Source organism: Tenrec ecaudatus, chromosome 18 (assembly GCF_050624435.1).
Source record: "Tenrec ecaudatus isolate mTenEca1 chromosome 18, mTenEca1.hap1, whole genome shotgun sequence".
Classification (NCBI taxonomy): Eukaryota; Metazoa; Chordata; class Mammalia; order Afrosoricida; family Tenrecidae; genus Tenrec; species Tenrec ecaudatus.
In genome coordinates this window covers 20,930,499-21,031,864 of record NC_134547.1, presented here as the reverse complement: position 1 = coordinate 21,031,864, position 101,366 = coordinate 20,930,499, and the positions used below count along the sequence as shown (strand labels likewise).

At 56.2% G+C, this 101,366-nt stretch overlaps 3 protein-coding genes across 4 annotated transcripts; all 3 read right to left on the bottom strand.

Moving 5' to 3' along the window:
• Positions 1-37,213: 37,213 nt before the first annotated feature.
• Positions 37,214-56,947, bottom strand: HPN (hepsin). Its single transcript, XM_075537776.1, has 12 exons — positions 56,932-56,947; positions 50,067-50,168; positions 49,943-49,984; positions 42,927-43,056; positions 42,733-42,855; positions 42,555-42,595; positions 42,078-42,243; positions 41,802-41,992; positions 38,285-38,380; positions 37,974-38,116; positions 37,645-37,809; positions 37,214-37,252 (listed from the first exon to the last, which is right to left on the bottom strand). The coding sequence occupies exons 1-12, from the start codon at positions 56,945-56,947 to the stop codon at positions 37,214-37,216; spliced, it is 1,254 nt and encodes a 417-aa protein (XP_075393891.1).
• A 2,118-nt stretch (positions 56,948-59,065) lies between these two features.
• On the bottom strand, positions 59,066-70,436 carry SCN1B (sodium voltage-gated channel beta subunit 1). Its single transcript, XM_075536454.1, has 6 exons — positions 70,074-70,436; positions 68,389-68,555; positions 67,192-67,432; positions 60,463-60,604; positions 59,800-59,871; positions 59,066-59,703 (listed from the first exon to the last, which is right to left on the bottom strand). The coding sequence occupies exons 1-5, from the start codon at positions 70,111-70,113 to the stop codon at positions 59,805-59,807; spliced, it is 657 nt and encodes a 218-aa protein (XP_075392569.1). The 5' UTR covers positions 70,114-70,436; the 3' UTR covers positions 59,066-59,703; positions 59,800-59,804.
• Positions 70,437-74,573: 4,137 nt separating this feature from the next.
• GRAMD1A (GRAM domain containing 1A) lies at positions 74,574-100,969 on the bottom strand. Of its 2 annotated transcripts, none has more exons than XM_075536396.1 (19): positions 100,951-100,969; positions 88,310-88,520; positions 88,208-88,228; positions 87,756-87,840; positions 87,549-87,652; positions 87,378-87,473; positions 86,766-86,846; positions 83,989-84,101; positions 83,660-83,810; positions 83,084-83,282; positions 82,073-82,216; positions 80,339-80,457; positions 80,098-80,240; positions 77,290-77,393; positions 77,028-77,201; positions 76,853-76,940; positions 75,830-75,937; positions 75,628-75,748; positions 74,574-75,027 (listed from the first exon to the last, which is right to left on the bottom strand). In XM_075536396.1, exons 2-19 carry the CDS (start codon positions 88,409-88,411, stop codon positions 74,935-74,937), a joined length of 2,046 nt encoding a protein of 681 aa, XP_075392511.1. In that variant the 5' UTR covers positions 88,412-88,520; positions 100,951-100,969; the 3' UTR covers positions 74,574-74,934. The 2 variants fall into 2 exon arrangements, with proteins under 2 accessions (XP_075392511.1, XP_075392510.1); XM_075536395.1 differs by lacking the exon at positions 100,951-100,969 and adding an exon at positions 100,474-100,656.
• Between the last annotated feature and the right edge of the window lie 397 nt (positions 100,970-101,366).

The following is a 101,366-nucleotide window of genomic DNA, read 5'->3' as shown; positions in this document are numbered from 1 at the left end:
GGTGGCTCCGCCCAGTCTTCTTGGGCAAACCTAACAAGTTTCTTCAGAGGCAGGCGTAACAATGGCAGTTGTCATGGCTTCTCTGGACCCAGGGAGAACATCTCCCAAACTGGTCTTCTCGCCCTTTTTTATGGAACGGAGGCCGAAGTCCAGATAAAGAGAAAATTAGGGGCACCGTAAATTACAGGTTCCCCAATTCAGTGGTCTACCACCCCCTTTTCCGGAAAAAAAATACTCTGTGCCTCCTGGCAATTACAAACTTTGGTACTGCAGCCTGTGTTAGGATAAAATGTAGGTATCTGCTTCTGTGGCCCGCCGGGCTCACTCTAGTGCCCCCAGGGGGCGGTATTGTCCACCTGGGGAAATCTTGCGCAGGTCACTCCTACCTTTTGTGAGGGGAGATTGTGCGCGTCTGCAGATCTGTAATAAAATGTCCAGCGATTGACACCCTGCCAAACTGAAGGGTGGGCTGGAGAGGAGACATATTTATTAGGCACCCTCTCGTACCTCAGGAAGTAGGGAGCCCTGGTGGTGGTGTAGTGGTTATGTACATGCAGGGCTGCTAATGGCCAGGTCAGCAGTTCAAACCCACCAGCAGCTCCGAGGGAGAAAGAGGAGGTTTTCTGTTCCCATAGAGCAGTGGTTCTCAACCTTCCTAATGCTGCGACCCTTTTATACAGTTCCTCATGTTGTGGTGACCTCCAACCATAACATAATTTTCGTTGCTACTTCAGAACTGTCATTTTGCTACTGTGATGAATCGGGCAACCCCCGAGAAAGGGTAGCTTGACCACCCCAAAGGGGTCACAACCCACAGGAGTAGATCTTCAGGCCTTTCTTCCTAGTCTGTCTTAGCCCGGAAGCTCCACTGAAACCAGATCGGCAGCACAGCAACCTGTGCCCCTCCACTGGGCAGGAGTCAAACCTGAGCCTACCACAAGGAAGGCGCTACACCGCCCTGTTGGCGTAGGGGTTACGTGTTGGGCTAACCACAGGGCCAGCCATTCAAACCCAGTAGCCACCATTCTGCAGGAGAAAGAGGAGGCTTTTGACTCCCATGAAATGTCTCCAAAAAAATAAGTTAGTCTCAGAAATGGGGGTGGCGGGGAGGGGAGTTCTACCGTGTCTTACAGGGTCACTGTGAGTCAGAGTCAACTCAGTGGCAGGGAGTTTGATTTGGGTTTGAGACAGACCCCCACCCATGAGAGAGGTTCTGGTTGGGCTGTGTGGTAGGTACATCATCTGGTATGAATTTGAGGATTCAGAGGGAAGGGGTGGAGCCTAGCCTGTCAATCAGGTCATAGCCAATCAGGCCTTTGTGTGGGGGTGGCCTTCTCCTGAGGATTCTGGGAACTCCTGCCTTCCTCCTTGGAGACTGGACAGGCATTCTCTCTCCTCACTTCCTGAGAGACATTGCAGCTGACAAGACACATGGAGCTATGCTGGTGCCCTGAGCTGGAGGAACCACGTGGAGACCCCTGCCAGCGCTGAGATGCTGACAACACCCTGGATCCACGAGAGTTCCCACCCACTGGCCTGTGATCTTCCTGCATTCGGCATCATTGCATATGTTTCGCGAGTCTGAAGAAGACTTTATAGATCGTTATCAGACATGAGGACTAATTTTGGACTTATGGACTTGATCTGGCCTGGGCTGGGAGGTTTCCTTAATGTAAAATTACTCTTTATATAAATATCTTAATTATTAATACACACGTGTGTTTACGAATTTGTTTCTCTAGTCTACCTGGACGAACACAGGCTGCTTCCCACGCGGTGGTTGAGAAGCCAGCAGATGGTCTGAGAAGGTGTGCTTCTAAATACGCTTCTAGTTTCTACTTCCTGGGCAAGGGGAGGACAGAGAAGCTGCTGGGCAGAGGACCTGCTCTGTGTGGCTTCAGGAGCCCCACCTGCAGGGGACGAGCAGCAGCTGGCAGGCAGCCATCCCTGGCATCTGTCCTGTCACCTGGGGCAGTGTGGCTCAGGGCATGTTGCTGTCTGCCTGGCTCTCAGGAACCACCCGGTCTCTGAGCAAGTGCTTGCAGACGCAGGGCAATCTGAGACCTGACTCCTCGGCTACAGTGGCCCCCCCACTCCACCCCCCACCCAATCCCCTTCACCAAGAGCACCTGAGAAATCTCCCGGGAGCCAAATGTTGGTGAATGGCTTTTCATTTCCTTAACAATCCATGGGCTACACTGTATGTGCCCCGGCCCTGAGGCCACCCGTGAGAGACCTGTATTAAGGACTAGGTGAGCAACAAGGCAGCTCCTTCCTCCACTCCCACTTGTCCCTCCCTTTGTGTCCAGCCCCCTCAGCCTGTAGGCTGTTCCTGGAACATTCCAGGCGGTCTCTGCCTCACCCCTTTGCACCAGCAGTTCCCTCACTTAGGGATCTCTCCCCTATGTCTGCCTTTTGAGATCCCGTATCTCCCTTAAGTCCTGCTTCAAATTCCACTTTCTCCAGTGGCCCCAAACCCAAACTCAACTCAGTACTGGCTCATAGTGGCCTCGTAGCACTGGGTAGACTTGTTTTTTTCAAGAGTAAGAAGTGGGGTCTTTCGCCTGTGGGCACCCTCCTCAACATCGTACCAGCACCCTGCCCTTTCTGCCCCTCTACCCTGACTTACTGGGCCAGTAGGTAACATCATGATAACCAGGGAAAAGATGGGAGTCATCAAGGCTGCTGTCTTGCTTGGATCCACTCAGTGTTCATGGAAGCAGCAGCCCCGAGATCAAACGAGGGGTCCAGTCTATTGCGCGAGACCTCTTTCCAGTGTTGAAGAGCAGGGGGTTCCTCTGACGACCGAGGGGCGCCAGACCCCAGCCACCACGCTAGCAAACACCTGCCACGCGTGCGAAAGCCGGACACTGAATAAGGAAGACCAGGAAGCATGGATGCGTTTGAACGATGGTGTCGGCAAAGATCTTGAAAGTACCAAAAAGAACCAACAACTCTGTCTTGGAAGAAGTACAGTCAGAATGCTCCTTGGAAGCGCGGATGGCGAGACATTGTCTTCTTGGGTAGTTTAGCTCAGGGGCTGGGGCGTCCATTACGCATGCTCAGAGATCCCAGCTACCGGCCCATGAAGGAGTGGTACACTGCGCATGTGCAGAGGCTCGGGTTTCTGGCCAGGAAGGGGAGGTACACCTGGGTGGGCGCTGCACCTGATTGGCCCACCTAGGCCAGGTAAATTCAATTCAGCCAATGGGGTCGACCAGGGTCCTCGATCATGCCTCCCCAGGGAGTAATTGAAAAGGCAGGAGCCTGGAGCCGACCATGTGACTTTCCGAGCAGCTTCTAAGGAGGCTGCACAAGGTGAGGGGCCCTGCAGGTGCCTGTGTAAACCTGAGACTTCTTCTAACTCTCATGAAACTCAATGGATCACAAGCCAGGCTTCAGCGCGAATTCTTTCTCTTGCGGAGCCAAGGACCGAGGTCTATCTCTCCCTTGAGAGATCTAACGGTCTCTCACCCTTTGGACGTGTTATCTGGAGGAGGACAGGGTGCTTGGTGAAGTAGAGGGGCCGTCAGAAAAAGGAACAGCCTCCTGATGGACAGACGCCAGGGCTGCCACCACAGGCTCGGGCACAGCAATGAATGGCAAGGCGGCGGGCCCGGCGGCGTCTCCTATTGAACATCAGGTTGCTGTGAATCCGAACCGACTGGAAGGCTCCGAAGACCACCATCACCCTGACGCACTTCTTCTCCTGGGAGCAGACACAGACCGGTCACTGCATCTTTGATGGTCTGACCCCCTGCTAGCGTGTCCGCTCTGCCAGGGGCGCTTGGAACCCCACGAAAGGCATCCAAGAAAGGAACGTTTTAGGCCCCAGCCCGGCATCCCTGCAGACCTCAAAGGCACCTGAGACCCCGGGGCAAGGGCAGGGCTGCCCATAGCGAGTAGGAAAAGGGGGTGTCAGGGGCAAGTGAGAATTAGGGAAAAGCCCAGTAGATCTGGTCTCTGCAATGGACCCCAAGGTGGGGGTGGACCCTGTTGTCACCTGGCTCAAGAGAGGGATCTCCAACGGGGGATCCTGAGTTGGATCGGAGGGTGGCGTGCTTCCTCTGGTTCGCAAAGTGGCACAAAGACCAGCCGTTGCCAGCACATGGGCAGTGCCCGTTGGAGAGGCAGGCCGGCCTCTCTAGGGCACGGTTTCCCCTCAAGGACGAGGGGACCACGGTGGGAGGCGGGCGGCAAATGAAGGTGCCTACGCATCATCCTGGACCGGGGACTAGAGAAACCGGTGCTTTTGTGTTTTTGTATTCAGTACAAATGTTTTTAATAGCCAGTGAGGCGCTCAGTCTGTGTTTATTTCTGGGAGGGGAGCAGCAGGCACGCTAAGTTTGGGAATCTGTGAGCCAGCTACCTTTGATCAGAAGCATCCCTGGAAGGCGAGGAGCCCTGGCTGCATTGTGATTGCACACTGGGCTGCTAACTGCAAGGTCAACAGTTCAAATCCACCAGCCGCTCCTCAGGAGAAAGATGAGAGTTTCCGTCTCACACACTCACAGGGGCAGCCCTGTGAGTTGGCATTGACTCGATGGCAGTGAGTATGTTCGGCTTTGGTTTGGTTTGGGGAGGTGAAGGGAAGGCAGATTCACAAACTCCTGTGGCCCCAGGGGTACCCTTGTCACACACACCCCAATCCCATGTGGGTTTCTGAGACTGTAACTGTTTACAGGAGTAGAAAGCCCAGTTTTTCTACCTCGGAGCTGCTGGTGGTTTTGAACTGCTGACCACGGGGATCGCAACCCAGTGAGGAACCACTACACCGCCAGGGCTCCTCCCACCACATCTCAGACCTCAACAAACCAGTTAAGGAAGATCATTGGATACATGAAAGCCAAGATAGCTAACCCTTCAGAAACAGTATCCAGAGTAACAGTTCCCTGAGGGTGTGGGAAGGTGGGGGGTGTAAGCGGGGAGAGCTGATAGCATTGAGGACTGTACACCCCACTTGGGAGAGCAAACAACAGAATTGTATGTGAATGGATTTATTGGCCAGTGTAAGACACAGCATAAATAAATAAAAGTGTTCCTGGGGGCGGGAGGAGGGTGGGGGAGGGAGGGGATAAAGGGGAGCTGGTATCAAGGAGTTCAAGAAGAAAACATGTTTTGAAACTGATGGTGGTAGCGATTGTACCATACTGCGTGATGTGATTGAACTACGGAAGGTTATGATATCTGTAAGACCTCCCAGTAAAATGATTACTAAAAATCTAACAAAAAATCAATTAGGAATTTAAGAGACCTTGGACCTACAACTAAAAAGTTAAAGTAGACATAGAACTTCTGTCTATGTTGGCTGTGATTCCAGCCTGGATCCTGGGCCAACATTTGGTTCATTGCATCCTGGGGAACAAGGGTCTGTGTGGGGAGGAGTGAGGAGGAGAGGGGAGGAGAGGGGAAGAGAGGGGAGTGGGCCCAGAGCGCTCCCCCTGAGCTTTTCCCATGGCTGGTGCCATCTGACTCTCTAGGTTCAGCTCAAATGCCACCTGAGCAGCCAGCTAAGCCGCCCATCAGGGCACTGGGTTTCCAGCAGAGATACCACCACAAACAGAAATCACCTCACATGCTTTTTGGCCCCCTTGCTCATCCTCCGCCCCCTCCCCTCTGTCCTTTTGCTAGCGGTGGCCCCTCCCTGAGAAACTGAGGGATCTGGATGGACCTTGGCCACCCACCGGGGCCACATCTCTTGGGTCTCTTCCCTTGTATCCACCCCCTGGCTCAATCTATCTGAGTCTCTAAATCAGCAGTTCTCACGCTGTGGGACAGGGTAGAACTGCCCCTGTGGGTTTCTCAGACCGTGACTCTTCATGGATGAGAATCTCCTCTTTCTCCCAAGATAGGTACAAGGGCAGATATAAAATACATCATACATATGGAGATATCTAAAAGGAGATTTTATATATGTGTGTGTATATATATATATATGTGTGTGTATATATATGTGTGTGTGTATATATGTGTGTGTATATGTGTGTGTATATATATATGTGTGTGTGTATATATATGTGTGTATGTATATATATGTGTGTGTATATATGTGTGTGTATGTATATATGTGTGTGTGTGTATATATGTGTGTGTATGTATATATATATGTGTGTATATATATATGTGTGTATATATATATGTGTGTAGGTATATATATGTGTGTGTGTATATATGTGTGTGTGTATATATGTGTGTGTGTATGTATATATGTGTGTGTGTGTGTATATATATGTGTGTGTGTATATATGTGTGTATGTATATATGTGTGTGTGTATATGTGTGTGTATGTATATATATGTGTATGTATGTATATGTGTATGTATATATGTGTGTGTATGTATATATATGTGTGTGTATATATGTGTGTGTATGTATATATATGTGTATGTATATATGTGTGTTTGTATATATGTGTGTGTGTATATGTGTGTGTATATGTGTGTGTATGTATACATATATGTGTGTGTATATGTGTGTATATATGTGTGTGTGTGTGTGTGTATATATATATATCCTTTTAGATAAGCGCTTGCATTCTTCTATACCCTCTACAACATCTTCCCTTTCCTTCCTCCTGGGTCCTGACTCGCCTCCGTGCCCAGCTCAGCTCCTTCCCAGCTGCAGGTACTTAGCCCTTCTCTTGGCACCGTGGTGGGGCTCCGGGCTGGGCTCTGAAGCTAGCGCTAGAGCTGGCAGGCTCCTTCCTGACTGCAGAGGCCCGGAGATGAGCCTGCAGTTCTAAGAACCTGGGGCTCCTGCCACCTCAGCATCTCCCTCCTTCCCTTTGTGGCTTCTCGTCCAAGAAGACAGGAGCTGCACCAGCAAGAGCAGACCCAGGGTCCCTGCCCAGCCCTGAGTCATCTGCCCCCTGCTGCTGCCTCTCCTCTGTGCTCAATTAAAGGCACTGGGATTTACTGCCTGCTGGGCAAGCATGGCTTGTTTTTGTTTTTAAAGAACTGTGGCCCAGAGGGGCTGACTCACTTGAGCTACAAGCCACAGTGTTCAGGGAGGAGGGTCAGGCAGAGTTGGAATTTCAGCTGAGGCTGCCAAATTGGTGGGTGACAAGAGGACAATAAGGCCACATGTAACTTTGAGGTTCCCAAGAAAAGACAATAGGGTTCCGTTTCCAGAGGAGTTATCTAGAATCTCACCATTCTGCCCTGTTCCACAGCTCCCCCAAACTCCCACCCCCACCTCCGGGGTCCCTCACAGCAACAACCCTCTACTCTAGACCCCACCCTCACAGAGTGTGTGCCCATACAGCCAGAGTCAGGGCAGGGTTCCCACCTGCCCACACCCTGGACCCTAGCTAACCTCATCATCTCCCTTCTCCCCTCTCCTCCCCACCTCCTTCTTCCCTCAGCCCTCCTCCCTCCTTCAGCTGCTCTCCTTGCTGCCTTCCCCACACCCCAGGCACCCCCATGGGCAACCTCCAAACATCTGCACTTGCTGTTCTGTCCACAGAGGCGCCTTCCTCCCATATGTGCACAGGGCTCCCCCATCACCTCCACCTGTTTCTCATATACCACCTTCTCCACCTCACCTCCCACCTGAAGTTCCCTTTCCATTTCTCTACTTGATGGGTTACGGGTTGTTTGTTTGTTTTTCTGACATTAACTTAACTCCTGATGCATACCAATCCTGTCAGACAAGAGTAGAGCTGATCCCCCTTGGGATTTATGAGCATGTTCATGGGCAAAAGCAGCCTCATCATTCTCCAGGGAAGCAGCTGGAGGGTTCGAACAGCTGACCTTGTGGTTAGCAGCTGCATCAGCAGGGCTCCTTAATGTATTGCATAATTAATTATATACTCATTGGCCAGGCGTATTGCCTCTCCTCCTTCTGGAAGGTCAGCTCCAGGAGGGAATTCTAAACTCCCATGCCATTTCTCCTGGCACAGAGTCTGGCGCACACGCATAGTAGGAGCTCAGGAAATACTTGGCGAGTGTGCGAATGGAAACCATCCTTGGGAGCAACTCTATCCTGCCCCCCCCCAAAGAAACCGAAACAACGCACTGTGGTCTTGAACCACCCCTGAGGCTTTATGAAACTTTAACTCTTTACAGGAGTAGAAAGTCCTGTCTTTCTCCCTTGTAGGGGCTGGTGGTTTCAAACTGCTGACCTTGGGGACCACAGGCCAACTCATCACCACTGCAGCACCAGGGCTTCCTTCCCTCTACCCCAGGCTCTGTAACAGATGGCCGGCCACCCTACTCCCCTTCCTCAGTCACAGCTGTGAGGGGCACATGGTGGGTCCCCCTAGTGGGCACAGGACTAGGACTCCGAGTCAGACAGCCCTGGTTTACATCCCAGCTCCGCCACTCTCTTGCTGGATGACTACAGGCAAGCAGGTCGCCCTTGGTTGGCCTCAGTTTCCCCATCTGTCCCGCTGAGATAAACATAGCATGCCGCCTGCAGGGCTCCCCTTTGGATTCAATGGGCTGTTGTGTGAACTGCCCCCCCCTCCCCCGTGACTAATGTGGAACTGCTGGCTCCTTTCCTGGAAGGGTGCGCACTGGGGGGCGTGGCTGTGCTTTGGTAGTTCCACAATGGTCTCTCCTGGGCGGGGCCTTCAGACAAAGGGCTCAGGTCCCCGAGGGGAAGCGGCCCAACGCGGACATTCTTTGAAGATGGTTGCGACAGGAAATACTGGTTTGGACATTTGGGGACACGGGCGTGGGCTCCATTCCCTTCTCTTGTCTACCAGCAGCAGTTGAGGGGGATGCAGGGACTGCCCCCACCCCTAGCTCCTGGTGGCAGGGCTGGGTGGCTGAACACTGTCTCTGGGTCACAGCCATTGGTTCAGTGCAGTCCAATCAGACGCGAGCACAAGACTGCTGCTCAGGGCTGGACTGGGGTAAGCACTTGGGGCTTGCTTTAGGCCAGTGGTTCTCAACCTGTGGGGTCGAGACCCCTTTGGGGGTTGAACAACCCATTCACAGGGGTGGCCTGAGACCATTGGAAAACACCGCTCCTCTATCCATCTCCAGGCAGGTCCGCCCACATGCAGATACGTCCACCTATGAGTACCCGGTGCGAAAACTGTTACCCATGCTACACCATGCTTCAAGACAAAATGTCATTGATTCATCGTTAGAAATACATATTTCAAAATATAGAATGAAATATTGTTTTTATGATTCATCATGATGCTTTCATGATGTTCAATCTGTAACAACGAAAAGACATTCTGCCTATCAGATATTTACAGGACGATTCATCACAGTAGCAAAATGACAGTGATGAAGTAGCAATGAAAATAATTTTCTGGTTGGGGGTCACCACAGCATGAGGAACTGAATGAAGGGGTCATGGCGTGAGGAAGGTTGAGAACCACTGGGCTAGAGTGAGGTCCGGAAGGGGTGGCTCGCTCATAGAGAAGGGTCAGAGAGGGCTCCTCAGGACAGGTGACATGCAGGCTCAGACTTGAAGGATGAAGGTCTCAAGGACGAATGTTCCAGGTGCGTGTTGGGTCGTGGTGGTGTCCCATTGTGCTGCCTGCAATCCGGGGACCCATGCCCCATCCACCAGCCATGAAAACCAGCCCCGGACCTGATGCCAAGAGCTTAAGTGGAGAGCAAATGCTTTGAAAATGATGAGGGCAAAGAATGTACAGATGTATGGATTGTGGTAAGAGTTGTATGAGCCCCTAATAAAATGTTTAAAAAAAAAAAAAGGAAAACCAGCCCCTTCGCCATCCTCAAGGGCCCCTGCGCTTGCGGGGCCAGGACACCCTTGTCTTCTGCAGCGAGAGCAACGGCCACATGCCCCGAGAGGGACGAGTTCTCCTACCAGGACGCGGTTGCCGACCTGCCCCTCTGTAGCCACCCAGACCCACGCCCCACGCAAGGCGCTGGTCCTGCAGGAAGTGGCGAAGCAGCCATGGAATCTTCAAGAAGTTTCCGCCTGGGCTGGCCTGGCCGTTAGCTCCTCTGGCTGGAAGCCGACCCTCCACATAGGCTTTGTGCTCGTGGAGCAGGACTAGGGTGCCTCCGATGGTGGCATCAGTGCCCCCTCAGACCCATGGGCCCCACAGAGAACCTCTCCAAGAAGTCTCAAGAAGAGCTCATCGCGACTTCCCTCAAGGAGAATGACATCCTTGGCTGCCAGGGCAGGTGCCAGGGCTGCACCTGGACCTTAGCCAGGAGATGCAGCAATTCTGCAGTCGCCCTTCCCAGTAGTGGCCTACCGCACCATTGTCACCGACCGGAGCAGCCAGATCAGCTTCACAGCAAGAAGCTGTGTACCAGCTTCTGTGTACCAAAGGTGCAGCCGCTGACATAGGCCATGCTGGAGCAGCGGCAGCTGACCGACTCCACCTCCGAAGTCCACGGGGCCTCGTGCTGCCTGAGTTTGCCTGCAAGGCCCTGAATGGCGTGAGCTGAGCCCGGAACTGCTGCTGCCACCGTCACCCGGAAACCTCCGACCAGGAAGCCTCAGGGTGCCTGCCCTCACCCACCAACCACCACGAGCCCCAGAATGTTGCTCAGCCTGCTCTGCTGAGTCTCTTGTCTCTGCTTGAGTCCGGGTGGCATTCAGCCTCCACGCCTACAGCTGTGAGCAGCACCTTCACCCGGTGCTCACCAAATGTGTATTTCTAACCCAAAATTTAAAATATACATATATATGCATGTACATACATACACACCCATATATGATACAGCCAGTACAAAGGCCCAGGGGAGGGAGCCTGCCTGGGAGAGTAGAGGAACAGTGGGCCAGGAAAGGACGAGGGACAGTGGGTAAATGAAGAATTTCACCAAGAAGGAGCGAGCATAAAGCTGGTTCCGCCAAGGCAGGGAGAGATAGATAGATCTGACTTCCATTTTCCCCTAACCTGCTCAGCCAATTCCTCCGCTCTGACACTGGCCACGTCTCCTTTCCAGAGTGCACTGCCGTGTCTCAGAGAATTCACAGTGTCCGAACGGTTACGTGGCATATTAGGGCACACTCAGAAGAGAATAGGTCCCCTCCCACACACACAGGACCATACACTGGGAGGTCACAGGCTATACGTTGATGCCGTCTGGCAATCACACCGGCTCTCACCCCATAACTCAGCTGCTCGCTGCCGCTAGCAGGCTTCTCTGCCTCTCCCCCGCCTCCCATCCACCTCTCTGCTGCTCGCTGGCCAGACTCACAGCCAGTGTAGCAGCTTGCTCAGCTACTCCCAGCACCAGGTTCTCCCGTTGGCTCTGGCTCTGGGACCAGGTCCCTTCCAAGGCTCTTGCCACTGGCTGTGGCTGCTGAACCCCTTCTGGGCTGCTCACCATCCCCTAGGCACCACAGACCAACTGCTGCAGCCCAGGCTCTTCTTCCTCACCGCCCTAGAAATCCGGGGGGCGTGGCCCTTACATAAGCAAGTTCCCCGTCATTTTCCAGTCACGGCCCTCTCAGCAGGACCCTGAACTGTCCAATCCCGTCGGTGAACTGCAGATCACCCAGGCCTGTGGGTGGTTCTACACAACAGTCTTCCAACTAGCCAACCCACCCATGACCGCTCGTGCGTCAAATAGTCCAGGGACCAGGCAAGTTGGATAATAAAGGAAAAGCAATATTTTTACATTGTATTTTTACAGAGTTACAAGCCCAGGACCAAAAAGACTACAAGAAAAGGAATCCATTGCACTGTGGTGGGAGAGGAGGGCAGAGAGAGACGGCGGCGGGGCAGGGCTGTGCCGAGCTACCATTCCGAATCATCTGCTCTCTCAGTCAGAGCCAGGTGGGCTCTAGGGGAGGGGTGGGGGAAGGAATGGGTCACAGGTTGCTTTCCCAGCCACCATTGTTCTTGAAGCATATCGTCATTTTTGGTGACATCCGGAAACCCGTATGTGGTGGTGAAGAGGGGAAGGCAGGGGTTAGCTAGGCAGGGTTTAGAGTGGGCTTCCTGAGTTCCAATCTCAGTCTAGCCAGTTTCTCAGCGTATCTGACCTGGGGTGAGTCACTGGGCCTCTCTGGGCCTCAGTTTCCTTCTCTGTAAAATGGGAACAGGAATAATATCTTCCCAACCTTTATTTTGCTTTGAAGAAGGTATCAGTTAATTCTTTACAAGGTCAGTGATGACTATTTTTGTCCATTTTCCTTCAAATCAGCTCGTGTTTAATTAAATATTTTGAAAGGACTCATGATAGCTGCAGCATAAAGGCAGAGCTACGTAGGGCAGGGGTCCTCAAACTACGGCCCACGGGCCACATAGGGCCCACTGAGGACATTTATCTGGCCCGCCAGATAATGGCCCACCATTTTTGCCGCCGCTGCCTGTCCTGCTTAGCAGCCGACTCACCCAGTGTGCCCAGGAATTTGTTCATAGTTTTTTTTTTTAAACTATAGTCCAGCCCTCCAACGGTCTGAGGGACAGTGAACTGGACCCCTGTTTAAAAAAACTTGAGGACCCCTCACCTAGGTGTCCCGAACAAGATGTGAGCCTAAAGGGAAACCAGGAAGGGAAATGGAGTGTGGATGTCAGAGAATGGACATTTGAGATATGGAGACAGGGCAGGACACCCGAGAGACACTTCTCTCACCAAGACCTGAAGGAGGAATGGGAGGGTGCCTGGGGTCAGTTTCCCAGGCAGTGGGACCAGAAGCTGCAAGGGCCTGAGGCAGAAACAGACTTTCTGTGTTTCTGAGGAATGAGACACACTAAGGAGGCAGAGGAACGTACCAGAAGAGGAGGCACAGAGATGAGAGAAGGGGTTCTGCAGATCAGGGGGAGCCTTAGGGACCATGGTGAAGACCCTAGACTTGCTTTCGGACAGGTGGGAGCGGGGAAGATGGGGCAGAGGGGACAGAGAGGGTGTGGTCATGCTTCGGACACTTGTCACCAGCCACCACGTCACATGTTAATTCTTCAGTGTACAACCTGTGGCATCTATAGCCCACCAATGCCGTCCTCAAGAACAGACGCTGTGGTCCCCTCCAGATCCAGACTGTGCACATAGTCTGTGCCCCATGTGTCCTTGTTGAGTGAGTGAATGAAGACATGCCGGCCGGCCCACATGGCTGAAGCCTCCGGTGAAGTGCTCTGACTGCTGTACAGGGACACCGATAGCCTTGCTGTCAGACAGAGAGCTTTGTAAAGTCGGTGGCGGTCAAGGTTAAAATGGCGGTCAAGGTTAAAATGTAACTCCTCATTTGACTCCCTTCGGATCCATTATAAGGTTCTTTCAGTTTCTAATATTTCTTTTTTTTTAGGTTACTTGAACTTTTTTAAAAAAATCATTTTATTGGGGGCTCGTACAATTCTTATCATAATCCATCCATCCATCCATTGTGTCAAGCACATTTGTACATTTGTTGCCATCATCATTCTCGAAACATTTGCCTTCTACTTGAGCCCTTAATATCGGCTGCTCATTTTCCCCCTCCCTCCCTAATATTTCTATTTGATGGAGGTTTTGCTGTGTTCTGTCTGGTCATTGTTGCTGGGTTGGTTGGTTTGCTTCCTGTCTTGTGTCTGCTATGGTTTTCTGTATATAAAACCTGGGGTGGGGAGAGCGATTAAAAGCTAGTAGCAGGATTGAGAACTCCTAGGGGCCTGGCAGGGGAGGAGGGGGTTGGGGTGGAGGACGGGGAGCTGACAGCAATGAGTAGGAGGAGAAAATGCTCTGAAATAGATCGTGGTGGCCATCGCCCAACTCTTCTCAATAGGATCAAATGACCGAATCGTCTGGTGTGTGAAGGAAGGTATGGGAGGGAGCCACTTGAGTGCTATGTTAAAAAAAAAAAATGCAAATCCAAGTTCTAAAACAAGGAAAGGATTCTCTTTCCATCTTTCCGTGGCCATCACCAGGCAAGGTCTACGTTTGACGCTGACCCGTCTCAGGTGCTTTTGTAACCCCGAGACACCCGCTCATCTCCGCCCTCTGAAACCGAGCAGGGCCACCCCGCAGGGTCTCCAAAGCTGTCCCCTCTCTGGGGCGACGGCCACCGGCCACCGCTCTACCTGCGCAGCAGCTGCTGGGCCCCGACCACTGGCCTCTCAGTTCCCCGCCGAGTGCTTCACCACTGTGCCACCAGGCCTGCTCTGGTGACACATACTGCCTCCCAGCTCCCCCGACAGTGAGAATGCAATGCCTGGCGTGTGCTCACTGTGACTATATATTTGCCATGGATTTCTATGTAAGGGGCATGATTAATGGTTTTTAAAATTTTGAATGTAACAATAAAGCTCCCTTTGCAGAGAAATTTCTTAATTACAAGGAATGAGTCGATTTAATTGAAAATATGAAGCAATAATATTAATTACCAGCGTTTGCCAACTGCCTGCCATGTGCCAAACTGCTAAGTGCTTTTCCCTGGGCCAAGGCGCTCCCACAGTGTGGGCGCGAGGCTTTGAGCGGTGCAGCCCGTTCCGTCCGGACTAACAAAGCCATCCCAAAGTGGCCCTGGTTTTTCAAAATGTCAGGGAGCTGGAGATAATCGCCATGGGAACAAATATGAGTCCAAGTCCTTCTAGAAACTTAATCTCCCTCTTAGGAAACAGGCGCAGGGTGTGTGTCGCCTCCCAGTCAAGTCTCTGGATGGGCAGGATAGGGAATGGTGGTGTCCCGCTCAAAGATGGCGGCCACCGGGCCACTCTGAACAAGCCACCCTCCCTGATTGGCAGGAATCCGGTCCCCACCATCAGGGTCCTCAAAGGGCTCATGATGTCTCTTCGGAGTCTCCCATTCCAGGACTGAAACCCATAACTTTTCTCATCCTGGTTAGCTTTTTTAAAACGAGGTCGCTTTGTCGACCCTACCTGAACCCATCAAACCAGTTGGAAGCCCTGGGGGCTTGTCATCTGATGCTATGACCACAGGCTGCTTAACAATTGTGTCCGAATGTACCGTTAAAGTCACATTGGGGGCGTAGTGGTTACGAGGTGGGCTGATAACCACCAAGTCGGCAGCCCAAGACCACCTGCCTCTCCATGGGAGAAGGATGAGGCTTTCTACTCCCATAAAGACTGACAGCCACGGAGTCCCACAGGCATAGTTCTGCCCAATCCCATAGGGTCGCTGTATCCTATAGGGTCGCTGTATCCTATAGGGTCACTGTGAATCAGAATCTATTCAACGCAGTGAATTTGGTTTTGGGGAATACACAATTAAGGCGCCCTCCTGGCACTATCTGGTGGTGTTGTGGTCACACATTGGGGTGCTAACCACAAAGTCAGCAGTTTGAAACCACCAACTGCTCCTTGGGAGAAAGATGAGGCTTTCTACTCTTATAAAAAGTTGCAGTTTAAAAGAGGAGAAAAAAATGATTAGGGCAAAGACTTACAGATGTGCTTTATACAATTGATGTATGTATATGTATGAACTGTGATAAGAGTTGTATGAGCCCCTAATAAATTGTTAAAAAAAAAAGTTGCAGTCTCAGAAACACACAGGAGCAATTCTATCCTATCCTATAGGGTCGCTATCGGTCAGAAATGGACTTGATGGCAGAAGTTTTGGGGTTGTACTATTGGGTAAGTGTTGAACTACTAACCAAAAGGTCAGCAGTTCGAACCCACTGGCAGCTCCTAAGGAGGAAGATGAGGTGTCTTGCTCCTGTAAAGATTGACAGCCTTGGAAACCCTCCACAGGTGGCTCTGACTCAGAACGGACCCAATGGCAGTGTTGGGTTGGAATGCACAGCTAGGGGGCCTGCTGGTGCAGCGGTTAAGTGCTCAGTTGCTAACTGCAAGGTCTGGCGGGTGAGACACCCCAAAAGTTCCGCGGGAGAGAAGAGGTGGCGAAGAGGCTCCCCGAGGTGAGAATCTGGGAACACTGTGGTCAGTTCCTCCCTGTCCTGTCAGTCCCCAGTGCACCGCCACAATGCACCACTATGACAGCTCTGGACCAAGTGCCCGGAAGTGGGAGGTGGGTTAGAAAGAGGCTGGGGGAGACTGCATCTAGGTTTGAGGCTTGAGTCACCCCTGGGGAACTGGATGGGGGTCTCCCTGAGGATGCCAGGTCCCACAGGCCAGGACGGTGGTCTCCTCACTGGCTGTGGGTGCGGGCCCTGCAGGTGCTGGAGCTGGCCAGGGTGGAGGGGCACCGAGGGCACCGGAGGCTGGCTTGGCATTCGGGCAGGTGGAGAAGGACAATGACTGTGAGACCATCATGCCAGCTGCTTTTGTGTGTCAGCCCATTCTATTAGACTCTGATCATTAGAAGGAACTCTAGTGACTCGGCCGGGTAAGCGGTGGACTGCTAAGCCAAGGTCAGCAGTTCTAACCCATCAGCTGCTCTGAGGGAGATCGTGGAGGCTTTCTGCCCCTGGAAGACTTACAGCATTGGGTATCTTCTATAGGGGTGCTATGGGTTGGGGTCAACTCGCTGGCAGCGGGTTTGGGATTGTGCCAGTGAACCTATGTTGACCTATGTCCAGCTTTGCACAAGCTGTGTCTGTTCCCTGCCGCCGTGGCCACGCAGGGGGTGGGGATGTGACTCACCCCAAAAGACAGAGCTCTCCCAGGGCCCGGGGTGGTGTGTGTATGCCGGCAGGCCAAGCGGGGAGCATGGCCACTGACATAGCTGCATCTACACAGACCCCTGGTGGTCCCCCTGTGGCCGGGAAGCAAAGGGTCCCTCACGAGTCCTCAGAAGCAGCACCATCTCCAGCCCACACACTGTCCCGGTCACTACAGACCACTGGTCAGCTGTCCCCACGGGCCTTGCTTGTATTCCATGGCACATGGACCTCAGTATCATCACTCGTGTCGCCTTCGAAGATGTCTCGGAGCATGTAGGTGTGAGCCTGACAGGTCAGGGCCAAAGCGAGCAAGTGTTATAGGCCAAGGTCAGGTGCAGTGTGCAGAAGGGGGTCTTCTGTTCCGGCTCAACAGTGACTCACAGCCGGCCACTCTACAGCACAGGAGAGAGCTTCCCCTGGGAAATTCCGAGACTGTAACTCTTCACCGGAGTAGAAAGCTCCATCTTTCTCCCACAGAGCACTTGGAGGTTTTGAATTGCTGGTTTTGCAGATTACAGCCCAACACGTAGCCACGACACCACCAGGGCTCCTCATTTGCCTGCAGAGCAAACCCAAGCCCAACTCACTGCCATTGAGTCACCTCTGATCCACAAATAAGCAAAAAATCCAACTCGCTGCCACGGACTTTCTGACTCACAGCGACCCCATAGGACAGGGTAGAGCGGCCCCTGTGGGTTTTCACGACGGTAACTCTTCATGGGAGTAGAAAGCCTCATCTTTCCCCGGAAAAGCACCTGGCGGTTTCGAACGGCTGACCTTGTGGTTTGCAGGCCAGCATGTAACACTCCACCACCAGGGCTCTCTTCTGACCCACAGCAACCTCTACACAGGCCTTGTGAGGCTGTAAGTCTTTGCGGGAGCAGAGAACCTTAGCTTTCTCTTGGAAAGGAGGGCTGAGCCTCACAGGGCAGGGCTTCCAGTTCACGCACCCCAAATCCCTCTGTTGGCCTCTGGGGCGAGAAATGAGCTGCTTCCTGTGGACAAAGAGCAGCTCTGTTTGCAGGAAGAAGATGAACTTGTTTTTTTCCTTCCAAGAAACACACAGTGCTGCAGGGTGAAAGGTGGTCACTGGGGGTTGGGGGGTATACATAGGACAGGGGTGCCAGGGCCCTGGGCTGTCTGTCTCTCCACTCCCCATGCTCCAGCCCTGCCACACCCTCCTCTCCGGCATGTCTGTGCACTGTCCCCTAGGTTTCCTCCAACCTCATGTCTCTGGGCCTCGGCAAACACTGTCCCTTCCGCTAGCACAGGCCTCCTCAAATTATAGCCCGCGGGCCACATGCGGCCCCCCAAGGACATTAATCCAGCCCGCAGGGTGTTTTTACCTCGTTTTGTTTACTTCGAAATAAGATATGTGCAGTGTGTATAGGAATTTGTTCATAGTTCTTTTTTTTTTTTTTTTGAGGACTCCTGCGTCTAGCATATTTGCTTCTCCTTGTTCTGCCTGCCTGACTTGAACTTGCATTTCAGGCCTCAGCTCAGATGGCCCCTCGCCTGAGAAACTTCCACTGACTTCCCAGGTGAAGTCAGGCACCCGTTCCAGACTCCCACACACCCACAAGCTTCATTCCCGAAGTCAAAATCATTCTGGCCCGGGCTCTCCCCTCCCAGCCCATAGCCCCCTAAGTTGCCTCTGGATTCAAGGATGGGTTTCAGCCTGCTGGGTTGTGGGCTCCCTCAGGACAAAGTTCAGAGCTCGGTCTTCAACATGGCCCAGTACAGGGCTCAGAGGGTCCCTTTCCAACCATTCCCAAGCTAGGTGACCGTGAAACCCGACTTTGCTTCTGCACCTCAGCCCCTGCTCTTCATCGTGCGATGGCCGTAGACACACTTGCTCTTGCTGTGTTTGTGGTTGTGGTTGGCGGGGGTCATTGAGTCAGTTGCAACCCATAGCAACCTGTGTGCGACGGAGCACCACCCAGTCCTGCACCCTCCTCGCGACTGCACTCATCGGGCCCACTGTGGCAGTCACCAGATCACTGCATCATGTCCCTCTACATACCAAGCAGGATGCCCTTTGGCTGAAGTGGCCGGGGTGTCTGCGTGTGGACAGGCCGACTCGGGGCTCTTAGAAGAATTCTGAGAACCAGTAACAGGGAACAAGCAACAGGGCCCGAAGGACAGAGCTGTGTGGTTTTGACATAGGAACACCGAGGCATGAGCGTAGTGACTTTCCCTAACATGAAGGCTGAAACATCTATTTCAGCATGAGTTCATCCTGGCACGCACTGTGCTGCCTTGCTGTCACACACACACACACACACACACACACACACACTTCGCACAGCGGAGGAGCTGGAAGAGCAGCTTTGGTGCCAGCTAGAAGAACATGCGTCTCGGTCGACTGTGAGGAGGGTCCAGGACTGCTTGGAACTGTCCAGGTTCCTCGGCCATCTCCCTGTGTCTTGGCATCTCTCTGACCCCATCTCTCTCTCACATGTTTCGCCTTGGCATCTCAAACAAGATGGAGAAAATAGCGTGGGGGCCGAGTCTCACCTCCTCTGGCTACCCCAATGAGAAGGCAAATCCAGCTCTCCCCTCTTCTTGACCCTGTTCTGACACCAGCCAGCCCTCCCACCTGCCTCTGCTTCTCGGCTGGGTTCAGTCACTCATGGCAATGGCCACACAGAACGCACAGACACTTCTTGTGACGGTGCGTTCATCAGAGAAGCGATCCGGTCACAACAGGTGAAAGGTACAGTTCTCTTCAACACAACACCTGTCCTCCATCACCTCGGTGGGCATGTCTCTCTCTGACTTTTGGCGGCTCGTTTCTGTGTTTTCTTGCGCTCTGCCTTGTTCCATGAGCTGTTAAGCCTGCCCCTCTCGCTTCGTGATCTCCGTGCTGCGCCTCTGCTCAGTCTCATGGCCTTGGAGCTGCAGCCTCTGCTGCCCCTGCCACCTCTGCCGCTTCGTGCATGGGCTCCGCTGGTGGCTTATCTTTCGTGATGGTTGCGGGGTTCCCACTGAGCCGGCCCACCCTGATAGACCCAGTGGCACACGTCCCATCTGCGTGGTCGGACCCAAGCATTTGGTGGGAGTTACAAAGACAGGGATGTTGTGGTGGTGGTTGGTAGGTGCTGTTAAGCAGTTCTGGCTCACAATGATCCGAGGTGCGATAGAACAAACCCCACCCGGCCCAGCCCAGCCCATCCTCACTGTTGTTCTTACGGTGGAGCCTATGGTGGCAGCCAGGGAGGGCTGTGTCAGTCCATCCTGCCGAGGGTCTTCCTCTCTTTTGCTGCCCCACTAATTGACCAACGTAATGTCCTTCTCCAGGGACTGGTCTCTCCTGACAATGTGTCCAAAATGCGTGAGATGCCGTCTCGCCGCCCTTGCCCCTCAGGAGCGCTTCCTCGGAAACAGATCTGTTTGTTCTTTGGACAGTCCCTGGTACTTTCAATGTTCTTCACCAGCGCCACCATTCAAACGCATCGGTTTCTCTTCAGGCTTCCTTATTCAGTGCCCAACTTTCACATGCATATGAGGTGATTGGAAATACCATGGCTAGTCCTCAAAGAAGCATCCTAGCTTTTCAACACCTTTAAAAAAAAATAATCGTTTTATTAGGGGCTCATACAACTCTTATCACAATCCATACATACATCAATTGTGTAAAGCACATTTGTACATTCATTGCCCTCATCATTCTCAAAACATTTGCTCTCCACCTAAGCCCCTGGCATCAGCTCATTTTCCCCCTCTCTCCCCATTCTCCTTCCCTCATGAAACCTTGATAATTTATAAATTATTATTTTGTCATATCTTGCCCTCTCCAAGGTCTCCCTTCACCCACTCTTCTGTTGTCCGCCCCCCAGGGAAGAAGTCACGTGTAGATTCTTGTAATTGATTCCCCCTTTCCAAGCCACCCTCCCTCGCACCCTTCCAGTATCACCACTCACACCACTGGTCCTGAAGGTATCATTCACCCTGGATTCTTTGTTTCCAGTTCCTAACTGTACCAGTGTACATCCTCTGGTCTAGCCAGATTTTTAAGGTAGAATTGGGATCATGATAGTGGGGGAGGAGGAAGCATTTAGGAACTAGAGGAAAGTTGTGTTTCATCATTGCTACATCGCACCCTGACTGGCTGGTCTCCTCCCTGAGACCCTTCTGTAAAGGGATGTCCAGTGACCTACAAATGGGCTTTGGGTCTCCACTCCGTACTCCCCACCTCATTCACTATGATTTTTTTGTTCTGATGATGCCTGATACCTGATCTCTTCAACACCTTGTGATCACACAGGCTGGTGTGCTTCTTCCATGTGGGCTTTGTTGTTTCTGAGCTAGATGGCCGCTTGTTTACCTTCAAGCCTTTAAGACCCCAGACACTCTATCTTTTGATAGCTGGGCACCATCAGCTTTCTTCGCCACATTTGCTTATGCACCCATTTGTCTTCAGTGATCTTAAGGAAGTAAGCACACAATGATATGATTTTTGTTCTTTGATGCCTGAAAACTGATCCCTTCAGCACCTCGTGATCACACAGGCTGGTGTGCTTCTCCTATGTGGGCTTTGTTGCTTTGCTTTCGACACCTTAAAGAGGTCTTGTACAGCAGATTCACCCAATGCAGCGCCTGATTCGATCTCTTGACTGCTGCTTCCCTGAGCATTGATTGTGGATCCAAGCAAACGAAATCATTGGCAACTTCTATCTTTTCTCTGTTTATCATGATGTCACCTGTTGGTCTAGTTGCGGAGATGTGGGGCTTCTTTACATTGAGTTGTAATGCATACTGCAGGTTGCAATCCTTGCTTTCCGCAGGCAAGGTGGTGTCATCTGCATATCTCTGGTGGTTGCTAACCCTTCCTCCAGTCCTGGTGACATTCTTCCTCATAGAATCCAGCTTCTCTGATGACTTGCTCAGTGTGCAGATGGAATAAGTATGGTGAGAGGACACACCTCTGACACGTCTTTCCTAAGTTTTTTTATTACTATTTTTGGCCTTTCCTAATTTTTAAACTGCAATAAACCCTTGCGCTCTTCACACCACTGCCCCTGGATTCCTCGATTCGTGGGCAGGTTCCAATGTGCAGCACGAAGGGTTTGGGAATTCTCATTCCTCCATAGTATGTTTTTGTTTTTGTTGATCCACAGAGTTGTATGTCTTGGCATAGTCAATAAGGCACAAGCAAACATTTTTCTGGTAGTTTCTCCTTTCAGCCAAGTTCCATCTGACGTCAGACACGATCACCCTTGTTCCATAACCTCTTTTGAATCCAGCCTGAACCTCTGGCAGCTCCCTGTCAACGTACCACTCCGGCCATTGGTGCATGGTCTCCAGCAAAATCTCACTTGCATGTGATATCGATGTATTGTTCTACAATGTGTGCATTATGTTAGGTCACCTTTCTCTGGAATGGATACAAATATGGCATCCTACAAATACGTCTATGCCAAATTTCCTGGCATAGATCAGTGAGCGCTTCCAGCGCTTCATCAGCTGGTTGAAACATTTCAGTTGATGTTCCAACAATTCCTGAAGCCTTGTTTTGGGCTAATGTCTTCAGTGCAACGTCTACTTCTTCCCTTTGTCTCACTGGTTCTTTCTCATATGCTAAACCTCTTGAAATGGTTGGATGTTGACGAATTCCTGTTGGTACAATGACGCTGCATAGTATTCCCATCTTTTGATGCTTCCTGTCTCATTCAATATTTTCCCCATAACATCTTTCAGTATTGGCACTCGAGGCTTAAACTATTGCAGCGTGTGACGATAAAACCGACAACTTGCCTCTAGCTCCTAAATCATTCCTCCCCACTGACTATCATGATTCCAATTCTACCTTACAAATCCGGCTAGACTAGAGCATGTACACTGGTACAGATAGGAACTGGAAACACAGGGAGTCCAGGACAGATGATCCCTTCAGGACCAGTGGTGAGAGTGGCGATACTGGGAGGGTGGGGTGGAAAGGGGGAACCGATTACAAGGATCTACATATAACCTCCTCCTTGGTGGATGGACAACAGAAAAGTGGGTGAAGGGAGACGTTGGACAGTGTAAGCAGTAATTTATAAATTATCAAGGACTCATGAGGGAGGGGGAGAGGTGAGGGGAAAAATGAGGAGTTGATACCAAGGGCTCAAGTAGAAAGCAACTGTTTTGAGAACGATGATGGCAACAAATGTACAAATGTGCTTGACACAATGTATGGATATATGGATTATGATGAGTTGTATGAGCCCCCAGTAAAATGACTTTTTTAAAAAGACATGCTGTGTGTGTTCTTCCCGTTTGATTTTCTAACTCTAGGCCTTTGTACATTTCAATATTTTATTTGATCTTCTCAAGCTGCCCTTTGAAATGTTCAGTTCAGCTCTCAGCCTTCATTCTCTCTTCCATGTGCTTTAGCTTCTCTGCGATGAAGAGCAAGTTCCAGCGTCTCCTCTGGCATCCATGGCAGTCCTTTCTCCCCTCCCTTTCTTTGTAACGACTCTGCGTTCTTCCTGTGTGATGTTCTTGGGGTCCTCTCCCAGCGCGCAGGGTCTTCCGTCATTAGTGTTTACCGCATCAAACCAGTTTGAGATGCTTTGGAAATTCAATGGGAGAGACTCAAGGTTGTGGTTTGCCTCTCATGGACTTGCTTCCATTTTCTTCGGCTTCAACCTGAACTTGCATGTGAGCAAGTGATGGTCGGCTTCACAGCCGACCACTGGCCTGATTGTAACTGCTGATACTGAGCTTCTCCGTTGCCTCTTGCCATAGACATAGTGAATTTGACTTCTAGGACAAGAGGGGCACAGTGGTGATGGAAAAGGGTAGCACAGATTTTTTTTAAAAGAGAAGAAACAAAATTGGAGCGCAAGGGGCTCAAGGAGAAGAGACTCTAAGGTCTAGATCTTTATTCGAGGCAGTTTTTTATACAGCTCTTGTCACGTACCCTGCATTCCGTGCCAAGTTCTCACACAAAGGCGCTGTTGGCAATTTCGTTGAAGGCAAACAAAGAAGCAAGACTGTTTTAGCCAATTTGTGTATGGTCAGGAGGGGCAGGTAAAGCCAGAAAGAGAGTGTGTAACTGAACACCTGCAGAATGCTGTGTTTCGGGAGTCTCCCAGGGAACTGGCGAGAACGTGTCTACCTTATCTTAGTTGAAGCTAAGACCATGCAGGACCTGGGCTCCTTCCATGGCATTGTCTAAACTGTGAATGTAGCAGACCTTACTACTTGAAGAAGGAATTGAAGTTCAGCCTGTCCTGTAAAGGCACTCTGTTACTCAGAAGGTCTACAATTCCTTTCCCAGAGTTCATCTTAAGACCATCAGTTCCCACATCTATGCATCTCATCTGGGGAAGTTGCCTTTTGTGTTGTTAAAAAAAGGGTATTTGCAATGAAGTTGCTGGTCTCTCTGTTTCCAACTTTGGCATTCTAATCACCAGTAGCTATCGGTGCATCTTGATCATATGTGTGATGATTTTCTCACGGAAGAATTAGTAGAAGTCTTCCATTTCTGCATCACTCGCTTAGGTGGTCCATGAATAAATGTGAATCATAATTGCATTGATTTGATTTCCTCATGTAGGGATAGACGTCATCCTATCACAGAAAGCATTGTACTTCAAGATGCATCCTGAAATGTCCTTCTTGACAATGAATGCGACACCGTTCCTCTCTATTGTGTCACCCCGTCGTAAACTATATGATTTTCTGATTCAAATTGGCCAATACCAGTCCACTTCAGGTCACTAATACCTAGACCAGGTGTCCTCAAACTACAGTCCGTAGGCCACATGCAGCCAGCTGAGGACATTTACCCGGCCCACCAAGTGTTTTTGCCCCCATTGGTTTTTTTTACTTCAAAATAAGATGTGCAGTGTGCATTGGAATTTGTTCATAGTTTTTTTTTTAAACTATAGTCTGGCCCTCCAACGGGTCTGAGGGACAGTGAACTGGCCCCCTGTTTAAAAGCTTGAGGACCCCTGGCTTAGACAACTGATATTTATGTATTATTCCACTTCATTTTTCATGACTTCCAATTTTCCTAGATTTATACTTTGCACATTCCAATTACTCGTTGATGTCTGCAGCTCGCTCTTCTCATGTCAAGGCATGTCCCATCAGCAAAGGAAGGCCCCAAAGGCTTTACTCCTGCAGGCTTGGCTCCATTCATGTCATTACGGTCAACTCACCTTTGCGAAGGCCGCTCTTCCTCAGTCGTATTTTGAGTTACCTTCTGACCTCATCTTCCTACATGCTCTCCGACGACGTGTCTGTTCTTGCCTTTTTTCAGAACTGACAGTGTTTTGATGCTGTCCATAGGGTTTCCAGCGGCTAATTCCATGGAAGTGGGCAGCCTATTCCTTCTTGGTCATCTGACATTTTCACTGGAACGTGCTCACTTCGAGTGACCCTGCTGGTGTGTGAATGCCAGTGGCATGCCCTGTTTCCCCCAAAATAAGACAGTGTCTTATATTAATTTTTGCTCCCAAAGATGCGCTAGGTCTTATTTTCAGGGGATATCTTATTTTTCCATCAAGAAGAATACAGTACACATTTATTGTTGACCAACAAAAAAGGAAAGTTATTACCTGTATATGGTATTGGTGGTAGTTGTCATCACAAACCAGCATAACCAGGCAAACTGTGAATCCTACAGTATCAAGAATTTCTTGTTACGACCATTATTTCCATGTGCAACAATCTATGGTACATTTACTCATTTATTCAATGACAGTCATGTCAGCATCTTCTGGAACATCATCATAACAATCCAAACCCTTATTTTCAGGATGTCTTATTTTCAGAGGGGTGCCTTATATTTCAGCGAGGTGAAACTGTAAGTAGGCCTTATTTTCGGGGGATGTCTTACTTTTGGGGAAACACGGTAGCTGTCAACATCACAGCAATACAAAAACCACCACAGTGTGACAAACCGATGCCCACGTGGTGGAAGCAGAGACAGAAGAGCCATGCCGAGTAATTTCCTGTCACCACAGAGTGACTCCAGATTCCCCCTCTACTAATCCTACCTTACTAGCTGATCAAAGACAACCCATTCCTAAATGGAATTCCTACCACACGCATAGAAATTCGAGTTTAGAATACATAGTTTTGGGAGACTCTAATACAGTTTGGGGAGACTCAATCCATAACATTCCAACAACTGTCCCCCGCCAAAATTTCAACATGTGCAACACGTGCACCCCATCTCACCATCCTAGAATTCTTAGACAAGCTCCAAGTTCAAAATCTCATCGGCTGAATCATCTACATTAAATATGGGTGAGGCTTCAGGCATAGCCCATCCTGGGGCAAAAGCCTCTCCGTCTGTGTATGATGAAATGCAGAATGCACGTCACCTGTATGCACAGTACAATGGCGGAACATTACCTATGGGAGAGAGTAGAGGGAAAGAGGGAGTCGAAGTTCAACGCCAAAGCGAACAAACTCCATAAACTCTCAATCGCTTGAAAATACCCCTGTTCTCTGAGACCTCCAGGCAATGGCCCGGCCCTCCAACTCTGAGTGTTGACTGTACTCTTTCGGAGGCGCTTCAACCCTGGCCTTCAGCTTCCCCTTTCAGGCCCTTTGATGACAACTCGGCCCCCCGAGCTTTGAGGGGCCCCATTCTCCTAATCCTTCAGGGTGATGGCCCCACCTCCTCAGCTTTGGCAACCCCCTAGGAATGGCAGCCCCACCCCTTCTATGTGGGGCTCCTCTTCCAGCCGCACCCCACCCCTGGCACACTTTAAAGGTCACCCACTTTCCAGAACAGAGTTAGTGAAGGTCAGATTCTGGGAGACCTAGGAGGCGACCATCTGCGGAAGCTACACAATCTGGTGTCACTTCGGGACTTGAGAGGATTAAGAGTGAAGGGGTGGAGTCAAGTCTGCCAATCGGGTCATAGCCAATGAGGCCTCTGTATGGGCGTGGTCTTCCCCTAAGGATTCTGGGAACTCTGGTATTTCCTCCTTGGCGGTGGGAGACATTGTCTCTCTTCTCACTCCCTGAAAGATACTCTACTGACAAGACACATGGAACTACACTAGTGCCCTGAGCTGGAGAAGTCACGTAGAGACCCCTGCCAGCGCTGAGATGCTTACAGCACCACTGGATCCACAAGACTTCCCACCTACTGGCCTGTGTTCTTCCTGCATTCGGCACCATTGCATGTGTTTTGTGAGTCTGAAGAGGACTTTATAGACTGGTCTCAGACATATAGGCTAATAGACTGATGGACTTGATCTGGACTGGGATATTTTCTCAACATTCATTTGTTCTTGTATAGAAAGCTCTTTCCTGTATCCAGATGAGTCTCCCTGGATTTGTTTCTCTGGTCTACCCAGACACACACAGCCCTAGTCTCTGAGATCCAGGAGCCTGTGGCCTTCGGAACCAGCGCCCACTTCCCGTGTTCCTTCCCACGGTGCTGATGACCCCTGAGCTGCTTCAGGATGAGCCTTTTCTCTTCTTAGAGGTGGACACAAGTGGCTTCTTTGGTTTGTTGCCCCTCCTGTGACATTCCAAGAGACAGACAGTGTTCTGGCCCTTCCGTCTTTCTCTAGTCCCTTCAGGGTAAGCGGATGGATTCTCTGCTCTGGTAGGTGGTCAGAATCACCAGTCACAGGCTGACTCTGGAACAGAAGATTGCAGCCTTGACCTTGGTGAACATTCAGGGACACGTTTTAGCAACAGACTTTTCCAAGTGTTCAGGTGCTGTCTTCATGTTGCACCGTTCATTTTGTAGTCCATCTCTTGCCTCCCACATTTTATGACAAGCAGCCCGAGGAAACCCACGGGGCCCCTTGAAGATCTTCTTTCCAAATCTCCTCAGACAGATACCCAAGTTCATCCGTTGCAAGCAAGTTCTACCTTCCACCAGACATTTGAACATAATTCACACACGTTATATGCCATGACCCTTCCTCCATTCTCCAATCACACACTCATTGCTTTCTTTTTAAAGCCTCAGAAGACATATGTTAGTGACATTCTGTTGCTGGTACCAGGTTCCCCAGGGTGATAGAGACTCTCAGTAGTTCTCTTACTTCCTGCTCAGCCTTCATCAGCATTTCCTTTGACATCCCTACCTCAATCAAGGGTCTCTTCAAAGACCTCTAGGCTTTGGCTCTTCATACACCTAAACACCAAACACCCTGCCAAGTGAACCCTGACTCAGAGCAACCCACGGGTCAGAGTGGGACTGTCCCTGGGGTTTCCAAGACTGGAACTCTTTAGGGGAGTAGAAAGCTTCATCTGTCTCCTGTGAGAGAGCTGATGGTTTTGAACCACTGACCTAGTGGTTCGCAGTCCACCAGGTAACCCACCACACCACCAGGCCTTTACTGCTAGGCACCTAACAATGCTTACAACCTCTACCCACTACCCAATTCCCAAGCCACTTTCACGTTGTAGGTATCTTAAAGCAGTACCTCCGCTCTGTCCCTACGGAATTCTTTCTTCATCATCAGGTGATGCTGCCACAGTGGGTGGCTTCAACACACAGAAATTTATCGTCACACAGTTTAGGAGGATAGATATCTGATGTCAGGCTGCTGGCTCAAGAGGAAAGCTTTCTTCCTCCGTTGGCTCTGAGGAAGGTCTTTGTCTCTTCAACTTCTGCTTCCTGGTTCCTTGGGGATCTCATGATCCTGAAGAAGAGACGAGCAGAGAACATCCTTGGGACCCGGTTACCTCAGAGCCTCCTGAACACCATTCCTTGATACCTCTCTCCATGAATGGGCTTGCAGGGAGGGTCCTGGCAGTGGTTGCGATGGGGCCTATCAGCGTCAAGTCCTGCCTGCAGGCATCAGAGCCTGTGGACCTGGCCTTCAGGTGGCCTGGACAGCTTGGTCTCCTGCCAGCTCTTCTGGACTGGCCCAGGCTCCAGTTGGGGTATTCTAGAGGAATCGAGGCTTCAGGTTCACACACACTCCTGGTAAAGGTGACCTCAGCCTCAGGGGTCAAGAGCTCCAGACGCCCATCCTGGACCCACCGTTTGAGGTCTATGTCTACCGCCGGAGGAGTAGTGGGGGCTTGTGCACGGACAGCAAGAGGACACCCATTCACCTGTGAGGACAGAGTACAGTACTTGGGGTGGAGGAGGTATGTGTGCAGAGACTTTGACATGGTTCCATCCAGGGGAATGCTCCCAGCAGGAGACAGGTAGGACAGAAAGACATTTGTCCAGAAGAAAGGAGAGGTGAGGGTCAGGTCATGGGTGGAACTCTTAAGAGGGGTGGGAGGGGGGTAAGTAGTTGGGGGTATTTAGAGAAAAAACCCTGCATGAGATGCCCCAGGGGAGAGGGCCAGATGGAGAAGATGGGTCACATCAGTGCTTCGAAGAGGGGCTGGTGAGGAGACATGGAAGGAGAGCCAGAGAGCGTGGGGTCCTGGGAATGAAGGCGAGAGGGCTTTCCACAGGAGAGGCGGGTAACTGCGTTCAAAACCAGTGATGGTGAAACAGGTGGGAGCTGAGGACTAACACTGGGACTGGCAAGACAGAGCTCATGGGGACTTTGTCACAGGGGCTTTGGATGCCATAAAGCAGAAGGGCTCAACAGCCCGGAGGGAGAGAGGGTCTCAAAGTGAATGAAAGACGGAAGGCTGAGCGTAGAGACAACTCTTTTGAAGAGTTGGCATATAAGGAGTATCTGATAAATGGGGCAAGAGCCAGATGTTATGCAGGGTTGGCGGAGGGAGGCTTTTAAACCTGAGACCAATCATAACCTCGTAGGAATGTGGATGACGAGAAAGACACAGTACAAAAGCAGACATTTATGATGCAGACTCAGACAGCGCTGCTCAAATATCAGTGAGCATCAAATCCCCTGAAGGGCTGCTTAATATGCAGCCTGCCAGACCCCTACCCTCACCCCCACCCCACTCCCCACCGTTTATGATTCCGATGGACTGTGGTGGATTCGGATTTCTGACAAGCTCAGAAAGGTCACCGTTTGAGGACCACTGATGTATGAGACAGAGCCAGAGAGCAGGAAAGATGACTGGGCGACACTCAGAAGTAAGCACAAGGCACGCCTTAGCCAATCAGTTGAAAAGCCAGTGAAGTAAAAGGAAATAGAGGAAGGAACTAGGAGGCAAAGGGCATTTATGGAGGTCTAAATACAGGTATGTACATGTGTACATATCTAAATATATTTATATATGATGGGGAAATAGATCTATGTGCATCTCTTTATAGGTTTACTAGTAAGGTAGCAGATGGACATTGGGCCTCCACTCAAGTACTCCCTCAATGCAAGAACACTTTGTTCTATTTACCTAGCATTCCATGATGCTCACCTTCCCAACATGATCACTGAAGACAAAGCAGGTGCATAAGCAAATGTGGTGAAGAAAGCTGATGGTGGCTGGCTATCAAAAGATATAGCGTCTGGGGTCTTAAAGGCTTGAAGGTAAACAGCGGCCATCTAGCTTGAAAAGCAACAAAGCCCACATGGGAGAAGCACACCAGCCTGTGTGATCACAAGGTGTCCATGGGATCAGGTATCAGGCATCAAAGAACAAAAAATCATATCATTGTGAATGAGGGGGTGTGCAGAGTGGGGACCCCAAAGCCCATCTGTAGACAACTGGACATCCCCTTACAGGGAGGAGATGCACCAGTCAGAGTGCAATGTAGAAACGATGAAACATACAACTTTCCTCTAGTTCTTCAATGCTTCCTCCCTCCCACTATCATGATCCCAATTCTACCTTACAACTCTCAATAGACCAGAGCACGTACACTGGTGTAGATAGGAACTGGAAACACAGGTAATACAGGACTGATCCCTCAGAACCAATAATGAGAGTAGAGATACCAGGAGGTTAAGGAAAAGGCGGGGTAGAATTGGGGAACCGATCACAATGATCTACATATAACCCCCTCCCTGGGGGATTGACAACAGAAAAGTGGGTGAAGGGAGACGTCGGACAATATAAGACATGAAAAAGTAAAAATAAAGTACTGCTGCAAAATCACACACACACACCTTGATGAAGCCAAAATATTAAAACATTAAGCCATTGGTTCTTGAAGTGTCTTCCATCTACTCTATACCTTTCTGAAGACAGTGTTCCCACTGCTCTATACCCCTCCCCGCAAAGAATTCTGTGCTCTCCAGTTCACACTGTGCTAAAATGACAGGCTGGTCTTCCTCGTGGAGGTCCAGGTCTCGATGTTCTTATCGAGTTAGGGGAACAAAAAGGAGGCTGGAGGGGCTGAGATCAGTCTGGAGAGTGGATGGGTAAGCTTTCCCAGTGAAATTCTCACAGGCAGCCCCTGGGGTGCTCAAAGAACAAGCAGGTAGGATGTCATAGTGGGACACAATTCCTCGGTGCAACCTCCCTGGCCTTTGGTTCACCCAGGAAGTTTTCCATTTTCTTAATGTTTTGCATACTGAGCCTTAGGACTGGCCTGTGTCCTTGGGAAAAAATCTATCTAGATTACCCCTATGTAATCCTAAAAGATAATCACCATAGTTTTCTGAGCTGATCTCTCTGCCTTGAATGGCCCGGGCCCAGCAGACCTCTCAAGAAGCCACTGTTTTGACTGGACCTTTGAGTTTGAAGGCCCCTCAGGAGACTACGATGAGCTGCCGAGAGGCCTTGTCTGCGGCCATCCCAGAACCCATGAACAGGATGCGACACTTGTTCTCTCACGCCACGTCCGGGCGGTTTGTTACACATCAGTAGAAGCATGCCAGCTGCCCATTTATCAACAGCAATCTTGAATGGTATTGCCACCTTCCCGTGCAGGAACCATCACGCTGTTGCTCTGTTTACACCACCATCGGAAAGTTCACAAGAGTGGCTTCTGAAGATAAAATGAATGGTGCTATGTGATGGTGTGCGATAGGTAGGCTCATTGTGCCAACCTGCCAATAAGACCATGTTGAGATTAATCAAGTCACAGTTTGATTGAAGGGCAAAGAGATAAATGGCTTGGCAAGGCCCGGCCCACTCTCTTTTGCTCTCTGGTGATTGGACCAGTGTGAGGCTGCTTTAGCTAGTTCTCTGCCTCAGCTTGTGAGCTACACTACCTGTGGGACAGCCAACCCATGCATCTTGATGTTCCTTTGAAACCTGCTTTACCACACTGCTGGTGTGAACATTGCTTGAGCTTGAGGCTGGTAGATCCTGTCATCTTGCATAGCTAGAGCTTGCTATCCCATCCCGGCCTGCTTCACTAAGCTCCAGAGCTACTGGTTGTTGGTGACCCACCCTGCTGTTTGCTGCCTGTGGGCAGACTCTGCCTGCATCGTCCAAGGGAAGACTCGGCTGTCTGCTTCCTTGACCTTGGACCCAGCAGCCTTTGTGAATTGAAGGATTTCCAGTATATTAACTGTTTCACGGAAGAGAGTTGAACTGAGTCCACTGTACTGCTGTGTGGACTAAATAGCTGTTATATTCCTTCGTGGATACACACACACACACACACACACAGGGAGCATAATGACACATTTATCCTGACTCAACTGTGAGAATGGCAGTTCATAAACCACATACAGAGCTTTCCTTCCCCAGTTAGAGACTATTCGAAAGTGAACATTCTGATATAAACACTAACTGTGAATGCACAGTCATGCTTGGGGTCCTGGCGTGGTTCCACTCACGCGAGGGGAAGGGTTGAATACTCCTGGTTCAGTGGTGCACAGCACCGACATGGAAGTAAGTGTTCCTACTCAGCCTTTTTGAAAGGCCCCCCTGTGGCTATTGTTATTATTGCTATCTTGAGTAGCTGCGGCACTCGGTGGGGGAGAGGAGGGAGGCGGGAGTAGCAAGGTGGATGGGAGAAGCTGCGTCTCACCAGCCCTTGGCCTACAAAGGAAACTGGTAAGCGGCTGTTGAATGAATGAAAATGCTCCTGAGAGAGCATCGATGCTCAGAGCCCAGAATGCCTCCTAGTAGGTCACTTATTGGGTTTTTTTCCTGCCCAAACTTTACCCAGACTCCCTAGAATAGGGACACATCTCCTCAAGGATGCCCCCCACCCCTCCCAGGCCAGTGTCATGTCTGCTCAGATAAGCTCAGCAGCACAAATCATTTTCGGGGGACTTCAATCAAGGGTAAAGGAATCCTGGTGATGGAGTGGTTATACCTTGGGCAGCATCGCCTGGTGGGCAGTTTGAAGCCACCATTCACTCTGCTAGGGAGCTAGAGGCAGAATCTGGGGTTGTCCCGCTACATGCCAAAGCCTCCCTCCCCGTTACAGGAAGTTGGAAGCTGCTTAAGGCTAGAGGGCATTCAAGTCTTTGAGACGGGAAGCCAGTCCACCTGGGTGGGCCCCAATCTGGGCCAGGTGGGCTTAATTCAGCCAATAGGGTCAAACAGCGCCATCGACCACGCCTCCCAACGGGCCCTGAAAAGCCAGTTTTTCTCTCTCAGCGGCTACTACACACAGCTCCACGCAGCTGTGCCTCCTTCTCTCTCGCACTTGTGTTCCGTTTGCTATAACGCCTGAAACTACTTCTATTTTTTATAAAAAATTCACTTGGATCACAAACCAGTCTTCAGCATGAATTCTTTCTTGCGCGAAGCCAAGGACCGAGGTACCCTGCTTCCCCAAAAGTAAGATATCCCCGAAAATAAGACCTACGTACAGTTTTGCCTCTCACTGAAATATAAGCATCCCCCCGGGAAATAAGCCCCCCAGAAGCTACCGTAACTCCGGGCCCTGGACTGTAGCAGTGGGTGCTGCTGTGCAGCTCACTGTTGGCCGCAGCGCAGCCAGAGCAGGCAGAAAGTGTCAGGTCTCTTTTAATAAAACAATAAATGTGTATCGTATTCTTCTTCATGGGAAAATAAGACATTCCCTGAAAATAAGACCTAGCGCATCTTTGGGAACAAAAATTAATATGACACTGTCTTATTTTCGGGGAAACAGGGTATTTCCCACCTGGGGAAATCTAACAACTCCTCTAAAAAAGGCCTTTCTACTCCCGCAGTTACAGTCAACCAGAGCATGTACACGGGCACAGATAGAGCTGGAAACGGGGAATCTGGGACAGATAAGCTCCTCAGGACCAATAATGAGAGTATGGATTCCAGGAGGGGGAGGGGTAGGTGGGGGAGAAAGGGGAAACCGATCACAATGATCCCCTCCCAGGGGGATGGACAACAGAAAAGTGGGTGAAGGGAGACGTCAGGCAGTGTAAGATATGATAAAATAATCATTTATAAACTATCAAGGGTTCATGAAGGAGGGGGGAGCGGGGAGGGGGGAAATGAGGAGCTGATGTCAAGGGCTCAAGAAGAAAGCAAATGTTTTGAGAATGATGATGGCAACACATGTACAAATGTGCTCGGCACAATGGATGGATGGATTGTGATCAGAGCTGTATGAACCCCCAATAAAATGATTTTAAAAAATAAACAGTTACAGTCTCAGAAACCCAGTGGGGGGCGCTGTGAGTTTGCATCAACTCGGTGGCAGTGGGTTTGGTGCGGTTTGGTTTCTTTCAGAAGGGTAGGCGCCTTACACAATCAGCTGCAATTCCAAAGGCCAGCAGTTCGAAACCACCGGCTGCTCTCGGAGAAAGGCCCGACTTTCTACTCCTGTAAACGAAGTCTGGGCAACGCGCAGAGGCGGTGCTGCCCTGTCCTGCGGGGTCACTCTCAATTGCCCCCGACTCGGGACAGTGAGATTGTACAGGGAAACGGGCAGTCCCATCTCCGTAAGGCAAAGCATTTCCCACCCGGCCGCCGTGAGCCGTCCCCGGCGGCACCCTAACGCGTGGGCCCGAGGAGCCCCCGCAGACGGCGTTTGGGAGAACGGGGCAGGGTCTGCAGAGGACAGGGGGCTGGGGTGTGCCCGACGGACAACGCACGTCTGAGGGGGGAGGGGCTCAACCTTGCTCGAGGCTTGATGTGCAGGAAGCGAGCTTTTAAACGCTTTCCCACTGGATCCAACGATTGCTTCCTCGGTGGGGTCTCCCTGCACCGACCTGTGGTTTGGAAAACGGCTCGAGGGCTCGTGGCGGACGCGCCTTCGTCCCCATCCCGCCCGGTCGCCGCCGCCGAAAGCGCTGCTCCCGGGCCGCGGCGGGAGAAACGGCGCCCCCTGGTGCCCGCCGGCCGGCCGGGCCCGTCTGCGCAGGCGCAGGCACGAGTGGGGAGGGGGGAGTCCCAGAGCGCGCTCACCGGACCTGGCGCCCCGGGCCCGTCCCGCAGGGTCCCGTTCCCTGGGTCCACGTCTGTGGGGGAACAGCTTCTTTTGCTTTTATGGGACAGCATCCTCTTCCCCTTTTCCTGGAAACACCACAGAACCTGAACCACCTGAGCCACCACCACCTCCTCCTCCTCCACCTCCTTCTTCTCCTCCTCCTCCTCCTCCTCCACCTCCTTCTCCTCCTCTTCCTCCACCACCACCTCCTCCACCTCCTTCTCCTCCTCTTCCTCCACCACCACCTCCTCCTCCTCTACGTCCTCCTCCTCCTCCACCTCCTCCTCTACCACCTCCTCCTCCACCACCTCCTCCACCACGTCCTCCTCCTCCTCCTCCTCCTCCTCCACCTCCTTCTCCTCCTCCTCTACGTCCTCCTCCTCCTCCACCTCCACCACCTCCTCCTCTACGTCCTCCTCCTCCACCTACTCCACCTCCACCTCTTCCTCCTCCACCTCCTCCTCCACCCCCTCCTCCTCCTCCTCCACCCCCTCCACCCCTACCTCCTTCACCCCCTCCACCTCCTCCTCCTCCTCCTCCTCCACCTCCTCCTCCACCCCCTCCACCTCCTTCACCCCCTCCTCCTCCTCCTCCTCCTCCACCCCCTCCACCTCCTCCTCCTCCTTCACTCCCTCCACCTCCTCCTCCTCCTCCTCCACCCCCTCCACCTCCTACTCCTCCACCCCCTCCACCTCCTACTCCACCACCTCCTCCTCCTCCTCCACCTCCTCCTCCTTCACCCCCTCCACCTCCACCTCTTCCTCCTCCACCTCCTCCTCCTCCTCCTCCACCACCTCCTCCTCCTCCTCCTCCACCACCCCCTCCACCCCCTCCTCCTCCACCCCCTCCTCCTCCTCCTCCACCCCCTCCACCCCTACCTCCTTCACCCCCACCTCCTCCTCCTCTACGTCCTCCTCCTCCTCCACCTCCTCCTCTACCACCTCCTCCTCCACCACCTCCTCCACCACGTCCTCCTCCTCCTCCTCCTCCTCCTCCTCCACCTCCTTCTCCTCCTCCTCTACGTCCTCCTCCTCCTCCACCTCCACCTCCTCCACCTCCACCACCTCCTCCTCTACGTCCTCCTCCTCCACCTACTCCACCTCCACCTCTTCCTCCTCCACCTCCTCCTCCACCCCCTCCTCCTCCTCCTCCACCCCCTCCACCCCTACCTCCTTCACCCCCTCCACCTCCTCCTCCTCCTCCTCCTCCACCTCCTCCTCCACCCCCTCCACCTCCTTCACCCCCCCCTCCTCCTCCTCCTCCTCCACCCCCTCCACCTCCTCCTCCTCCTTCACTCCCTCCACCTCCTCCTCCTCCTCCACCCCCTCCACCTCCTACTCCTCCACCCCCTCCACCTCCTACTCCACCACCTCCTCCTCCTCCTCCACCTCCTCCTCCTTCACCCCCTCCACCTCCACCTCTTCCTCCTCCACCTCCTCCTCCTCCTCCTCCACCACCTCCTCCTCCTCCTCCTCCACCACCCCCTCCACCCCCTCCTCCTCCACCCCCTCCTCCTCCTCCTCCACCCCCTCCACCCCTACCTCCTTCACCCCCTCCACCTCCTCCTCCTCCTCCTCCACCTCCTCCTCCACCCCCTCCACCTCCTTCACCCCCTCCTCCTCCTCCTCCTCCACCCCCTCCACCTCCTCCTCCTCCTTCACCCCCTCCACCCCCTCCACCTCCTTCACCCCCTCCTCCTCCTCCTCCTCCACCCCCTCCACCTCCTCCTCCTCCTTCACCCCCTCCACCTCCTCCTCCTCCTCCACCCCCTCCACCTCCTCCTCCTCCTCCACCCCCTCCACCTCCTCCTCCTCCACCACCCCCTCCACCTTCACCTCCTCCTCCTCCTCTACCTCCTCCTCTTCCACCACCTCCACCTCCTCCTCCTTCTCCACCCCCTCCAGCTCCTCCTCCTCCCCCACCATGTCTCAGACACACCGTGATTGGCGGAAGGATGAGCACATGATCCATCTTTGTCCAATGAGCGAAGAGCCCTGGGACTTTTTTTTTCTAATGGGTGGTGTTTCGTTGGAGGGGAGGCAGGTATTTCCTTCCCACCAGAGCCCATCCTGATCTGTGGGCTTCGAGCCGTGGGCGAAGGCTGTCTCGCGTTGCGAAGGAGGCGGCTAGAAAATGAAGCAGGCTCAGAGGAAGCGTCTCTGAGCGCAGGGAAGAGAATGTCCCAAGGAGAAGCAGAGGAGCAGCCGTGACGTGAACTCAAGTCTCCTTTGTGCGGCCAGTGGATGCCCGGCCATAATGCCCTTTTACCTGCCACCCTCCATCCTCCCACCTCAAAGTCTCCCCGTCGCTGCTCACATCTTCAGACTCAGAGGCCACATTAATCAAAACCGTCTTTATTTTTGAAAGAGCGTGGTGCAGCCAGGGGCACCTCTCTGGCGTTCCCACACGGCTGAAAACTATTTACATGGCTGCCAGGAGGGTGAGACCTGGGTGGTCCCAGGGTTGAGTGGGCCCGCCACTGTGGAAGAGGGGACCCCGAGGGAGGGCATCCTTGAACTCGTGGGCTGGGCCCAGCAAGAAAAATGTTCCTTCTGAGGTCCAGCACGGGGCCCAGGGTCTGCTGGAGCTACAGCGATCAACTCAAGCCCGGAGGCATGGGCAGTGAGAAGTCACGGGTCAGAGCTGGGTCACCATGCCAGTGGCTTCGGAGTGAGTCTGGGGAAAGAAGACCGGTGCTTCCGGGGTCTGAGAGGCTCCCCCAAAGTCCCACAAGGAAGCCTCCCTCCCAAGAAACCCTGGAGCTTGGGTGAGTTTCCTCCAACTCTCGGACTCTATCGCCCATTAGATGGGAGCCCTGGCTGGGCTGCTAATCCTGCGAACCACGAAACCAGCAGGTTTGAAACCACCAGCCTCACAGAGGGAGAAAGATGAGGCTTTCTGTCGCTGTAAAGGGTGACAGTCTCGGGCACGCACAGGGGCAGTTCTGCCCTGTCCGGCAGGGTGGCTGTGAGTCAGCATCGACGATGGCAGGGAGTTTGACTTGGGGTTCACCCTTTAGAGATCCAACCACGCCCACCCTTGGGCTCCCATCGGGGAGTAACTTTCACCTTTATGGCCTGGAAGATCCACTCCCGGAAGTCACTGACTTTCGTATAGACACCTGGCTTCTGTGCCAGGGCACAGCCTGTACCCCAGCTCACGATGCCGCACAGCCGCCAGCGAGATGTCCGCAAGATGCTGTCCTCACACACGAAGGGGCCGCCACTGTCACCCTGCGGGGAGGAGAGGAAGCCTGGCTCGATGCTGAGGTGCCTGGCCAGGAAGGCCCTCCCACGATGGCCCTGGGCTGTAGTCTTGAATCTTCTAGCCCCAGATAGGGAGCCCAGCCACCCAATGCCCTCTCCCCGAGCGGCACTACCTACATCTAATCTCTCACCTGGCAGGCATCAATGCCACCCTCGAAGTATCCGGCACAAAACATCTTGGGCTTGATCTGACTCCCATAGAAATCGGGCCCGTTGCAGATGTCATTGCTGATTATGGGGACGCGGGCCTCCTGGAGTACCCCAGCCTGTTGGCCTGAGGGCATGCGGACAAGGCTGACCGGATCTGGTCGCATCTGTAACCCCCTTCCCGCCTGGGGCCCACCCCCAGGCCCTGAAGGGCCCAAAGTCATGCACCCAGCCCGACTGTCCCCTCAGAGGCTCCACAGGGCTGGGGCGAGGACTGGCCAGAGCGCTGCCTCACCGTAGTACTGTGTGTTGCCCCAGCCGGTCACTGTGCAGATCTTGCCCTCCACCAGGGCCTGGCCAGCAGCTGGGAGGCACACAGGCTGGATGTATTCTGAAGAAGAGACCACGCTGGTCCAGCCCCCGCTGGCCTGTCCCCCCAGGTACAAACACCCTGCCGAGTCAGAATCTGCCTAGAGGGTCATCCTGCTCCCCAGCCCAAGCTCCTAACTGTGGTCCCCAGCCCAGCAAAGGCACCCTTATTCCGGGACTCTCTTGACCTGATCACCATCCCCTCGCCCTGCCCCCCGCTGAGAATGGCACCCCTGAGATGGAACATCCTGGCGCAGGGTCTCAGCGGTCCCGAGTGCCGCCTGCCTCCAACTTTGCCTGCCTGAGCCGCAGGGCTTGCATCTGTGCAGTGGACACAGCCAGCGATTTCCCCGCCCCGGGGCATCCGGTGAGGTGCTACACACACACCTCACGGAGAACGTCCTCATGTAACGGGTAGAAAACTTTCATGACAAGCACAGAGTGACCAGGGGCCATTTCCTGAGGCGGTCAGTGCCAGCCAGCACTTTGCTAGGCGCTCACTGCAGCCGTCATCCCAGCCCTCCCCTCCCTGCCCTCCGGTCCACCCTCTAGGACGGGAGGATGGTTCCTGTGGGTTTCTGAGACTGTCACTCTTGACGGGAGTCAGAGCCTCATCTTTCTCGGAGCGGTTGGTGGCTCCCAACTGCTGCCATGTTGGCAGCCCTCCGAGCTTCCACCTCCAGGCTACAGAGGAGGGAACCCGAGGCCCAGGGCTGCGAAGCCAGGCCACACAGCTGCAAAGCACTCCCAGGATCCAACCCCAGCCGCTTCCCCTCCCGAAGCAGTGCCTCTCGCGCCTGCCCTGTTCCCACCCTGTCCACCCGGGTCCTCACTTAGCACTGAGGGGAAAGGGCTTGTCTTGCTTCCCGGTTTCCAGGAGCACAGGTACCACCCCCCAAAGTGAAGAGCACGTTGGAGGGCCATTGCCAAGAACAAATTAATGGCGAGTTCCCTCAGGCGCAGACCTGGGACAGCCAGGAACTGAACTCACTGCTCACGGGCTGGGGCTCGGATTGCTGCCTCTTCCCACCTGATGGACTGGGGGGTGATTGTGGGCCAGGAAGATCCTGCGAGCAGCCCCAGGTGGGGATTGCTGGAGGACTAAATGCATTCTCCCTGGGGACTGACTGCCCAGAACAGTGCCCGGAGCCCGGGAGGCACGCCCGGCGCTGGGTTTCCAGCCCATGATAGCAGCTGACTTCGTTAATTACATATTGTCTGGCTTTGTGGTTGTCCCTGGGACGACGTCATTACTATTATGGGAATCGCCAACATGGTTTTTACTATTGTTATTACACGGGGACCTGCTAATGATTGGAGGCTCAAAAAAAAAAGAATCTCACAGACAGACTCTTCATGACTCTATCAGACTGGGCAGAACTGAGTTTCCCAGACTGTAGCCATTAATAGGGGGAGAAAGTCCCATCTTGCTCCTAAAGGAAGGGTGGGTAGCTTTGAACTTTGGACCTTTCTGATCACAGATCAACACCTAACCACTAAGCCACTGGGGCTTCCCAAGGCCCAGCCTAGCCAGCTCTTAATCCACCAGGGCCATGAGCACCGTGAGTGAGTCCTTCTCATTGAAACCAAGGAGAGATGCTCCAAGACCCACATCGGAATGGCCGTTAACATTTTCCTTCCCTCGCTGTCTTTTCTTTCCAGTTTTCATTTCATTTGAGGGTACAATGTTTATGGAAGTGCACGAAGGGGCTTCCAAAAATTGGGGCGGGGGGGAAATGTGTGATTTTTTTCCCCATTTCTTTACTTCAAAAAACACACACACAAACTTGTATTGCGAACGAGGTGAAGGTGTGCAGGGAAGATCATCTGTGCACGCAGGTCTGGTGGACGAGCTCACCACGGCCACCCCCTCGTGATAGCACACGGATCCCACTTCCCCTGCCCCGTGTTTCCGGTTTCCATTCCCCCGCCTCTCCTAACAGCCCTCTGAACTTTGCCCATGGGTAAAGGCTGCCCTTTTGATCTTAGACGCTTGATACCTCTAACAGGGTGGGGGCAAGGGGCAGGGGGTGAGTTCAGTTCCAGGCCTGAAAGGTGACTAAGGACCCCAGTCCCGGAGTTCCCACCAGTCCCACACTCTTCATCCCATTTTCCCATGGAGCGCATCCACAGAAGCGCACAAGTCCGCGTGTTTCAGTGCACTCAGAGACGCCCCACCTCTAAGTGCTTGAGAACATTTTCATCAAGCCCCAAAGGAAGCCCTGCCCTTTCACGCCCAGGCCTCGAGCCCACTGCCACCTCGTCAATGCTGACGCATCGCAACCTGCAGGGCAGCCTAGCGCTGCTCCTGGGGGTCTCTGAGACGGTGCACGCTTTACAGGAGGTGAAGGCCACAGCTTGCTGCAGACCCCTAGTCCTAATCTCCTGCCCGTCCCTACAGATTGACCTCTTTTGTACATTTTATTTCAATGGAACTATGCTTCTTCCGCTTAGTGTCCGTTTTCAAGGCCCTTCCACGCTGCATCATGAATTAGTACTTCGTTCCTTTTTATTAATATACATGTGCATGTATGTGTGCATGTGTGTGTATATACACACACATATATATGTTGTGTATATATATATATACACAACATATATATTTGTGTATGTGTGTGTGTGTGTGTTGTCAGGTGCCCCAAAGTCACTTATGACCCATGGTGACCCCGTGCAGGACAGCGCAAAGCCCTGTCCTGTCCTGCCCCATGCTCACAGTTGATCTACAGCTGAGCCGGTTGTTGCAGCCGCTGTGTCCGTCCCTCTGGCTGGGGGCCTTCCCCTCTGTCACCGTCCCTCCACTCTGCCAGAGACTGGCCTCTCCTCACAATGCGTCCACAGCATGGAAGACGGAGTCTTGCCATCCATGCCTCTCAGGAGCACGCTGGCCGTACTTCTTCCAAGACAGATCAGCTGTGTGTGTGTGTGTGTGTGTGTGTGTGTGTGTGTGTGTACATCGTATACCATGTTTTGTTTATCCATCTTCCTCAGACAACGGACACCAGGGTTGATTCCGCCTTCTGCTTAGGAGAAATGCTCCCGGGAACATTGGTGCACACGCCGCGGTTTGCCTCTCTCGGGACTGTAACTGGGGTTGGAAATCCTGGGTCATGTAGTAATTCTATGTCTGCGTGTTGGAGCACCTGCCAGTTAACGGCACCAATCGTTCCGATCTAGGGCCTAGCTTGTGCCGCAGGAGAAAGGACAGAGTTTTCTACTCCTGTGATGAGTGACCGCCTCAGAAACCCACAGAAGTCGCTCTACCCTGCCCTACAGGGTCAGCATGGATCCGACGGCAGTGCATTCTAGGTCTGTGGCCACTCAAGCTCCTCCTCCTCTCCCCCCACCCCCCACAGGCACAGCGGAACCTCATGTGCCCTCCCACGCCCCTGCCTCTCTCTTCTGGCCTCTGGCATCCCTGGGCCCGTGCTGAGGGCCAGCCTTACCTGTGAGGGGCAGGGGGCTGGACAGATGGACAAGGGCGATGTCATTGCTGTTCTCCTCGCTGTTGGAGTCGATGAAGGGGAGATACCCCCCGTGGTAGACCACCGCCTGCACCCCCAGCTGCAGCCCATGAGATGACGCCTGGGCCACCGTGCCCGCGAACACCTGCCATCTGGACAGAATCCGGTTCCTCCTAGCAGCAAACAGGAGCGAAATGTGGTAGCCAACCTGACCACAGCCCCCCGCCCACACATACCCGTGCCGTGGGTGACACTCACTCAGGGAAGCAGTGGGCAGCCGTCAGCACCCAGTCTCTGGACAGTAGGGAGCCCCCGCAGAGGTGTGCCCCGTCATAGTGCAGACTGACTTGCCACGGCCACCTCCCCAGGCTGGCATCCTGGCCTCCCACGATGCGGTCCACAGGCAACTTCCTGCGACCACAGTCTGCAGGTGGGAGATGGGACAGTCGGGGGGTGGGGAAGGGACCAGAAACCAGTGCCAGGTTCCTCCTGCCTGAAGGGGCCTCAGAGGACCAGGCCCACCCTAAGGGTTGTGGTGACCCCCTAATCATAAAATGATTTTCTTTACTAATTCATAACTGTAACTTTGCTACTGTTATGACTTGGGAGACCCCTGTGAAAGGGCCGCTTGACCCCCAAAGGGGTGGCGACTCCCAGGTTGAGAACCGCTGGTTTAAGGGGACACAGTCCCCCCACCACCCTTGGAGACTGAGCATTCTGGATTTCAGATTTTACCTTGGCAGATGGCTGTCAGGAAACGGCCCCGGGGACAGTCGCTGTGTGGGAGACAGAGTTTTAAATAGCAGCTAAGACAGGTGGAAGGAAATGAGGAAGAACAGGTGGGGTCGTCTCGGGGGCTGTGAGGGTCTGTAGGGGTGAGGGGGTGTCCCCACCTGCCCGCAGCCCTCCTTACCACACAGAGATGACCTCCAGCAGCCTCCGGGCATGGGGCAGCCTCCCCTCGTCGACGCAGAAGAAGCCCAGTGTGCCGTTGGTGCCTGCCATCCGCACGTCCAGCTCCGAGTGGGCCAGTGCCCTGGGCAGGGCAGGGGTCAGGCCTGTCCTCCCCCACCCCCCAGCTTGCCCCCGGCCCGGGCCGCCCAGTACCTGAGGAAGCCCATCTCCTCACAGCCGAGGCCGGCCACCCTGGCGTTGGAGCGGGAGGAGCAGAGCAGGCGCCACGTGCCTTCTGTCTCGTCGAACACCGTGAGCCGCGCGTCCGCCGAGCTGACCTGCACTGCAGCCCACGGGACCGGGGCACCTGAATCAGCACCGCCAGCGCACACCCCACATCGCCTCGGAATTCTTCTCCCCGATCCCAACGGGTCTGTGGGAGCCCTCACGGCCCACCCACCCCTGACCCCACTCGTCATCATTTCGTGGTTTCTAGAGGGGCCGCTATAGCTCACTTTGTACCAAGGACACTCACTTTGTACCAAGGACAGGCAGCCCCAGGACACTGTCCCCACTGTGCACCACTGGCTGGTCTTTCTTCAGGACCCCCGGGGCTGGCCAGCCGAGGGTTGGAAGTCATCAGAGGGAGAAGAACCCGGCCTTCTCAGCCGGGCCAGTCTCCTGAAATGTGGTGTGTGCGGCAGGAGCTGCCAGGGCTTCTTCAGCCCAGTGAGGAAGAACGGACACCAACACGGAGGGCAGGCCCGAGGGATTTTGGACCCTTTTTAAAACTCCTGGATGCCGCCAGGCCTGAAGTTCGCCCAGCATGGTCCGCTGAGATCACTGCCCTTTTTACGTGGCCGGTTTTAGTCTTTGGTCTCTTGCAGCCTCCACGCGCCTGACAACACACCAGAAAACCAAAACCAAACGTGTGGCCATCCAATCAATGGTTTCTGAGCTGGTTGCGTCTACAGGAGTAAAGAGCTCACTCTTTTGCGGGGCTGCTGGTGGCTCGCTCTGTCCACCGTGTGGATTGCAGGCCAACCCCTAACCTCCAGGTAAAGAGATTCCTGCCCGTGGTCTAATATTCATGACTTTTAAAGGAGCCTGGCTGGTGGGGCTACTGCTCTGTCCCCGGTTGCCTGGAGCCTGGCCAGACTCCAGGGCAGCGGTGTGGTTCTGCACCTTTTCCACAGAACTTGCTGGGACCCGGAAGGTGTGCACACACGTTTATCTCGTGCATGTCCGCCCCCAACAAACAGAGCTGGCCCACTTGGTGCCCAGCTCTGTGCACAGTACTGACCCAGACAGCCCTGAGTCCGCCCTCACCAAACCAGAGGCTGAGGGGCGATGGAGAGAAATAAAAAAAATATCTCCTAACCAAACGCAAAGGGTCACGAGGTAGGGATGAGACAGGCAGGAAGGTGGAAGAGTGCTTACGAGGGGCTGTTTGGGTCTGGGGTTGGTGGTCAAGGGCAGTTTGTATTGAGGACCGATCCTCCCCTTCACCCCTCCCCCATCCCCCATCCCACCTCCCCTCTGCACACAGGCTCGTGGGCACACCTGCATTAGGTCACGGCCCTGAGGTGTATTTATTTCTGTTGACTGAAGGACATTTGGTAGATCTGTACCAGCTCCCACGTGAGACAGTGAACCAGTCAGACAAAAGCTCACCCCGGTGGAGCCCAGAGCCCAGGAGGCAGATGGACAGCCCACACAGGAAAACAGCCCGGGTGTAACAAGGAAGCGGGAGGCCACGCACAGTAGAAATGGAAGCGTGGTGGCAGGGGGACAGCGCAGGTGTGGGGAGGACATTTCCAAGGGGTGAGCTGGGAAAAGCTTCACTGAGCAGGCAGCAGGGGAGCAAGGACCTGCAGGAGTGATGTGCACAGTGGAGGGGGCAGGGGACAGCCAGCACGGGCAGAGGGGAGGCCAGGCATGTGCATGATGCATGAGGAGCAGAGGCGAGGCGGGAGAGAAACTGCCTCAAAGCGACCCTAGAAGGCAGGGCAGGACCACTTGTGTGGGTTTCCAAGAGGTAAGCTTCCTCTTTCTCCCACGGAGGGGCTGGTGGTTTCAGTGAGCAGCACCCCTGGGAACCCACCACCGTGCGATGGTAGGCCTTGGCCTGCAGGGAGGCGCAGTCAGAGGAGGGCCCGGGGTTCAGGAGGGGCCTGATGTGACTCAGGCATTCACAGGGTGCAACAGATTGGGGGCAGAAAGGGGGAGGCTGTAGTAATGGTCCAGGGAGCAGAGAGTGGAGACTGGACCAGGGTGGGGGCCAACTGGAGGGTAGAAGAATCTCAATTAGGATGGATTCTACAAACTCAAACGCACTGCCATCAAGTCAACACCAAGTCCTAGGGGCCCTCGGGCAGGGTAGAACCACCCCTGTCAGTTTCTGAGGCTGTAACTCTATAAGGAGTAGAAAGCCTGGTCTTTCTCCCAAGAAGGGGCTGGTGGTTTCGAACTAGTGATCTTGTGGTTAGCAGCCCAACAAGCAACCACTACACCACCAGGGCTCCTAGACTAGATTCTGTAAATAGAGGCAAAAAAAAGCTGGCTAACAGATTGGAAGGAATGGAAGTGGGTGGGAAGGAGGGAGGGGAAACAGATGGCCTAGAGGTGACAGGCTCCTGGGACAGAGCACATAGGAAGAGAGAAGGAGAGGGGGGCGGGTGGGAGTGGGGAGGGGCCTGGGGCGAAGCCAGCTGTCACTCTCTTTGATCTTTTTCTCATGAGCCTCTGCCACCAGCTCACTTTGACGTCACTGGGGGGGGGCGGGGGAGGGGAAGCGCACAGTGAGGCCACACGCAGACTGAATGGTTCTCTTTGGCCCCACAGATCTGGACAATGACAGGACCTTTGCCCTGTTGATGGCTACCTGTAAGCCTAGTGCTGAGCTACATGCACTCTCTATCCTGCCCCGCTCCCAGGAACCAAGGCTGGCCACACACCAGTCCCAACCACCCCCAAAGCCCAGTCCCAGCCCCTTCTACAGATGAGGATGCCAAAGTCCAGAGACGCTAATACCAAACTCAACGTCATCGAATCAATGAGGACTCACAAGACCTTATAGGCCAGGGTCGAACTGCCCCTGTGGGTTTCCCAGACGGTACCTCTTTACCGAAGTAGAAAGCCTCATGTTACTCCCACAGAGCCTCTGGCAGTTTCCAACGGCTGACCTTGCCGCCAGCCGCCAGCCGCAGCACCACTGGACCACCAGGGCCAAAGCCCGGAGAGGTGGAGCGCTTTGCCCATCATCAAACAGTGAGTGAGAGGCAGGCGGAGGATCTGAGTTTAGGCCCGGCCCGAGCGACTGCACCCCCCCCCACACCTCCCCGGCTTTTAATGTGGAGATTCTCCTCACTGACAACACAGGGGAGTGTCTATTGCCAGGGGGGGGGGCGGTGGTATGAGTCTCAGAGAAGGGGGTGCATGAATTCCACAGGGGTGGTATGTGGCTACAGCTGAGAGGGAAGGATGGTTTCCACACCCATTTTACAGATGGGGAAACTGAGGCTGGAGTCACATCGCTAAGAGCCAGCAAAGTCATGTCCTGAGGCCAGGCCCACTGACCCGCCTGCTCCCCGCTCTAGGCAGAGGGTCTCATGCAGGCTCTTGCCTGTCCCCACCACCTGGTCAAGACTGTCTTCACAATGGCCGCCTGCTGCAGGGGACACCTGGCACCGTGTGTGTGTGTGTGTGTGTGTGTGTGTGTGTGTGTGTGTGTGTGTGTGTGTGTTGGGAGGGGGGTTTCCTACCACCCTCCGAGTTCCAAAGCTGGGGATCTAAAGCACTGACAGGGGAAGGGGTGGAAGGAGATTTTTGGGGGGAAAAGACTTCAAACAATGCCAGAAATCTGATTTCCAGAAATCCTCGGGTTTTAATGAAGAAGCATCCTGTTTTTGTATATCTGGGGCAAGATCCCCAATTATTTTTAAAACCATTCTATGCCACTGCTTTCTTTTCTTTTTAAAATCCGTTATTCTCATTTTTACTGTCTGAAGCAGTGCATCCTGGATGTTCTGAGTCACCTGCCTTGCTTACCAAATTGTCTGATCTATTTAGAGGTGTGAAACACCCCCCCTCACCCCGCAATACGAGGTGGGAATCTAGTCGGTGTCGTGGGGGTTGTCCTTCCTGGTTTGACCCTTTCTTTCTATCACCATTTGCCAGCTCTTTGGGGAAACTCAAGCCCAACTGAAGGGCACAGATACTGGCATTGGCCAGAGCCTGGGCTGAGTTCTGGCCAAGTTAGGTCCCAGCGGGAAGCCCCTGGTCAAGTGTCAGCTGTCTAACGTCTCTGTGCTGAGTTATTAGCAAAGAGTTCCTGCGTGCCTACTGTGTGCTGGGCGCTGGCGGGGACAGCAAACAAACACCCTTGCCCTCCTGGGCATGACTAGGAATTAACCAGTGCATATGAGGGCGGTTTTACTGGGATGGCCATGGGGTGGGGGGCGTGGAGCCTGGGGGTTCAGGGAGGCCTTGTTCAGGAAAGGATGAGAAGCAAAAGCAACCCTCCCCCCAAACCCAAACCAGCATTGACTGAGTTGGTTAAGAGTCCCTAATTCTCACTGGATTATTCTTAGCCCACCTTACAAATGAGGAAACTGAGGCCCAGAGAGCTGAGAAGTAACAGTGCCAAATGAGTACTGCCTCTGGGGGCGGGAGGAGTGAGTTTGAAAAGGAGTAAAACCTGATGGTGCAGTGGGCTGCTAACTACAAAGTCAGCAGTTCAAAACCACCAGCTGCTCCGAGGGCGACAGAGGAGGCTCCCATAAGACTGACAGCTTTCCGTCCTGCGGAGTTGCCAAGAGTCCGAGGGGACTCGATGGCCGTGGTGAGTTTGATTTGGTTCTGTTTCACGGCACGAAGGAGGAAGGGATCATTGGAGAGAGAGGCCCGGGGTCTGGGGGAGCTCTGGCCGTGCCGCTTCGAGGCGAGGGTGGACTGGAACCCACGGGGACTGGGGCTTTCTCCCGATGGCCACGGGGAGCCACAGGGAGGCTTCCAGCAGAACGTGGCCCCTTTGCTCTGTCACTTATTCGACCTGTGATCTTGGACAAGCCCGTTCACATCACTGTGCCTCAGTTTCCTCCACCTGCAAGATGAGGGTGATGGTAACTGCACTCCCTGCTCTTCCCAGACTGCTGGAACAAGCTGCAGCCAAGGGGCCCAGCATATGAGAGGCTTTTAGTACGGCCACGAGGCCAGCTGTCTCTTTAAAAGCCCGACAGATTATGAGTTAGACATAAGTAAGGGCTGGACCCAGACAGTCTCGGATCAAAGTCCAGCCCTGCCAGTGAATGAGGAGCCCTGGATTGCACATTGGGCTGCTAACCACAAGATGAGCGGTTCAAACCCACCAGCTGCTTCGGCTGGCGGACGATGGGGCTGTCTGCTCCCGTGAAGCGTTACAACCTCAGAAATCTACAGCAGTGGTTCTACCCGGTCCTCTAGGCTCTCTCGGGGTCAAAATGGACTCAACAGCAGGGGGGTTGGGTTCTGGTTCTGCCAGTGATGAGCTCGGGCACCTGGTGACTCGAATGGCCTTCCAGAGAGCAGGTCTTCCCACTTTAAATGGAAACAGGAAACCCGGGGAGGAAACGGGGTGAGAGCTGCTGCACTGTGGGGTGGCCACCACGGCAGGGACAGGAAACTGAAGGTGGGTGAGGTTCTGAGCGGAAAACAGATCTGCTCTGTAGCCCTGCCCCCGGGTCACAAGAAGTTTCCAGCATAAAAACAATCAAGAAGGGAGGATCGAGGGCGGTCAAGAGGATTTGCTGAGCCAATACCCAAGAAGCCCTGCGGTCTGAGCCTGGCACAGGCAGATGGAAGTGCCTGCTTTTCCTGCCCCAGTTGTCACTGCTTCCCTGCATGGGGCCCGCGTCTTTCATGGGATTAACTGAGGCTCATGGGCTGAGAAACATCGCCCACTACCAAAGCTCCCCTTGTTTTCCCTGCTGCCCTGGCCTATGGCTTGCCTGGGGAAGATGCATTTATTCATCCTACCACTCCTGTCAGCAGCTCCCAAGGCCCATCGGTCCCGGACGAACCCAAACTCCATCCCTGGCTCCACTGTTCCCCAGCTGCTTGCCCGATGGGCCCCTCCCCATGCACATCTGTCAAATGAGGGCCGTAGTATCAACAACCCTCTCCTGGGAGCTGCCGGCAAAAGACCATTGCTGCCCGAGACCTCTGCTGCCCGAGACCTCTTTCTGTTGGACAGCAAGGATGTCACTTTAAGGACGAAGGTGTGCCTGACCCAAGCCAGGGTGTTTTCTATCGCCTCCTATGCTTGTGAAAGTTGACACTGAATCCAGCCGACCAGAAGGACTCAATTGCATTTGAATCACAGTGTGGGTGGAGAGTGGTGGAGGTGCCCCGGGGACCCCCAAGAGAACACACCAATCTGTCCTGGAAGAAAGACTGCCGGAACACTCCTTAGAAGCTGGGCTGGGGAGACTTCGTCCCCTGCATGTACTTTGGACATGCTCTCAAGGGAGACCAGTTCCTGGAGAGTGCCTGGGACAGTGGAGAGCCAGCGACAGAGAGGAAGGCGCTCAGCGAGCTGGACAGACAATAGGGCTGCAACCACAAGGACACCTGGGAGGAGGGGGCTGCGCTGCATAAGGTGCCGCTCTGCGCAGCACAGCGCAGATTGACTCCACAGCACTGTAATGACAACCGCGTCTCCAGGGAGAGGGAGAGGAGCAACTGGACGGATGGGGCCTCTCACCCAAGGGGTCACCAGGCCCAGTGGGGGGAGCACGTTTTCATGGCCACATGTGCTCTGAAACCTGGGCAGACCACGGCACGGCTCTGTGCCTCCAGTTACTACCGAATCTGTAAAACGGGGGCTGGTTTTGGGGGGGGGGGCGCAGGCCCTGAGAGGGCACGTGTATAATCACAGGTCAACCCAAACAAAAGTGCCACAAGCGGTTTCTGCCCAAGGGAGAGGCCGGCCAGTTCATGGCCTTCCATCTCATCCACGCCACGATTTGAAAGCCGTCCCTGTGCCCGCTCCCGTGACCTCGAGATGGCAGTGCCAGGGCCTCGGATGCAGAGGCGAGGAGGCCGGTGCTTGGTTGGCACCAGCAGGCACTCAGTCTCGCTGTCAGGGTCAACAGTAGGCTCACGCGCGTCTACGGGGCAAAGGCTTTTTGCAGGGATCCCCAGACGGGGGCATCCAGGAGTCCCCAGAGGGACCCGCCTGCTTTACTCACCCGGATACAGCGGCTCCTGGTCGCTCCTGAGCAGCAGGGTCACTGCAGAGAAGGTAAGGTGAAGGCAGTGGGCTGGGGGAGCCACGGGGCCGTGGAAGGTAGAGGCACAGGGATCCACTCTCACCAATGGCCCAGGACGCCGCCCCGATGCCCATCAGGAGCAGCAGGGTGCCCACGGTTAGAGCGGCCACCTTGGATCCGGAACAGCAGGGTACAGTCCGGCCACCTGCAATGGACACCATGCTGGGGCCACTGCCAGCCTTGTCCTCATCGGCAGGGCTTGGGCCTGGGGCCAGCTCCGCCCTGCCCTTCCGCCCTCACCCCAGCCTGCCACACGGAGAACCAGGTGTCTGGCACCCCAAGGGGTGTCCAGCTGGGAAGGGGGCCCAATTAGGAGAGCTGCCAGCTCCCTGCCTCCTCTCCTGGCACGCAGCTGGCACTTGGGAGACTTCTCGTCCCCAGTGACACTGCACTTTCTGTCACTTGGTGCTGCCTCTCCTAAGACCCCTTTCTTGCCTTTGGTCACTCCCCCGAGGATTCTGGGAGCCTCTTTCCCCTGCTGTCTGGCACAATCCCACGGCCACGTTTTAGCCTGCTATACTACACCCTCTGTCTGTGGGTCCTCCCGCCCACCCCGATTAGCTTCAAGATCAACTTTCCTCCCGAGGCCGAGGACCAGAGGATGGAAACGGGCCAACCTGCCTTCAAACCACGGGCCTCCCTCACCCTCTCCTGGCCGGAAGGAGCCTTAGTGGGTTACGGGTTAGGCTGCTAATCATAAAGCCAGCAGTTCGAAACCACCAGCCGCTCCCTGGGGGGAAAGACGAGGCTCTCTATTCCCAGGAAAAGTGACAGTCTCAAGACCCAGGATGGCTGATGAAGGAACGCAGAGAAATCCGCAGATGTGGAATGATCGACTCCCATCACCTCCAGGTGCATGGAGCTGACCGAGTGGCTCGGCAAGGGCTTGTTGTTCCTGGGAACCCTCCGTAGGAGAGGGGGCCTTCAGGGTGGACATCAACTTTGCCGCAGAGCACCGAAGGTCCCCATTAAAACGACGGGCTACCACAGGAACATGTCAACCAGAAGGGGCGGGTCTGCCTACCCATCATTAGCGCTGAAATCTGGAACCCAGTCACCACAACTGGCCAAGCCATCCAGCCCCCATAGCACTGGGTCTGGGGTCCGCGATGCCCACTCCGGGCCAACCAGGTGGAAGAACACTCTTAAAGACGGTTAAACAACAACACCCTGTGGGAAAGCCAAGGGCTTACAAAGAAATACAGGGGAAAGCGACCTGTGGACTACAACCTGCTGCGACCGATTCCAGCGAGTGTGAGCAGAGCCCCAGCAGTGCATTCAGACACCCCCCCACCCTGCCCCACCCTACCCTCACACACACCCCCAAAGCAGGACTCTGGAGAACTAACACACGTGCGTCTGCCTGTGGCTGTCACTGACTCCCACAGCCCTCTTTTCTTTTTTTTTTTCCCACAGCCCTCTTAATCAACAGCCTAGTGGCCTGTCGGGAAAGGATGAAGACGGACCACGTTCTCCTTCAACAACAACAAAGCAGCAGTCCCAGAACCCCACGGGGCTGGGTCCACTCTGTCGTCTCGGGTCGCCGTGAGTTGGAACTGGCCCCATGGCAGGGAGTGTGGGGATCTCCTCCCCTGGGACCTCAGGCCGGTGCGTTCACCTCTCTGCGCCTCGGGCTTCTCGCCTCGGGCGCCCGTCTGGTCCTCACCTCAAGGCTCTAACCCCAAACTCTCACCCGCTGCCGCCCATGTGGCAAGCCCGGCTCGGAAGGCATGGGCTCAGCCCTTACCTCAAGCTGACACTGGGATTCCCATTTCCCAGATTGGGAAAACTGGGGCACAGAGACAGGGCGTCACATAGCCTGGATGATTTGTTCAGGAGGACGCAGAGAGAGGGGAGGCCTGGACCCTGGCAGATCTGGGTACCGGGTCTCAGTGTCTAATCAAGAGACAAGCCTGCCTTATACTATTCTGCACTGTCTGGTGTAGCGCCAATCCCCAACCAAACCCACTGCCATCCAGTGCAGGCCGGCTCACAGTGACACTACAGGACAGGGTAGAATTGCCCCTGTGGGTTTCTGAGAAGGTACATCTTTGCAGGAGCAAAAAGCCCCATCTTTCTCCCCCAGTCTATGAAGGGGCTTCAAAAGAGCTCATGGAAAAAGATTGCTTTTGATATTGCATTTTCCCCATGAGCTTTTTGAGGCCCCCTTCTGAGCTCTGAGGAGCCCAACGCAGGACGGACAGAAGTGTACACCTCTGTGTGCCTGCGATTCTCCTCCTGTGTCTCCGCAGGAGCCGAGAGAAGCGGAGACGAGCGAAGGGACCCAGTCATTTCTAGACTGTGCTAAAGGCTACGGAGGAAAGCACTTGGTGGGGCGGGGGGGAGGACTGGGCAGCAGGTGGAGCTTCTGTAAGGTGGGGGGTGTCAGGGAGGATTTCTATGAAGCGGCTTCTGAGTTGGGCCACCCCTGAGGGACACATCAAAGTAGGCCCTGGGGCAAGAGCAGGCTAGCGGGCTAATGGACGGTGCTTGGGCAAGGTGGCGGCTGGGAGCAGTGGGCCCCTGAGGATCAGAAGCCAACCATTTGGCTAAGGATTGTGGAAAGGCTGAAGCAAGAAAAGGCAGGGGGCTAAAAGCCTTCAGCTGGGCCTGGCATGGGTCCACCTGCCCTTGGCATCTGCAGGGGCTGCAGGGACGCCCAGCTCTCTCCTTTGTGACTGTGGAGTGTTCTTGGCAGGCACTGGGCCAGGTCAGCACCCAGAGCAGTGGGGGGGGGGGGGGTAGTCCAAGGTCTTCTTAGAACAGCCTGTGACTGGGAGTCTGAAGGATGTGAGCGTCTAGAGCCTCACATGGTAGCCACTGGAGGACCCAGTGGTCAGTCCAGTCCCTGCTGGGTGACCCCTGGCCATCTTGGGAGGCACTCTCAAGTTTACCCCCTCCAAGTCTGCCCCTACAATCTTCCTGGCCCCATCTGGGCATCTTGGCTCCTGGGACCCATCAGCTTGGTCCTTCTGTTCTTAGAGGTGTCTTCTCGGACTTACGGCCACACGGAGTCCAGCCTGGGGGTGCTGCTGTGGCTGGTGGGGACAGGAAGCACTGCCACCGTGCGGATCTTCAGGTAAGAAAGATAGGCTCTTCCTGTGACCTCCAGTGCGGGGGAAATCGGGGCAACTCCAAAATAAGTGCCTCTGGTGGGCCTGGAAGTGCCCTTAACCTGGGTGTCCTGGAAAGAGGAAGTGTCCTTGGCCTGGGTCCCTGGAAAGAGGAGCACCTGCACTGTGAGGCTCTGCTGGGGCATGAAGCGCCCTCGCGGCTGTCCTTAGAAGGACCAGGTGATCGTCCTTGCTGTGGATGGAGGCTGGACCCAGAGTGTCCTCTGTCCATCAGAGAGGCAGCATCCTCACCTCGAAAGGCCTCGCCAGCAACGGGGCTGTGACCGGTAAGCCAGGCCCTCCCTCCCCCAGTCTCACGTCTCCCTGTGTCTTCTCTCGGGAGAGCCACGAGTCCCCTCACAGGTGAAATCCTGGGCTCTGTGTCCCTATAGTCCACTCGGCTGACAGCTCAGTGTTTCCATGTGAATGCCCTGAGCCACATGCTCCTGGGGCCCAGCTCTACTCCTCAGAGGGCACCTTCTCTGCCCCCCTTATCTCCCCACTCCAGGGTGCGGGTCCCCCAGCCTCCTGCCCATCACTCCTCCGGGGAGCTCCAACCCCAGCTCCATAGCTTCACGTTCTCCTCAGTTCCAGCCCTGGACTCTCTCCTTGAGCTTCGGGTCCCGAGGTCACTGGGACACGTCCCGCTGGACACCCCGATGCCTTCCACACCCACCAGTCTCCATGCTGGCTGCGCCGCCTCACCGAATCGGTTTTTCTTGCTAGCTCTCATATCAAGTACCCTGGCCTCCAAGACTGTCCCTCCTTCTCAGGACGCCCCTCCCCCAGCTTGGCGGTCCCTCGGTTTTCTTGTTCCCTGCCCCCAGCTACACCAGGCCTCAGCCTTGTCCTCTGCTCCCCCCTCCACATGGAAGCGAAGGGTATCTTCCTATAGCGCACAGCCAACCTCACCCCTTCTCTGCCTAGCACCGTCCCTGGCTTTCCACGGTCTCTGGGACGGAGTCCAAAGCCCTCAGCCCAGCACTTTCAGCCCCCAGAAAAATAGAGCAGGACTTAGATTTGGGGTTGAGCATGCTGCTGCTGTTGTCAGGTGTCCCCGAATCGGTTCCAACCCAAAGCAAACCCCGTGCGCATCAGAGTGAAACACTGCCTGGTCCTGTGTTATCCTCCCAATTATTCTTGTGCTGCTTGTGACTACTGTCAATCCCTCTCGTTGAGGGCCTCCTGCTTGTCACTGCCCCTCTGCTTGACCAGGCATGACGCCCTTCCAGGCACCGGTCTCTCCCGACGACACGTCCACAGCACGTGAGACAGCGGCTGTCCATCCTGGCCTCTAAGGAGCATGGTGACAGTACTTCTTTCAGCACTGATTTGTTTGTCCTTTTAGAAGTCCATGGTACTTTGAACATATGCCCCCCTCAAAAAAACCCCCCAAAACTAAACAAAAAAAAAACCAGGCAAACTTGTGGGTCATTATCAGGCACCTTACCCAGAAACCAAACTCACTGCCATCGAGTGGATTCTGACTCACAGCAACCTTCTAGGACAGAGCAGAGATGCCCCTGTAGGTTTTCAAGATGGTAAATCTTTATGGGACCAGAAAGCCTCATCTTCCCCCCCCCCCCCCCCAGAGCTGCTGGTGGTTTTGAAGTGCTAACCCTTGCAGTTAGCAGTCATCTTCCAAAAAGCATCCCAGCCCGGGGAACTGGTCCACGCAAGGTAGCGGAGGACCCAACCACCAGCGCCATCTTGTGGCCACGGAAAATCGATCGCCCTCAGTGAAAACCAGCCCAAGGGGTGCGCAGGCCCCTTACCTCTCTCCTGACCCCGCCCTCGGTTTTACCTCAAGACACACCAGAATTCCCCCACACCTCCAGCAGTCTGTCACCTCTCCGATTCTAGCCATACTGCTTCCCCCTGCAGGACACACCCTATTCCCGCCACACTCCCTACTGGAGTGTCAACTCAGATATGACCTTCCTTTCCAAGGTCCCCCACCCCCTGCCAGTACCGGAGGAACCCTGGTAGCTTATGCCTCGGGCTGCTCACCACAAGGCCAGCCGTTTGAAACCACCAGCCGCTCCCCAGGCGAAAGATGAAGCTTTCTACTCCCATAAAGTTACAGACTAGAAAACCTATCGGAGCAGTTCTGGAGGGCGGCGGGAAGTGGGAATTGGCTCGATGACAGGGAGCCTGAGGAAGCACCTGGCACCTTGCTGTGAGGATGTGTCTGAGAAACTCCAGCAGCAGCAGCAGCAGCCTTGGCCGTCATCGGGATGGCCTGTCATCACACAGCCCTGTCCTGCCCAGCCCTTCCTAAGGACACTCCCTTCAATGTCACCCTTCTCAGCTGGCCTTGAGCAAAAAAGGAGGGAGCCCCAGCAGGGAGGTGAGAGGCCTGCACCAAGTCACCCGCCAGCTCAGGGCAGCATCAGAGCCTTGTAGCGTCTGTGTCCAGCTGGGGCCTCTCCCATCCTTCTAGAAGCAGGTCGTGCTGCCCAGGAGCACACGAGAGCCCGCTGTGCTCTCTGCCTCTCGGTTCACCTTGTACCCTGATCCACTGCTGTCCCCTTCTGGGACCCCGTCCTCTTTTTCGTCCCTGGTTTGTTCACCTGCAGGCCCCTGTCCTGGTACTTCCCACAGTCTTCTCCAAGAAGGAAGACCCCTGAAGGTGCCACATGTTCCCTTGGCCAGAGGCTGTTCCCCTTCTTGAGCAATAGCAGCCCAAGCTCACTCTGGGCCGAGGCTACCTGGTGGACGGTCTGAGGGACAGCCACGCTGGGGCCAAAGGAGGCCTGAGGGGGCCGGAGAGCCATACTCATCCCGGCGGCGGGGCGGCCAACCCTCCTGTGCTTCCTGTATCGGCTCCCATTTGAATTCGCATTATCTTCTGCGCTTTACGGATGAGGCCGCCAAGGTCCAGAGGATGGAAGCGGCGTGCCCAAGGCCATGCAGCTGGCAGCGATCTGGCATGGCGCTGACCCGGATCACATAATTCCAGGAAGCAGGGAAAGAGGCTGCCCGGTTGCAGGGCAGACAGGCAGGCAAGGCTGCCCCTAATCTGGCCTCTCTTGGTTGGTGGCCTGGGTGGCAAAGATGGAGGGCATCTGGTCACTTGGAGCCCCGCTTCAGAAGTCCCGGCAGGCTGACCGCTGGGTCAGGCAGTTTCTCCGTCCTCTGGGGTGACTCCCCTTCCATCCAGGCTGGGTCCAAAGTCTGCCTTCTGTTCTTTTGCCCACAGGGCCCAGAGGCGGGACAGGGTCTAGACTCGCCGAGGGTCCTGGGCTCCTATGCGCCAAGTTCATCCACCATCCACCGTCAGAACCGCCGTGGTCTAGTGTCAGCAGTGTGTGCTGGGGTGCTGCCTGGTGGGATCCATGCTCCCAAGGTCACAGTTAGTGGTGTCAGGAGCCCCACTTGACAAGGAAAAGAGGGGAGCCCAGAGCAACGAAGCCACATGTCTGGGATCGCATGCCAAAGCCCGCACAGGAGAGGATCCAAATGCACCCCCAATACTGATCGCCACCCCATGTTAGCCTCAATGAGAGGGCAGGCCCAGGGCCAGCTGAGGAACGCCTAGGGAGTGAGGGGAAACCAAGGCCCAGAGCCAGGAAGGGATTGGGGAGGTAGGTGGAGGTCCAGCTACGCAGAAAGGGGGGTTAATTATTAACCGGTAGACGAAGCTTCCCAAGGGGGTGAGAAGAACCAGGAGAGGGGTGCCCGGAGCGAGGGGGCACTGAAGGGGTGGAGGGCTGAGAACATGGTTCAGAGGGCGGGGCTTCAGGCAGAGCCACCATGGGGGGCTTCAGGGGGGGGGCGGGGGAGAGCGCTTACCTTCTTTCTCCGCCATGTCCCGGACTCTGGTTAATTATTCCTGAGAGCTGACCTCCGGGGCCGGGCAGAACCTGCGGGAAGAGGGACAGGGAGGCAGGGCCTGGGAGGGGGCGGCCCAGCCCCAGCACCCCCAGGTCTGGCACCCAAGCCCTAATGCAGAAGGGGATGGGCTCAAGTTAGAGCCCTGTGTCTTGAGCAGCGGACAGCCCTGCATTCACAAACCTGGGGGGCCCTGCTCCTGGAACCAGAGGAGGAGGGGGCTGGGGAACCACGCTCCTGCATCTGGGAGAAGAGGGGCTTGGGGCCTGCACTGCGTGCTTGAGGGAGGAGGGGGCTGAACCGCTTGGCTGTTGACTTCTTGAGGAGACCAGAGTGATGACCCCTGGATGAACCTCGAAGGTCCTACGTTAGGAGTGGCCACCAGGTTGGGGAGTGGGGGGTGGGGTGGGGGGAAGCAACCCATGTCCTCGGAGCTGAAACTGAACCTGGGGCCCCTCATCCTTACCCTGGGGTCTGGCAGGTGGGGGGAGCTGCAGTGCGGATGCAGGCCGGTCAGTCTCCTGGCCAGAGCAGGCGCATGGTGGCCGGCAACAGCGGGCGGCCAGGGAGGCAAAGGAGGCTGCACTATGCAGCGGCGTGGGGCCTGCTAGGCCTGGCTGCCTCACCTGGGGAGGAGGGGGCCGAGAAAGAGGCGGGAGGAGGGGCAGGGAGGGGCTGGACATGGGATTGGCAGCTCAGGAGGCCACCTGCCCGGCAGCGGGGGCTGGGCTTCTAAGGGCTGCACCGGGCGGACACAGCCAACCCGACTCCAGACGGCTGGGAGCCCAGGTATGCCCATCCTCCGCAGAGAGGTGGGGAGCGGGAGTTGGACACCCCCCGGGGGGGCGGGCTGGGGTGCTTAGAGGGAGGAGACAGACAGATGGAAATGAACCCTGCCTATCCTAATCTCACTCCTGTTTCGGCTGCCTCTGACCCTCCTGCCAGCCCCTGCCCCTCCCAGCACCCCTGATCGCCCCAGACACACTGCTCTCCTGCCCAGTTCCTAAGCCCTCCGCTGCCCAGCTCCTAAACCAGGCAGTGTTGCAGCCCCGGCACCAGCCCCTTCCCAAGCCCCTAGCCCAGCCCCTTCCCACACTGCCCTGCCACTCCCCCGCTCCCCAGCCCCAGCCAGCTCCCAGCCCCACCCCCTCCCAGCCCCCAGTAGCCTTCCTACAAGTCACAGGGACTGGTTTGCTTTGGCAGCCTCTCTGCTGCCTGCCCGTCGGCCCGTCCGCCAGCCTGTGCCAGTGACCTCTGGCACCCGTAAAGTCCTAGATGCTGGGGCAGTTGGCTTGGAAAAGGCACCACTGCGTGCTGAGGTCCGGGCCAAGGGCCGGGGAGCGTCCAGCGACAAACACACACTGTCCCGCCAGCAGTCAAGAGCAAGCAGGGTCAGACCCCAGGGCCAGATAAACATTCAGACCCACAGGGTCGCCACCTGCCACCCACCCACTTGGACTCAGCAGCACCCTCCAGAGACTGTCCGCATGCAGTCAGGCCCACCGCTCCTGCTCAGAGGCCTTCATCCACCTGCTCTCTGCCCATCCCACAGTCAACCTGCTTCCCCCACAGCAGGTGCCCTCAGTGCCGTCAGAACCACCCACTGGTCCCACGGCCTCCCTTCACTCCTGGGCTGACCCATTGCCGCCCCCCTCCCCAAGACAGCCTGTTTAGCCTCCATGCGGCCCAGCCCCCCATCTCCAGTTCATGCTTTTCTGTCTCATATTTTGCCTCGGTCCGCACCTCCTCCTGAGACCCACACTGCTAGTGACAACATAGACCCCCCCCCCCCCCCCCCCCCCCCCGTGAACCGGAGCCCCGCCTCTCCTCCCTGGAGCACCCCAGGCTCTCATGCTGGCTCCTCCTACCCATCTTCATCTCCACAGGAGCAGCCCTGCCCCTGCTGAGCTAATGACTGGCTCTACCCTAGACTAATCAGCTACACCAGAGGCCTCACCCACTGCTCCCAGGCAGGGGCTCAGCCTTCCCTGCTCCCTTGTTACTTCCCCTGTGTGCACAGCCAGGGAAATGACGGCTTTTGAGTTGGGGGTGGGTCGGGGGTGTCACGAGCGAGACCATCAATCAAGTCCAAGAATCTTTATTTCATGAACAAAACTACTTCTGTAAAGAGAAACGAGGCTGAACGGGGCCCCTTTCTAAGTGGCCACAATCCAAGGCTGGTGAGAGAGGGTGGGGTTGGGGGTCTGGCCAGGGCCAAGGTGCATCACAGGGACAAGAGACCCCCCCCCCCCAGGTCCAGCCGGAGGAAGCGGGCGGGGTAATGTCGCTGGGGGTCAGACTGGGTCCCAGAAGCCCCTGTCCCAAAGGATGCCAGCCCATGGTGACCCCGCCGGGCAGGAGTGGGACAGTAGCTGGGGAGGGGGGCCCTGTAGAGCGAGGCTGAAGCGGCCAATATGTGCAAATCAGCAAGAGGGAGGGGTGTGGAGCCTCTGCCCCCGCCTCACCCCCTTAAACAGGCAGCAGAAGCGGGGTGGGGGCAGCGGCAGTATTGCTTTACCCATCATGCATGGCGGTGGGTGGGCGATAGGGGCAGGAGGAGGAAGGCTGGAATGGGGGTGCGAGCCAAGCCCCCTGCCCCCCTCCCACCCTGGCGGCTCTGTTGGCAGAACTCTGAGGCGAGGGGAGGCCCAGGAATGGCCAACCCCCATTGTGGGGGAAGAGGCAGGCTGTGCCCCATTAGGGCTGGCTCTTCCTTGAGGTGAAGCCGAGGGCCTGGAAAGGTGGAGGGAGAAAGAGGGCATTAGGAGCCTTCTGAGCTCTACCCAGAGCCCCCCAGCACCCCCCTCCCCATCGCGACACCCATCCTACCTGAGCTATTCAGCCACCTGTACGCCCGTACAGTTCTCTTTGCTTTCTGAGGTGATGGCCAGGTATTCCGAGCTGTGGGGACAAAGACCATCATGGTACTCCCGTGGCTGGTTACACCCAGCCCCCAGAAGACCGAGGGGAGCTGAGGCCTGCACCCTGGGGCTCCGGGCTCCTGACTCAGGGAAAGGCGAGGATCCTCAGGAAAGGTGTAAGTGGAGCTGGGAGTGTGAGGAGAACGGGAGGGGGAGCGATGGGGGGGGGCAGACTTCATCCTACCTCATGCAAAAACCCTCCCCTCTAGGGAGGACACCCAGCCAGTGGCCTGGCTCCCCCAGCAGGTGGGGCCCCTCACCGTGCCCTCTAGGGAAGTGGCTCTCTGCCCAGCTGTCCCCCTCCCACAACCCAGTTCCACCTCAGGGAGCCCCCCCTAGGGGAGTGTGAAGGCTCCCCAGCCCGCCCGCCCTCCTCTGTGCTGGGCTCTCTCCACTCTCCAGGCGGGCGCAGCCTCGGCGGCCGGCCCCGGGAGGAAGCCCCGCCCCGCCCCGCAGGCCCCGCCCCGCCCCTTGGGCCCCGCCCCTCCAACAGGCCCGCCCCGTCGAACAGGCCCCGCCCCGCCCCCTTGGGCCCCGCCCCTCCAACAGGCCCCGCCCCCGCCGCACTCACGCGTTCTCCTGCGCGGCGGCCTCCGTGGCGGCGGCGATCTTCTTGTAGCAGTAAACCATCTCGGCCACAAGCCATATGGTCAACACCACGATGAGCACGTACATCATGATCTCGGACACAATGGACGCCATGTCTCTGTTGGCTGCCGGGGGAGGGGAGGGGGCAGGCAGGGGTTAGGGGCACGGCTGGGGCCCAGCGCGCAGGCGGCACCACCACCGCCCGGCCCCAGGGTGCCAGGAGTCGGCCCTGTGTGTCCACAGGCTGGCATAAACACGCTGCCCCTCTGGAAGGCGGGGCAGGGGTAGGGAGGCCTCGGGCTCCCTCTCAGTCTACTCCCACCCCTGCACCCCTGGAGAGCAGAGGATTGGAGGCACAGGTTCGGATCCTGGCGTGGCCACTTGCTAGCTGTGACCTTTAGCAACTGACTTAAGGTCTCTGGGCATCAGTCACTGGCTGGCCTTGCGCCACCCTCTCAGCTGTTGGAGCTCATTGTTGCAACCACGGGTCCCTCCCGAGGGCAGAGGGCCACCGGCTTTCCCTCTGCAGGAGACCAGGGGCTGCTGGCAACTCCAGGCAACCGGACATCGGCAGAGCCGAACTGCTCCATACGATTTTCTAAGCTGCGACCTTTCTGAAGTAAAGCTTTGGGCTTGTCTTGAAGCCATTCCTAGATAGGTCTGAACTTCCAACCTGGGGATTCCTAACCTAAGAATGTCTTTACACCGTTGAGTGGACTTTGACTCATCGTGACCCTAGGGGGGTTACCTAATAGCTTTTAGGGGAGCAGATAGCCAGATTTACCTTGCCATCAGCATCTGGGCATTCCACCATGGTGGCACCAGTTTCCTGGCAGATAATCACCCGCTGCTGTGGAGCTGACCCTAACGGGCTGACTGACGCTCTAGGACAGAGTGGACTTGCTCCCTGAGGTTTCAGAGACTGTAACTGTCTACTGGAGCAGGCAGACTCTTCTCTCTCTGACAGCAGCGGCTGGTGGTGTGAACTGCTGATCGCTGACCACCTTTCCCTTCAGCAGCCAGGGCTTAACCCACTGTGCCTGCAGGGCCCCTTGACGGACAACTAGCCCACGATGAATCCATTCCAACGCGCACCGTGATCCCAAAGAGGATTTCCGGAGCTGTAACTATTTACAAGGAACCCTGGTCGTGTGGTGGTTACAAGTTAGACTGCTAACCTCATGATCAGCAGTTTGAAACCATCAGCCACTCCTTGGGAGAAAGATGAGGCTTTCTACTCCCATAAAGAGTTACAGCCTGGGAAGCCCACAGAGGCGGCCTACCCTGTCCTTTGGGGTCACTATGAGTCAGAACTGACTCGATGGCACGGAGTTTGGTTTGGGGAAATATTTGCAAAGACAGCCTCCTCTTCCTCCCATAGTACGGCTCAGTAATGTTTTCTATGATTCGTATTGTTATTTGTTGCTATTGGGGCAGCACGGCATCGTGGTCAAGAGGAGAGGCCGTGTGGGGCCAGCTCGCCAGTGTTTGAATCCCTGCCTCGCCTCTTCCTAGCTGTGTGGTGCTGGACAGAGAAGCCTCCTCCACCCTTTCCCTCGGTGAAATGGAACCCCCCTCCAAGAGCTGCCTCCTCCACGTGCTTGGCTGCGCCCTGTGGCTTTCTGGAAGCCTTCCTCCATCTGTCCACAGCCCTGGCCCTGGCCACCACTCGCCGTCTGCCCTTGGGCCTAATTTTAAACTGTAAAAGGAGCTGGTCAGCCAGGGGACCGGAGCTGACGGCCACCCTGGCATCCCAAGCCAATTCCCCGGATATCCATCCCACTTCCGTGGGCCCTCCTTCCAGACAGCCAGAGTTTCTGCTTCCTTGCGTGACACCCCACCCCCCACCATAGGTGAGGTCCTTCCTGGGCCAGGATGAGGGTGGCCTCCATGCTGGCTCTGTCTCCCTGCCTCTCTGAAGGAAGACCTGGGGGCAGGGCTCCACACGGCATTCATTCATTCATTCACCAAATGTATGCTTGTGCCCCCCCCACAGTGAGTGTGTAGCCCCGGCTGGGCCCTACACTACAACAAACCCTGGACCTGAGCATCCCCTGACTACTGGAAATGACCCCGAAGGCGAGAGACTGGCCCCATTTGGCCACCGACCTCAGGAGCCGCACTGAATGCAAGTCATTGGCATTCCTGCCTGAGTCCCAGAACCCTGGGCCCAGGTGGACTTAGATGCCCTGGTATCTCCTGCATGCTGCCTTCTGCTCCCCCTGTCAGTTCAGCAGAGTGAGGGATGGGCCACTAGCCCATTTTCCAAAGGGAGACACTTAGGCCCAAAGAGGGCCAAGGGCGCAAGCGTGGGCTCAGAGTTAGGATTTAACCCTCGGTGTGGCTGCCTGAATAGGAGTCCTGGTGGTATACTGAGTTAGGCTGCTCACCACAAACTCAGAAGTTCAAAATCACCAGCCCCGCCTGGAGAGAAAGACCAAGCTTTCTACTCCTGTGAAGAGTTACAGTCTCAGAAACTGACAGGGGCGGCTCTATCCTGTCTGTCGGGGCCACGTATGGGTTCAAATTGACTGGCTGCGCAGTGGTGAGCTTGGTTTGATGAGAGACTGGCTGACAGATCCGATCTCTTATCTGCTCTGTAAGCCTTCCACAAGCAAGGAAAGGTGAGGTCTTGCTATCAGGAGCGCAGTGCAGGCTCCACGACACACAGGCATCGCAGGATGAGGAACTGAGGCAGCAGCACAGCGGGCAGGCCTCTCGCAGGGCCACACAGTGAGCCGTGAGCCCCAGGCACGGGGTCGGGGAGACCTTGGAGTTCTCTCGGAAACCAAAGACCTTCCAACAGCTTGGCCCACCAGCCCACACCAAAGGCCTGGGATCGGAGTCCTCCCCTCTTTGAGGCTGCTTGTCCTAGGGTGCCTGCCCCTCATGCGAGTACACCCAAAATAGAATTAACCTCCTGCTCCCCATTCACCTGCCCCTGCTCCAGGGAGGCCCGAGCCCCATCTATCTGCCCCTGACCCCCTGCGGCACCCCTCCCAGGCCAGTCTCATCCTCACCCCTGAGGTCCATCTGACCCTTTAGAAATGGCTTGGTTCCCTCCTTTGGGGTTTGTACCATGTCAGTGGGCGCTGTGGGAAACGCAGCAAGAAATTAGCTAATTAAAAATACCACGCCAGAGTATTGTGAGTAACGAACAAACACGTCGTGTGATGAGCGACACGAGTAACGATATGTTCTGATGGGAAGAGGGGGCTATGCGTTGCCATCCTGCTCGGCTTAAAAGGAGCCACCCCACAGGCAGACGAGGGTGGCACTGCCATCCAGAAAGAAGAGCCAGCAGCGCAGCGTGACCTGCGATCCCTGCGCCAAAGCGCCTCGGACCAGGAGTCAGAGCTGTGACCCTGGACGTGGTGGAACCAAGGACAGCCGGACCTGGGCAGGAAGCTGTGGGCTTCCTGGCCCGTGGAAGGAGAAGGCAGAGTACCTTTGGGCAGGAGGCTTGCTGGCAGAGCACTAAAGGGCGGAGCTAAAAGAACTTTGGGTGGGATCCAGGCCAGGGGCACCATGGGGCCAGAGAGAGAGTATGCTTGGAAGACAGGAAAAAGGAGGCTGTTCTGATTGAAGAACTGTATCCTGGGTGTTTCTGATCCTGAATAGTGGCTGGCTGCTTCCCTAATAATCCCATTCGCGGGAGTGTTGTCTGCGAGTTATGTGCAGCCACTGCCACAGGCTGTCAACTGAGGGCGCCTCAGAGCGTGCGATGGGAGGGTGAGGCTGTCGGGGTTGGTGAAGGGGCTGAAGGCTGCGTCTGACCTCTGCCTCGCAGGAATCAGACTGGGCTCATGCTAGCGGCAATGGCGATCCTTCTGTGTCCTGTGAAGTAAGAGGACAGACATCGCCCCACTCCCACCCCCACGCCACAGCCACAGATGGATGGTGACAGAAATACTGTTACGTGTTTGATACATGCCGAAGGATAACCCACTACCATCCAGCCGATTCGACTCAAAGCAACCGTCGACATGCAGGGTCTTTCTGAGATGGTAGATCTTTACAGGAGCGGCTGGTGGGTTTGAACTGCCAGCCTTGCAGTCAGCAGCCCAACACCAAACCACCAGGGCTGCTACTACAGAATGAACCAAACCCACAGCTTTCGAGTCAATTCTGACTCATAGCAACCCCCTAGCACAGTCTCATGTAGACAGCAAGCATACTCCGTTCATCGCACGGCTGCGGAGTCCATTCCAACTCCCAGTGACTGTAAACAAGAACCGCGTGAGAAACGCCATGCTTTCACACAGTGAATGAACAGCACTTGTGAACCACACGGACCCTGGGAAGCAGCAGAAGGCCCCTGTGTGTGGTGCCAACAGTTTGCACTTGACTAAGGAGCCTGGTGCCAATGAGCTGCTAATTACCCTGTCAGCAGTTCAAACCCACCAGCCGCTCTGCAAAACAACGGTGAGGCTGCCCGATCCCATAAAGATGTGAAGTCTCGAAACCCACAGGGGCAGGTTTACTTCGTTCTGTAGCCCCACTGGGGGTCAGAACTGACTCGATGGTAATGAGTCTGGAGTTTCGTGAGGTTTTTACTAACTTGGTCCTCAGTTCAAATCCATTCAGCAGCACCCTGTAAGAAAGGCCTGGTGCAGAGAAGGGGGTGAAGGGAGACTCCGGATAGGGCAAGATATGACAAAAGAACAATCTATAAATTATCAAGGGCTCATGAGGGAGGGGGGAGCGGGGAGGGAGGGGGAAAAAAAGAGGACCTGAAGCAAAGGGCTTAAGTGGAGAGCAAATGCTTTGAAAATGATTAGGACAAAGAATGTACGGATGTGCTTTATGCAATCGATGTATGTATATGTATGGATTGTGATAAGAGTTGTATGAGCCCCTAATAAAATGTAAATAATAATAATAATTCCAAAAAAAGGCCTGGTGAGCTAGGTTTGGGAGGTCACGGTCCTGGTGAGCTAGCTCTGGGAGATCACAGGCACTGAAGACCCTACAGAGCAGAGTCGGACAAGGCACCATATGGCTGGCTCTGAGTAGGAAGGCACCCGAGGACCAGGCAGGTGGGAGGCACAGGAGAATGGTACATGGTGGTAGCTCTATGGTGGAAAAGGCAGTTAAGCCACAGGCTCTGGGAGGTGGTCTACTACCACTGAGTTGCCAGAGTACATTGGGGGGGGGGGGCACAGTAGAGCTGTGCTCTATGGGGCTTTTCAGGGTCAAGTTGTGGCATTCAGAAGCAGACTGCCCTACCTCTAGTTGGTTTCAAACCGCCAGCCTTTCAGCTTACATGATGGGACCACCCAGGGACTCAGGAGATAGTATAAGTTAGGCTAAAACAAAAGAAAGCGCACAGGTGTGGGAAGCCCCGCCTCCACCCTGTAGATGAAGCTGCCAGCTTGCTTTCGGCTCAGCACCAGGGTGAAAAGCTCCTGAGTGACAGAAGGGGCCTCCTGGGCCCCCCACCTGCTAGACCCCCCACCCCCCAAGCCTGGATTCCTGAGAGAGCAGCAATACAGTCGGTGTTGATCTGAAATATTCTAGGCATGTTTGTTACGGCCCAGCCCCAGTGGTGCAGTGGGTTAGGCACAGGCGACTAAGCACAAGGTTGGTGGTTCAAGCCTGCTAGTCCCTCCTGAGGAGACAAACGAGGCTGTCTATTCCCTGCAAAGCCTTGCAGCCTGGGAGACCCTATCTGAGAGGCGGCAGCGGGCTTGGGTTTTATTGTGGCAACTGTGCTCCCCACACCCCCAGCTCACGCAGCGGCTCCACCTCCCTGCAATGACCACCGCACCCAGCACCCAGCCGCTGGCCAGGGCCACACACACCACTCTAAGGGGCATTCTGCTGTCCCACCTGGGTGACAAATGTGATCATGCCAAAGATAAAAAGAATCTCACAGCAGGCGCTGGCCGCCAGCGGGCTGCAGGGAATCGGGCCACAGGCAGGAGTGGCAGCGGCTCAGGTTAAGACTGAGTTCAAGCATTGGTCACCTCCCAGCCTTGGTTTTCCTCATCTCTGAAATGGGGGCAAGCCCAGAGGGTGACTGGGAGGGGCTCCCACATCCACATTCTGCTTCTGGGCCTTGCTGGGATCTGGACCCCACCCCCACCCCCACTTTCTCTCGCTCTCAACACCACCTCCCACTTCCAGCACCTTCCTACAGAATCAAAGCCTCTTTGCAAATGTGCCATTCGCTCCCCAGGAACGAATGTGCACAGTCACGTCGTCGGAGTGCCGCACAAGTGACACAACACTGCCATCGATCGCTCCCCCACCAGGGGGAGGCGGGGGAGGCAGGGCTCAGTCTACCCAATCCAATCGCCAGAGCCCCTGCCACCACGCCACACTGTGAGGCCCTGCCGCACATGTGCCAGGAGCCACCACAAGCTAGCAACCATCCCCATCGCCACCCCCAGCCCCTTATATCGAACGGCTCCAATAGGGGGTCGGGGGCCCTTATCACCATCTCCTCTGCCCAAAGCCCCCCGCTCTGAGGCCACCTGCACTGGTTGTAGAGATGGGTCTTGCGTTTTGCACCCAGAACCCTTATGCAGGGAAGAGCAAGCAGCCCATTATGAGCCCCATCCCATGGCGGGTCCGGGAAGGGAGGCTGGAGGTGTGGGTGGAGCCTGGCCTAGGCTTGCAGCCAGCCTGCCTCCACCTGCCATCTGTCCCTCCGTCTGGCCACCGGTGGGTGACAGAGGCCAGGGGGCCAGGTGGGGGCCCAGCTCACCTTTGTCCACCACCTCCAGGTGGATCTTTTTGACGACGCTGGTGTTGTGCTCGTAGTTGTCGAAGAAGAGCAGGCGGTAGACGTGGCACTCGTAGTCGCCCGAGTGGTTGTAGGTGACGTTGGTGATGAAGATGGACAGGTCCTGCAGGTCCTTGGTGCCCCGGCTGCCGTTCCACACCACGCGGCCCTCAAAGCGCTCATCCTCCTCCAGCTGCAGCACCTCATTCTCGTAGCGCAGAATCTGGGCCCCACAGAAGAGGAGGCTGGTGTCCCCGCCAGGGTCTGCCCTCCCCGCCCGTCCATCTCTATCCTTTTCGGATTCTTTCCCCAGCCATGACCCAGAGACCACTCAAGCAACCTGACCTTGGTCGGCGTGGGGATGGAGCAGTTGGGGTCACTGCCTGAACCTGCCCAAGACCTGGACACGCACCCACAACACTCGCTCACGCAAACACACACTGCACAGTCACCCCAAACCCTCATTGACCTTCCTGCCTCCCTCATAGCCCCCAGCCCCCAGGGATGCTCCTTAGGCTGGACTGAGGCCACCTGACCCCATCTGCTGTGAACCTCAGCTCCCTCTGCAGGCTCTCAGGAATGTAGGGCACCCCCCACCACGTGTCATTCAAAACACCCACGTCATGTTGAGAGGGCCCCAGACACTTCTGCTGCTGCTGCTGCTGCACCTGGCAGACTTTGCCAAACCAAACACCCCCTCCACCTCCACCACCACGGCCCCTCGCTGCCCCCCCACCATTGTGTGGATTCCGACTCATGGAGACCCTGTGAGCAACAGAGTAAAATGTTTTGGCTTTTCCCAGTCGTCAACTGCCAGGGCTTGGTTACTCGGTGCCTCTGGGTGCCCTGCTACCTCCACGCTTTCCGCTCACAGCCCCTTGTTTACGCCACACAGTGACACCCCCACCCCAAGACTAGGTACCCTGTGCCAGCTGCCTGCTGGGCACATCAACCAACTCCATCAATCCTCCCATGAGAGAGACCACCGTCCGTCCGTCTTACAGGTGAGGACGCTGGCCCAGAGAGGCCCAAGGACTTGTCCAGCATCCCTACTGGACCACCGGCGGCACCAGAGGTGGAATTTGAATCCAGACCATCAGTAGTAGTAAATTAAATTATTAAAATCAAACAACCGCTGCTCCTCGGGCCTCGGCCCCTGACTGTCGGACACACACACACCTTGACAAACTCCTCCGTGCCCTTCTGGCGGAAAGTCCACTCGGTGAAGGTCTCCGCGCTGGTTTCACTGCGTCGCTTACAGGAGATGCATAGGATCTTGAAGGTCATTCCGTACACGGCCTCGGTGTCAGAGTCCACCTCCACGCAGCCCCCCCAGACGGAAGACACTGAGGGGACAGCAGGCTCTGGTCAGGCAAGGACGCCTACTGCCCTGGGCAGAGAGAGGCTCCCCGGGCTGCTGGCTTTCAGGCCCCTGGGAAGCCATCTGCTCCCTCTCCACTCAGAATGCGATTGAGGGCACAAGTGGGCCCTGCCACCTGCTGTGTGACCTTGGCAAGTCACTCACCCTCTCTGAGCCTCGGTTTCCTTCTGTTATGTGAAGGGCATGATCCTCTTGGCTTCTGTTGGTTACCATAAGTCGGGTACAGCCTCAGAGTTGGGGCTGGCACCCAGGGGGCCCCCTTCTCCCCCGGCAGTCAATGGAGCTGTTAGGGTTGCCAGGAACTGGGCCTGCGCTCTGCTCCCTAAGTCGTCCTCCTTCAGGTGAAAGGTGGAGGGACTAGCGTTCTAGCTGCATTTGCTCTGCCAACCAGCCTGCCCTGAGAGATGGGTTTGGAAGAAGGAGGATGGGACACTACCCTCCAGCCCTGCTCCCTGCGCCTTCCCACAAGCCCTTGTGTGACCTAACCCCAACGTCTCCAGCCTTGACCCTCCTCTCTCCCAGTCACCTCGCTCCAGACTTCACCCCACCCCTCTTCTCAGACTCACCAAGCCCTTTACTTTGGGGTGTGTGTGGGGGGGGGGCTTTGCATCCCAGTCGGATTCGGTCCAAGCGCTCCCTAGCTAATGCTTTGTGCCTCTCACGTTCCATCTCTGCCCTCTTATTCTTTGGGGTTTCTGGGCCTCCGCCCCTGCTGCCTCTCTGATGCCCCAAGTCCCTCCCTGCCTCCTGCGTCCTCATTTCTCTGGAGTAGTCTCTGAAGTAGCCCTGCACTGTGTCTTCTCTCCAGACGCACACACACTCATTCGCTCAGACTTCCTCCACCTCCTCCCCTCCCGCCACTGCCTTTTCTAAAACTCCAGATTCGACCTGACTCTCCATCTTTCTCCTTCATCCCCGGCTCGGCTCTTCTCTCTCGAATGCCGCTCTCACCGCTCAGAACCTCCTCTCTCCCGCGTCCACTGGACGTCTCTCTCCCCCAGCTCTCCTGCCAACTGTCTCCTGGTCCAGAGTCCCCTCTCCATCCTCCCTGGACCCCAATCTCTCCCGGAGGCGCACTTGGGTCCTTTTCAGGACCTCGCCCCTCCCTCCCATCTCTCCAGGTCTCTCCGCCCGGTCTCTGGGCGCCGCCCTCCCTCCGTCCCCCTCCCGCGGCGGCGGCTGTGAGTGTCACATTGCAGCTGACTCCGCGCTTCCTCGCTCCCGGCTCGGTGCCCGCGACCGCCCGGCTGGGCCAGCCGGCCCCGGTCCTCTCTCGCCCACCCGCATCCCCACCCCCACCGCCCTCCCCAGCCCCGCTCCCCGCGCGCGGGCGCACAACTTCTCGCGGAAGCGGACTTAGCCGGGCCGAGGGGATGAGCCCGGGATGGCCCCCCGCGCGGGGCCCCGGGGTCCAGCGCGCGCTCCCCACCGCCCGGACTGCGCCCCCAGCCGCGCGCCCCCCCCCCCCGCCCCGCGCACTCACCCAGCGCGGCGCCGACCACGAAGGCCAGCAGCGTCCCCATGACTGCGCGGCGCGCGCTGCGCCCCCCTCCTGAGCCGCCGGTATTAATAGCGGGGCGAGAGGCGGCGGGACCTGGCGGCGGTTAGGTTAGAATGTCCCCGGGAGCGCGCGGGCGCAGCAGCTGCGGCTCTGGGACCGGCGGGGGGGAGGGGGGGCGCGGCCCCCCCGCTCCGGTTACCGCCGGGGGCCCAGCCCCGGGGCCCGGCGTCCGGGCATCCCCGCCGCACCGGCGGCCGCTGCTCGGGCTGCTGCGCTGGCGAGCGCAGCCGGACGCATTCGCCAGGTGGAGCGACCCCGGCCGCGCTCGGGCTCAGGCGCGCGGGGCACCGGCTCCTGCGCACTGCTGCGGCGCGAGCGGCGGCCCGGGGAGGGCGGGGGAGGGGGGAGAGGGGGCGGGATGAATCACCGCGGGGGGAGGGCGCGGCCGCCCTGCCTTTGCCGCAGCGGCCCGGCCGGGAAGCGCCCGCCGCACCGGTCTCCCTGGGCGGCGCAGGGGCCGCGGCTTCTGGGCAAGGGGTGGCGGCCTAGGGGTTCAGACCTCTCCAGACCCCGGGGACGTCCCGCTCGGGACCTTGGGAAAGGTCAACCCCCAGAGTCACAAGAGGCCTTAGAAGACGGTCCGGTTTCCCATCCCGGAATTTGCAGGTCACCCTAGCAGGATGAAAGGGGTTCCGGTGGACCTCCAATTGACCACCCCGGAAGAACCTTGGCCTCCGGGCCTGGAGGCAACTCTGCAGCGACCCAAGGGAGCAAGAGCGAGCTAGGGATTCCCACTAACGCCCTAGACTCCACCCTGCTTGGGGCACCTCAGGGTGCAGCCCAGGGGCTGCTCTGGGGCCTACAGGTACCAGCTTCTGGGACCCCACTTGACCCCTCACACCTTGTTGTCGCTGATGTCATCTTCTCACCCTTCCCTACCCCCCACAACCTAATAGCTGCTACCCAGCCTCTCCCCCATCCCAAAACCAAGGGTAAGTCAAAGCATTCCTACTAGGGTTCTTGTTCCTATCTATATGGGTTTATCCCAAACAAAATGCAATTTTCTCTCTGAGGATGCTGGGGAGGACCACTTCCCTGACTGGGTACCCTTGGGGAACCCCACAGAAGCAGTTCTTGCAGCTAAGTCAGAATGGACTAGAGGCAGTTTGGTTTTTGCAATCAGTGGATGGCTGCAGACAAGTTCTCTGACTGACCAGTCTTCTTAGGGTGTCCACCCCACAAAATAGCGCCAGTCGAAACAATGGCTTTGGGGAGAGCTGCTGGCCAGTTAAATGCAAAGCGGAGGTCAACTTAAGAGGTTATGGCCACTTTGGGGGTAGTGGGGGATCCTAATGGTGTCATCTTGATAGAATGTCTCTAGGGACACAGGACCTCCTAAGGCAGTGACCTTCCTCATGCCGAGACCCTTTCATATAGTTCCTCATGTGGTGGTGACCCTCAACCATAACATTATTTCCGTTGCTATTTCTTCACTGTCATTTTGCTACTGTTATGAATAATCATGTAAATATCTGATATGCAGGATGTATTTTCATTGTGACAAATTGAACATCATGAAAGCATCGTGATTAATCACAAAAACACTAGGTCATTATATAATATGAAATATTTATTTCTAATGACAAATCAATGAGATTTTGTCTTGAAGCATGGTGTAACGTGGGTAACAGTCTTCACACCCGGTACTTGTGTGTGGGCGTATCTGCCTGTGAGTGGACCCGCCTGGAGACAGAGGAGCTGTGTCTCAGTTCCTAAGACCATGGGAAAGATGTGTTTTCCAATGATCTCAGGTGACCCCTGTGAAAGGGTTGTTCGACCCCCAAAGGGGTCTCGACCCACAGGTTGAGAACCGCTGTCCTAAGGGAAAACTGTGTCATTCAGAAAAAGGCAGTTACATCGAGGGCTTTTTCTCACCCATTGCACCCGCTCCTTCTGCTACCAGCATCTCCTTGGGAAATTTCCACCCCACAGCGCCGATCTTGGCCCTTAAGACTTGCGTGTGTCCCAGACTCAAGGAGCACCGAGAAGAAGCACCATTTCCAGTCCCTCCAGGATGCCTACCTAGGAGTCATGGTGGCACAGTGGTTAAGTGTGCAAGGCTGCAAGCTGCACGGTTGGCAGTTCAAAACCACCAGCCGCTCCATGGGAGAAAGACGGGGCTTTCTACTCCCATAGAAAGTGACTCACCGGGGCACTTCTCCCCAGTCCTACAGCCACCATGAGTCGGCATGCACCCGACGGAGAGTGAGGACATCTACATTGTTCGGCCGGGTGTAAACCGAAGGCTGAGAGCTGGAAACACGGGCCTCACAAGTGTAGGGACCCAGATGGAGGCCAGGTTGGGAAACAGTAGCTTCACGTTTTATTAATAAAGGTTTCCAGGATTTCATAGCAGTATTTTAAAACATACTGTCACGTACCAAGCTCATTTCTGCCTTGGACCCCTTGCCCCTTCTCTCAGCCAGGATGCCCCAAAGACTCACACCCTCACCTCCAGTGGTTTGGGGCTCCAGTGTCCCCTTGGTGAGCCTGCTTTGTGTCCACTCAGGCTCACTGCCTCCCCCAGCCCTTACCCAACCCCTTTTACAGTTGTCTAGTTGTTGTTTTTTTTCACTCTTGGACATTAGATTCTCCATGTATTATAGTCTGTTCCTTTCCTGTGTCTTTCATCCTGGAATATAGTGGCATAGTGGTTCTGAGTTAAGCTAGTAACTGCAAGGTCAGCAGCTCAAAAACATCCTTGGAGAGAGAGGCGGCTTTCTACTCCCATGAAGAAAACCCACGGGGCAGCTCCACCCTGTGCGTCAGGATCGACCCCAGGGCAGTGAGTTTGTTTTGAGGTCACTGCCGGACACAGCCTTGTGGCTTCAGCACCCCGGATGATGTCTGGTGCATTGTCACACGAATACACGACAGCGAGGGCTTTGTGTGGACATCATGCTTGGTCAGCAAAGAGGACCCTCAAGGAGATGGGTTGACGCATTGGCTCCAACCACGAGGGTGGTGGAGAGTGCATGCTTGTATTGCTCACAGGGACAGTTCTATGGGGACAGTTTTATGGGGGTGGCTGCAGGTCAGAATTGGCTCCATGGCAGTGAGTTGGGTTTAGTTGGCAACAAGGCTTAGGTAGGTCCCTGGATGTTGCACATTATTAATGTACTCCTAACCAGGAGGCTGGCGATCAAAGTCCACCCCTTTGAAGAGCGATCTGGTGGTCTAGTTGGAAGAGACTTGAGGGCAACTGTCCCCTGGTTTTCATGCGTATGGGGCTCTTCCCGGATGCGGAACTCACTTAAGCAGCGAGCAGGCCCTTGACAAAGGGTCTTCTTCCGATCTTGTGGTTAATGGATGCTGCCAGCCTGGAGTGCCCTTGGCGCCTGCCCTGCTTCGGCTGCAAGGGCAGGATGGGGAGCAGTGCTCCGGGACAGGAGGCAAAGGGGTGTGGTGTGGGGCTCATGGTGACCCCGTGTTACAGACTAAAACTGTACCCCATAGGGCAGGGGTGGGGAATCTTTTTTTTCTGCCAAGGGCCATGCTGGTCACACATTAAGCCACTCGTCCCTCATGCGAAGGCTGGGACTGCTTCCTGTGGGTGAGGTGTGTGGTGCTAGCTGGTGTTGGTGATTTCTCCCATGGGCCGGATGTTCCCCACCCATTCTATTAAAAAGCACTCAATGCACCGCACCCCTGGTGCTTAAAACACCTGTGTGCTATCGCCCATCACCCAGGAGGAAGCGTAGGGATGTGCCTTTGCCAACCCCCGGATGGCGTAATGGTGAGCAGCTGGCAACCACCACTGCTCCACAGAAGAAGGACTTTCTATTCGTTGAGAGAGGCAGGGTCCCCCATCCTGCCCGGTCACTGAGTTAGGATGGACCAGGTGGCAGTGAGGTTTCTGTTTTGAGCTGCAGATCCTCCAGCACCTGCCTGAGGGGGTGGGGGCGGGTGAGCAGTAGACCCGCCTCTTTGGGAAACACTGCTCTGTAGAGTTTCAAAGTTTGTACATCTTTCCAAATGGACAGCCTCCATTTTTCTCCCTCAGAGCGGTAGTGGGCTCGAACCACTGACCTTGTGGTTGGTTAGCAGCCAGATGCCAAGCTCACAGTGCCGCCAGGGCTCCTTTCTCAAAACCACCATTGGAGCATGTGGTGCTCGTACGCCCATCGTACGAAGAGCTCACCCACGTGTGGAGAGGCCGAGCGAGCTGCTCCAGGTTACGACAGCTCAATAGCACAGGGTGGATTGGAACCCAGGTCACCTGGCACCAGAGTCTGGACCCAGGGCATCACACTGCATGCTGCCAGCCCAGCCTGGGTAAGATGTGGGGGAATTCTAAATCACTTCAGTGACTCCGGCCCTAGGACGTGGACACAGCTCCCGTTACACCACAGCCGGGCAGGGGGAGGTTCCATATGCCCTCAGAGGTCCCTAGAGCTCCTGGGGTCCACACGCACAGCCACAGCCATTTCTGACCCTTTATTGGGGCTCTGTCCGGCCCAAATAAATATAATACATTAAATCCAGAGCTCAGGGACTCGTGCACCCCGGGAGGCGCCCTCCGCAGCCCCAGCCAGACAAAATAAGTTAGTGGGGGGCCTGCCAAAGGACAGGCCGGGCCCCTGGCTGGGCCGGCAATGCAGCTGGGTGCGCATGCTGGTCTAAAGTGCATCTCGGTTCTGTTGCCCCCACATCTGCGGGGCCCCCGGTGGGGCCGCTCCGAGGGGTGGGCCGGAGGCTCCCGGCACTCACACTGTGCCAGCAGTGCCGCCGAGGCTGTGTCCGTCTGTCCATTTGGGGGAAGCGGCTAGGGGGCCGGGCTTCCTCAGGAGAAACTGTCCTCGGGCCGCGGCTGGGAGTCGAAGGGAGGATCTGATACTGTGATTCCTTGATGGAGCTTTTCCAGCGAGAACTTCATCTGGAACGGAGGGCGCGGGTGGGGTGAGCACCAGCAGGGGGCGGTGCCACCCACCCTGCTTAGCTGCTCAGACACCCTACTCTGGGAGCAGAGGGGAGCCAGGGTGAAAGCAGGTGAGCCCCTTGGGACTTGGACTAGGCAATCTACATCGAAAATCCTGGGTGATGAGGGACGGTTCCGTTCTCACACCTGACAAATGGCTAAGCCACCAACCTGGAGCCCTGGTGGTGGAGTGGTCACCCACTGGGCTGCTAACTGCCAGGCCAGCAGTTTGAGCCCAGTAGGCCTTCTTGGGAGAAAGACAGGCTTTCTACTCCAGAAGAGAGTTGGGTGGCTAGACAAAGCCCTTCCTGAAGCCAGACGCTTCTGTTTCCTGTCTTTTTGCCCCTGTGCGCGAACCATCCCACATTTTTCCAGCAACACTGACAGGGGCGGGGGGTGGAAGTGGGGGAGACTATGAACAGCCTTCCTGTTTTACTGATGAGGAAAACGAGGTCCAGAGTGGGGGAAGAATCTCACCTAGGCTCCTGCCCCTCCCAACTGCCCTTCTAGCCCAGGGGTGGGGTCCCCTCTCAGCCCACGGGTGGGGTCCCCTCCCACCTCGTCCAGGAGTTCCACAGATGCCCGCAGGATCCGCCTCCACCTGTGTACCTCCACGCTGTGGAACTGCTTCTGCAGGGCCAGGATCTCGGCCCACTCAGTGGCCGACTGCGGGAACTTGCTGTGGGGAACAAATGCAGGGCCTGAGCGGGGTCTGGACGCCCCCCTTCTTCCCCCCCTCCCCCCAGGGTTCCCCACTTACCCCTTGGCCAGGGCCAGACTGTGCCAGGACTCAAAGGTGTGGGCCGTCCTCTCCAGGGACCAGAGGCGGTAAAAGAGGAGGACATTGAGGGCGATGAGGATGATGAGGCTGGGGGTCAGAGGTCAGAGGTCAGGAGTCATGGGCTATGAATACTACCTCAAGTTAGGGCCCTGCTCTCGATACCACCCACTCAACCAGGTCTTGCAGGGGGCTCGGTGACCGCCCCCTTTCTCAGAGGAAGCCAAGACTCGTACAGCATGCTGGGAACTGGCTCAGAGATGGGCGGATGGCACAAACAGCAGGCCTGCCTGTCCCAAGCCGCACCCTCTAGTGCCAGGCATGTGGCCTTGCTGGCAGAGCCCAGGGTGGGGAGGTGAGGTGGAGTAGGAGGGTGGGAGAGCCAGGAGCCTACCTCACACAGATCCTGAGGAGGCAGTGAAGGTGGAGACAAATTGGTGAGAGCTGCCCCGCCCACTGCAAATGGCCCCGCCCACCAGTCCAGGACCCCAGGCAGCTCCCAGGGGAATGTGCCACCCAGCCTCGCCAGGGGCTGCTACTGAAGACCTAGGGCCACGGGATCTGGCACCCACATCTGCCCCTGACTAGCTCACAGCGCAGGGACCTCGGCTCTCAGTCTTGGCGCTACCTCCAGGCCTTTCTGCCTGCGCTGTTCTCGGGTCTGCTGCTCGGAGCCCTCCCTGCCCCCCCTCTGCCTCCCGCAGCCCAGGGGTGGCCTGAGCTGCCCATCGCAGCCCGGACAGCTCTGCTCTGAGCCTCAGGATCACCGCGCTTAGCAGTTGGACAGAAAAACCGTGGAGAAATGCCACCACCAGACTTTCCACCCCTCTCCCAGGGGCCCTCCCTGCCCCCTGCTCTGCCCCAGGAAAAGGTGCCAAACTGAGCCCGCCCCCAGGAGCGCTCCGGGTACACCCCAAATGCCCTCGCACGGAATCCTCACGCTGAGAGGGTCCAGGGTCCTAACCCGGGGCCCTCAGCCCAGGCCATCGGCCGTCTGGTACTCACACTATGCTGATGAGGACCAGCGCGCCAGGGACACCCGCCCCGGGACCCTGGTCCACGGATGGCTCTGAGAAGCGGGAGCTGAGGGAGCCTGTGGGCGAGTAACTCGAGTCAGACTGGCACCCGGCTGCGGACGCCCCGCCCCAGGCGCCCCTGCGAGAGCCCCGAGAATGCGCACCCGAGGCGTGCAGGCCAGGTCGGGCGCAGGGGTCCGGGTCTGCGTGCTGGGGACCGTCGCCATGGCCCCGCCAGCTCAGGGGCCGCTTCCGCCTCCGCAGGCCCGACAGCAGGCCCCGGGCATCCTTGCCGCCTTCCTCCAGGGACAGCTTCTCGGCCTGGGCCAGCTCGCGCTCTGCAACCGCAAGAGGAGGCTCCGTGTCTGCGCCCTGACAGGGCACTGCTGCCCCCCCCCCACTCCCGAGGACGTCCCTGCCTCTTACCCAGGTGGTGGAAATAGTCCTCTATCCCGCTCCACGAGTTCTTCTCTATGAGCGACTTCACCAGGCTCCAGGGCTGCTTCCGGTAGCGGATCTCCGAGGACACCCTGGGCAGGAGAGGACAAGCTAAGGCCAGGGTCCCATGCCGCTCTCCTCCGAAGGCACGGTCTTTCTTGCCCTTCTACCCTTGGCCAAGGTTTTTCCTGTGAAGTCCACGCCCCACCCCACTCACCCCAAAAGCTGGCTGGTGCAGCTTTCCGCCCCTTCTGCACCTCCCCCAAACGCCCCCCCAAGATCACACATCGTCCAGTTAGAGGTGTTCAAAGGGGCCTTGGTGGCGTCGAAGTTACACATTGGGCTGCTAACCACAAGGTCGGCAGTTTGAAACCACCAGCCACTGGGCAGGAAGAAGAGGAGGCGTTTTGCTCCTGTCAAGATGGGCAGCCTCAGAAAGCCATGGGGTCCCCGAGTTGGAACAGGTTTGGTTTTAGTGAATGGCAGGGTTCACCTGGGAGCTGAAGCTTGGGGGCAAGGTCCTGCTAGGCTATGTGATGTCCAAGAGCGCCTTCAGCATCCACAAGCGCATACGGAGCACCCGACTCACCCATGCCTGCTCCTCACTTCCGTCCAGGCTTATTCCATCCCACCAGGGGCTCGAACCCCCTCATTCTCAGCCCACCCTCAACCTGACGTCACACCTCGCTCACTTTGCCTAGGAGATGTGTGCAGAGCTCCATCGTCTCCCCTCCACTCTGCCCTCCTCCCTCCTGAATGCCAGGTCTCTCACCCGCACCCACAATCTGTCCCACACACACAGGAAGAGGGAGTCAGGTCAGGACCCTCTGTTCTGAGGTTCGAGGCAGACCCAAGTGGGTCCTAACCACGAACGATTCTGGGATTGAGCAAGAGGGACTGACTGGACCGGGTCATTAACCAGACTCCGCGCCAAGCAGCATTCAAGGTGGGAATTGGTGCTGCCCCTTGGTATGGAAGCGTCTTATTAAAAGCAGCTAATCCAACTGCTAACTCTTACGGCCCCCTTGCCGGGAATCTAAACCAAGCCTTTCCAAGGGCTTCGCCACACAGACTTGGAGGAAAGAATGCAGCTTTCGCCCTGCAGGGCGGGTCTCGGCTGCTCACAGGGGCAGTTGTACCCTGTCCTAGTATCCCATGGCGGGAGCTTGGTCTGCATAGCACACGGAGTCCTGGGCAGAGAGTGATTGGGAGTCGGACTGCAACGGGGCTTGCTTCTACTCTCCTGGTGAAGGGTGACAGGGAAACCCACAGGGGCAACTCTCTGCCGTCCTGCAGGGTCACTGGGAGTGGCATCGACCATGGCAGTGGTCTGAGCCCTGGGGGTGCACTAGGCTAAGCGGTGGGTTGCTAACTGCAAGACCAACCACTCAAAACGTACCAACGGCTCCCCAGGAGAAACAAGCTCAATACAGGAGCTCTGTCTCAGAAATGGTACGGAGCGGCTCTATTCTTCCATGCATCAGAATGGCCTCGTGGCAGTCCGTGCGTGTTCACTGCCCATGTGACTTGGCTGTGGGCCTGGTGGGACACCATCAGCCCCTCCCCCTGCCCCCCAGCAGTGCCTCAACACCAAAGCAAACTCACTGCCTCTGGGCCCCTTCTGACTCCCAGCAACCCTGCGGGAGAGAGCAGTGTGGGAAACCAGCCCTGAGGGAAATAGGAGGAGGACTCAATTCCCTAACGTATCACAGAGGGAATCTGAAAGCTGGTCTTCCACGGTAGGAAAGCCTCCACTTTGGTAAGTTAGAGATAAAGTCCAAGCATATGATCCCGCTTTAAATATCGTTCCCACAGAATCTCCCCTAACAGCCATGCTGCCTTAAAGTAAGCACGTGGTTGATTTTATCTCCCGACAGAAGCGGACATCTGTTACTAACTCCACCCACTGTGGCAGTGTCACCCAGCCCCCCCCACCCCTTCCCCCAATGCAGGTATTAGGTTTCCTCACCTGTGAGCTCAGGGGCCTTACTGGAGTTACCACCCACCTTGTGATGTATGTAACTGCTGAATATGCATGTCTTGGGGCTACCTATTAAATATCCCAAGAGAGTAAAGACGCTCTCTCTCCTCTCCCACTTCCACGTGGACCACCAAGAGGGGGTGAGGTGAGCATGCTACAATAAGATGTGTCTAACTCCTTTATTTTATTCTCTCTCCCCTCACTCCTATCTTCTGTGACTTTACTATGATCTTTATATATTATCGTACAGTTGTGCCCACAGACCGCTCGGTTGCTAGAGGCTGGTTTCCTCTGGCAGGGTAGAACTGCCCGGTTAGTTCCCAGAGACTAACTCGTAGGGGATTAGAAAGTCCCCTCTTTCTCCTGTGGACAGCTGGGGTCGGGTGGTGGGGGGGTGGTGGTGGGTCTGAACTAGTGACCTTGGTCTCCGCAGCTCCGGGGTCCCTCACTCCATGTAAAAGGCTGAGTTCTCCCGAGGCCCTGCTGCCTCCCTGACCTCACACCTCTGCCTCCCCTTACTTGTTCCACTGCTGCTCAGCTTCCTGTGGGTGCTCCTGCCTCAGGGCCTCCGTGCAGGCTGTTCCACCGGGAAGCTCTGGGTGAGATAGCCCCTTCTCAGGGGCCACAGCCACGCGGAGAGTGGGGGGCAGCTCCAGGCACCATGGGACTGCCTGCCGACACCACCAATCACATCCTCTGACACCCTCCTCGACTCAGAGTTCTGGGGTCTCCGGGACCTTCCTTCCCCCTCGAGCCTGCCTTCCTGCCCGCAGCTGTGAGGTGACGTGGGCCAGGCAGGGCCAGCTGCTGCTCACCGGAGACGGGCCTTGTTCCGGGTCAGGCCCAGGATGCAGTAGCGATGGGCAGTGTAGAAGTAGTCCTGGTACGGGATGCCCTGGGTCAGTACCTCTGAGTCCACCACACAGCCGCCTGCCTGTGGGCCGCGCCGGAACAGCGTCTGAAGGGACAAGACGAGAAGAGGAGGGGGGGTCAGAGCCCAGCCTGCCTGCCCCACTGACCCCCCAGCCCCCGCCCCATCAGCCCCAGCCAGCCCACCTGTGTCTCCACCACAGATGCGCTCTTGGGGCCCAGCGGGTTGCTGATGGGAATGGTGTAAGTCAGCACTCGTCGCTGATGGCTCTTGCTGTCCCCACTCCAGGGACTCAAGGTCACATCTGGGGGAGGGGGAGGACCACACGTCAGGTCTGTGGCTACAGACTGTTTGGAGGGTCCAGTTCTCTAGGCCTAACCCCAAGGCTGCCCCTCCCACTCTGTCATGACCACCTGTCTGGCCCCTCCCCCACTTGGTGCCCTGAGCTGGGGATTCCCCTCTGTCCCAGTCCTGGGTCCCCCTGCCCCTATGCCTAGCAATGTCCCCTGGGTCCCTCACACCTATGGGCCCACACTGGCTCTGCTCTGGGTCCTCTGCTCACAGTTGGCCCACCCTCCCTGGATCCCCTGCCAGCCTCACGCTCACCCTGTGCTCTCTCCTGCCCCCGCCACTCAGCCCCGGGGCAGCATGCCTGGTCCTTGTTGCCCCAAGACTGCTGGCCTCCTTCTCCTCTCTGCTCAGGCACATCTTCCCTGCTGAGAATATTCTGCAGGTCCCCTAGTCTCCTAGGACAGAGCTCAAGGCCCCTCGTCTAAGGGACCAGCCCCTCTAGGATGGAAGCACAATTTTGAAGGTCTGTGTCTCCCCTGAGCCAAGGCAAGGTCTCACTGGTTCCTCAGGCAGGTCTAAGCGGTTCACTTACACCTGCACAGGAAAACCACCACCTGACTAGCCTCCTACCCACGAGCCACTTCCTGGGCCACCTGAGCTCCCCAGCATGTCCCACTACCAGCGGCTTCAGGCTCCTGGGTACTGCCGCTCTCCTCGCCAGACCCAGCCTCAAGGGCTGTTCTGGAGCCTTGGCAGAGGCCACACCTTCTCCAGCCCCGTCTCCCTTCTGGGTTAACCCCTGTTTATGGCCTGGCTGACACAGTCTCCAACAGCACATCTGGGCCAGATAGTACCCCTGTGTTGTGCTGTCCCTCCTGCATCTCCTGTCGCCCCCACTAAGTAAGTGCCAAGGTCAGGGGCACGTCCGTCCCAGACTGCTCTGGTTCTCCCAGCCCCACGGGGGCCTCAGGAAGTCAGTTTTAACGGACGCTCAGTAAGCGCCTAGTGTGTCACCACGGAGGAGTCCTGGTGGCATACTGAGTGATGTGTCTGGCTGTGAACTAAAAGGTCAGCGGTTCAAAACTGCCAGCTGCTCTGTGGAAGAAAGACGAGGCTTTCTACTCCTGTACAGATTAACAGCCTCGGATGCCCGCAGCGGGGAGTCTACACTGTCCCTTGGGTCGCTATGAGTTGTAACTGGCTCGGTGGCAGGGAGTGAGTCTGGTTTGGGGTGTTGGTATAACCCGTGGGCTACTAACCACAAGGTTGGCAGTTCCAACCTAGCAGCCGCTCCATGGGAGAAAGACAAGGCTGTCTGCTCCCTGGCAGTCTGGAAGCCCTGCTGAGGGTCACTATGAGTGTCAATCAGCTCCGTGGCAGGAGTCTGTCACTGTGCTGTGCTGTGGTGAGGGCCCTTTGCTGGCCGGCATTCGCTCATTTTTTCCCCATGAGAAGCCTACGACCAGGTATTGGTTTCACACCCCCATTCTACAGAGGAGGAACGCTTGGACACCTGCCTAGGGTCACCCAGCTAGGAAGAGGCTGGGCCACTTCTGGCCTCAGACCCCCTGCCCCCGCCCGCCCCCACCCCAGCACCTCCACACCCCTCATCCCGGAGCCCCGCCGACCTGTGAACTTGCACTCCTGCAGGAAGCCCTGCAGGAAGGACGAGTCGGTAAACAGCATCTGCTGGAGCCGCTCGGCGCCCACGTGGAACACGGCGTTGATGAGGAGCCGGCCCGAGAGGTCAGGAAGCAGGGCGGCCAGGTCAGCTGGGGACACACAGAGGCTGTCGGCCCACCCGCGGTTCACCCTCGGCCCAGGGCTTGGCACAGACCAGAGGGCAGACCCATCTTCCTGAACCAGGATGGGCAGTGCCAGGGAGCATGGTCCTACACCTCTCCCACAGGGATTCTTTTAGGGTGGCTGCGGGGGGCGGGGTAGGGGGGGGACGACAGCCAAGCCAAGCCCCCCTGACTCTAGCCTACTGTAATTCAAGGGATTATAGGAGGGGGCGTGTGCTCCCAGCCAGATCAGGCCAATCAGCCACCAGGAGCAGGCTCTCCTCCACGTTGGACCTATCAGCGCCAACCTTAGAGCTTTGGGTGCAGCCACTGGAAAAAGATGCTTCCTCCCTCCCAGAGGCTGGTCTGTGGCAGCAGGGGGACTCTTTCTGCTCTCACCCCCATATCCTGGAGAGAGTGCAGCCGGCCCGAAGGGAATGGAAACAATATGGGAGAGTGCCGTGGGCCATAGGCATGGCCTGGACCGTTTCACATGTGCCAATTCGTGTAACTAGCAACAGCCCCAGCAGGCGGGGAGGTGCCATTCTCCAGCCCACTACTTAGATGAGGAAAAATGGGTGTCAGCGAAGGGAGATAATTTGCCCCAGTTCACGGCAAGGAAATAGCATGCGCAGGGTTTGGGTACTGGCAGGGTGGCACTCTCTGCCCACCCTGCCCTGCCGTCTGTGGAGCAGAGCCCAGAGACAGGCAGAGAGAACAGCACTGGCTAAATGACCCGGACCAGGCCATGCCTGCCTACCCCTGGGTGCTCTCACTGTCTCCTCCCTAACTCCACCCAAGCACACCCTCCTCCTACACACGCACAAACCAGTGGTCGGGGCCCCTGGACCTCACCTTCCTCCCCCGTGGAGGAGGAGGAGTTACTCGTGTCCGTCAATGGCTCCTCGCTGGGCAGCAGGTCCAAGGGCCCCAAGGTGGGCCCATCCGGCTGGGTGGGCTCTGTGCTGAGGGGCTCGGCCGCCGCTGCCGGGGTCACTGTCTGCTTGGAAGAGGCGTCCAGCTGGCTGTCGGTCTTCTCCTTGTCTTCCTCTGCCTGTAGGGAAGGGTTTCGTCCAGCCACGCCCCACCCCACCTCCGAGGGCCTCCATGGGCCACACAAAGGGCACAAGACTCAAGAGGGCATGGAAAGCTTAGGCAGGAAACTGAGGCTGGGGTGGGGCCCGGGAGCTCTAGACTCTCTCTCCCACCCTGCCCATCTGTCCGGTGCCCCATCTCCCCCTCTCTCCCTCATCCTCTCCATCTATCCGTCTGTCCTTCTCTGGATCTCTCAGGATCCCTCGTGGCCCCTATTGTCATCACCCATCTCTGCCCCAACCCTCCCACTTCCTATCCTCTCTCTGACCACCTCCTCGTCTACCTGCACCCCCCCGCACTCCAGTCTACCCCTCTCTGTCTGCCCTCTTGGCTCACCCCATGGTCCGCATCACTGCTGGCTCGGGAAAGACTGGGGGTGACGTGGCCTCGGCGAGGCCCCACCGGGCTGGGCTCCTGGCTGTGGTCGGCTGCCCCCGAAGGGGCGATATCACTCAGGGCAATGACGTCTCCCACCTCCTTGGGGCTCCTGTGGGGGCGAGGGAGAGAGTGGGGCTGCTATTCAAGGGGCCTCCAGCCCCCGCACACCCTCCTTCCTTGCCCCCGGACCTCCGAGCACCACCTCAGGCCACCCCAAATGCCAGGAACCTGGCACACAGCCCATCCTGCTCTCCCCAGCCCCGGGAACTGCCCCACCTCTGACTCACCCCAGACCGTTCAGCTGCAGGGGGCAGACATAGTCCTCATCTTCGCTGGTGAGGCCCAGCTCGGAGCCGTAGCACTGATGCACAAGGTGCCAGAGCTCGCGGGGACTCAGCGTCTGGGCAGGCAGATGGCAGGTTGGCTTCCACCTCCTTAGGGCCCGACCCCTGCCCAGCCCTGCGGCCACCAGCCCTCAGCCTCAGCAGTTCCTCTGATTTCCACAAGGGGGCAGCCAGTCTCCTCTGGATCAGACCTCACCAACAGCCTCCTGCAGACAGGTTGCCCAGCTCTGCTCCTCAGAGACCCCCCCAACCAAGTTAACCTGCCCAGTTGTTACCAAGGAAACCAGAGGCACAGCAGGAACCCGTGACCAGCGGCCACCTGGGCTTTGGGCCCAACTCAGACGCCAGAACCTGTGCTCCCATGTCTCCCGCCCCTCCTTATTTTCCTGAGGTGTGTTCTGGAAATTTCCTCCGCCCACGGCCAAAGTGGCCCCGAGACCGTGCCGACACAGCAATGGCAGCAGTCGATAACCACAGCGGTCACAACACACACGGCGGGTGAACTCACGGAGCCTCCCAACGGCTTTGTAACGGGGGTGCTGGTACTGTCACCATCCAAAAAGGTGACAGCCACAACACAAGCTAGGCCACGTGACGGCAGGTGGGCTGGTCCCCAGCCCTGGGCTGTCCCACCCCACTGAGCAGGCATCTCTGAGGGCTGCTGCTGCTTCCAGTCCAGGTGCTCTGATGGACGGGGGCAGGTAGGGGTGGGGTTGGGGACACCAGGTCTAAGTGCATGGATGGCCCGCCCCTGCTCAGCAAATCCTGACCGCCGGGCTCTGGGGTCTACGCTTCCAACTCTCCTGAGACCTGGGCTCTGCACTGTCCTTCTCTTGGCTCCAGAATGGGATCCCCCAGGAGGCTTTCCCCCAAGGGCGGCCGCAGCTGGAACGTCCCAAGTGGGGACCAGTGCTACCAACCCAAGGGGGTACCTGCTACCCCACAGCAGGCTACTCACCCTCCCTGCAGCAGCCTCCTCCTGCCAGGAGCCCCGCCCCCCCAGGGGAGCAGGCACGACTGCGTGCTGCCAACCACCTTGACGCGAGTACATCCTCCCCAAGCCAGGGACTCAGCTTCCTCTCTAACGGAGGGCTTCCTGCGGCTGGATCTCCCAAAGGCAACGGACAGGGAAGTGCTCCCTTGAGCCCAGGCCTGGATCTAGAGCAGCCATCTTGAGAGCACTTCCGTGAGGCTGCAGGCACCCCGACATGCAAAGGCTGTCGGCGTGAAGAATGGTCGAGCGCCTGGGTCCTGGACCCTCAGGATCTGCTGCATGAGAGGCAGCGGGGGAGTGGAGTCCTGGCTGCGTGGGGTGAGTTTATCCCTGTGTGTCTCATCGCTACCAGTAGATAAATACCCTGGGTCAGGTCACTGTGACCACTGAATGAGCATGGCCCAAGGACTCCGGGGGAGGGGGCCAGGTCAAAAGTATTTTCTTAAGTACATATTAAGCATTACTTAAGATTGAACGTAAGAGATTATTTGCCTGTCTCCTCTGGAATCTTTCGTGAGCCTACCAGGGAGTTTTCTGAAGGTCAGTGAAGCGGATGAAGGCTGACCTTCAGGTGCCCTGGTGGTGCGCCCTGTGGGCTAAGCACCGGGCTGCTAGTTGCCAGGTCAGTGGATCAAACTCGCCAGCTGCTACATAGCACTGTAAACCTACCCCTGTAAACAGTCTCTGAGACTCGCATCGGGACCTAGAGGAGTGGGGGTCACCTTGGTGGTCGTGTTTCGGGTTGTAATGTCGGCGCTCAGGATGGCTACGGCAATGCGTGTCTGTATATCCGAACACCGCCATTTCTAATCCAGGGAACATCACCACAGACAGAACCCACTGAAAGACAAGGACCTGGGAGCCTGCCATCTTTCTGCAGAATGAAGGGGGCTCCTGAAATGACTGAGCGTGACAACCCAGTAGAGTCGACATTGTTGTTGGTTTCAGGTGCCCGAGTCGGCTCCGACCCATTGCGACCCTCTGCCCCACACAGCGAAACACTGCCCTGCCCGGCCCTGTGCCATCCGGTCTAGATGTCATTACAATTATAGATAGAATGGTACCCGCTCACACACGGGACTATTCTCGCTGTTACTGGTATGAAGAGTCACCTTGCTGGAGACCAAGACGGACGCGTGGCAGGCGGCCACTTCAAACGAAGATCCAGTGGAAGAGGCCACTGCCCTCAGTGACACCCGCCACACGTCAAGTGCTCAGGAGGCCACGCGGCTAACACGGTGCACGGCACAGACCAAGCCTATTTCCACATAGCCAAACCTTGGGTACCACCTTACTGATGCCAACAACCAAAACCAAATGCACTGGCACGAAGTCACTTCCCACTCATGGAGTCCCTCTGGGACAGGGCAGAAGGGCCCGTGAGTGTCGGAGATGGTCACTATCCACAGGAGTAGAAAGCCTCGTCTTGCTCCCACGGAGCGGCTGGGGGTTTCTAACCGCTGGCCTTGCAGTTAGCAGCCTAGTGCAAGCCACTCCGCCTCCACCAGGTTTGTGAAAAGAGACTTCTTATTTCCCAGGCCGCTTTGGTCAACCCCAGGGAGCAGATGCGTCTCCTGTGGGCAGGGTCTGGCACTGGGGCCCTCGGCTGCCCCCTGGCAGGGTTGTAGATGGGGGGTGGCAGTGCCCGCGGAGAAGTGGCACAATGTCTCCAGCTCCCTGAGTCCTGCCCCCCCTCCCACCCCACCCTCGCCATGCCCAAGCCCACCTTTTCCAGTAGCGCGTTCTGCCAGAGGCGGAAGATGAGGAGGAAGCAGCGGTCTCGGGCCCCGAAGGAGGTGAAGAAATGCTGCAGGGAAGAGGGGTGCGGTGGGGTGTGGGGGCAGAGGCCGGTGGAAGGTCATCCTCACGGGCACCTATACCCTGACGTATCTATGCAGTCGCACCACCAGATGTTCCCTGGGCCTGGTCCTGGGCCAAGCTGGGTCACCACAGTGAGGAGACAGCCCCGGGCCCTGTCCTCGGGGAGCTTCCCATCCAGATGGGAGGGAGAGCGAGGCATCTCTGGCCGGAGGCGGCCCAGAGCTGGGATGGGGTGAGCCTGGAACACGTCCCCAGCCTCCTTGGCCACTCAAAGGGGTCAAGTGACCCACCTAGGGCCAACACAACCGAACAGGAAGTGGGCTGTCAAGTCCGCCCCTGCTTCCTTCCTCCTTCCTGTGCGGGCTGCAGGTGGGAGGCAGACACCACGTGGCCAGCAGGCAGAATGGAGAGTCCTCAGGGGAGGATAGACAGAGGGGGAGTACCAAGCCCCACCTTTCTGGCAAAAAAAGAGACAGGAGCCCCCAGGCGGTGGCGGCTGTGCGGACTCGCGGCTCACCTTCTCGCTCTCGGTGCAGATCTGGATGGCGTTGGGGATCAGCTTGGCCGTCTTCTCCTTCTTCAGGCAGGTCACCTCCTTCAGCTGGATGGAAATCTGCCGACGAGAGCCGGGTCAGGGCGGCCGGGCCCTGCCCCCCGCGGGCCTCCACCGGCCCGGCTCCCCGCTCACCGTGGTCTCCCAGCGGAAGATGTTGCTGTAGAAGCAGATCCAGTTCTCGGAGAGGTAGAGGCGGCCCTGCAGGAGGATCTCCCGCTGCAGGGCACAGGAGTAATCTGAGAGGGGCCGCGGGAGAGACGGGCAGACACCTGAGTCACAGGCTATGCCTGGGGACAGAGGCAGCGGGTGGGGGGTGGGGCTCGGGGCTGGGGGGCTCACCCACTATGAGGCGCTCCGCTTCTGGTAGCTTGCTGAACAGTTTCCGGAAGTCTTCGTTCCGCTGTTTGTATGTGGGGCTCAGCATCTGGGGGTGCCTGGGAGGTGAGGACCTGGGCAGGGGCTTAGGCCCCATCCCACCTCACAAATGACTGCCACCCCTCTGGCGTCCACTGCCCCCGGGCAACAACAGTAACCACGGGGAGAGCCGCCCTGGGCCTGGGCCTGGGCCTGGGCAGCAGGGTCCACTTCAGCCTGGACCTGGGCTGGCTCTTGAGGAGGAAAAATGAGGTCCAAGGAGGTGGGGCAAACCACCTGCGACCACTGAACAGGTCCAGAGGGCAGGGGACCTGGCCCCGCTATCTGCACCCCGGCACCCGACACCGCCTGCTGCCGCCTGGGGCTCCTAACCCAGCACCCAGCGTCCCCCACACGCCCCCCGTGGGGTCACTTACACTGTACCAACTCTGCATCTTCTGCAAGAGAAAGGAAAGGAGTCAGACAGGGGCCCAGGGTGCCGCTCCCTTCCCCCCCACCTCTGGGGGGCTCACACTGACCTTGCTGTTGCGAATGAAGTTCCGGCTGCCCATGCTCTGGGTGCTGGGGGTCCCAGGTACCCCACCCTTCTCCGAGGAGCTGTCGGACCCTTTCTCCACCATGGTGCCTGGCTCGGGCTCAGGTGGGGGCCGGCTAGGAGGCAGGAGCTGCAGCCGCTTTCGGAGGGAGGGGGAGCTGCTGGGGGAGCCCCGGCCCGAGTGGGGGGTGGTGCTGGAAGGGGTGGGGGGGAGAGGCATGAGGAGGAAGCACAGTGGGGCACAGGGACTTCAAACACACGCACTGCCACCGAGCCCAATCTAACTCACAGTACCCTACAGGGCAGGGCACAACTGCCCCCGTGGGTTTCCAAGACATTGTTTTTGGAGTAGAAAGCCTCATCTTTCCCCTGTGGAGTGGCTGGTGGTTTTGAACTGGTGACATCCCGGTGGGCAGCCCAGGACATAACCCACTATGCCACCAGGGCTCTTGAGGAGCCTTATTCAGCAACCCACTGATTCTCATCCCCCTCCTCCCCATCTTTCTATGTTTCCATCCACTCATCTACCCTCTTCTACCGCCTCACCTCTCCGTCCCTAACCTCTCTGTGCCTCGGGCACCTGGTGGGCCCATTCGGCGATGACAAGTAAATGACCTGATCCGGTCTTCTTGGAGGATCATTGAATCAATAGAGGAAAGCACTTCCAACAGTGTCCCACAGCCTGTCCCAAGCATGCCCACTTCATTTAAACAAGAATAGAAACCCCATGCATTCATTCTCTCATCCGACAAATGCTCAGTGCCCATATGCCACTTTGTGTCTTAACCCAAACCCTAGGCATCTTGCGCAATTCCGTGCTTGGCCTCACCTGCAGTTCTAATCTGTCACCAAATCCTGCGGCTCAGCCACCCAAATCTGACCGCCTTCTACTCTTGTTCTGGTCTGGACCATCACTGCAGCCTCCTCCTTGGTCTCCATTCCAACAGCCTGTTCCCCACATGCAGCCTGAGGGCCCCTCCTCAGCTCCTCCCCAGCTGCATCCCAATTCCGGTTACAAGTTGAAGCCCTCACCATGGCCACCACCAAGGCCCCAGTGACCTCCCTGACCAAAGGCCTTTTCTCCTATCTGCCCCTCCCTCCTCCTCCATGCCAGCCATCCTGGTCTACATTTGCCCCGGGGCTCACCCACTCCACATCTCTACACCAGGGCCTCCCCACTCGCTGTTCTCTCCGCCTGGAGTGCCGTGTGCCCCAGCTGTGGGATTAACTGGCTCCGTCTTATCATCCAGCTTAAATAAATGTTCCCCTCTCTCCCGCCCCATCTCATGTCCTCCCCAATATTGAAACTCTTTAGCCCAAGACCAGGTCTGGTTCCCACTATGTTCCCAGCCCCTCGACTTGTACGGTGAGCGTCAGTGAGCTGTCTGTCAACTTTGGTGACTGCAGGAGTGAGCTAGATGCGGGAGGGAGGTGGTGCTGAGCCGAGCCTAGCACACCCCTAGCACACAGGGCTTCTGCCAGGGGGGGGGATTAGCTTTCTGTGGGAAGCTGGCATTAAACAACCACATACACACTGAATAAAAGGCAATGCTAATGAGGACTGAAGGGGTAAGTAGGGGGCCTTTCAATCAGAGGCTGGGAGGCGAGTCTCCACGGGCTCATTACATCCACCCTCCAACAGCCCTGTGCATTCGAGAAGATTACTAGCCCTGGTCAGAGCGGGCGAACTGAAGCTTAGAAGGAGCCTGCTTTCCCAGGGGTGCGTGGCTGGTATATTTCAGCTTTGATCGAGCTCTCGTGGGGCTCCCCAGACTTGTCCCCCAGGAGAAGGGTCTGGTCATCTTCCCTGCCCCCGCCCTCCCCACCCCTCACTCCCAATAAGATTACAGTTGAACTGCTGGAGCTAGCCGAGGAATTCAGCAAGAAAAAGTCAGTTGGGTTTCTACGCAGCAGGAATGAGAAATCTGAAAGGGAAATTATGGAATTATGGGAACGAGCCCACTTACATCTGAGAGTAAAGTACCCAGGAATAAATGTAGCCAGGCGCGTGGACCTTTACAATGGAAACTATAAAACACTGCTGGAAGAGACTGAACAGTGCAGTAAGCGGAAGGCTCTGTGGCAGTCATAGCTTGGGAGACTTAGTATATTTTGTCAAGCTGGTAATAATGCCCAAGGCAATCTATGGGTTCAACACAATCCCAGGCGCGTGTCCGGCTGCCTTCTTTACGGAAACAAGAAGGAAAAAGAATTCTCATCGTGCTACAGAATCGCCACAGCAATGGTGAAAAAGAACAAAATAAGAGGACACATATCTCCTGATTTTAAAACGTAAAACACAACTCCAGCCATCAAAGCAGGTCCAACAATGGACACGCGCTACTCGGGTCGAGTTGGTTCTGGCCACTAGCAGCCCCCTCCGTGTCGTGTGGCGCTGGCGCAGACTACGGGAAGTACCACGGGGCTGTCGGGACAAACTCATCCACAGCACTGCCCGGTCCTGCATCGTCCTCACGTTTGACCCCACGGTGTCAATCCATCCCCTTGACGGTCTGCCTCGCTTCCACCGGCCCTCCACAATGCCAAGCATGAAGCCCTTTTCCAGCTCTCCTGCCCAACGGACACGAGGGGCGTCTTGCCGTCCTCGTTGCTAAGACTGGCTGTACTTCTTTCAAGATAGATTTGTTTGTTCTTCTGCTGGGCCATGGTCCTGTCAAAATTCTTACCGACACCATACGTCAAATATGGCGATTATTCTGCGGTCTTCCTTATTCACTGTCCAACTTTCACAGGCCTAGGAGGTGATTCAAAATGTGGCTTGATTCGCCTCAAAGGGGCATCCTTAGTTTTCAATGCACTTGTTTTAGGGTAAAAAAGAGACCGTCTCAAATGTAATTTGAGAACATCTGTTAGGTCTTATGAGAGACAAAGCTAACACAGGGACACAGACACATGTCACCCGGATGAGGAAGGATGAGGAAGGCCATTAGTGCCCAAGGGTTCCAGGAGATAACAAGCTTTAAACCAGGCGTGGGAGGGCAGAGGACACTCACAAAAGCCCGATTGGAGGCAGGTCAAGACATGACAATGAGAGCTGGGACCGCAGGAGCAGGGCCAGGACTACGATTGGCACATGTACGTAGTTGGGTAGAAGGGCTTCCAAGATTGGGCCAGGGCCCTTCTGACCAAGGCTGTCAGCGCGAACAGGGTATGACTCAGGACACTCTGTCCCCAGCACAGTGACCTCCATCAAGGACACAGCTAGGCAAGTCCCTAAGAGACTGCCCCTCCCTGGGCGCGCTGGAGAAGGGTGGAGGCAATCCAATTGATAAGACATTCTGCCTAAGGGCAAGATTATCTTTGTCCTTGGTTAGTGATCTGAAAGAAGTCAGTGGGGACATAATCTAGTTGGGGACCCTGCAAATGCACTTGGGGCTGTCACTGCCGTCCACAGCCTTTTGCAGACCGGGGTGCTCAGAATTTAAGCTCCACTAATAGATTTTCAGGAAGGCCTGTCCACCAGATTTGTCCAACCCGATGTCGTCTGAGGAGCACAAATCAATGGAGTAGAACTGAAAGTCTAGAACTAAACCCACATATTGATGGTCTACTGATTTTTCATGATGCCGTACAATACAAGGGTCCCTCTAACAGATGGATGGTGCTGGGAGACTGGATTGCCACACACAGAAAAGTGGAACAGGATCTAAGCCTCACATCCAACACAAGACAAATTCCAGATGGATGAATGACCAACACGTGCCAACTAAAACCCAAGAGTTCTTAGAAGAACGCACAAGGGCAACAGGCCAAGCTTTTAACAATGGATTTGCTAAGGTGAACAAGCGGCCATCGAGCTCAGAAGCAACAAAACCCACATGGAAGAAGCACACCAGCCTGTGTGACCATGAGGTGTCAGGGGGACCAGGTATCAGGCATCATCAGAACAAAAAAATCTTACCATAGTGAATGAAGGGGGAAGTGCAGAGTGGAGACCCAAAGCCCATTTGTCGGCCGCTGGAGACCCCTCACAGAGGGGTCCCCTCACTAGAGATCCCCTCACAGAGGGGTCTAGGGGACTCCTCCCCTAGAGGAGTCAAAGTACGATGTAGCACTGATGAAAAATACAACTTTCCTCTAGTTCCTCAATGCTTCTTCCCACCCCCACCCCCCAACCATCATGATCCTAATTCTACCTTGCGAGTCTGGATAGACCAGAGGATGTACACTGGTACAATTAGGAACTGGAAACACAGGGAATCCAGGGTAGACGATCCCTTCAGGACCAGTGGTGAGAGTGGCGATATTGGGAGGGTAGAGGGAGAGTGGGTTGGAAAGAGGGATCTACATCTGACCTCTTCCCTGGGGGACGGTCAACAGAAAAGGGGGCGAAGGGAGACATCGGACAGGGCAAGATATGACAAAATAATTTATAAATTATCAAGGGCTCATGAGGGAGGGGGTAGCGAGGAGGAAGGGGGAAAAATGAGGAGCTGATGCCAAGGGCTTAAGTGGAGAGCAAATGTTTTGAGAATGATGAGGGCAATGAATGTACAGATGTGCTTGACACAACTGATGTATGTATGGATTGTGATAAGAGTTGTATGAGCCCCTAATAAAATGATTTTTAAAAGATTTTTTTAACTACCCCCCCAAAAAATGGATTTGCTAAAGTAACCAAAGCACTAAGAGCAAAAGATAAACGAAATAAATAAAACAAAGGACCAAGCTCCCTGCCCTGGACGATGATGCCGGCTCGGAGCGACTCCAAGGGGCAGGCTGGAACTGCCTCCTGTCTGTCGGCTCTGGGACTGCAACTCTTTACGAGAGTAGAAAGCCCTGTCTTTCTCCCAAAATAAAGAAACAGAACCTCCTAAAAATTAAATGTTTGTTCATCAAAAAAGCTTGACCTATAACTGTAAAGACAAGATATCAACTGGGAACCATGTATTCGATAAAAATCTAAGACGCAAAACATATATGAATAAAACTTTGCTAGGTGGACAAGAAGACAACATAATCTAATCGTGCTACAGGCAAAGGACTCACATAGACATCTGGCCACAAAGCACCTTCAAGTGCTACCAAACACACAAAGAGACGGGTGCCCAGGGTCACCGGATGAGAAAGGGTCTCCAGGCAAGAGACTTCATCTTCAAGAGTCAGGAAACAGGGGATGAGGAAGTAACAAGGGTACCAGCGATGGCTGACTTGACAGTCCCTAGAGTCTAGGCACCTGGGCATGGACTGTGTGAGCCGGAGGAAGTATAAGGAAGTCAGGAGGGGGTGGTGGTGTCCTGCTCCAGAGGGAGGAACTTTAAATTTAAGAAGTAGGGGTGTGGGTGGAGGACAGATGGTTCACCCCACAGTGCTCAGCCAGTAGGGAACTGGGGGAAGGGGCTAGGGGACTAGGGGGTACAACTGGTGTAAAGGCACTCCCCACCTCTGCCCAACTGTCTCCACACCAAATCAAGCCAAATCGAGTCCAGGCTTATTTCTTGAGCGTTGCTTGGTTAAGCATCCGTGAGAGCCCACTGGGACCCTCATCGGAGAGAAGGCGGTCTTCCCCAGTTCTCTCTCTGGAGACCCATTGGGTAATGGTTCCGAGTCAGGGCTTTCTACGGACCCGCCAGGTACCGAGAGGAGTCAACATGGTGTCCGGCATCTCCTGAGCACTTCTCAGCAATCATCTGGCCACCAGTCCAACAAGAAACCATTTCACTCCCGCCACGACCCAGATCGACCAGGTCAGCAGTTCGAAACCACCAGCCGCTTTGAGGGAGAAACATGAGCTTTCCACTCCCGGGAAGTTAGTCTCGGAAACTCACAGGGAGTGAGCGGTTCTCCCCGGTCCTGTTATGGGGGTGCTGAGTCGGCATCAACTGGCAGGCAGTGAGTAAGGATGATCCAGATAAACAGAAAATAGCAAACGTTGGTTGCGGATATGGGGAAACTGGAATGTCCCACTGCTGGTGACATGTTGGGCCACCAACTGAGAGTCAGCAGTTGGAACACAGTGCCTCCCTTCCTGCCTCAGTGCTTGTGTGACATGTCACTGTGTGGTCCGGCAGCACGGGGGTGAGTGCCCACCCCAGCGGGACCATCGCAACAGGAGTATAACGTCCAAGCAGGGCCCCATCGATTGACCACAACTCACACGTCTACAACGGACTTGGACCGAGCTTGAAGACACTCTCAAAACAAACACCAACACTCACTGCCGTTGAGTCAATTCCAACGCCCGCCTACAGAACAGGGCAGAGCTGCCCCTCTGCGTTTCCCAGATGGTACCTCTTTTCGGGAGTAGAAAGCCTCGCTTTTGGCCACCAGCAGGATGTAAGTCAATGACAAAAGTGTCGCCCTTCCCTGACCTCCCTTGTAAGCACGGCCAAGAACGGGAAAAGGTAGAGGCCAGCGGTGCCCAGTGGTGAGGAGGGCTGGGAGAAAAGACTGAGGTGGTCGAAGGATTCCGTCCTGCCAGGATCCACAGCCCGTACTCCCGAAAGCAAGCCAGCAGATCAAAAGCAGGATGGCACTGGGTGAGCCTGCTGCACAGAGCTCTTGAGCGCACTGAAAAGCCAGGAGGTCACTTGGAGGCTGACCCGAGCCATGGTCTTTCCCCTTGCCTCCTACGCGAGTGAAAGGTACACTGACTAAGGAAGAGGGAAGAATTGATGTGTGTGAATTATAGTGCTGGGGAGGAATGGTGAAAGGACCATGACCTGCCATAAAAGAACCACCAAGTCTGTCTTGGAAGAAGGATGGGCAGAGTGCTCCTTAGAGGCAAGGGTGGAAAGACTTGGACATGTCAGGAGAGCCCAGTCCCTGGAGGAGGACACCCTGCTTGGTAAAGTAGAAGGGCAGTGAAAGAGACTGTCCCCTGAAATAGTCTTCAAACCAAACAACACAAAATAATAATAATTTATGAATTATGAAGGGTTCATGAGGGAGGGGGCAGTGGGGAGGGAGGGGGAAAATGAGGAGCCAATGTTAGGGGCTCAAGTAGAAGGCAAATGTGCTGAGAATGATGAGGGCAACAAATGTACAAATGTGCTTGACACAATGGATGGACGGATGGGTTGTGATAAGAATTGCGCTCTTCAGAACTCTATGTGGCCCACGTGACAAGAGAAAGCGCTGATGAGATGGAACCACGGGGACAGCGAGTTTATGTGAATGGATGAGAAGGGTGACAAGGATGCGGGACCTCCTGAGAGCCGTAACCAACGTCACCGAGGTAGACACGTACCAACAGGTGAGTGGAGGTCTCAAGGGTGACAACAAACAGAAATGCTGATAAAGACTAAACTCACTTTCTTTGGGCACGTCCTTAGGGAAGAACATCATGCTCCGGAGTCAGTGCAAAGGAGAGGGACCCTCAGGCGAATGAGCAGGAGCCCCAACAGTGGATCATCTCTACCCCCATGAGCATGTGCAGGGCCGTCTGCGCAAGGAAACCTTCTGCTTCATTCAGACAGAAGGCCACCATGAGCTGGCGTCCACGCCGGGTCAACCAACAACAGGCAGCGTCAGTCACTCGTGCATACACGATTTGCTGAACCAGCCAAAGACGCAGCTGGTGAACGGACAGAGACCACTTGGGGGTGTTGCTGAGCACACCCGGGAGGCACAGCAGGGCTGTGGAATGGAGTGTTTATACCCTGCTGCTTTGCCACTTCCACTGTTTCATTCCACATCAATAACACAGAGTAGCCAGTGGTCCAGAAAACCATAACCTGCCACTGTACATCCCACGCTAAATGAACTTGCCCATGAAGGGGAAAAGCCAAAAGCCGTAGAAACGCCATGGGGCCGGCACATGGGCTGTTGTTCGCGGCAGCTGCTCAGCGGCACAGCACAGCACACTGGCCTCCCTCTCCTCCACGTCTACGCCCGCAGGCTGCTCTTCTGTCCAGCTGACCCTTTCTCACCTCTGGCAAGCGAGTTCCTCGTTCTTTAAGACTCAGCTGACCCTTCGGCTGACTTTGGGAGACTTCCGCCACTTCCTGGCACCTCAGGCTGAGCCCAGGGCTCTTCTCAGGGCTGGGGGACGTTCCCATCACAGCTGACCCCTTCCCTGCCAAACGGTGACCCCTCAGAGCGGTCACCCTTGGCTGACATGTCCATTGACACACACCCCCACCCCAGGTCTGGGAACTCTCCGAGGGCTAGTCTCGGTGGTCATTTTCCTGTGCGGTGACACGGCGCTCAGGACAGGGCTTGGGGTAAAGATTCACACTAGACTTGTAAACTGCACTCTGGAATGACAAGACCTGAGTAATGAATGAAGTCAATGGTGAGCCAAGTCACTATTGCCCCTGCCCGGTCTCTGGGAGCAGCCTGGTCCCTGCTTCCATCTGTCCCTGCCCTCTTGCCGCTGGGGCCTTACCTAGCTGCACCCGGTACAGGGAAAAGCCCAGAAGTGACTTCTCTCTGGAGCTCCCTGTCAGTGTAGTGGCTACAGGTTGGGCCGCTGACCACAAGGTCAGCAGTTCAAATCAAGCAGCCGGTCATTGGGGGAAAGAGTTTTCTATTCCATAAAGAGTTACGTCTCAGAAACCTACAGGGGCAATTGCCCCTGCCCTAGGGGGCTGCTAAGAGTCAGAGTTGACTCAATGGCAGTGCACTTGGCTTGGGTTCGGCGTCTCTACCCTCTTCCTCCACCCGCTCCTGCCCAGGCTGTGCCCTCGGCCAGAAGGCCCTTCCGCTCCGGTCTCTGTGAGACCTTCTTCAAGGGACCCGGCTCTGAGAGGTCTCCCCGTACACGCCCACTCTCCAGATGCCCCCCCCCGCCCCGCTTCATTTTTCTCCTCACGCAGTCCCCTCGTCCACTTGGCTCTCTGTACAGACCTGGGCGGCTCTGTGTGCCCACCTGACGTTCTGTATTTTCTCTCAGTGGGTGGGTGCCCTTTTCCCTCACCAGGAGCAAGGATTTGCTATGTCTGCTCCCAGCAGCAGGCCACTCACCTAAAACCGGGGGGGGGGGGGGGGGGGGCGCGGGGCTGCACTTGCAGGAGGCGGCCCAGGAGTCGCTGCTGTTACTCACTGAACAAGGACGGGGTGGTCTCTTCCCTCACATGCACACACTCTCTTCCCTCACTCGGACTCCTGCAGGGGTACGGTCACCCGCTGGGCTCTCAGAGGGTGAGACAGGAGTGACTGCAGGTTTGAAGGCAGCCGCTGGCACGTGGACCCCAGAGGCCAGCAGGTCCTGGGTCTCAGTCCCCAAGCCTCCTCCCTGGGTGGCCCCAGTCAGGCTCAGAACCCTGCTGTGCCTCAGTTTCCTCTTGGGAAGGAGCAGGGTACCTGTGTCGGAGGGGAGCTGAGAGGCAGGGAGATAAGGCAGGCCCCACACAGAGAAGGGGTTCAGGCCTGATTCTGCAGCGGTCTCCCTCCCACAGCCTCTATCTCCTCAGGCGCCCTGGGTGACCCATGTCATGCCAACACCCGAGGGTGGTGAGCAGCTACATGGTCCCTGACAGGTGTCACACAGAAACCAAAGCTCGCGCTCGGAGCTGCCACAAACTCACCCAAAATGCCAGCCATTCGCTCCGTGAGCACAAACAAACCAGCCACCCTGTGCCAGGCACTCGACCCAAAACCACACCTAAAGAGGGCAGGGCAGGACCAAACCCCGGGGGCTTCTTGGACGACTGACTGCCTCTTTCTCCTGGGGAATGGCTGGTGGCTTTGAACCCCTGGCGTTGCACGCGGGAGCCTAACACTTGGCCGGAGACATCACCAGGGTTCCGGAGCCAGCCACTTGCCCTGCTGGTGGGGACATTTCTGGTCAGTGGACACAATCAATAAGCACACCAGGGAGAATTTCAGCAGCCTGCAAAGGATGAGGTCACTGAGTGTGGGGGTGAAGCCCAGGCCCCACCGAGCAGGGCACAGTTGAGCTGAGCCCCAAAGGACAAAGAAGCAGCCGGTCCCAGGCTGTTGTTCTGGCCTGGGGGGACGGCCAGTTCAGGGACAGGGCTGAGCTTGGCGGTCTGAGGAGTGAGGCGGCCAGTGGGGCTGGAGGGAGGAACGAAAGCCTTCCCTTCCCAGCCCTCCCCCTTCCCGCCAGTGAATGGTGAGAGAATCCAAACCAAACCCCTCCCCTGTCTCCTCCTGGCCCATCTTCTGCTTGAAATGGGGACCCCTCCTCCTCTGCCCGCTGCCCTCTTGCAGCCACAGGTCTAGGGGTAGGGCTGGGACAGGCTGCCTAAGCACCACTCCACACGCTCAGACAGGGCAGGGCCCACACCCCCAGACTGGCTGCTTGGCAGGGCAAAGAGGAAGTGCCCAGGGGCGGGTGCAGCCTCAGGGGTGCCCAACCCCAGGCAGCTGTGGCAGAAGGAAGGAAGGATCCTGAAGTGGCTGGGAACCGTTAGAAGGGGTGGGGACTCTGAAGAGAATGGGGTCCCAGCCACTGCAAATGACACCCTCACCTCCGGCTTCCTGAGACAGGCCTCTGGTCAGACAGAGAAGGCCATGGCCCACCCAGGTGTGTGTCAACAGGAAACTCAGGGTCACACACAGCCGCGTGTCACACACTGCATCCCCCTACAGTTGCAAGGACACACACGGTCACAGAAAGCTCTAGATAAATTACCTTCACACAGCCACAAAGAGCCCACACGCACACACCAAGAGACATGCTGTCATCTCTTCACCCAGCACGGACTGCGTGAGGTCTCCTCTGGGCCCGGCACGGTGGTCACCATCCGCATTAGACAAAGCAAAAGGCAGCCCCTAATGTGGCGTGGGGTGCAGGTGTCAGACGCCAGACACTCACACAGCCGTGAAGGACTCAGATGCCACGCCTGCCTCCCGCTTGGCTAATGCAGGGGCAGGTATGTGAACATGCTTTGTAAACTGAATGGGGAGGAAGGCGGGGAGTGAAGTTGTTATGAGTACCAAACATTCAAGGCCGCAGGAGAAAGGGCCCCAGCCATCTCCTTCACATTCTTTACACACACACACACACACACACACACACACACACACACACACACACACACACACGGTACCTTCTAAGGCCCAGACATGCACAGCCAGCTCACCTCACCGAGGAAACCTGCCCACACACAGATGGAACCTGAGTAAACGTGGGCCCAATCACTGAGGTTCCCGGACATGGGGAACATAGGTTGACCACAAAGACACAATTAGACACCCACGGGTAACTGACTGTGGCAACTACAGGTGGAAGTAGGGCGGCATGACGGCCAAGAGCCTCCGACATACACACACATGTATCATTGTACACGGAGCCATGGATGAGATGCAGGACACACATGTAGACAACCATCAAGGGGCACAGACTACAAACACTGTCAAGGAACAAGGTTACCCTCACACAGATGTAAGGAACCAGAGGTAGCTCACAGCCATGAGCAGAGGCTCACAGCCACACATACACCACTGGACACACAGGTCACTGGCAGTAACACACCAGTCACCATAAAACTGGAGGTATATCACACACACACACACACACACACACACACACACACACACACACACACACACACACTCCCCAAACCACCCAGCCCCCATAGGCCAGCTCAGAGTCCACCGGCACACCAGCAGCCCCAAGCTCAGTGCATACACACACTTCCTGGCACAAATCCCACTGAAACCCACCGACCAGGCAGGACCAATTCTGCGCCTACACGACACGGAAGGTCCCAAGCGGGCAGTGCTCCGGCCACGCAAGGGCCCCATCCCACCCCCCAGCAACTTAGGGTCCCATCCCATCCCCCAGCAACTTAGGACAACCAGGGCAGTGGGAGGGGGGTGTCACGTCGCACCGGGTAGGGCTGCTCGGCCCGCCCCCAGGTCTCTGCGGCCTGGAGTCCTGGCCAGGCCAGACCACGGTCTGTGGGGCGCCCACCCCTCACCTCCCTTGAGGGGGCGAGCCAAGCCTGGGGGCCCTCTCCGCAAGCCGAGCTTCTGGCCCGATGCACCCCAGGACCCCGGCCAAGCCCCAGCACGGCACCCCGGCCTTGGCGGGCCAGATCCACGCGTCCTCCGCGCAGTCCGCACCAGTCCCGACCTGCACCTTTTACCTGGCGAGGCCCCCATGCCCGCCGGCCATCCCCAGCCTGTTCCGCCCCCCCTCCACCCCCCCCCCGCGCCCAAACGCCCAGCCCGGGGTTCCCGGCGCGCCCCGGGGTTCCAGGCCGGCCTCCTTACTCGAACATGGATGCGGCGGGCGCCCGGCCGCGGGCAGGGCAGCGCGGGGCAGCGCGGGGCGTCCCTGCTGGGCACGGGCCTGGCCTGCTCGGCCGCAGCCCCCAGCCGACCCCGCCGCCCGCACAAAAGGCCGGCGCCCGGAGGCCGCCGCAGCGTCAGCGACACCCCTTCCTCGCCCGCCCCGCTGCGTCGTCACGGCGCCGCCCCCAGCCCGGCCGCGAGGGCGGAGGGAGGACCGGCCGGGCGCGCGGAGCGAGGCCCAGCTGGCTGGCCGGCCGGCGTGGGGGACAGCGGCCGGGGCCGCAGCACGGAGACCCGCAGAGCGAGCGGGGCACGGGGGGGGGGGCGCCGGGGAGAAGGGGGGCGGGGAGAGGAAGAGACAAAGGACCCAAGGGGGCGGGGGGGGCTATGAGCAGAGGGGGCAGGGAGAGAGAAATGGACCCCGGGCAGAAGGGAGACCATTTGCTTTAAAACTACCAGCAGCCTCCACTGCAGCCACGCCTGCCTGGGAGTCTTGTCCAGTGTCTGAAAATGGGTCTCTTCAAACCCCGGTCTGGCCAGGGTCTCCCACCCTCGGAGGGAGGAATCTGCGAGGTGGGGGGTGGGGGAAGAGGTTCGGCCCAGAGTGGCTGGAGAACCCGAGGCAGGCCTGGCGGGAAGGGGCGGACCCCGGCTCTCGCCCCTCCCTCCCTTCCCTTCGGCACCCTAGTTCCTGTCCGCCCGCCCCCCCCCCCAGGGTCCCGTTCCATGGTCCTGTGGGACTGCCCTGTGCCTCTTTGTGAGCTCCGCCAGACGAAGTTAGAATCCAGCCTCTTCCTCCCCAGGGATCCCAGCAAACTGGGATAAGAGGGGCATAAAAAAAGATGAAGGGTTGATCACCCACAAGTCCCCAC

Coding starts and splice junctions, on each gene's coding strand:
- HPN (XM_075537776.1), bottom strand. Junction 43,057..49,942: donor CCAGGAGCCGCTGTATCCGG/GTGAGTAAAGCA, acceptor CGTGGGCTGCAG/TGCAGGTCAGCTCGGCGGAC. Junction 38,381..41,801: donor CAGCCCCCTGCCCCTCACAG/GTAAGGCTGGCC, acceptor TCTCTTCTTCAG/AATACATCCAGCCTGTGTGC.
- SCN1B (XM_075536454.1), bottom strand. CDS start 70,113: ATGGGGACGCTGCTGGCCTTCGTGGTCGGCGCCGCGCTGG. Junction 67,433..68,388: donor GCACGGAGGAGTTTGTCAAG/GTGTGTGTGTGT, acceptor TGTGGGGCCCAG/ATTCTGCGCTACGAGAATGA. Junction 60,605..67,191: donor CCTGGAGGTGGTGGACAAAG/GTGAGCTGGGCC, acceptor CTCCCCCGGCAG/CCAACAGAGACATGGCGTCC.
- GRAMD1A (XM_075536395.1), bottom strand. Junction 88,229..88,309: donor ACTTCATTCGCAACAGCAAG/GTCAGTGTGAGC, acceptor TTTCTCTTGCAG/AAGATGCAGAGTTGGTACAG. Junction 82,217..83,083: donor CTCCTCCACGGGGGAGGAAG/GTGAGGTCCAGG, acceptor GTGTGTCCCCAG/CTGACCTGGCCGCCCTGCTT.